This window comes from Paramormyrops kingsleyae, chromosome 18, assembly GCF_048594095.1.
Source record: "Paramormyrops kingsleyae isolate MSU_618 chromosome 18, PKINGS_0.4, whole genome shotgun sequence".
Classification (NCBI taxonomy): Eukaryota; Metazoa; Chordata; class Actinopteri; order Osteoglossiformes; family Mormyridae; genus Paramormyrops; species Paramormyrops kingsleyae.
In genome coordinates this window covers 8450472-8589370 of record NC_132814.1, presented here as the reverse complement: position 1 = coordinate 8589370, position 138899 = coordinate 8450472, and the positions used below count along the sequence as shown (strand labels likewise).

Sequence of the window (138899 nt, the reverse complement as noted above, 5' to 3'; positions counted from 1 at the left end):
TCCTATATAGCTGCGTCTAACTTTTGAAGTTACAGGGCTCCCTGTTGTTTTTCAAGTAGAATTATTAAAAAATATTTTTGTATTTTTCTTATTTATATATATTGAATCTATGAATAGTTTTGTGCAGCAAGGAAAATGACAGCAGGCAACCTTTTAATAACCTACAATATTGCATATTGCAATCTTTTATATTAATTTGAAGGTTTTTAAAACTTCTCTTACTATTACCTGAGATCTTTTAGATTTATAGATCAAAATGACTTCATTAAAACTCTCATGAAGATCAACTTTCCCGTTATTTATTTACCAGTCAGAAAGTATCAGTAATTATGTACGTACTGTTTTGCAATAGAGTGCAAATCTTCACAATGTTTACAAAACATAGCAGCATTTTTCAAATGAAAACACTTAATATCGGCATTTATTACTGGACATAAGGGATAATTTACATCTTATGGTAAATTAATCATTTCTGGAAAATGCTAGGTAAAAGAATGTAATTTTTAAATACATATATATATATATATATAGATATACATTGTTATGCTTGTGGTCTGCATCCATTTACTCAGCAGAATAAAAATCTATGAAAATGATATATCTCTTCTTTAATTCCACACTCACTGCCTGTACTGTGTTTAAGGTCTTGCTTTATTATTCTTGGGTTCTGTATGCTGTAGTAAGGTTAATAAAATATAATAGTTTATAGTAATTGCTTTCTATTTACAGTTTTGTTCAATAGTCGTCAAATCTTAGCATACCAAATTGAAGCAATGTTCTTTTGTCATGGTGGCTAATGTTTTGAGCATACTCGTATTTTACATATAGACTTTATTCAGGTTCATACAAACGATACAATTAATTAAAACATGTGAGATACTGCTGACATTTCATGCAGGGCTGTCATCTGCCTGCTCTGTGCTTCCTGGAAAAGACTCCAACTCCCCAATACTGGATACATGGATGGATATGAGAATATACTGTTACATTCACACATTAACAGAAGGAAAAACACGTTACGACGTATTTCAAATAAAAAGTAAGCGAAAAGTTTTACTTTAGGAAAGCATCTAGAAAGTCAAAGAATGTGAAGTTATCCCATGAAAGAGTGTCGATCAAATGTCGTGATTGTTCCTGCAAAGCACAATGTGTCTCACTGATTTGCTGACGCAATAGGGGGTAAAAATTGGGGGATCTATGATTTGTTGGGGGCATTGAGGCAAATAAGCTGTTGAGATACAGGTAGCGTTACATTCCAAGCACGACACACCACCTGGGGTCTGAAAAATGACATCTTGTGAAATTATATAATCAATTTTCTCTAGTTTTACCTATGAAAAGTGAGCCCAGTTCCCCTGGTGACATAATCACAGATTTAGATATCAATTGGGATGTGTAATTGCTTCCCTCATTTCCCTTAGCAATAGCTTGTCTAGGACCAGAGGTCTTTTATTGGCCATGTGCACCAATGCACTGGAATGCTTACTCGTTCGGCAATACCTAGTTCAGGCAATTATCTGGAGCCATTTTTACTGTGCAGTTATAATCTCATTAGTGTGGGCAGAGGAAGAGCTTTGTGTTCTCTGTTGAGATTACAGATCGTAATCATGGCTCATTTGTCTCTACTTTCCAGCAGAGCATCTTACCTAGCACAGCCTGTACTGCATATCAGCTTGTTTGGCATTGCCAGCAAGCATTAATGCATGCATGCCAGTTAAGCATGATTCAAATCACTTTGTGTTGCCATCCATTAAAAGTATACACTCTACTACACTCTTTTCACCATCTTTTTTCCCCATTATTGGACAGAATAAGCTATTTTTGTAGTATATACAGGGCCGGCCCAACCCTTTTCAAGGCCCTTAGCAAAATTCGATTAACCAAGTTGCCGTTTGTCCTCTTCTGTCCAATTCTGTCCAATAAATCTGATGGCCGCACCCTCGAAAGCAGCCACTTCGTTCCATTATGCCTTGGGCTGGTCCTGAATATATGTAGAGGTGGGCAGAGTTCCACTAATCCGCTAACTGATAATTAGCAAAGCTAACATTTTTGGGTAAAGTGAATAAAGTTTAACAGTCAACATTTGTGAACCCTAAAGTCATACATATTAGTTCCTGTTTGTTGTGAGCATGTCTCCAACGGTCTATTTGGCACGCTGTTGGCTGATGACATGTAAACTCAAGCCGTGATTAGTCGGTAACTTGGATTTAAGGTAGTCTGGGCTGAATGTAAATGAAAGAAGATAAGCTCAATTTAAACTGGTGTACCCTGAACTAAATGAAAAACATGGATAATTTGTCGGATTTAAGGTACCTGTCACACCGAGCTGGCGAGGGAAACACGGATCCAGAAGTACGGGGAAAGCCGGATTTAATAGAGCACAGATCAAGCAGTTACAGACCAGAGTTCTCTTAATACAGGTGGAAAGCCGGGCACTCAGGTCCAAACGGGGCGAGCGGTAATCGTGGTCGAGGGACGAGAGCGTGGGTCGAAAGCCGTGGAGTCCGTCCGACGAGTACACACACAATACTGGGTGACAGGAGGGTTGGACGACGATGAAAGCCGGGCTCAGCAGGACTGGAGACTCAAGGACGGGAACGGGACTGAGGAGGCAAGGGATAAGAGGTAAGGGTTTCACAAAAGGTAAACAGGCAAGGAACGGGAGTAAAGGAGAACTGGAGACAGACGAATGCTCGGTAAGGCTTGTCATAAGCGCAATACTTCGCAGTTGGCTTGTGTACTGTTCCTTCCTTAAATAAGGGAGATAATTAGTCCCTAATCCCCGACACCTGGTTGACCCGCCTCCGTGGGCGTGACAGTACCCTAGTTTAAATGGACTTTATCTTCGTTCACGTTAATCCAGACTACCTTAAATCTGACAGATTATTCAGGCTAAGCAAGAAATCCTGCTTTGTGATATAGGCCCCCGGTTGTATTTTCCCGGTGCTGACTGCTTGAGCTATAGACCAATAAAAAGCTGAGACCTTCCTTCCTAGTTCCAGGTAAACGATGCCATGTTTGTAGTCCCCAGATGGTTTCACTGAGGGCAAAATGTCAGCATGGGCCCATGCTGAACAGGGTTATGAAAGCCTGGATTAACTGTGGACAGCATAGGGCAAGAATGGGATACACCATAGATGGGATGCCAATCCATCACATACATACACACAGTCTTTAACAGGCAATATAGGGTTACACTTTACATTAACTGCACCTTCATAATACATTCATTATGCGTTAATAGAACATTCATAGTCAGCATGTATCTATACCTTAACATCCTAAAATACCTTAACAGCTTTAATATACATTAATAACAAACATTATCAGATTAAATGATTATAATGTTTGTTATTATCATATAATGTTTGTTTTAAGTGTATATTAAGGCTGTTAAGGTATGTTAGGATATTAAGGCACTACGCAAGTAAATGCTTCTTATGAACGCTCTATAAATGCATTATGTTGGGGCACTGAATGTTCTATGAATGCATTATAAAGGCATCATGAAGGTGCAGTTAATGTACAGTGTTACCCAATATAATGTTATCAATTAATGTAAATGCACCATGGGAGAAAATACATGCAACTCGGAGAAAACACAACAGAACTGACATGAGGAAACAGGGCATCGCAGTGAACCACCCAAAATTACAGATTTCTCTGCTGAAAATTGTCTCTTCTTCTTTCTAATACACTGTTTGCATACTCCTCCATTATGAAGCACTGCGTCATGGGATATCAAAATAATTGCTTTATACTGAAGCAAATGATTCTCCTTTGAGCACTTGCAGGCCATTAAAATAATGTTTTCTGTGGCCAGAGGCTATTTACTGGATTTTGTTCAACTATGCTGACATCAGTAGATGCAATCACTGAGACAGATATCTGTTTCAGCTCTAAACGAAGGCTTTTTGCACAGCTTCTAATAAGTAAGTCCAGTGAAAGCTCTGCCTTTGGCAATGTTTTGCATTTGGTAAAGAAAACGAAAAATATAATAATGTATTGTTGCTTCCCAGTGAAAACCGTGTATGTCCACTTTTTGAAGATTGTGACTTTTTACTATAAGAATAATGGGTAACATTTTAAAGCCATGTTTTTAGTTATTTTTAAAGACATTCATAACAAATAAACATGCATTCAAAAGCATTATAAACATGGCTATATATAGGTATCAAAAAGCACAACACATCACAGTAATGTCTATTATGCATTATGAATGCTTTATGAAGCTTTCATCTATAATACACTACAGATACCTTCATAATACATTATAAATGGTCGGTATAAGCATTAATGATGCTTTGTACTGCATTATAGATAACAGCTTCATAATGCATAATAAACATGACTATAGTGCAGGGGTGGGCATTCTTATCTGCAAAGGGTGTGTATGCAGGTTTTCGCTGCAACTCCCTAATTAGGTCACTAATTAGAGGACTGATTGGCTGAAGAGTCCTCACACCTGGGTTTGAATAGCTGACCTAAAGGTTATCCCAAAAACCTGCATACCCTTTGCGGATAAGATTGCCCACCCCTGCTATGTGTATCTATATCCATATCCATGTTTATAATACTTTATGAATGCATTATAATGCATTATTAATGGGTTTATAAATTACTAAAAACATTACCTTAAGTATGTATAGTATAGTGTGTTCATTTTTATGCAGAGCCTATGGCCGCGTGAACAAGAGGCCGCCCGATAGACTTCTGTTGACTCTCACAGCCTGGAATCCTAAATTCAGCTGAAGCAGAAACAGCCACACAGATTTTACACATAAATTGCAATTTCCATTTTCCATAAGCATCTTTCCTATTCAGGGTCATGTGGGTCCAGGAAACCATCAGCCCAAGGCAGGGAATTACCCTGGATGGGGTGCCAGCCAATCACAGGGCACACACTCCCTGCACACCTATGGGCAATTTGGTAACTCCACTACACATTAGCATATTTTTGTACTGTGGTGAAAACCAATACATTTTTACTGGATTAAGTAAGCATCCCAAAACTTTCTGTGAGCACTGTGTGTGTGTGTGTATATATATATATATATATATATTGTTGCAATGTCAGCATTGTGAGACATGCTTTAGTAAATACACAGAAGCTGAGATAACAGACAACAATGTTATTGTGCGCAAATGCTAGAAAATTGCAGCACAGGCAGGGGACACAATGTATCAGTATGTAGGTTTGGTGGGAGTCCACTGTTTTCTGGTGCTCCGGCTCCAGGGAAATGCGTTGCCCAGGCAATACCAGTTTATATTCTGCTTTTAGCACTGCCCACATGAGAGAGAAGGAAGAGAAGTGTGACGTGAGAAGTAGATTTCATGCCTGATGGGCACCTGCTCTGGGTGCCAAATCACTGAACTGCTATAGAAGATCCTTTTCATTCAGCATATACTACCTGAAATAATAGCATTTGTGTCTGTTGTACTTTACAGTGTGGTATCATTCAGCCATACAAAATGTTTACTATTACTTGTAACAAAAGATATGTAGAATGTGTAGAATTCCTTGCTTCCTCCTCCCCCCCCCCCTCCATTCATTAGTTAAACTGAGTTATTGCTTAGTTTGTTAAATGTTTAACACATGAATGTGCACGAATGTGAAAAACTGGGGAGAGGGGTTTATGATGTGTGTTTATCAGATGTGTAACGGATTCCAGGTCAGGCCACAAAGTTCATATTCACAACGAGCAAACTGGGGGAGGCATGAAGAGAATTTCCCTATGGGGATCAATGAAGTATCAATTAATACAAAAGGGAAGACAAAGAAAGAAAGTCAGATGACAACAGAGGAGAGGAAGCCAATATTCTCAGGGAGTGGGGGGCGGGGGGACTGGTCCACGCCAGCCTGTGTAGGGTGGCATATTGAAGTCTGCATTCATGGTGTTACAGTTCATAAGTGAGGATAAACCTGGCTGGATGTCCCCTCCTGCCATGTAATATGGCGAGTCGCATCACTCCTCTGCTCTGAAAGTTTGTGCCACTCAGCTGTGTTGATGTGCACAGAGGCCATCAAGGCCACCCATGATGAAGATGAAACCACTGGATTTTATGTAGGAAGATGTGCTACAAGAAAGCATAAATTTGCTCATTATAAGCAACGGCTCCGATGCCACTTTGGCGATTTCTCATTGGTGCCATTGCAGCCCACTGGCCAGTCAGTTAATTCTGTTGAAGCCTTCGCAGATGTAATCAATGTACATGTGAAAAGGCTTATGCTGTATATGATTACTGGTGGAGATCAATGATTGCTGATGGGGATTGCTGATGATTGCTAATGATTATCGAATCCTGGGGTGGCACAGTTGTGCAATAGTTAGCACTGTTGCCTTCCTCTGCCGCCCCCTGGAGGACGGGCTCCCCCTTTGGGTCTGGTTAGGGTTAGGGCTTCCTCTGCCGCCTCCTGGAGGACGGGCTCCCCCTTTGGGTCTGGTTAGGGTTAGGGCTTCCTCTGCCGCCCCCTGGAGGACGGGCTCCCCCTTTGGGTCTGGTTAGGGTTAGGGCTCCCTCTGCCGCCCCCTGGAGGACGGGCTCCCCCTTTGGGTCTGGTTAGGGTTAGGGCTTCCTCTGCCGCCCCCTGGAGGACGGGCTCCCCCTTTGGGTCTGGTTAGGGTTAGGGCTTCCTCTGCCGCCCCCTGGAGGACGGGCTCCCCCTTTGGGTCTGGTTAGGGTTAGGGCTTCCTCTGCCGCCCCCTGGAGGACGGGCTCCCCCTTTGGGTCTGGTTAGGGTTAGGGCTTCCTCTGCCGCCCCCTGGAAGACGGGCTCCCCCTTTGGGTCTGGTTAAGGTTAGGGCTTCCTCTGCCGCCCCCTGGAAGACGGGCTCCCCCTTTGGGTCTGGTTAAGGTTAGGGCTTCCTCTGCCGCCCCCTGGAGGACGGGCTCCCCCTTTGGGTCTGGTTAGGGTTAGGGCTTCCTCTGCCGCCCCCTGGAAGACGGGCTCCCCCTTTGGGTCTGGTTAGGGTTAGGGCTTCCTCTGCCGCCTCCTGGAGGACGGGCTCCCCCTTTGGGTCTGGTTAGGGTTAGGGCTTCCTCTGCTGCCCCCTGGAGGACGGGCTCCCCCTTTGGGTCTGGTTAGGGTTAGGGCTTCCTCTGCTGCCCCCTGGAGGACGGGCTCCCCCTTTGGGTCTGGTTAGGGTTAGGGCTTCCTCTGCTGCCCCCTGGAGGATGGGCTCCCCCTTTGAGTCTGGTTCCTCCTAAGGTTTCTTCCTTCTAAGGAGTTTTTCCTTGTCACTGTCACCTCTGGCTTGCTCATTAGGGGCTTTGGGCAGGAATACAGCAAAGCACTTTGTGACAACATAATGTTGTGAAAATGCGCTATACAAGTAAAATTTAATTTAATTGAACTGTTAGGGTGCACATGGTCATCAAATGATGAAGCCATTGGATTTTTGGATGTACCAGAGCAGGAGGATGTGGTGTTTGATGGCACCCATCACTGTAACGAACATGCCCCCGCCAGTCGGAATTCCCCATGACAGCATTTAACATCTGGCGATCCATGAGACTTTACACCTATGGGTACACTGTAAGACGAATGTGCAAATGGGTGTTGTGAAATGCTAGGTCCGTCACCAAGACACGTATTCATCATCACTATTAATTTATTACTTGACACTATTGCTAGGAATCACCTCTACCCTGAACTGAAACATTAATGTTTCTTCAACAAATTCAACAATTTCTTATGTTACTTCAACAAATTCAGCTGGGACATAAAAAAGAAGGAAAATCGTAAATCTACACAGCTGAATATATTGATAACAGAACCACAGTATTCCCTTACGAGTCCTACAAAGGAATATAGTTGAATACAACATAATTTTCACAAATACAAGTAAGCACAATAACAATGGAATGTGTATTTTTTGATGTAACTACTATGCAGATATTTAGACTTTCAACATTGCTATTGCCTCTGCCACACACCTATTTTCAGAGAACTAGATCTGGATTGTGATACTAGACAAATTCTCCACTAATATGTTAATACGGTCTTCAATCTAAGCAGAAAATGCAGATGAGGCTCTGTTGGGTCAATGTACAATGGCTGTAGCTGTAGGACAGTCTTGTCCCACCAGATGGAAGGAGGTGGGTAAACTTGAGCTCACCCTGTTTGGGACAATGTGAGTTTCCACTAGGCTGGTAGCGTCCCTGTCTGGTTTCATCATACCTTCCTATTCTCCACTCTACTCTACTGAAGTGTTCTGCCTAGAGTCATAGTGGGAAGAATATGACAAGCAGACAGAGCATTAGACAGGTGAAAGAGCAGTGTGTGAAGATGTCTCTTCTGAGTCATACCAGGAATGGATTTGCCAAGCAAACAGTGGACCAAAATATTGTCTGTGAACTAGACAGGGTGAGATATGCTCAATCGATTTGTTTATTTTTCAGCTGAAATCATTGAGTATTTTACTGTAGTTTCACATTACATGGTGCACATTAGGAGAGTAGATTATAGAGTAGATTACAGTAATATAGTTTCTGCAAGAGAACTATAAGCTCATTTCTGAATGTACAGATAATGGAGGCAACAGTCAGGAGGCTTAAAAATGGCTGGAATCAATAGCCACCTTCCTGGATGGTTAAATCATGGGGATGATTATGTATGTTCTTGTTCACCTTATTTTTATTTTTACATTGCATGTCCTCCCCGTGTCATTGTGGGGTTTCCTCTGGGTACTCTGGTTTTCCCTCTCAGTCCGAAATGTTTTTACTGATCCCATACTGGATAAGTGGGTATGTTATGGGATATGGATGGATGGATGGATGGACATGCGATATCATTTTTTGCTATGGCTCTACTGTTTAAAAATCCCACTGCCCCCCACCATAATACCAAAATCTGGGTTCCTTGAAAGATTCTTTAATCCAAATTTGAATAATCTGAATCTCATTACAAAACAATTTCGTCAGAAAGTAGGAGACATTTAAAACAAATTTAAGGGAACCTCATTTTATTTTCACTTTCAGACATATTCTTTATTCTTTTGTGTATGCCAGAGAGATTTAAAACAAGTACATTAAACCAGTGTATGACAATGGTTTAATTACTCTCATAAAATCCACAGAATTAAAACACAGTGCAGTTTTAGAATTGTTAATTAAGTTCTATGATAAGACTTAAAAATATATTAAAAGGTTACCAGAGGACACGTTGCTATATTATATGAAACAACACTACCCCCAACTGTCAGGCTGAAGCATTGCAGATCCATGTTCTCGGTTTCATGTGGTTCATACTGTAGGTTCACCTACTGTTTTGCAAGATATCCTAGAATGGAGCAGTCAAAGTCAACTTCAACCTCATCAAAAATCCTTAACATCATTTAAAAACTGCAATCTGTCCATGGGGCTTACATAAGCTTTATTCATTCTGCCATTCTGTATCCACCATGGTGACCAATATGCAATTTACAACAATGAAGTTGATTTTATTGAAATTACTATGAGTGACTATCTCACCTTCTCACATGATATGATACATAAGTGCACTGAAATGTTTTGAAGTGAAAATCCATTTATAATGTGTATGTGTGTGTCTTTTTTTTTTAACAATTCACATATTTTTCTCTGCCACAAACACTGGAGACCCTAAAAAATATCACCATTTAGGTCCAGCCCAAATCACACAGATTACCTGTGTCCACTGTATGGCTTTCTGCAATTGGAAGGTTGCTGATTCAAATACCCTATTCAGCAGAGAGATTTCTTTGGTGGCCAATACCTATCACTGCACTGTAAATTCTGAAAACACATGCAAAACAAAAAGCCCTACAAATCTCCTAACAACACAATGGAAGTGAGACATAACTGAAGTTTCTGGGGGACGATGAAATGAAATGGACCATTAAAACAGTATAGTATATCAATATATTTTCAAAACGAGATATAGGATGACACAATACAATCTATTTCATTATACTTTTATTGTGTGTTAAAATTAGGGCTTTAATAAAGATTTTAAATAGAGAACAATAATATTGCTTCCTTGTTGTAAGCAACACGACAGCTTCGGTCATAACTTTGCACAGAATTGCAGAATTCGCAGTTGAAATCAAACCATTCAGATAGTATCCTGTGGGGAATTTGATGGAAGGGAAAATGGCAAGGAATCATTGTTTTTTCTCATATGTTGTTCTGATTTAAAACTAAACATTTAGCACACTTAACAGAAAATACCATGTATTGCTAATCTGCCTAAAAATACAGAGATACAGTGTTTTTTTGTCGAGATTGCCCAGCCCTATGGACCGTACAGAGGAGATATGGGATATGCAGTTTCCCAAGTCACAAAGTAAGTGGGAGCTATGCATTTCTGTTAGCTAACTATGACTATGTTTATATCTGCAATGGGTTGGCGCTCCATCCAGGGTTGTTCCCTGCCTTCCTATGGGATAGGCTTCAGACCCCCTGCGACCCTAAATAGGACGAATGGGTATAGAAAATGGATGGATGGATGAATTATGTTTACATGCAATAATAACACTGTTTTCAAGAGATGTTTTCAAGCATTCTTAATGACCTGATTAAAGAGCCAGTCAAATAAGTGCAGTAATCTGGTTACTGGAGAGTATGGGAAGAGCCAACTATATCACTACCCTTGACCTAGCAAGGGATATTGGCAGGTCCCATTGGAACAGAGAATACACAATGGCAGATTAATGTGTACTGTCTGTAAGTGCATGCAGTGCTATGCAATACATAGTCAAACAAATTCAACCACACATTGAAGAGGGGTTTGCTTGTTTGTTTTAATTATTTACATGATGTTAAAAAAAAGTCTTACTTGCAATAGCACCCAATAAAACGTTTTGAAGTAAAGCACTGAAAATTTATACATAAAGACTAGGTGAAGCTAAATGTCTACTTTAGTCTGTTAAATGTCTACTTTAGTCGATTAGGTCTGTTTTTCAAGGCAGTTGAGGTCTTCACTCTGTCACCTTGCACTCATTGTGGAAATAATCTTCTGGCACATGCCCTTTTGAATACTGTTCTTATTTTTGGTAGCCTTAAACCATATATCATAGGAGTAAAGATTGGGGAAATCATTAGAAAGTACACTGATAAAATCACCCGAATTAAGGATGGAATGTAAGACAAGTCGAATCTGCTTTGAACGATTTCAAATAAACAAGCAACAGAAAAGTTTAACAATGAGGCTAAATGAGGAGAGCAAGTCTTCAGGGCTTTTACCTGGCTGCCTTTCGATTTTAAACATACTATTAATATTTTAGCATAAGAGTAAAGAATAAGAAAAAAAGGAACAACAATACTAAAAAACAAATTAACCAGACCATAAATATTATTAGTAGATGTACTTATACATGAAAGCTTGACTAACGAATAGTTGTCACAGTAAACTTTATTAATGGCATTTCCACATAAAGGTAGCATCACAGTGAAAATAACCGTAGTAGCTACTTTTAGGATGGGGTATATCCAGATAACGAAAATAAAGGCAATCACTTTTGCCAACGTCATGATCCGGTTGTACTGTAAAGGTTGAATGATTGCCAAATACCTGTCATAAGACATTACAGCTAGATTCAAAAGTTCTGTAGTTCCGTAGGAGTAGAGACAGAAAACTTGCAGAATACAGTGTGTTTTGGAGATCTCATGGGTTTCTGATAACATGTTCAGTAACAGTACTGGGTACAGGCCAGTGCTTCCATATAGTTCATTTATACACAAATTGCACAGGAACATGTACATGGGTTCATGCAAACTTCTCTGTGCACAAATCAGTGATATTAGCAGTGAGTTTGCCAAAATGATTGACGAGTACATAATTAAAATGACGGAGAAGTAAAAATATCTGATCAATCCGATGTCTTCATATGCAGTCAAGAGGAATGACGTGACACTAGATGAGTTCATGGCCCGCTGCTTTGATTCCATTCACCTCTGAACAACCAAAATGATGTATTTGAGATTTACAATTGTTTGAAACATGTTTCTTCAATTTTATATTTAAAAAGTATGCATAAGGTAAAGCGTGAACAGTATTAATACAACAGAATGCTATATAAAAAATAACTCCTCGTCTTCCAGTATTGCTAGAGAAAGTATATGAATTATATTTTAAGTTTTAAAATGATGCATTAATGGATAAATTTCAAGAGCTCACATTTTGCAGTTATTTTAATTTATATAAGCAAAATAGCAGTTTTGAAACTGAAGATTACATATGAGTATCTCAATACTTTTAATTAGTGCCTTAATTAGAATATAATCGAAACAACTTAATATAAACAGAAATGCTAAATATAAGCTTTATTGGATAGCAAAATAGTAATCCAGTCTTAGGCTACTAAACCCTTTACTTCGAAGGTATACAGTATTTCCTTCCTAAAACCCATACAGAGTAATACAATTATTACTATATTGACTTAGTCTGTTAGGTCTTTTCATGTTATCTGACAGTAACATAATTTGTAAAATGGGTTTGTAATTATCAGGCAAGCCATAATGTTTTGGAAATGCTATCCTGATTTCTAAAGTCACCTATGAAATCTGTCAAAAAGTGACATGTAACAAACCTATTCTGTATTGGGGGAAAAAAGACATGTAAAAAAAGTATATCTTATCATGCCTGATGCTTAATATAATACATAATAGCTTTGGACTGAGGCTAAAATCTACAAAATCTAAAACACTACCAAATGAAAAATACTAATGTTGATTAATTAATTATTCAAATATAGTTTGATTCATATTAACTAGGCTTTAAATATCTGGTACTAAAAATTTTAACCGTTTATTAAAATGCTATGTTAATTTTGCAGCCACTGGTGTAAGGTATCGTGCCTTATGAAATATGACCTTACCTTGTTCTTTACTCGTTAAATGGGTGCCTCCCTCTTCCACCGTAACAAAAATAACAAAGTTCGCTGAACTGAAAAAGAAGATACAATCTTTAGCATATTTTAAAGATGAAAAACAAAAAATAAAATATAGATGTTTTATAGATTTATGTAATATTTATTAGATGAAGGTTGTAAAAAGTTCAACAAATCTGGTCAAAATGCTACTGTAGCTCACTGTCATACGTGTGAATTGGTCTCAATAATGGTGATGCGTAGAGCGATCAGTGCCGCATTTTATACTTTCTGAACAAGGTCTAAAACTGCCATTAACAAATTATCTGTTACCAGGGTACTATCCTGGGAGATGAGGGTACTATCATGAGTTTAAACGTCAGCAAATGTGTCTCAGTGGCATAATTTATCCTACGGGGAGGATGGCCCACAAATCAAGAAAGAAATATATGGTGGATAAAATTAAAATAAGGCATTGCTTTGAATAAAATAATAGTACAACACAGAATAATATTAATTTTTTTATATCAAAAGGAAGTTGTGTTACTGATCCCATGAAACTTGAAATCTGCTTTAAGAATCGTAACTATTCTTTTCTACTTAACGGCAAAATTACTGTGGATAATAGTGTGGCATGTGTGGGTCATTTTAATAAAGGTGACAATCGCGCTTTACAATGGAAGTTCTGACTTTAATGACAGTTCACTGCCAACATTGCACAGACTGTGACACCAACAATTTACATTGTGGTGGACGCTAACGGAAACACATGAACTTGACAGTATAACATTACACGGTTACGGCACTTACGATTTTGCTTCGTAAATACACCGAAACACACATGGCTAGCCCTGCTGTGCATAAATGCGGAGGCCTGCAGCGAATGCTCCCCCGACTCCGCAGTGGTCGGCTTCCCCTCTCATGGCCTCTTCCAAAAGCCGCCTGCTGAGGTGCGGACCCAGTGCTGAGTGCAGTGGCATCTTGCAGCTCCTCGGGGGACAGGCTAAGGCGGACCTCCCCTTCCAGTGCCAGTGGTCCCCTACCCCAGCTGTTGTGCCACCCAGCGGGGTACACCCAGAAGAGGTAGGGGCAACTGTAGGGTGGTCTTCTTTGGAGGAGGCTGGATTTGCCCTTGCAAAAGCAAGGTGACAAGGAAGAAACACCACTATGAATGTCCCTGGACAGGGTGGGGGAAACATTGCAATGCATGCAGGCATCAGACAGATAGCCACTTTTGGTTCCTGCAATGCTAGCCAATGTCACTGTATTTAAGGCCACACTGCATAACCTGTGGGCCAATCCGAGTTTACACCAGGCTGTTCAGGTCTCCCGCTGGTTCACTGACTGCCCGTGTATCATGGTTCCCCACCATGTGCTCCATTTTCTTCTCATACCCAAATGTATACCAAAATGCTTCTCAGTTTGCCCATGGACGGTGTCACGAGCGCAAGCTTCTTATAATGGGTCCCAGTCTATGAATTATTTGGATGCCCTCTCATTTCAGCTCACGTGTACATGCACACAAACAAGTCAACAAGACCCCCCACCCCGCAAACAAAACAATAAGCTATGCTCAGTTATGATGTTGATTTTGGGTTTATAAGTGTATGCATTTGGGTATATATATGTATACATTTGGGTATGTAAGTGTAGGCATTTGGGTATATAAGTGTATACATTTGGGTATATATATGTATACATTTGGGTATGTAAGTGTAGGCATTTGGGTATATAAGTGTATACATTTGGGTATATATATGTATACATTTGGGTATGTAAGTGTACGCATTTCGATATATAAGTGTAGGCATTTGGGTATATAAGTATATGCATTTCACTCATTGTTTATGATTCTCTTCGAAACTGTATTTCTCCCACATATGTGATTCAATAGCAGGCAAGCCACAGTGTCATCATTTACACAATAGTGCAATTTTCACTCAAAATACTGACCATACCGGTAATACTACTGGCTGGTCAGTAGATGGCATCATAGGCCACACAATGGCAGTGAAGGACAGAGACAGATTTGCCAGCTAGGTAAAGGGTGTGTGTGTGTGTGTATATATCATTTGGTTTCCAGCAGTTCATAATGCAATGGAACATGCTTCAGTACTTTCAACTAATAGATCAATGTCCTCCTGATCCTGGCCGTGAATGAGCCAGTCGACCCACAGTGTGCCCCCCCCCCCCCCCGCCTTTAGTCCTGCCAGTGGAAAGTGTATGAATGCCAACCCCATGTCACGTCTCCAGCCAGTGAAGCAGCATGTGGTGATACTCTGCCCACTGCTTAGCCAGGGAAGTATAGGATGCTTTATATGTAGCAGGGAGTTTGGTTTTGGCTAAATAACTGAAAAACATTTGGTGGAAGTGAAATGTTAAAACTTACCCCATGTGGGATTAACTGCAGCATTTGCTAGAAAAGTCTGTTAGAACATAATTAATTCAACATTCTATCAATATATTACAGGTGGATGCTGTTTATTGGTCTATCCATCTAAACCAGTATTTCTCAGTCCGGTCCTTGGGGATCCACAGACAGTCCATGTTTTCGCTCCCTCCCACCTTCCAGCAAGAACGGTCTGTAGGTCACCTAGGATTCGGAAACAATGATCTAAGCGCCTGCACCTGAGCCAAAGGAGTCAAAAGTCTAACAGGGAAAAAGACTCAAACCTGAAAAACTGGGCATAAGTGCCTGCTATATAAATGGAATACAGTGAAATGAAATGAGTACAGTACACTTTATTGATCCCTGTGGGGAAATTCTCTTTTTGCTTTCACCATCTGGCTCTGTGTAGCAAAGTAAGTTTGGCAGTGAAGGGCAGCCGCCCACAGTGGTGCTCAGGGAGTTGGGGGTTAGGGGCCTTGCTCAAGGACCCACAGACACGACTTCTGCTGAGGCCAGCCTCAAACCGGCGCCCTTCTGATCACGGGCACAGAAGCTGAGCTAACGCTGCCCCCAAAGTCTAATGCAAATACCTATTTGTCTATATGTGCCTTTTGCAGTGTTACAGTATGCACTGGTTTGTCGCAAAAGTCTTACAATAATAGAGAAATATTTATATATTTCAATTTATTAACCATTTATTCAAATTTTTACTGTTTGTATACCTCATCTTTCTCTCCTGTTAGACATACACAGGAGAGAAGACAGCTTGAGGTCATATTGCAGGGGCAGCCATTTAATTACGTGATTTTTTTTGGGGGGGGGGGATTAAGGGCTTTGCCCAAGGGCCAAACAGTAACATCACTCTGCTAACCATGTGATTTGAAATGGTCTCGGTCAGATAACAGGCACAGAAGTCCTAACCCACATGCCCACACTCTTGCACTGTAAAGCGCTCAAATTCATTAAATTAACTAACCGCGGTATAATATTTTGATTCAGCGTTTCATTCATTTGCCGAAGTGTTTCATTTAGAGCCAGGATAAAAAAAAAATATTAAACCACATTAAAATAGACCAGAGCCAGGTCGTCCCTATCACCTAACCCCTGCGATGGGTTGGAGCCCCATCCTGGGTTGTACCCTCCTTGCGCCTGTAGCCGTCAGGGTAGGCTCTGGACCCTCTGCGACCCTGAATAGGATAAGCGCTTACAGAAAATGGATGGATGGATGGACAGGTGGATGGATGGATGGACAGGTGGAGAGTGGAACAGTTTACAATACAATATTTATTTACTTAGCAGTTTCATTTAATAAATTATCAAAGCAATTATTTTTCTGGAGAGCTATATATATTACATAGATTATTATACAGATTTTGATTTTTGCATTCAAGTATAACATGTTTAGCAAATAAACTGGAACATGACAATTCTACAAGGCCTAGAAACACCATGAAGCAACATCAGCACTTTAACATACGACTTGACTGAGCTCCTGGTAATTGGATTTTAACTGTTCTGTGATACACTGGCAATTATACATTTATACATGGCAACATAATGGAGAACTCTTACTGCACATTCTATCGTTTAACTGTTGGTGACAGCTTACTTTTACCTCTGAACAGGCAGCTGATTTGGATTCTTATGGTGCGGATGCTAACTCCATAAATAACAGGGTTTAACAGTGGAGGGAAAATCAAAAAGTAAAGCGACAGGAAGGTATAAGCTTCATAAGGCATGTGACTCATGTTAAACCTGCTTTGAATCACTTCAAAAAGGCAGCCAATGGAATAATTGATGACTGCCAATAAGTGCGGCCCACAGGTGCGAAGGGCTTTGCCCTGCGACTCCTTACCTGAATGCATACAGATTATGAGTATCCGAGTGTAGGAGAAAAGGATAGTTATAACCTGGGGTAATATTAAGACACCAATTGATAAAAGACCAATAATGTTGTTAACCGTTATATCACTGCAGGAGAGTTTCAGCACAAAAAAATTGGCACAGTATACTTTAAATATGACTCTACTGCAGAATGTGAGTCGTACAGTTAGTAAGAAATGCAAGCCGAATGTAACAAAGGGGTAACACCAGGAAAATGCAAGGAGAGAACGCAGCCTTCTAGCAGACATGATACTGCGATATTGTAATGGGTAACAAATGGCGATGTACCGGTCATAACTCATTACAGCCAAAATAGTAAATTCAGTTACAGAAAAAGTATGTAAACAAAACACTTGTGCTAAGCAACCAGCGATTGATACCTCATAAGATTGTGATGACAAATTTTTGAGAAGAAAAGGGAACAGGCCTGTGCTCCCATACAGTCCGTTACACATCAGGTTGCATATGTGTAAATGCATAGGTTCATGCAGCAATTTTACAGTGTAAATGACTCCAATAAGAACTGAATTACTGACAATAATGCAGACATACAAAATAAAGAAGACAGAGAAATACAAGTGCGCCAACTTTTCCATTTCAGAATAGCCAGTCAGTACGAAAGATGTCACAGCCGATGTGTTTCCCATCTCCGCTGTTACATGAGACTGTAACAGAAAGATCGGTGTAAGCTGGAGCAGAGGCAGCCCTACTGATGACACAATGTATCAGCGGGATTTATGAAGATATTACATCTGTGTTAGTATTTATTATACATTTTCAAATCCTGGTTTAATCCTGGTTCTGTTGGCTGAAGGCCACACTCTGCAGCAGACTGCTTCCAGGCTCAATGTATACAAATGAGTGAAACTGAAAATTTTGCTGTGTCTATTAATTGTTTTCCAGAGCTGTATATATAAAACAAAAATAATAAATATATACTAAAATATTCCATAATACTGAAATCAAAGATAATCTTCAGTACCTTAATCATAATAAACAATGAGTAAAAATAATCTATACATTAACAAAAATCAGTACCATACCTTCTCACCATATATTACAAGCACTATAGTAGGATTAAAGAATCATTTACCATTTTTTTTCTACAGCCTTTATGCTGCCTATGATACAGTCGTTGCTGACCAGTGAAAATGAAGCAGTTGCACACTCTCCAAGCCTTTTATTTAGAACAGAAATTCCCAATGTGACTCCAGTCATGTGACCTTTATCCATCTGATGCGACGCTCCAGAATAACCTATGATGAAACCTCTATTAATCTGAATTTCTAATATGGGGACTCATTTTCATTAAACAGTAGGGCAATAATTTATCCAATGTTTAGCACAGTTTAACCTATTTAACTAATCAATTTAGTCTATTTAAAATTTTTTTTTTTCTGTGAAAAATTTTTTATTAGAGTTTTGAATTCAATTTTATATTTCCTTATAAAATATAAATGACACATCAAACCCATTATTAATATAAACTAATCATGTTATAATCTTGGCTTTAATTGGCATTGATTGTGTCATGCTCACGGGGGCAGGGCAGCACAGCTCAGCACACTACTTAAGACGGACGCAACTTGTTGCCATTTTCGAATGTGTCTTACCAAGCGTTTTGCCTGTCTCCTGTCTCCCCTGCTTGTCCTGCCTGCTGTGTCCTGCCCTGCTGATTCGCCTGCCCTGCCTGCTCCTCGCCCCTCTTCGACTTGCCCGATCCCACCTGACCTGCCTGATCCCACCTGACCTGCCCTCCTGCTCCATCCTGCCCTGCTGCCCTGATGATCCTGCTCCTTCTCCCTCGTCGTCCCCTCGTCCCGTCTATCCGTGTAGGACTGACTCTCCCGGTCCAAGAATTCCTAAACTTATCCAGGTTTTCCATGAGGATGTATGGATCACTCCGGCAGCGCCTTGATAGATGGAACACTCCAGCCAGCAGCGCCTTGAGAGATGGAACACACCGGCCAGCAGGGCCTTGAGAGATGGAACACTCCAGCCAGCAGGGCCTTGAGAGATGGAACACACCGGCCAGCAGGGCCTTGATAGATGGAAGACTCCGGCCAGCAGGGCCTTGAGAGATGGAACACTCCGGCCAGCAGCTCCTTGAGAGATGGAACACACCGGCCAGCAGGGCCTTGATAGATGGAACACTCCGGCCAGCAGGGCCTTGAGAGATGGAACACTCCGGCCAGCAGGGCCTTGATAGATGGAACACTCCGGCCAGCAGCGCCTTGAGAGATAGAACACTCCGGCCAACAGGGCCTTGAGAGATGGAACACTCCGGCCAGCAGGGCCTTGAGAGATGGAACACTCCGGCCAGCAGCGCCTTCATAGATGTAACACTCCGGCCAGCAGCGCCTTGAGAGATGGAACACTCCGGCCAGCAGCGCCTTGAGAGATGGAACACTCCGGCCAGCAGGGCCTTGATAGATGGAACACTCCGGCCAGCAGGGCCTTGAGAGATGGAACACTCCGGCCAGCAGCGCCTTGATAGATGGAACACTCCGGCCAGCAGCGCCTTGAGAGATGGAACACTCCGGCCAGCAGGGCCTTGATAGATGGAACACTCCGGCCAGCAGGGCCTTGAGAGATGGAACACTCCGGCCAGCAGCGCCTTGATAGATGGAACACTCCGGCCAGCAGCGCCTTGAGAGATGGAACACTCCGGCCAGCAGCGCCTTGAGAGATGGAACACTCCGGCCAGCAGGGCCTTGATAGATGGAACACTCCGGCCAGCAGCGCCTTGAGAGATGGAACACCCCGGCCAGCAGGGCCTTGATAGATGGAACACTCCGGCCAGCAGCGCCTTGAGAGATGGAACACCCCGGCCAGCAGGGCCTTGAGAGATGGAACACCCCGGCCAGCAGGGCCTTGATAGATGGAACACCCCGACCAGCAGGGTCTTGATAGATGGAACACTCCGGCCAGCAGCGCCTTGATAGATGGAACACTCCGGCCAGCAGGGCCTTGAGAGATGGAACACTCCGGCCAGCAGGGCCTTGATAGATGGAACACACCGGCCAGCAGGGCCTTGATAGATGGAACACTCCGGCCAGCAGGGCCTTGAGAGATGGAACACTCCGGCCAGCAGCGCCTTGAGAGATGGAACACACCGGTCAGCAGGGCCTTGATAGATGGAACACTCCGGCCAGCAGGGCCTTGAGAGATGGAACACTCCGGCCAGCAGGGCCTTGAGAGATGGAACACTCCGGCCAGCAGGGCCTTGAGAGATGGAACACTCCGGCCAGCAGCGCCTTCATAGATGTAACACTCCGGCCAGCAGCGCCTTGAGAGATGGAACACTCCGGCCAGCAGCGCCTTGAGAGATGGAACACTCCAGCCAGCAGGGCCTTGATAGATGGAACACTCCGGCCAGCAGGGCCTTGAGAGATGGAACACTCCGGCCAGCAGCGCCTTGATAGATGGAACACTCCGGCCAGCAGCGCCTTGAGAGATGGAACACTCCGGCCAGCAGCGCCTTGAGAGATGGAACACTCCGGCCAGCAGGGCCTTGATAGATGGAACACTCCGGCCAGCAGCGCCTTGAGAGATGGAACACCCCGGCCAGCAGGGCCTTGAGAGATGGAACACCCCGGCCAGCAGGGCCTTGATAGATGGAACACCCCGACCAGCAGGGCCTTGATAGATGGAACACTCCGGCCAGCAGCGCCTTGATAGATGGAACACTCCGGCCAGCAGGGCCTTGAGAGATGGAACACTCCGGCCAGCAGGGCCTTGATAGATGGAACACACCGGCCAGCAGGGCCTTGATAGATGGAACACTCCGGCCAGCAGGGCCTTGAGAGATGGAACACTCCGGCCAGCAGCGCCTTGAGAGATGGAACACACCGGCCAGCAGGGCCTTGATAGATGGAACACTCCGGCCAGCAGGGCCTTGAGAGATGGAACACTCCGGCCAGCAGGGCCTTGATAGATGGAACACTCCGGCCAGCAGCGCCTTGAGAGATGGAACACTCCGGCCAACAGGGCCTTGAGAGATGGAACACTCTGGTCAGCAGGGTCTTGAGAGATGGAACACTCCGGCCAGCAGCGCCTTGATAGATGGAACACTCCGGCCAGCAGCGCCTTGAGAGATGGAACACTCCGGCCAGCAGCGCCTTGAGAGATGGAACACTCCGGCCAGCAGGGCCTTGATAGATGGAACACTCCGGCCAGCAACGCCTTGAGAGATGGAACACTCCGGCCAGCAGCGCCTTGAGAGATGGAACACTCCGGCCAGCAGGGCCTTGAGAGATGGAACACACCGGCCAGCAGGGCCTTGATAGATGGAACACTCCGGCCAGCAGGGCCTTGAGAGATGGAACACTCCGGCCAGCAGGGCCTTGATAGATGGAACACTCCGGCCAGCAGCGCCTTGAGAGATGGAACACTCTGGCCAGCAGCGCCTTGAGTGATGGAACACTCCGGCCAGCAGGGCTTTGAGAGATGGAACACACCGGCCAGCAGGGCCTTGATAGATGGAACACTCCGGCCAGCAGGGCCTTGATAGATGGAACACTCCGGCCAGCAGCGCCTTGAGAGATGGAACACTCCGGCCAGCAGCGCCTTGAGAGATGGAACACTCCGGCCAGCAGCGCCTTGAGAGATGGAACACTCCGGCCAGCAGGGCCTTGAGAGATGGAACACACCGGCCAGCAGGGCCTTGAGAGATGGAACACTCCGGCCAGCAGGGCCTTGATAGATGGAACACTCCGGCCAGCAGCGCCTTGAGAGATGGAACACACCGGCCAGCAGCGCCTTGAGAGATGGAACACTCCGGCCAGCAGGGCCTTGAGAGATGGAATACTCCGGCCAGCAGGGCCTTGATAGATGGAACACTCCGGCCAGCAGTGCCTTGAGAGATGGAACACTCCGGCCAGCAGCGCCTTGAGTGATGGAACACTCCGGCCAGCAGGGCCTTGAGAGATGGAACACACCGGCCAGCAGGGCCTTGATAGATGGAACACTCCGGCCAGCAGGGCCTTGAGAGATGGAACACTCCGGCCAGCAGCGCCTTGAGAGATGGAATACACCGGCCAGCAGGGCCTTGAGAGATGGAACACTCCGGCCAGCAGCACCTTGAGTGATGGAACACTCCGGCCAGCAGGGCCTTGAGAGATGGAACACACCGGCCAGCAGGGCCTTGATAGATGGAACACTCCGGCCAGCAGGGCCTTGATAGATGGAACACTCCGGCCAGCAGCGCCTTGAGAGATGGAACACTCCGGCCAGCAGCGCCTTGAGAGATGGAACACTCCGGCCAGCAGGACCTTGAGAGATGGACCACTCCGGCCAGCAGGGCCTTGATAGATGGAACACTCCGGCCAGCAGGGCCTTGAGAGATGGAACACACCGGCCAGCAGGGCCTTGATAGATGGAACACTCCGGCCAGCAGGGCCTTGATAGATGGAACACTCCGGCCAGCAGGGCCTTGAGAGATGGAACACTCCGGCCAGCAGGGCCTTGATAGATGGAACACTCCGGCCAGCAGCGCCTTGAGAGATGGAACACACCGGCCAGCAGCGCCTTGAGAGATGGAACACTCCGGCCAGCAGCGCCTTGAGAGATGGAACACTCCGGCCAGCAGCGCCTTGAGAGATGGAACACTCCGGCCAGCAGCGCCTTGATAGATGGAACACTCCGGCCAGCAGGGCCTTGAGAGATGGAACACTCCGGCCAGCAGCACCTTGAGAGATGGAACACTCCGGCCAGCAGCGCCTTGATAGATGGAACACTCCAGCTAGCAGCACCTTCATACCATTATCGTTTAATTTGTTCACCAAATTGAATTTATATAAAGGAAAAAAGTAACAGAAAACCATTTTCCACACCAATAATGGCCTTGATTAATATTTGGTGGTGCCTTTTGGCCTAGACATTGTCCCTGATGCATTTCAGGCTTTTGTTAATAATAAAAGACGTTGCATATTCAGGTGATTTTTTTTTCCAGTCCAAGGATCAGATTATCATGACTGAAAGGTATTAGGTCTTCTCTAAAGAAAGGTTTCTAACTTGTGCATGATTTACAAAGTGTCATTCCTGGTCAAGGGGTGTCGGAAGGGCATGGATATCCTGGCAGATTCAGGGGGCCCAACACTGTATGCCCATTCACTGTATGCCCATCGTTGGCAAAATCTACCTACCATGAAACCTGAATTTCTTCAACCCAAGTGGGATCCTGAAGATGATATATTATAACTGGCCTCAGAATTTCTATTTTCTTTCCCATCTTGCTGTCCATGAGACACATGTAGGTGAGAGCAGGCAAGAGGTCATAGGGAGGTGCAGCTACCGTGTGGCACCCAGGGAGCTGGGAGTTAAGGGTCTTGCTCAAGGGCCCACAGACATGTGACTGTTCTGCCGCATCCGGGGCTCAAGCCAATGACCTTCCTTCACAGCTACTGAGGCTTAAAGCCAACGTATACTTCTGCATGGGATCTGTGGCTTCAGGTACGGCAAGGCCACCTAGCCGATGCTGTAACCTCCCCAGAAATGTAACTACCGTCAGCGTAGCCTCTACGCAGAATAAATTAGCCTTTAGCTCGCCGAGCCACACACCGCCTCCAGTCCCTCTTTCATCAGACTTGGATCATCAGATGTATCTGAGGTGAGGTCATTACATTGTCTGACACTCTCTTAAAGGTCCTGTCCTGTGGTGGCTGTGCACTGTCCCCCTAGGGTCCCATTTGTTTGTTCTGTCTCGGTCAAATTGCTTTCCAGGGGAGGAAGAGATGCGATGGACTAATGACCTCTAATAAACATGTTTATGAGCTCATCCTCTCTGTTCTTCACCCTTGGGTGTTAAGGGTGGTTAAAAGTGCACCATGGGGATTACGGAGCTCACCAGCGTTTGACATAATGAATTTTCTTTGTTTTCATTACACAACCTGTCAAATTATGAAATTATATATTTTTTACTCTTTATTTTTATTTTTGATGAGATGCCACATATACCAAAAGTGATTTTCTTTCTAAAGCTCTGTATATTGTGTTGAATGTAACTGGCTTCATGTAGAGGGTGGTTCCCATAGCAACACTGAAACAACTGACCATCTGTTGCAATAATGACATCACCCAGTCGGTTAGGGCCTATCACCGTTAAGATAGGTATACTCCGATGTTTTTCTGTAAAATCACCAGTTCTTTAAATGATAAATTATACCTTACGTCTTCCAATTACTCGTCAATTATTCAGGTAAATACATTGTTCATTTACGATGTTCTTGCTTTATTCCCTAAATTACACATTGTGGCCATAACACATTGCATTATAGTCTATAGGTCTCATTTTCAAAATGTTCATGCAATGCAGTAAGTCATGGCTGTAAATCTGATATTCTCTACCATCTTTTGTGTGCATGGGCCAGTGTGTTTGTTTGGGTTATTAATTTAAGAACAAAAATGGGGCTTGTCAGTGATAAAAATCGCATGGTACAGTATAACAGGAATTGGGAGATAGGAATAAAATTCTATAGACTACGATTAGTAACAAATTGTGATTTGCATATAGCTGGAATCATCTTCATGCATTTGTAGTCACCTACTTATGTACTATTAGCTGTGCTGGGTCTTTTTTTGCCTTTTTTTATTTTCATGTACTGTAATAGATTTATCAGTTTCATGATTGAAGGCCAAAGGTTTCAAAATGCTTAGTTTGTCTGCATTCTCAAAATACAAAAAAATAAGCAAATTCCCCACAACCTTCATGTGAAAATGTAATTTCCAGCTATTGTATTTGGGCCCTTTTCTTGGGACACTGGGAGTTCTGTGGATAAGCTATCTGTGCCTGTGTCCAGATGTTTGTGGGTTCCAGTGCTGTCATCATGGAGAAGGTCCTTCATCTCAGCTCTTCCAGGAGTGCTGGGTGCAGGATGACCCTGTCCTGCGACCCCAAAGCTTGGTCTCACCTGTTTATATATGTGTGTATCATTGTCTTTCACGGAAAGAATGATGGGATATGCAAAATAACATCATTTCTCTAGGAAGATAAATAAAATACTTCTGTTCTTCTTTATGAATATTTAAAGGCAGCTTTTATGAAAAACTACTAAATACTGAAATATGAATTTGGACCATTGAAAACTTTTAGGATTTTTTTCCTTATTTGTCTAGTGGTCCCAAGTTAAGATTGATCTCCCTAGCTCTAAGCAATGTAAATTTCGCAGTACACTAAAATAAATTTCAGTATATATGGTGAATTTAGATTTAGTGGTAGGATTTTCAGTTTACGAAACTACAGTTTGTTCTTCTGAACTGCAAAATGAACTTTATCAACTATACTGTAGATGTTTCTTTGTTTAATCTGTGAAACAGCTACAGAAGTAACGATCAGTGACCAAAGGGATTAATTATCAGACAGTAATCATCATTCTGCCCTTAGAGAGGCATGACGGCTAGTTAGCAATACCTGGGGAGACAGCGGCTAAAATGGCTAATGACCTGATGCCAGACATAAACATGTTTACAGAGAACTGGTCATTGCAACAAGTTGTTACTCTTGCGTTGTCATTGTTACACAATAGGATGCCATTTGCTATACACTGTCCTTGAATGGCTTACAGGTCGAATGCAGCTGCCCTTCAGCTAGGCCACACTTCTTACGTTGGTAGCCACATTTTTCTGTGTATATTTCAGGTGAGCAATTACGGCAGGAGAAGGCTATTTATATAGCACAATTTCAAACAAAGAGGTCATTCATAGTGCTTTACATAAAATAAATGCAAGTGTTCCGTAAATGGAAAAGTAAAAGAAATGGCATCAACATTGATGAAAAGTGCTAATTAATTAGCAGTGCTAATCAAAGGCACTGTGGAATAAAAATGTTTGTAATGTTCTTTTGTTACTATGTTCTAGGTTCACTTGTGGCTTCAAGGATATAAAATAAACTCTTTTGAGGCAGGAGGTCTCACTTAAAGACCTTGTCCTTGTTTATTGAAAGAAAATAAACAATGTGCTTCAGGCCTAGCACCACACACGAACGGCTGCATTCGTACGTTCCCGCTTGCTCCAGCTCTCCACTCTTGCACACTCCTCCTTCTCCCTCACATCCCTCATTCCTTCCACATTCAATCTCTGACAAAATATACCCACTTCACAAACAACACAGCCTTGGTTGAAAAGTTGCAACATTTGGTGCATTTCTAACCTCCTCAGGTAGTCGGTTCAGGTTTATAGACTACCCCAACGCTTTTGATGTAGCTAATTTTAAGTTTATAAAGGAATAATAAAATTAAATTTCTTGCGTGAGTCTGAAGGTGTGAGTGTCATGCTAGATGCGCGACAGTTGGCAGCCCTGCTGTCTGATTCATATTCGGTCAGAAGGTCTGTCATGTAAACCAGGCTGCGTCCATTGAGTAACTTGTAAACAAGCAGCAGCTCCTTGAAGTGGATTCGAAAGGCAACTGGAAGCCAGTGTAAGGAGTGAAGGACTGGAGTAATGTGTATCTTAGTCCAAATTAACATTCAAGTGGCAGCATTTTGGATAAGCTGGAGCAGTCTTGTGGGTTTTTTTGGGAAATCCATACAGGACAGCATTGCGATAATCCCAGCAACTGGAGATGAAGGCATGAATATGATGCATCGGCCTCTGACTGTTGAGATGTTCCTAAGGTGATGGAAAGAAGACTTAATTTGGTTATAGAAACTGAGATTGGGGTGGCGCTTTGGATAGCACTGTGTTACCAAACTGCCCCTAGGTGTACTTGTGTGAGTGGATGGTGTGTGAGTGTGCTCTGCTATGGGTTGGCACCCCATCCTGGGTTGTTCCTGGCCTTGTACCCGTAGCCTCAGACCCCTCGAGACCCTGCATAGGATGGGTGGTTACAGACAACGGATGGAAACTGAGATCCTCATCAAGCAGGACATTTGGGTTTCTGACAAGGTCCTTAGTCTTTATGGCCTTAGACTCAAGGTCGGCATTAACCTTTAGCCAGTCCTCTCTCTTCCCGGCTACCCACTAAGCAATACTGCTGTCATTAAATATTTTCAGTCAAAAAAAAACTTACATTACTACAGAAATTCCTGTGGTGATGAAAAAATTAGAAGCCTTTTCATCTTCCATCTTCCATAACTGAAAACCAGTACAGGTTTGTTGTGCTATCTGACACAAGCAAAAGCAGCGGTGGTAAACTTTAAATAGATTTTTAAATGTATGCTAGATAATCTTAAAAAGCAGCAAAGATTAAAATTGCAATGCTTGCTAAGGTTTGAAGGTATAAAATAGCCTGATCTGAACCAGCTGACTGTTGTGGTCCTTGCAATGTGATAACTGCTTGTGCGCAACACATGATGTCGGTATTAATATTGCATGAGTGGCAGAGTCCTACAAAATGCTACAGCCATTGTTCGAATTCAGTACAAGATACCCCACCTCACGTTGTGATGTCATTCAGCGCCAGTTTTTACATCACTGTAGATTCAACACCTTGAAGTGCCGTACATTTTTTCAATATGCAATGTACACAATGTTATTTATGTATAAATACTGCATTACAGGTGTATGTCTATGAATGGGTTTAGCCATTCATGTGTTTTAGTCTGTACACATAATTCAGGCTAGGATGATACAATGTTGTTCAGTGCTGAGTTTTTATTGGCCTATTATTCTAAGACATTAGTCTACTTTACACTCAGTAATATCCAACAATGACCTAGTTTTATGTAAACTTTATGTCGTTGAACATATTTATGATAACAAAGTACAAAAAATAATAAAATTCAAATTATTGGTGCCGCTCTAACACTTAGCTGAACCTGCAAACCCTTGAACTGCCTCTTGAGATCGGGACTAACCAGAAACCAAAGGGACTCATTATGTAATTCTATTCAGGGAGACCATTAAGGGTCTAATCACCTCTGCTGTAGGAGATGCAGTTTAGCAGCACTTCAACAGGGAAAAGACCTAACGTAATACCTTCTGAGGACGCTTTAATGGCCTAATGAGCTGAGGAAAATGTGCTTGTTTCCACAAAGGGACCTGTTTGTGAAAGTTTCTGAATTCATATGTCCTCTTTTTAGATATGCAGTGGAGACCAGCGTCAATTAGAAGGAGGTCTGCCCTTTTGTAACAGAAAACAGAATTTAGTTTTAATGCAGGCAGTGAAATAGTCTTTCCTTAGATGATGAGGATACACATACATTACTATACAAGTACCGGTGTACATTTAGTACAAAAAATATACATTATATATATATATATATATATATATATATATATATATATATATATATATATATATAATGGTCAAAAGATTTAGAATTGGAAATGCTGTGGTGTGCACTGGCTTATGTATTTTGCCATTTCTTCACTAAGTTCTTTTGACCAGCATGTGACTCCAGTGAATACTTGAAGCCTCAGAAAATGAACCACTTTTCAAAGCGATTGCCTGGAAAGATTCAGTGATTCCTGAAGCTTCATCTGGCTGTTACTAGCAATCAGGCAAAAGGGCTTCCAGACTCTCACGCAATGGGGCGTGATGCTGGCACTTTCAGACTCTCACGCAATGGGGCGTGATGCTGGCACTTTCAGACTCTCACGCAATGGGGCGTGATGCTGGCACTTTCAGACTCTCACGCAATGGGGCGTGATGCTGGCACTTTCAGACTCTCACGCAATGGGGCGTGATGCTGGCACTTTCAGACTCTCACGCAATGGGGCGTGATGCTGGCACTTTCAGACTCTCACGCAATGGGGCGTGATGCTGGCACTTTCAGACTCTCACGCAATGGGGCGTGATGCTGGCACTTTCAGACTCTCACGCAATGGGGCGTGATGCTGGCACTTTCAGACTCTCACGCAATGGGGCGTGATGCTGGCACTTTCAGACTCTCACGCAATGGGGCGTGATGCTGGCACTTTCAGACTCTCACGCAATGGGGCGTGATGCTGGCACTTTCAGACTCTCACGCATCTGACGTGATGCTGGCCTTTTCAGACTCTCACGCATCGGGCGTGATGCTGGCACTTTCAGACTCTCACGCATCTGGCGTGATGCTGGCACTTTCAGACTCTCACGCATCTGGCGTGATGCTGGCACTTTCAGACTCTCACGCATCTGACGTGATGCTGGCACTTTCAGACTCTCACGCATCTGACGTGATGCTGGCCTTTTCAGACTCTCACGCATCTGACGTGATGCTGGTCTTTTCAGACTCTCACGCATCGGGCGTGACGCTGGCACTTTCAGACTCTCACGCATCTGACGTGATGCTGGCCTTTTCAGACTCTCATGCATCTGACGTGATGCTGGCACTTTCAGACTCTCACGCATCTGACGTGATGCTGGCCTTTTCAGACTCTCACGCATCTGACGTGATGCTGGTCTTTTCAGACTCTCACGCATCGGGCGTGACGCTGGCACTTTCAGACTCTCACGCATCTGACGTGATGCTGGCCTTTTCAGACTCTCATGCATCTGACGTGATGCTGGCACTTTCAGACTCTCATGCATCTGACGTGATGCTGGCACTTTCAGACTCTCACGCATCTGACGTGATGCTGGCCTTTTCAGACTCTCATGCATCTGACGTGATGCTGGCACTTTCAGACTCTCACGCATCGGGCGTGATGCTGGCACTTTCAGACTCTCACGCATCTGACGTGATGCTGGCCTTTTCAGACTCTCACGCATCTGACGTGATGCTGGTCTTTTCAGACTCTCACGCATCGGGCGTGACGCTGGCACTTTCAGACTCTCACGCATCTGACGTGATGCTGGCACTTTCAGACTCTCACGCATCTGACGTGATGCTGGCCTTTTCAGACTCTCATGCATCTGACGTGATGCTGGCACTTTCAGACTCTCACGCATTGGGCGTGATGCTGGCACTTTCAGACTCTCACGCATCTGACGTGATGCTGGCCTTTTCAGACTCTCACGCATCTGGCGTGATGCTGGCACTTTCAGACTCTCACGCATTTAGTCCCAGGCCAGTAACCCGTTCCATTATCTGCCTTGGGGACTGTTTCCCCTTATCCCCTTTATTACATTTCCTCATTATCTCTCCCTCGATCTCTGAGTCCCTTTCGGGAGGGTGTGAATGTTTACTTGACGCACTCCCCATATCTACCCTTTAACAAATGGCGTTGAACATAAGACCTATGAAATATCTGTTCTGACCCTGATATCCTACAAACTCCCCTTCTCAAGGTAGCTGCCGTCTGTACAAAGCACACAGCTGCTGGGTAGTCACTAAACTAAACAAGACACCTTGTTACTGGGTGACGAAAGAATCAAAAAGAACTAAGTGTTATTCCAAACATTTAGTGTCCTAAAAGCAAATTAACAAGCCTATCCCAGTATATCTCAGGTCCAACATGATTCCCCAGACACTTTTTGCTGTATTAGTCCACAGGGCTATTCCACCATTCCATTAAATGTTAGCACCTGCATGCGACAGTGTGGAGCAAATCAACTTCATGTATTGTTTATCCCACTGAGGATACTGCACCTGGGAGACCCCACACCCTTTACCATGTACGCATTCTCCAAAACCCAAACACCCTATCAACAAACACCTTTATACTCCCGTGGGACCGAGAGTGGGCCAAACCCCGAACAGTGCCTCAGCCCAGTGCCAGGGGTCTACGACAGCGCCTGTCTTAGGTTGTTCCTGTCCTCACACAGGAATCTTACCCGTCCTTGGCCTGTTACGCAGTGCTGTGCTACTGCATGCAATACATTCACTGTCCAGCCTTCACCACACAATGCCGCACCACGCAGAGCACACACCACCCTGCCCTCAGCCCCTGCTGCACCAAGCCTTATCACCGTCGTGTCTGGACCCCCTGCGGGTGACGACTTCCCTGCCGCCTTCCTTGTGCCCCGTCGCACAATATACAGTGGCGCCACCAAAATCACGGACTTTCCCAAAGGTCTCGTGCATCCACCTCTTCCACGTAATAGGTCACTCAGGTCTCCACTTGGACAGCACCCTTTCCCTACTACAGGCGGATGAGCGCTCTCCCACCGGCCTTCCTAACCGTGGTCAGCGCTTCCCCGTGCTTGGATCCCCTCAGTCACGGCGGACTTTCACATAACACACTCAAACACTACCAAACACATAACCTTCAGCAACAAGCAAAGCAGCAGCAAGAATGAATAAACAGAGAAGCCTCTATCTCACCAAAACAGGTCCGGCCAAATCAGTCTCAGGAATGTTCAGGTCTGGGACAGCGTGGTCTCCGTTGTTCCTCTACGAGGGACTGGGCCAATCCTCAATCTCATCTGGATCTGGTCCCATCAGGCTCTACGCCTTACCTACTTCTATCGCAGGATCCCATCGTCTGGAACAAACAAAGAACTCAGCTGCCCCACGTTGGGCGCCAAACTGTGGTAGAAAAATTATAAATCAAGGACTTAGAATAAAAGTCTGGACCTCTTAGGTTGGTGAGTAAAGAAAATCTCTTTTATTCCAGCAAGTTCAGCAAAGCGCTCCCATCACACTCTGGCGCTTGGTACCAAGTCACACCCAGCACACAGAGCAACCAGTAGATAAAACATAACTCCCAGGACTTCTAAGTCCTGATTGGTCATGAAACATCAACAAACTAAGCTGAAACGTTTAACAAACACAATTCTCCTGCTCCATTGGTTCACTTTGGTAGCAAGGTAAAATCCACCCATTGTACGGAACTTACTGGAGACAGCCTCGGCTTCTAGACTCTACATGAGATATGTATATAGATATTAATTATATGACATTGAATCACTGTTAATGTTTGGGTGTTCCATTGATTAATGATTAACACATATTAACATATGATTAGTATGATTAACATAAGTATGATTAACATGATGCGATCAATTGCATATAACATATTATATATTGACTACTACTATTCTATTAAGCTATAACTCTTTGGGGTGGCTTTGAGTCTCTTCCTGCAAGTGGTTTCTCCCCCCCTTTGCTCCACTGTCTGCCCCTCCAAGGTCCGAGCTTCTGCGGAGCCAACTGCAGGCAGCTATCACAAAGCGAGGTCACACAGTATTCAAAACAATCTCTTCTTGCCTAAGGCCTAAGACATAACAGACCCAATATGCCTCCCCTCCCGGGCCTACTAATGTCCAATTTTACTTCCACACACGCATCTGACGTGATGCTGGCACTTTCAGACTCTCACGCATCTGACGTGACGCTGGCACTTTCAGACTCTCACTCATCTGACGTGATGCTGGCACTTTCAGACACTCACGCATCTGACGTGATGCTGGCCTTTTCAGACTCTCACGCATCAGGCGTGATGCTGGCACTTTCAGACTCTCACGCATCTGACGTGATGCTGGCACTTTCAGACTCTCACGCATCTGACGTGATGCTGGCACTTTCAGACTCTCGCGCATCTGACGTGATGCTGGCACTTTCAGACTCTCGCGCATCTGACGTGATGCTGGCACTTTCAGACTCTCGCGCATCTGACGTGATGCTGGCACTTTCAGACTCTCACGCATCTGACGTGATGCTGGCACTTTCAGACTCTCACACATCTGACGTGATGCTGGCACTTTCAGACACTCACACATCTGACGTGACGCTGGTCTTTTCAGACTCTCACGCATCTGACGTGATGCTGGCACTTTCAGACACTCACACATCTGACGTGACGCTGGTCTTTTCAGACTCTCACGCATCTGACGTGATGCTGGCACTTTCAGACACTCACACATCTGACGTGACGCTGGTCTTTTCAGACTCTCACGCATCTGACGTGATGCTGGCACTTTCAGACACTCACACATCTGACGTGACGCTGGTCTTTTCAGACTCTCACGCATCTGACGTGATGCTGGCACTTTCAGACACTCACACATCTGACGTGACGCTGGTCTTTTCAGACTCTCACGCATCTGACGTGATGCTGGCACTTTCAGACTCTCACGCATCTGACGTGACGCTGGCCTTTTCAGACTCTCACGCATCGGGCGTGATGCTAGCACTTTCAGACTCTCACGCATCTGACGTGATGCTGGCACTTTCAGACTCTCACGCATCTGACGTGACGCTGGCCTTTTCAGACTCTCACGCATCGGGCGTGATGCTGGCACTTTCAGACACTCACACATCTGGCGTGATGCTGGCACTTTCAGACACTCACGCATCGGGCGTGATGCTGGCACTTTCAGACTCTCCCAACTTCTCAAGGAATTGTCTGACTCTGCTTTCTCAAAAAATGTACGTCGCTTTGGATAAAAGCAGCTGCTAAGTAAATAATGTAAATGAGCCAGTAATCTTTTAGCGACAATGCCAGACACCTTTGCTTTTAATTATGATTTTTATTTCCGATCTAACATGGTTGAGTTGAGGAAAACTTGTTCAATGGGTGCTAAGTCGTTGATTTTACGTTTGTTTTAAATGTATATTAAAGCATATTGACAGCAATGCATTCTGAGTGTTTTGTAGTATTACATGTGATCTTAAACCTTTTACATGTGCCATGTGGATATTACATTTAACATTTTAACATCTGACTGCAATAGCAAACAGTCATTGAAACAGCATTTATAACAGTTATAGCAAAATTATATAAAAATTATATTGGGAAAGATGGAACAGGAAATGGGCATGATATGTGAATCTGTGTTAGATGATCTCTCAGTGGGATTAAGTCAGAACACGATATTGGAGGTTTTGTTCTATGTAATGTTATCTTCACAATAGTTTTTTTTTTAGCAAAAAGCAAAAAATATTGTGCACTCCCCCTCCCAGGATGACACCATTTCATTTTCTCCCTTCAACTTGCATCATACTCTTCATTGACGTTGCAAAACCCAGGTTAACAGGTCATCTAACTCCACCCTCCCGAACACTTAAACACTATATAATGCTGCTGTGATCCAACTACTTTGCACTCAGCACAATCAGAGCACAGGGAAGAAGCAGAACACCCAAAATTCACTCTCATCTATCAAGATACACTGGTGAAACAGGGAATGAATAGCATTGCAAAATAATTTATCGTACATACCTTTCATTCTTAATATGCTATCTTCAAATAATTTATGACAATTTAATTTACCACTTTTACTGATTACTGCAAGGGGGTGGCTAGCACTTTGAATGTTTTAAGTGAGGAAATGCATTACAGAAACTTTCCGTAACAGAGCTAAAAGTTGAGCAATTGAACCAAAGAACTGTTTTAATAAGTTGTAGTCTTTATTGGCTATTTCAAGTTCAATTTTTCATTGAGAATTTCGTGTTGAGGGTAAAAAAAGAAATTCGACTTGTATTTTGAAACTGTTAGTAGACGTCTTGTAGCAGGTCAATCTCATGTCATTAAACATCAGGTTGATTGGCAGTAACGCACACCAGTGTGTGCAGGCTGCCCTGCTTTGAGAACAAATACCTTACTACTTAAGAAAGTTCTGTCACTGCTGATGTGGGAAAATATTACAGATGATTAAAATATTACAAATGATTCATCGAACATTTTTCCCCTGGAAGGAAGCAGCCATATTATTATGTTGTAAATGTTAATGCTTGAAAAATTCAGTTTGATTAACATTGTTTCCCTCTTATTTTCAGCACTAAGCGTTTTGGATATATTCCGGCCTTAATGGACACATCACCAGCAGCTGCATTCAGTCTTTCAGGACTAAATGAATCCAAAGAAAACAAAAATGTAATATTCGCCTTTTCTATTCAAGGTTATATTTTCACTCTCTTCCTAAATTTGACTATAATTACAACAATCTCACTAGAGAAGGACCTACATCAGCCGATGTACATTTTCCTCTGTAACTTGTGTATAAATGGATTGTACGGCACTCTGGGATTCTACCCTAAATTTCTGTACGATTTACTCTCAGACTCCCAAAACTTTTCATACATAGGCTGTTTGCTTCAGAATTTTGTTATCCTCTCATATGCTTTGTGTGAATTTACCAATTTAACAGTAATGGCATTTGACAGGTACGTGGCAATATGCAGACCTTTACATTACCATACGATTATGACACCCGTCACTGCAGGCAAACTACTTGTTTTCATTTGGATGGTTCCGTGCTGTTCTGTTGTGTGTTCCATTCTGCTGATCGTTAGATTACCCTTTTGTGGTATTCATGTCAATGCTGTGTACTGTAAGTTTGTAATTTGCAGTGGCGATTTTATATTCTTTGCATACAGTGTAGCAGTAACATTCATATATTTAGCAATGGTGATGTTTGTCATCTACTCTTATGTTAAAATACTGTCTGCCTGCAGCAAATCGAAACAAAGCCAGTCTAAATTCATGCAAACCTGTCTTCCTCATCTAATTAGCTACATAAACTACATTGTCGTCACATTGTTTGAAGCGTTTAGCACTTACTTTAGTAGAAGGGACATTCCCGAGTGGTTTAAGATCCTTATGTCTGTGGCTTTTTTAATCACTCCCCCTGTTCTCAATCCCATTATTTATGGAATGAACCTTAGACCAATCAGGACAAGGATAAAAAAAAATGTTGTAAAGCATGCCTTTTAAATATTTATGAATAGCACACATTCGTTTAGAATTCACAGCACACACGCAAGTGCTTTAATTAAATTTTTAATGAAAGACATTTTTTCCAAGTTAGTTAAATTTTAAAAATTACAGATATTCAGCTTTATAGTTTCTAATATTTCCCCACATATCACAGCCACTGTTAAATGACCTGGGTGGGATGGGTTCAGCTGGGGGTGTGCAAGTAAATTGTTGTGCATTAAGATCTGTATGCACGTATGCAAATATAATTTAATATTCTACTTTTAATTTTTAATGGAACATTTCTGACATGGTCTAATAAACAAGTTGTCTGTCAACAGCCTAATTATTAAGGACCCCAAAAAGGCAAAATGTAATGTAATTTTTTAATATTGCTTTTTGGACATTATAAAACCAATTTAGGAACTGTTATCTGTCTCAGCAGCCCACTGATTTAAAATGTATTACCCACTGTTTTTGAACTTGAACTGAAATCTGCTTTCTTACAAGTGAAATACAAGTTCAAATGAAACCTTTCAGTATGCAGCTTCAGGCTTTTAAAAAATCATTACAATGCCACTAGAGGGAAGTAAACTCAACACTAACAGAACATGATAACGGGCAGTGCATCATTTAATTCAGTGGTTGTCAAATCTTTTTCTATTGTACCCAAATAAACATGTTTTGGTTTCCCTACACAGGTTATGATATTGCGTTCTGCAATGGTGACAAAAACTGCCAGGGTTTATTAATATAAACATATTTTATTTTGGTCACACTGCCAAAAAATGTAGTTTCTTTTAATCATGACTCAAACAAGGTTTAATTTCACTGCCCATTAACACTCTTATTTTTCTAAGTTCATGATTTTGCTCTTAGAACAGAATGTGAATGTTTATGAACAAAGAATCTATCAAGCCTATAAACTATTTGGCAAATGGCTCTGAAACCATAAGCTTGACAACTATTACACATGCGCTTAATAAATGAAAAGACCCTAATTTTAAGGTATTAGCCTTCAACAAAATAAAACAAATATTGCAAATTATGATATTTAAAATAATGCTTTAAAATTAAATGAAACAAGTAACGATTACTTCTCGTACTTATCGTTACTTCTTAACGATAAATTCTCGCGCTGTTTACAACCAGGAATGAAAATGATTGGTTTCTATTAAAAATGTTTAATAAAGCCCTAATTTTAACACACAATTAAAGTATATTGATATAAGTGGTACTCTGTCAAGGGTGCCATGGTGGTGCAGTGGTTAACGCTGTCGCCTCGCAGCAAGTAGGTTCTGGGTTCGATCCCAGGGTGCTTTTCTGTGTGGAACGTGCATGCGCTCCCCGATTAGGTCAAATTGACTACTCTAAATTGCCTGTGAGTGTGAGTGGCTGTTTGTCTGTGTTGGCCCTGTGGTGGACTGGTGGCCTGCACAGGGTGTACCCTGCCTCTCGCCCGAAGATGTTGGTATTGGCTCCAGCTTCCCTGTGACCCAGATGGATAAAGTGGTATAGATAATGGATGGATGCTACTGTCATCCTATGTTGTTCTCAAAATGACATATCTGCATTTTTCGAATTTGATATATGCTGTCACTCCGCTATCTGCATCTATGACTTTCCCAACCCAGCTAGAACAAAACCATGCCTTTGCCTATTTGGCGTTGTGAAAGTACGGCCCCTCTTCACATGATCCATTGGGTTCTGGAAAAAATACAGGAAGTGGACATTTAAAATATGTTATTGCATTAATATATTTGTTTCTGGTGATCGAGCTGTGCACAAGAGTGTAAATCAGTTGCTCAAAAAAGCAAAAGTTTTAAAGGTACATGTTGTGGGGACATGTATTTCCTAAAAACATTAATGCATTAATTATACAGTGGTTCCTCAGAACTCAAACTTAATCCGTTCAGAACTCCAGATCGAATCTTAAAAAGTTCGAGTTATCTTAGGTCGGCGTTCACGATTTCACTTCTGAGATTCAGATCGAGCTCTAGGTAATGTTTTTTCAAACTGGTTGGATCGACTTTTAAGAAATTTGAGTTGTAATGAATTCGAGAACTGAGGTACCACTCTACTTATTCAGTGATTGCACTGTAAATAAAGCAAAAGTTTTCTGGTGGTGCAGGTCTCCCCAGACCCCGTCCCTTCCTTTTGCACGGCTTGTTGGGGACCTGTTACTGACCACCAGGCTGTTTCCTCTGCTGGCCCTACTGCTCCGCAACTCGGGTGGCCTTGCGCAGCTGCTCCCACCCAGCCAGCTCTTCCTGCAGTTTCTCCGGGCGACACCGCCCCCACTACATGAACTCATGAAGCCATTCCTTATCCTGCTCGCTTTGCTCCCGCTGCTTTGCTAGCTCACAGAGCTCCTCAGCCAGCTGGGCCTCTAAGGCTCAGTGACGCACTGTTGCTCCCAGTCCTGCTAGCTTTGCTGCCGCTGCTCTTCAAGCTTGCGGCACTGCTGAGCCAGCCAAGCTTCCGGCATGCGCCACGCCACCTCACGACCGAGGAGAGCAGCCTCAGCCTGCTGCTTCTGTTGGTTGGGCTTGCAGTTAGGGTCACGCCATGGGTCCTTGCTGGCTGTGAGCAGGCAGAGTCTCTGGGAGCTCCCATCATCAGCAGTCACCAAAGTCGTCTCAAAGCTGACAGGCTGGCAGAAGCAACTTGATTGCGAACTGCATGGGTGCGGGGTGTTTTAGTAGGACAGAGCGGTACCTCCCTCACTCTGTCACTCCCTATTCGTCTGCTGGTGGTTCTGGCATGGGTTTCTAGGCAACAACATGCCCAGTACCCCTTCTCCCCGCAATACCTGCAGACCAGCTTTTTGTCCCGGAGTGTGTGGTCCTGAGCCATCTTCGCTAAAGAATCGCAGCCGCTTCTTCCCTACCGCTGCTTCTCAGCTGCCTGCAAGTATGCCAAGCTGGAGTGGGCTAGCAGAAAGTGCAGAGAGCCCCTTCCAGTGGATGTAATGCTGCCCATGCACAGTATACGTGAGGTACGAATCGGGTAGTTCCATAGGCTACCACCCAGCCCTAACTTTAGCAATGTAATATTTTTTTTCTACACTTTTCAAATAAATTGTGTGACTCCTGATATATACTGATATAGTGTAATGGTATAGCATAGTATCATCAGCAACAGAGGGCCCCAATCATTACATTATTCATGATGAAATAATTCCCAAATCATTCCAGTACTGAGGAAAAAAAACGCAAGCTTCAATCTCACAGGAATACAATGAATATATATAAAGACACTGCAGTGTCTGAGCATCGGAGTGTGAGAAGGAAGAGGCTCAGAACAATAACCTGGAGAGAAGATAAAAGGGTAAAATGGCAAAGGTTTTGCGGTTCTGTTTTGAATGTTTTATTTGTCTACAAGCGGATGGAAAGTGGATGGATGTTTATTTAAGATAACAAATACACCATATGGACAAAATTATTGGGACACCTGGCTATTACATTAATGGGAACTTCTATGACATCACATTCTAAATCCATAGGCATCGATATGTAGCTGGTCCCCCCTTTGCAGCTTCCAGGATTCTGACTCGTGTTCCTGTAGCAGATGGATACTTCTTCTGTTCAATATTGCCCTAGAAGGACATCAGTAAGGGAAGAAACTTTCTAAGTGGATATCAGTGTATTAAAGTTGTAACAGTATATAGTAAGAGCGTATGACAATATATTTTTAATTAATTACATTTTTTCCAGACCATCCATATATATTTTATTGGAAATGGAAACATCCACTGTTGTTTATATTACCCTTAAGGCACTAAATGAATCTAGAACAAACAAATACAGTGGTACCTTGGTTCTCGAACTCACTAGAACTCGAGTTTCTTGAAAGTCGAACAAACCAGTTTGACCTAGAACTCGATCTGAATATCCGAAGTCGAACCGTGAACGCTGACCTAATATAAATTGTACGCGGCAGGAAATGAGTCATACTACGGTGTGAAGCATGCTGGTATGTGAATAACTTAAGTATATATTTCTCAGCCTTGCAGCTCAAGTTAATCTGACCCCATATTTGTATCCACATTCATATTCATACCCAGCTCTTACTGTACTTACTCTTACTTAGCACTGTGCACTTTATCGAGTGATTCTTCTATTTTTATATTTTTTTTATTTATTCTATTTTTGTAATCTTTTTTGAAGGATGAGCAAGCAAAGTAAAATTTCATTATATGGTTCTAACATGTACATGTTTTTTACTGTGCATATGACAATAAACTTCTTGACTCTTGACATTGTCCTCACCTGTCCCCAGCAACCCTTGAGTCTAACACAAAGTCCCACAAATGCTGCAGAGGCTGGTTCGTGTCACAGTCCCCAGAGGCCCCTGGTATAGCATTATCTCCCATTGTGTCCTCATCCTCAGCTGCTGCAGGGGGGTCACATCAGGCCAAAGGACAATACAGTGTCAGGTGATCCCTGTGCAGGACCACAGGAGGCTTTGCGGGATAGGTGGGTGTTGTAGATGTCCAAGAGGGAGAGGAGTGGGGCTCCAATGATCTTTCCTGCTGTGTTCACTATGCACTGCAGGGTGTTTTTGATCACTGGAGGTGCAGCTTCCAAACCACGCAGTGATGCAGTTTGTCAGGATACTTTCTGTGGTGGATATGATCGGTACCAGGGCATTGGCTCTCTTTAATTTGTGGAGGAACTACAGGCATTGTTAGGCTTTCTTGGGATAAAGAGAAGCCACTGCATCCATACACGCCGCTCAACTCCAAAGGTTGACCTTCCCAGCACCCCATTAATTAAATTAATTAAACCACCACACCTAGTCCCCACATCAACTTTGGGACAATCAGCTCGCGAGTGCTAGTGAGGCTGAGGAGATTGAGAGGCTGGTGGACGCTGGGCTGCTGGCGGGCACTGGTATTGCAGTTCCCCTTCGTCGCTGGCCCTTCTCCCTGCATGACTTAGTGGGAACCTGCTGCCCGTCCTGCTCCCTGGATCAGGTGGTCCCGCGCAGTCGCTCCCAGCAGGCCATCTCGGTATGCAGCTTCTATCGGGTGTGCCATCCCTTCTCCATGTTATGGAGGTGAGATCCTCCCTCTTCCGGCACACAGTTGGAGTTCCTGGAAGCTCCTGCCTCCCTTGTTCACCAATGTCGTCTCTAACAGGGGAATAGCAGGCTGTCGAGTATGGCTTCAGGACACACTGTATAGGTCTAGGGTACTTCTGAAGGATGAGGCAGTGCCTCCCTCACTGTGCCACTCTCAGCTCGTCTGCTGAAAGCTCTGGTATGGGCTTCTGGGCAAAAAATTGCCTGGTGTCCTCTTTTCCTGTAGCACCAGCAGAAGAATTTCCTATCTCTTCACCTGAGGAGCGACCTCCGCCCCAGAGATAGGTGAGTCCACCCCCATGTTCCCAGACACTGCTTCTTTGGTGGGATTGAGGAGGTCTTCGAAGTATTCCTTTCACTGATCCAAAATGTCCCGAGTTGAGGTCAGCAGCGCCCCATTTCCACCATAAACAGAATTGATGCTGCACCGCTTTCCTGCCAAAGACACAATATGCTGCATTGCCTTACCTTCTACCACATGTAGAATGGAGTTCCATTTTCTTGAACTTGATCTTTTTCCATATCTTTTATGTTTTACATTAGCAGCTCCCAACCATTTCATTTCCAAGGACCGGTTTACATCCCAAAAATTTTTTATGGACCAGTAAAACAGCAGGAGGGGGGGGGGTGGGTTCTGGAGGATATATAGCATTATAGATATATAGCATACAGCATTTTATTTTTCATTACGGGGCAGGTGACAACTTCAACAGCAATGTCAAACCCATTACCCGGAACGAACCGCAAGGAGTAAAAAAAAAATCAAGCAACAAACCACACTGTCTGCGTTTTCTAATGTTATGCCCTATGACAAAAAAAGTTTAGTTTTGAATTATATTAAAACTAAATCTATGTACATCCATCCATCCATTATCTCCCGCTTATCCGAGGTCGGGTCGTGGGGGCAGCAGTCTCAGCAGGGAAACCCAGACTTCCCTCTCCCCGGCCACTTCATCCAGCTCCTCTGGGGGAATCCCGAGGTGTTCCCAGGCCAGCCGAGAGACATAGTCCCTCCAGCATGTCCTGGGTCTTCCCCGGGGCCTCCTCCCAGTGGGACATGCCCGGAACACCTCACCAGGGAGGCGTCCAGGAGGCATCCTAATCAGATGCACGAGCCACCTCATCTGACTCCTCTCAATGCGGAGGAGCAGCGGCTCTACTCTGAGTCCCTCCTGAATGACCGAGCTCCTTACCCTATCTCTAAGGGAGAGCCCAGCCACCCTTGCGGAGCAAACTCATTTCGGCCGCTTGTACTCGCGATCTCATTCTTTCGGTCACTACCCACAGCTCGTGACCATAGGTGAGGGTAGGAACGTAGATCGACTGGTAAATCGAGAGCTTCGCCTTTTGGCTCAGCTCCTTCTTTACCATGACAGACCGATGCAGCTCCCGCATCACTCTGGACACCGCACCGATCCGCCTGTCGATCTCCCGCTCCATCGTCCCCCCACTCGTGAACAAGACCCCGAGATACTTAAGCTCCTCCACTTGGAGAAGGACCCCATCCCCGACCTGGAGAGAGCATTCTACCCTTTTCCGGCTGAGGACCATGGTCTCGGATTTAGAGGTGCTGATTTTCATCCTAGCCGCTTCACACTCGGCTGCGAACTGTCCCAGCGAGAGCTGAAGGTCACAGTCTGATGAGGCCAACAGGACCACATCATCTGCAAAAATCAGATACCTAATCCTGAGGTCACCAAACCGGACACCCTCAACGCCCTGGCTGCGCCTAGAAATTCTGTCCATAAAAACTATGAACAGAATCGGTGACAAAGGGCAGCCCTGACGGAGTCCAACCCTCACCGGAAACAAGTCCGACTTATTGCCACCCATGCGGACCAGACTCTGGAACCGGTCATACAGGGACTGAACAGCCCTTAAAAGGAAGTCCGGCACCCCATACTCCCGGAGCACCCCCCACAGGACTCCCCGAGGGACGCGGTCGAATGCCTTCTCCAAGTCCACAAAACACATGTAGACTGGTTGGGCAAACTCCCATAAACCCTCCAGAACCCTGCGGAGAGTATAGAGCTGGTCCACTGTATCTACAGTATGTACATAAGGGAAGAAATTGTGTATGTTTATCTACAATTTATCCATATACTGTAAATCCCCCCCACCAGATCAGCAAAATTTGGTCAGGGGGTCATGACAAATGATGGTTGTGCCATGTGGCTGAAAGATTGAGAAAGCTTGGTATACTTGTCATCATTAACGACAAAGGGCCTCAATCATTACATCATTCATGATGAAGTAATTCCCAAATCATTCCAGTAATGAGGAAAAAAACGTAAGCTTCAATCTCACAGGAATATAATGAATATATATAAAGACACCATCACTGCTCTCACTGCAGTGTCTGAGCATCAGAGCTTGAGAAGGAAGAGGCTCAGAACGATAACCTGGAGACAAGACAACTTGGTAAAATAGCAAAGTCTTTGCAGTTTGGCTTTGAATGTTTTACTCTTCTATCTGTCATCTTAAATAGACATCCATCCACCTTCCACCCGCTTTTCCTATCTAGGGTAGTGATGCGATGTTACAAGGTCTGACTCATGGCTGGAATTCACAGAAAACACGCAGTTTGCTTGGGAACCTCTCGTTCATTTGGACTTTCTGTGTGTTCACTCTTCTTCTTTCTAGGATTCTGACTCGTGTTCCTGTAGCAGATGAAAACCTCTTCTGTTCAATATTGCCCTAGAAGGACACCAGTGAGGGAAGAAACATTCCAAGTGGATATCAGTGTATTGAAGTTGTAACAATATATAGATTAAGAGCATATAATTAATTATATTTTTTCCTTTTTTCCAGACCATCCAGATATATTTTATTGAAAATGGAAACATCCACTGTTGCTTACATTACCCTTAAGGCACTAAATGAATCTAGAACAAACAAATATGTGATATTTGCCTTTTCTCTTCAAGGTTATATTTTCACTCTCTTCCTAAATCTGACTATAATTATTACGATCTTGCTGGAGAAGGACCTACATCAGCCGATGTACATTTTCCTCTGTAACTTGTGTATAAATGGGTTGTACGGCACTGTGGGGTTTTACCCTAAATTTTTGTCTGACTTACTCTCTGACACATATTTGATTTCCTACAGTGGATGTTTGCTTCAGACCTTTGTCATCTTCTCATATGCATTGTGTGAATTTACCAATTTAACAGTGATGGCAATTGACAGGTATGTAGCAATATGCAGGCCTTTGCATTACAGTACTGTAATGACACCTGTTACTGTATGCAAGCTGTTGATTTTTATTTGGATGTTTCCATCCTGCACAATTCTATGTTCCATTATCCTGAAAACTACTCTCCCCTATTGTGGGCCATATGTCACCACTCTGTATTGTAAAATAACCGTTTCAACCTGCAAACAGGAGAATGTGGGATTTACATTCAATTTAGTAATAGGATGTATATACTTATCAATGGCCACATTTGTCGTCTACTCCTACGGTAAATTAATTTCTGCCTGCAGAAAATCAAAAGAAAAACAATCTAAATTCATGCAAACTTGTCTTCCCCATTTAATAAGCTGCATGAACTATCTCTTTTTCTCCTTCCTTGATGCATTTAGTGTTAAAAACATTCCACAGTGGTTTAACAGCTTTACGTCTGTGGCATTTTTAATTGTCCCTCCTATTATTAATCCCCTTATTTATGGCATCAATCTCAAATTTATACGCACAAGAATCTTTAAATGCAGTAAAGGAGGGTAAGTTTTGGAGTGTGGCTTCACATTTTGAATAATGCATGATTTATGTGACTTGATTTCCTAGGTACTGTAGATGTGATCTCTATGTATTTTTCTTAAAGTTAGCTATCCTGTACATTCATTAACGTACCTTATTTAAAGTATGTTGAATTCAATGACAAGTTAAAAATACTACTTTGAATACTTTTGCTTGAATACATGTAAATTTATCTTAATCATTTGCACATATCGTGTATCTATACATTTTGAGCTGAAGCTGATTATTAATGTTGCTTTTAAGAAGTTGTTAAAAAGAGGTAATGTGCTCCTGAATCACATGCACATCTAGTCGACGTTTGCACTACAGATGGCCGCCTGTGCTGTCTAATTAGTTGATCGGCGCTGATTATAATCAGGGCCGCTGAGAGAAAATCCGGGCCCCGGTACGAAGAAGGTGTGTGGGCCCTTATACAAAATTCTACACACATGTATGTGTGTATATTATTATTTCTAACAATTGTAGATTACATTGATACATTTAGATAAGTACGTTTAGGTATAAGTTTAATAATAAAGTAATATATTTATAATAGTAAAAGATGCTTATAATAGCATTTATTGTCTGTTGAACAAAGGTGCTTTCCTGGCCGTATGGTTTGTTATGAATAGGCTGCAAAGTGCACTACAGGTAGGATGTACTCATTGAATTTTTACTCCATTTTTATTTATATACAGTAAGTACAGGTACATATATCTTATAATTACAGTAATACATTGTTGTTAATAATAGTTTTGCATAGAAAAATGCTTATTTCAACATAAAAAGTTGACAAAAACCAATAAAAATGATCACTATAAAACCGCAGATTTATGTGATAGAAAATTACATATGTTCCACAGAAAAATCCGCGATTCAGTGGGGGCGCAATAGCTGAACCGCAGTATAGCTGGGGATCACTGTATAATAAAAATTATGGGATGCGTTGGGCTTCATGGGCCCCCTTGAGCTTCATAGGCCCCGGAGCGATGCACCGGCTGCACCCCCCTCTCCTCAGACCTGATTATAATAGACAGTTAGAGCTCACAGCCGTATCACAGCAGCGTTTTCCCAAGCAGCTAGTGATGAGAGACGCTTCTGTCTTTTTAGCAGTGGTTTGAGACACAGACTTGCAGTGTCTATAGGGAGCTGCACTGTGTGAGCTGCAATGATCGGTGTGCTGTGCTGGACAGGCTAATGAGAGGCGACAAAAATGTGTCGAGACCAAAACATTCATCTTATCTATTTCTCATTATCTTATGTTTAAATGTGTCACCAGTAAATGCACTGTATATTTTGGCATTGTTAAGATAAATGAAACTCTTTCTAACATATTATGGTTGTTATAGTACACAAAATTTAAAAAATTGAATGACTTCTTTCTGAAGTTAACATGCTTCTAGCTAAAATATGTAATGTTTATATTATTATGTCTGTGTTTATGTATCAGCTGGTATGTGTTAAAATGTGTAAAAATGTATACAGTATGTGTGTGTGTGTGTGTTCATCACTAAACACAAGGTTTATACTGCACACCAACAATAACATGTGGGGCTGTATGGTGGCGCTGTTGTTAGCATTGTTGTCTCACACCTCTAGGACCAGGGTTTGAGTCTCTGCCATGGCTCCACGTATGTGGAGTTTGCATGTTCTCCCCGTGTCATTGTGGGGTTTCCTCTAGGTACTCCAGTTTCTCCCTGCAGTCCAAGAACAGGCTGAGATTAACTGGAGTTACCAAATGGTTCAGTGCCCCTAGTGAGCAAATGGTGTATAAGAGTGCACTACAATGGGTTGGCACCCCATCGACACCCCATTATTCTCTACTTCACGCCCATTGGCTCCAGACCCTCTGCCCCCCCCCCCCACCCCCAGACAAGCAGCCTCAGAAAATGGATGGATGGAAAAATAACATGACAAGAAAATAAGTCATTGTTATGATTTTCTAAGACACATATTAGAGCTATATGAAACAGGCATAAGTCTACTATTAAAACTGCAAAGACTTCATTAAGTGCCCCGCACAATTAGAAGCATAACTTGATGCATTCAAGAATAAGACACATAAAGTGAAGTAAATATTTTTTTTTTGTTCAAGCATATGCTTTATTCCGAATTCGCCTCCAACTCGCATGAGGCTCAGCCGAGAGACTTGCATTGATTTGGCCACTGACAGCAGTGGAGAACTGGAGATGAGAGAGCGATTGAGAACAGTTTATAGAGGGGGAATCAATCTAAAAATAAAATTATTGGTAAAAAAAAAATGGTTCAAATTTATCTAAATAATTAAGGCTTAGGGCCTCTACTAAATGATATATTTACGTAACGCTAGTCATGTGCTGCTTCCCACTTGACAATTCCAGTGGGCAGGGCAGGGCAGATCAGGCTCAGGAACCCCCCCCCCATCGTGGCACTCTGCATTGTTTCAGTATGTTGATGATGTCACGTGCATGGTCAGGGAGGTGCAGGCCCAGCTGTGGCACAGCAGCAGCAACTGTGGTGACAGTCTGATTCTTTTCCTCCTTCCTTGATGCATTTAATGATAAAAACCAAATTACAGCGGTTTAGCAGCTTTATGTCGGTGGCATTTTTAGTCATCCCTCATATTATTAATCCCATTACTTATGGGGTCTGTCGTATCACGGACCGGGGAAGCAGGAGCAGGGGGACGGACAATTGGGGAACGAGGGATTTATTCAGGATACGAGAAGGAACACTGGCAACATACAACGTCACGACATTAATGACTGGACTGGGGAAAACATACCTAACGCAGACTTAAATACATTGGACTAATCAACAACAATGAGAAACAGCTGGTAAACACGGGGATTCCACACGAGGTAGTGGGGGGCGTGGCACACGGGAGAATCGGACAAGCTGTAATGAAATCTCACGTTTCCCCCAACTCCTTGGAGTTTCCTGGCTCCCTACCCTGCACGTCGTGACAGAAAGACCGAACCCCACAAAAAGACACCTCGCCTCACGGAAGAGGGATACCTCAGTCTGGTGGATGAGGTAATTTACTGGCTCCAACAACCTGAAGTAAAGGAGGACCCTGCTGCTGGAGCTCTGCTTTCCCAGTCCCTGTCCAAAGATCTGCACCTTTGAAAACTTTTGACTACAGGTGACAACTTTAACACTAATGTCAAAGGCGGAAAAAAATCTAGCAACAAACCACACTGCCTGTTACGCCCTATAACAAAAAAGTTTTGTTTTATATGTTAGTTTTATAAAAATTTAATTTGTTTGCATATAGAAAAATATTGTGTGTGTATTTATCTACAATTATCTATATAGATTCCCCCCCCCAGTCAGCAAAATTTGGCAAGGGAGACATGATAGATGGGCCATTTGGTTGAAAGGTTGAAAAAACATGCGTGGTATACTTGATATCATTGCATCATTCATGATGAAGTAATTCCCAAATCATTTCAGTGATGATGAAAAAGCATGTAAGCTTTGACCACACAGGAATACAATGAATATATATAAAGACACCATCACTGCTCTCACTGCAGTGTCTGAGCATCAGAGCTTGAGAAGGAAGAGGCTCAGAACGATAACCTGGAGACAAGACAACTTGGTAAAATAGCAAAGTCTTTGCAGTTTGGCTTTGAATGTTTTACTCTTCTATCTGTCATCTTAAATAGAAATCCATCCACCTTCCACCCGCTTTTCCTATCTAGGGTAGTGATGCAATGGTACAAGGTCTGACTCATGGCTGGAATTCACAGAAAACACGCAGTTTGCTTTTGGAACCTCTCGTTCATTTGGACTTTATGTGTGTTCACTCTTCTTCTTTCTAGGATTCTGACTCGTGTTCCTGTAGCAGATGAAGACCTCTTCTGTTCAATATTGCCCTAGAAGGACACCAGTGAGGGAAGAAACATTCTAAGTGGATATCAGTGTATTGAAGTTGTAACAATATATAGACAAAGAGCATATGAAAATATATTTCAAATTAATGATGCTTTTTTTCTTTTTTTCCAGACCATCCAGATATATTTTATTGAAAATGGAAACATCCTCTGTTGCTTATATTACCCTTATGGCACTAAATGAATCTAAAACAAACAAATACGTGATATTTGCCTTTTCTCTTCAAGGTTGTGTTTTCACTCTCTTCCTAAATCTGACTATAATTATTACGATCTTGCTGGAGAAGGACCTACATCAGCCGATGTACATTTTCCTCTGTAACTTGTGTATAAATGGGTTGTTCGGCACAGTGGGGTTTTACCCTAAATTTCTGTCTGACTTATTCTCTGACACTTATTTGATTTCCTACAGTGGATGTTTACTTCAGACCTTTGTCATCTTCTCATATGCATTATGTGAATTTACCAATTTAACAGTGATGGCAATTGACAGGTACGTAGCAATATGCAGGCCTTTGCATTACAGTACTGTAATGACACCTGTTACTATATGCAAGCTGTTGATTGTTATTTGGATGGTTCCATTCTTCTCCGTTCTGTGTTCCATTATCCTGACTATTACTCTCCCCTATTGTGGGTTGTATGTCAGCACTCTGTATTGTAAAATAACTCTTTCAACCTGCAAACATGATAGTGTGAGATTTGCATTCAATGGGACATTTGGAAGTATATATTTATTAATGGCGACATTTGTCATCTATTCCTATGGTAAAATCCTTTCTGCCTGCAGGAAATCGAAAGAAAACCAGGCTAAATTCATGCAAACTTGTCTTCCCCATTTAATAAGTTGCAGCAATTTTGTATTCATCACCTCCCTTGATGCATTTAGTGGTAAAAACATTCCACAGTGGTGTAGCAGCTTTATTTCTGTGGCATTTTTAGTCAGTCCTCCTATTATTAATCCCCTTATTTACGGCATCAACCTGAGATCTATACGCAGAAAAATTTGTAAATGCTGTAAGAGAGGGCAGGTTTTATAGTGTGGCTTCACATTTTGAATAATGCATGTTTTATCTGACTTGACTTGATTTAATAGGTAGATGTGTTCTTTATGTATTTTTATTAAAGTTAGCTATCCTGTACATTCATTAAAGTACCTCATTTAAAGTATGTTGAATTTAATAACAAGTAATTAATTGTTAACATACTACTTTGAATATGTTTGACTGAATGTATGTTAATTTATCTTAATCATTTGCACATATAGTATATCTATACAATTTGAGGTGAAGGTGGTTATTAATGTTGCCTTTAAGAAGATGTTAAATAGACTTAATGTGCTCCTAAATCACATAAACATTTAGTCGACGTTTGTACCCCAGGTGGAAGTCTGTGTCGTCTGATTGGTTGACCGGCGCTGATTAAAATAGACAGTTAGAGCTCACAGCCGTATCACAGCAGCGTTTTCCCAAGCAGCTAGTGATGAGAGACGCTTCTGTCTTTTTAGCAGTGGTTTGAGACACAGACTTGCAGTGTCTATAGGGAGCTGCACTGTGTGAGCTGCAATGATCGGTGTGCTGTGCTGGACAGGCTAACGAGAGGCGACAAAAATGTGTCGAGACCAAAACATTCATCTTATCTATTTCTCATTATCTTATGTTTAAATGTGTCACCAGTAAATGCACTGTATATTTTGGCATTGTTAAGATAAATTAAACTGTTTCTAACATATTATGGTTGTTATAGTACACAAAATTTAAAAGATAGAATGACTTCTTTCTGAAGTTAACATCATGGGTGACAAAAATGTGTCAACGAGACCAAAACAGCCTATTTCTCATTATCTTATGTTTAAATGTGTCACCAGTAAATGCACTGTGTATTTTGGCATTGTTAAGATTAATGAAATTGTTTCTGGCTTGTTTCTAACATATTATGGTTGTTATAGTACACAAAATTAAAAAAATAGAATGACCTCCTTCTGAAGTTAACATGCCTCTAGCTAAAATATCTATATATCCATCCATTCAACCCACTTATCATTCTGGGTCGCAGAGGGTCTGGAGCCTATCCCGTAAGCAATGGGCATGAAGCAGGGAACAACCCTGGATGGGGGGCCAGCCCATCACAGGGAACACTCACACCTATGGGCAATTCAGTAACTCCAATCAGCCTCTGCATGTCTTTGGACTGTGGAGGGAAACCGGAGTGCCCGGAGGAAACCCCACGACAACACAGGGAGAACATGCAAACTCCACACACGTGTAACCCAGGCAGAGACTCGAACCCAGGTCCCAGAAGTGTGAGGCAACAGTGCTAACTACTGCACCACCATGTCGTCTCCTTAGCTAAAATATGTAATGTTTATATTATTGCGTCTGTATTTATGTATCAGCTGGTATGAGTAAAAATGTGGGGCTGCATGGTGGTGCTTAGTACTGTTGCTTCACACTTCTGGGACCAGGGTTCAAGTCTCCACCATGGCTCTATGTGTGTGGAGTTTGCATGTTCTTCCCATGTCATCATGGAGTTTCCTTTGGGTACTCTGGTTTCCCCCCACAGTACAAGATTACAATTCACAAATTACCCATAGTGAGTGGATGGTGTGTGAGTGTGCCCTCTGATAGGTTGGTGCCCTATCCAGGGTTGTTCCCTGCCTTGCACCCATAGGCTCTGGATGGAAAAGTAGCATGACAAGTCATTCTTATGATTTTCTAAGATACATATTCGACCTACATGAAACGGGCATATTCCTACTATAAAAACTGGATGGATTTAAGAACGAGACATGGATGGAAGTTTTTGTTGAAAAATATGCATTATATCTATTATAAATTGTTATAAATTTAATAGCAAAAAACAATAAGGTTAGTTGTTTATCTATCTATCTAGCTATCTATCTATCTAGCTATTTAGCCAAATCAGAGTGGTGGGTCATGTTTTAACTTGGTTAGGTTCAGTAATAACATCACTTCATGTTTATTAACAGTGCACTGCTAGAAAGAACTAGCACGTCCCGCCATGTTGACATGCAGGGGGATTCACCCCCCTCATTAATATCACATGTAATGCCAGGTTGACAAAAACACATACGATTAATATATCTTATTACAGAATTAAAAGTTTTTTCTCATTAAACTTTTTATCTGGAGAATAAGGAGCCCCTGAAGGAAAAAATTAAAATGCAAAAAAATTTAATTGTCTCATGTGCACGCAAAATTATCTCATGCGCACGCAGAAGTAAGATCAATTAAAAAAATTCCACAGGTCCCTTCAGGTGTTACGTATAGAACCCTTACTACCTGTTAAAACGGTTTATTCTCAACTCCTGCTCCAGCAGGCAGATGCTCACTTCCAGACCCGCGAGCAAAGAGACAACCTAGAGAGCGGTGAGCAGAGAAGCACGGCACGGCTTTGCATATAAACTTAACTCACTGAAGACCTCATATAATAAACAACAGTTGACTAATAAAAGGCTATGTGAAATGGTGGAAATTAATCGTATCATTAAGTTTTATAAAGATTATCTTATTTGACTGTGGAAACTGGAACAAGCTTGGTTGGTGCATAGCACAAATAGCAAGGCTGATAACGCCATGGTACACACAGTGTGTGTCAGTCACAATTCTCATCCCACTGTGTTTGCTGGTACGGCATAAGAAAGAGTAAGAAGCCCATCAATAAATGGCATTTCTTTGGAAAACGCCATAAAGTAAGTCGCTCAGTTACCAGAATTATTTAGTTCAGAAATAGTGCTGGCAGAAACTTTCATTTATTACCAAGAAGAGATTCAATAAATCCCATATATTTACTTCTATGGGTCTCTATGAGAAGATCTAGTTACTATTTTATGTGTGTTGTGTTTCCTTCCGGAAAGATAGGATGTTGTCATGAACTGCTCGTACGATCCTCATGTTTGCCACGCCCCCCCGTTACCTCATGTGAATTCCCGATTGTTCTCAGGTGTTCTGCATTTCCGTCCCTTAGTCTTGTGTATTTAAGTCCACATCAGAGTTTGTATCCCCAGATCTGTCATTGACTTGTGTACACTGTGTTGCTTGTCTGCCCTTAATAAACCCCATCCTTTGGATCTCTGCGGATTTGACTTGTCATTCTCCCTGTCCTGCTTGCTCGCCGAACGGCGTACATGACAGAATGACAGATCTCAAAGAAGAAACGCTTCTGCGGACTGAGGATCACCGCGCTGGTCTGCTACAGGAAGTCATCTATTGGCTAAATCTGCCCGAGGTCCGGGAGGACCCCGTGGCTTTCAGTTTAGCCAGCCGGATCGGGACTCTACTGAGTGAGGCACCCCCGCCCGGGAACATTTACCCCATACCTGAGGTACACGAAAATCTCCGGCGGCTGACGGAGCGGATAACGGAGAGGCGGATCCAGCTGGTCAACAAACCAAGCAAGGAGAGTGCTGACCCGACATCCATCCGCTCCGAAGCGCTCCCAGCTTTGCTGCCCCAAGCTGACAGGAGGGGGAAAAAGAAGAAGCGAAAGAAGAGATTGGCGGAAGCACCGACGATCGTTCTGAGGGCCTGCTCTCTCTCTCCAGCTTCTCTCCCTGCCAGTGATCAGGGGTATCCCCAATCACCCTGGACATCACCGCTGTATCGCCCCCGCAAGTATTAAAAGCCCACATCACCATCGCAGAGCTGCTGCTAGCAGTGTGCCACTGCCAGGAGGCATGGCTGGCTAATAGAGGGGCCAAGGCCATGTGGGATGCCATCCCGTGGGTTGCGAGGGCTCTTAAAGGAGCAACGCCTGCTCTTACGGCGCCAACCCTGGCAGCTATCATAGATGTCCCTGTTCTGCCCGGCCAGCCTGTTTTGCCTGTTCTGCTCAGCCAGCCTGATGTACCTGTTCTGCCCGCCGTGTCTGACCAGCCTGTTCCCGTGCTGGCTGACCAGCTGGACCTGGAGGCTGATGTACTGACCCCAGTGGTTCCAGTCCCGGATGCTGACACGTCGCCACACAGCTGGGTCCCAGTCCTGGCAACTGCAGCACCCCCTGCTGGTCCTGAGCCAGCAGTTCCTACACCGCCACCCAAGGTCCCTGCTGTACCGCCGGTCGATGCAACGCCCTCCACGGAACCTGTTCCTGCGTTGCCTGATCCGCCTGTTTTTGTCCTGCCTGTGTGCCTGTGCTGCCTGACCAGCCAGCCCTGTCTGTGCTGCATGACCCTGCCCTGTCTGTGCTACCCGAGCCTGCCCTACCTGTCCTGAAGGTCCTTAAAGGGGCCAGACCTGCAGCGGCTGCTGCTCCGCCCGAGGTTCCGGCGCCGCCTGCTGCTCCGCCTAAGGTCCTAGTGCTGCCTGCAGCTCCGCCCACACCCGAGGTCCCAGCGCTGCCTGCAGCTCTGCCCGTGCCCGAGGTCCCGGCCCCGGCTCCGCCTGACGCTCCAGTCCCGGCTCCGCCCGTGGTTCATCTGTCTCCGCCTCCTGCTCTGCCCGAGGTCCCAGCTCCAAACCCTCCTGCACCTGATCCCAGGACCCCAGTTCCTGTCCCCAAGATGGTCCCAGACTGCTTGACCATCACTCCTCCTTCCTTGATGGAAGGAGAGGAGGAGCTCGAATGGGACCCCTCGGGGATTTCCCTGAAGGGCCCCTCCAAGGGGATGACTCCTCCACCACCACCCTAGAGCGGTGGATTTCGGTCTGGTCCCTGCCTTTCGGTGCCCCGTAAGGGGAGGGGACACAGACGTAGGGACCTGGTCCCGCCCGCCCCACCCCCTGACTCGCCCTCGCTCACCTTGGCTGGGGCTCAGGGGCGCCTGCGGGTACATTGGCTCCTGCTCGTCGGTCACCTGCGGGTCCCCCTCCTTCAACTCGTTGGTCAGCTGCGTCATCGCCTGCCACGGCTCCACTTCCCTCCTTGCCTGTGTTGGGCTCCCCTCAGACTTCCTCCTCGCCTCCCCTGGTGCACCCTCCTCCTTGACTCCTTCGCCTGTCCCTCGGCCTGTCTCCTCGACCCCTTCGTGGTCCCCTCCTGCTCCTGCCTCCCTGTCGCCTGTGGCCCCTCCGGCTGCCACCCATCACCCGCTGTGACTCCCTCGGGCTCCCCATTGTCCGCCAGCCTTTGTTTGGCCTCATTGTTTCGTCCCTCCTGTCTCTGCTCCTCATCCCTCTGTGCCTCCCATGTTCACTCCTGGCCCTTTCGTTCCTCCCGTTGGTGTTCTCACGGTGTCTCCCTTTCTGATTTGTCTGTCTGCCTTTCCTGTCCTCTGTCAGGTGTTGTCTTACTTCCTGTCCCTGTGCCTGTCCTGTGTGTCTGTTCTGTTCCCGGTCTCCCATTAATGTTCCTGCTTTTGTCTTCCAGGTCCCGTATTCCCGGTTTCTTCTCATCTTTCGCCTCCCCTGAGGCGCACCTGGAGTGCGTGCCTCGGAGGGGGGTTCTGTCATGACCTGCTCATATGATCCTCCTGTTTGCCACGCCCCCCTCATTACCTCATGTGAATTCCTGATTGTTCTCAGCTGTTCTGCATTTCCATCCCTTAGTCTTGTGTATTTAAGTCCACGCCAGAGTTTGTATCCCCAGATCTGTCATTGACTTGTGTACACTGTGTTGCTTGTCTGCCCTTAATAAACCCAGTCCTTTGGGTCTCTGCGGATTCGAGTTGTCATTCTCCCCATCCTGCTTGCTCGCCGAACGGCGTACATGACAGATGTATTTGTGAGAGAGACAGGGTGCAGGAGAATGACAGGGGCATCATAGTGGACCCTGAGGTGAGGTAATTTTTCCACAATGAATGTTTGTGGCGGAATCTCGCAAATTGTGCATGATTTTAATAATTCCCGCAAATTCAATGTACATAATGCAGGACTTAACACACTTAAACTACCACATTAGTGAAGATGAATAACAGTACAATATTCATACATATCACTATAACAGTAATACTTTAAGAAATAAAAAAACTGTATACAGCGAGACTCCAGAATCGCCTTATAAGGTGACGTGACATCACACCTCTGACCCCGATATACCTGTCCCCACCCAATGTTAAAATTAAACCTTCGCCCTTGGTGCAGGACCACAGCCTTTTGTCCCTCAGGTAGTCACAGGCGGCTTTAGGATCTCCCCTAGTCCCCTCCAGTTACTGTCCAGCTTGGGCGACCGCCCCTTCTTATGAATACGGCAGCATACGCAAACCAGGGGCCTCATGTATAAACGGTGCGTACACACGAAAATTTTGCGTACGTCCGTTTCCACGCTCACGACGAGATGTATAAAAACGAAACTTGGCGTACCGCTACACACATTCTCACGGCAGCTCCAGACATGATGTACACATGTTTCTGCTCAGTTTTGTAAACGGACGGCACCCAGTGGCAAGTCATTGCTACTGTGGTTTCCCTTTTTATACTAACAATCATGACGCTGACTTTATCCAATACACTGACATTAATTGTATGTTGTTTACAAATGTACGGCACCTGATTTTTAATCAATTTTTAACAATAAAAAGGTGCAGAAAATGACCGAACTATTACAACTACCATGGCTGTTCTTGCGTTATTGGAAGACATAGCTTATGGAAGAATTAGAAGAGAGCGTGTATTCAGGGACCATAGTGATTTCTTGGCCCATGGTGATGACTGGTCTAAGTCGATTCAGATCTCCAAGAGCAATCCTTTTGGAGCTGTGTGCTAAACTGGGGCCAGCTTTACAAAGGCAGACGATGAGGAATTGCGCTATACCTGTTCCTTTACAAGTTCTGTCCACTCTCGGCTTCTTAGCCAATCGGGTATTTCTCAGTCAACACTGAGTCGCACCATGCCAGCTATATGGGACGGCATAATCCGCTTGTTACCCAGATATATAAAATTTCCTTACACTGTGGTTGAACAGGCAAACATTAAAGTGCAATTTGCAGCGATGTCCGGTTTTCCCAATGTAATTGGAGCCATTGACTGCATGCACATTGCTATAAAGGCACCTTCAGAGAACGAATTTGCTTATGTACATAGAAAGCACTTTCACTCTATCAATGTACAAATCATGTGCGATTCGAACATGCGTCTCATTAATGCATGGGCGTCGTCCACCATTAAATCTGAGGGGGATGTGTGCCCCCCCCCCCACCACATTCAAAATGCTTCTGACGCCTGATGGCCTGGCTCAACCCATGATTTGTTCATTCTCAGAAACAGTAGTGTTGGAAACAAACTTGAAAATGGGGTGGTACGTGATGGCTGGCTGCTCGGTAAGAAGATTCTTCCCATTTTATAATTTGGCCCAGTATTGTAAGCTTTGTTTGATTTCACCATTTGGGTACCCACTGAAGTCGTGGCCTCTCACACCGCTCGCAAACCCACAGAATGAGGAGGAGCGGCGTTATAATGACGCCCCCCATTCTCAGGCTTGGCCGGTGGTAGAGCGCACCGTAGGGCAGCTTAAAGGCTGCTGGCGCTGCCTGGACAAGACCTCTGGGGTGCTGCTATACAGTCCACAAAAAGTGTGTCGCATTAGTTTTATGCCAGCAGCCTTTAATTCTCTGATTCCTCTACTGGCCTGCATCTTGCTGGAGAGTCACTGCGTCCACACCGAGCTGGAGTGTGGCCATGGGCATGTCGATATTTGCTCCCAGCCAGCACATCAAGTCCAGCCCCATGATGCAGGCGTCCCAGATGTCAGCCAGCCACACCTCCTGCTCCATGGTCCACTCCACCAGCGTGATTCAGAGCTGCCTCCTCCCCTTCATTGGTACGCACATACTGGTGATGGAGGCGAGCTGAACGCCTGTCTCTTCCCACGCTGGTGGGGCTGACTAGTCCATGTCTGAGAGGGAACCCGGGTGGATGAGGATGATGTTGGATGCTGTATCCACCAGGGTTTGGCATTAGATGTCCTCCACAATGCAGTCCAAGTAAAACTCATGTTCGTGGCCCAGTCGGCCAACTTAGTGCTAAAGGGGTGAGAGCGTGTTGGTGTTTAATGTTGGCAACATGCTCCTCTAGCAACACCCACTTGCAGTTGTCTGGTGGCTGTAACGAGTTGTGTCGAGGGGCCAGGGTGGGGCAGTTCCATGCATTGTGCTTGATCTCCCCACAGCAGTAGCAAGGTGCATCAGATGGTGGCTAACACTTTGCTGTGGCTTGGTGCAGGTTCCGTGCACTGGACTTTTCCTTTTCTCCTTCACGGCCCCCAGTGACACGTAGCCAGCACTTGCAGTTGGTCATGCTGGCGCAGCCGCTCTCATTACAGTGCCATGAGAAATGCATGGAGAGCCAGGTAACCCCTCTGTGCATAGATATGGAGATCCGCCGTGAATGCCCCCAGGGTCCTGCTGTCTCACCAAACCAACTCGCCTCCCCTCCCGTGGCTTCTCTCAATGGCCATCATATGAACTGCTGCTCCAGTGCCACCACTGTAGTCTCACTGCTTGTCGATGGTCAGGCTGAGGAGAGCTTGGAGTGCTTCCCCCTCAAGTGCCAGCTGCACTACCATCTCAGCATTACTCTATACATTGTGCCAGGCTACCAGCCTTCCCGCTGTAATGCAGAAGCTTTAAGGCGGTCTTTGCCCCACCCTCCTCTCTCATCAGCACACCCTGCTGCAGGGCCACAGCTTGCTCTTCCAGCAGAGCACGCTGCATCCATTAGATTTCCCCGGGAAGGCACAAGGCTTGGTTCCTGAGGTTTCCCTCTGGCTTGCTGCAGTGTCCTGCCATCGCCTCCCTGAGAGCCTGGCGTGGGGAAGTGGGTTAGTCTAAAAAGAAGATTAACATGCTCAAAAACAGAAAAAAACTGTTCCTGTAAATAAGGCATGTGTGACATCTTCAGTTTTCACTCGTGGATTTCACATTCACTGCGTATACACAATTCACAGCATTCTATCCACCTTATTCCAGGGGGCGCTACTGTGGAAACTTCCAGTCAAACAGTGGATGTAGTCATAAGCAGCAACAATTTATTATGCTTTCGGGAGGCTACTTCGTTCAAATGTATCTAACATATATAGTGTTACATATATTGCTTTTCAGGCCACTATTTTTTTTTCCAATAAAGTTACTGTCCAGTTCTAGGGTTGTTTACCAGCAAAAACAACACTTTTGATAATTAGTTTGATTTTCATTAATACAGTATCTTGTGACTGTCCTGATTAAAATGAGCCCTCGTTTGTGACTGTAGGAAAAGTGATTCCAGAGTTTTAAGTATTTTAAACAAGTAGAGACAATTCAGGGACTTTTATCTCTGTCAGCAGCCTTTGATTCAAAATTTAATCCCCTCATTTTTTAACTTGAATTGAAATCTGCTTTCTTAAATGTAAGTACCACTAGAGGGAAGCAAACTCTATTTACAAGATAATAAAAGTGTTACGTACATGGAAATGGATGTGCAGACTTCTCACGCCGGCCAGCTGACCAAAGACGGCAAGAGTCTGATATTTGATAACATTTTTGAGAAAGGACACTTTAGTTTTTTTATTTATTTATTTTTTAAATATGAATGAAGATGTGTTAATATGCAAGTATTTAGTTTGAGACTAAATTGTATTATTTTATTTATTGTACTATACCATCTGCTCCTTGCATGTCTCAATTAATTTTGTAAATACTCACCATTTGTGCAACCTCATGTTTGTGGTGTGGCTTCCCTTCCATTCATCCTGTGTCAGTATCTGTGTCAGTGATGCTTGTTCTTATTTCTGTTGGTGTCTGATAGTGAGATCTGTTCTTGTTTGTTGTAACAGTGGGACTATTAATAAAGGAGGTCAGTTTACCTGCTAAATCTGTTTTTTTGTCTCTCTGCTGCAGTGAGACCAAAGCCATAATATATAATTGTTGTCTCCAGTCCTTGGATTCTACTTGCATCCCAACAGTGGTGGAGAATGAGGGCAGTCCGGGACCAGGATGGGGACCTGCGTGCAGTGAGTCCCAAGCTGCTTACAGTGCCCTGCTCTGGCTCGTGTACAAGGATTATGATGCTCTGAAGTCTGAGATTTTAGCTCGCTCAGGTCTGTACCCTACCATGGCTACATAGCGGTTCCATGAGTGGGCATATAGTACTGACCAGCCGTTTCGAGCCCAGTTCAGCTAGCTGTCCCAGACTGCAAGTCTGGCTACAACCCAATTAGCAAGGGCTGGGGGAATAAACCTGGGGCTGTGCTGCACCAAATGGGGGTGAAGTAGGCGTAGCCAGGTTCCCGGCACAACTCCCATCCCCAGGAGGTCCATGAGGGGCCCTTCAGCCCCGAGATGAGCAGATGCCCACTGACCCAGGAGTGGGGACTGTCACGAAGACCTCAATGGGCAGCTGCAGGTTTCACCAGCTTTACAGCCATGTTAGAGGCTACCCATGGTGTGTGTCAAGGGCCACCCTGTCCCCACATTTTTGGACCATTGTAAATGGTGGCCTGCCTACTGAGGGTCAAGCCAGTGGGGACCCTGCCAGTTACCTCTCTGCATGGGGACCACCCAGTGGGCCCCATCTGCATCCGTGGGCCACAGGGTGGAATGGACCCTGGCATCATGCCCAAGCTACCAGTGGATCTGACTGGGGTTCGAAGCTCTACTGGCCTCCACCGTTGCTCTGAAGAGAACCTAATCCCAGGAACGTCGGAAATGGGGTTGATTGCACCAGGGTCTTCTCCACATGGGATGGACCACCTAAGTAGCATAAGAAGGGGATGCCAATGCAATAAGCGAGCAGCCAGCGGGTAACTCCCACCCTCTTTCTGACTTTTCACAGCAGGTCCAGTGAGGGCATCGGTTTGCCGCCAACTAGAAGACCAACGACCACCTGAAGCACTACTGGAGTCATGTCACTGTCATCGAAAGGGAGAAATGGGTAGCAGGTCAGCTCCTTGAGGTGTATGTTCTTGATCAGAATGGTTTGCTGTACCATTCAGTGCCCTGCCATGGAGAGGAGAGGGAACTCTTAGTAGTGTCCCGCCACCACATGGACACCTTCTTAGAGCAGACCTGCACCTTGGCAGGACATCTGGAGGCTAGGAACCCTGAAGCCCGGTTACGGAATCAGTTCTACTGGTCATGTATGACCTCTGAGGTAACCTTCTGTGTAACCTACTGTGTGTGCTGTCCCACCTGCCTGAAAACCAGCCCCCCGTCACAATCACCCAGGTCAATCGCATCGACCTGGATCTCGTCAGGCCACTTCCCCGGTCATGTTAGTCCTCGTAGTGGTATCCTGGTATCCTGAGGTGATGGCCCTCCGGAAGGCCACGTCCAAGAATATTACCCGGGAACTTTTCCTCCTCGCCAGCCGAGTGGGTGTCCTGCACCATAAAGGACCTGTGCTCCCCCCTGAAGGTAAAAGGACCCCAACTGAAACCTGACCTCTGCCACTCAGAGGCAGGAGCTCCGGGAACCTCCAAGACCCAGGTAGTTTCCTAGGGCTGGCATGGGACTACTGGTTCTTTGTCCCCAACTTCTCCTCTGCAGCAGCCCCCCAGTCAGACATCACCCATAATGAGCAGTCTGAGCAGATTGTTTGGAGTGACCAGGCAGAGCAGGCCTTCACCCCCCTGAAAGCAGCCTTGACGACCAACTCCGCGCTGAGGGCCGTTTTAGCCAGCCGTTGTGCCTGCATATGGTTGACCTGGGAGCAGTGTTGTTGCAGGGCTTCATGGGGTGGCTCTTCACGCTCATCACAGACCATGCCCCCCTGCAGTGGATGGCTGCATGTCGGGGTTGGTCAGACCATCCATGACAGGCTCCAGTAGTTATCGCCTCACGAACCACCTCAGCCAGACATGTGCAGGGGCAAAACAATTATTAGTTGGATGGCAATCAGCTGGCTGCAATTCTCTTCCTATGAAATCTGCTTTGAGGGACAATTCAATGGTGAGAGGGGAACAGTCAGGGGAGGAGGGGAAGTAGTAACCTTGTCAATTGTGCTTCCCCTGATCAGAAAGCCTGTGAGGGGGCTGCAGCAAGAATCACCGAGTGAACGCGCACCACTTCTTCTTTCCGGGTTTGTTGAGCGGACAGCCCCACCCCCTTCTGATGCAGCCACTGGCCGACTGCGCTCCTGGCTGTGTATACACCTTAATTCTGCTCTGCAGAGATCCTGCCTTTACCTTTCCCTGCCAGGGTGTGGCTAATCAGCTAATAAAGAAATTTGTGTTGTGCACCCTGCAACTGCTGTCTGCAGTCCCCAGATTGTGCTTGCACCCTGATGTAATAGGCTCACATATACTGTATGAGCGGCGTCACACACGCCAATGCGGAGGAGACTGACATTGTCACCATAACTGCCATGCCACAGTCCTCAGAGTCCCAGGTGTACCTTCCTCTCCCAGTGCATCCTCATCCACAGCTCCTGTATGGGGGGTCAGGTCAGGCCAGGGGCTGATATGGGGTGAGACAACATCATGGAGGCCTTTGAGGATCTCCCGTGGTCCCCTCCGATTCTTATGGATGGGACAGCACACCTAAACTGGATTCCTGATGCCAAAGTCACAGTATAGTGCATTTTCTTACCATCAACATGGAGTTCTGTTTCCTTCAACTTCATCTTTTTCATAACTGCCCAATTAATCATCTTTTACATTAGCATTTCCGAGGACCAGTTTCCATCGGATAAAAATTTAACAGTACAACAGCTGGAGTGGGGTGGGGGTTCTAGTGGATATTGGTTAAAAATGGAATGCAGCATTTTATTTTTCATTATGGGACAGGTGACAACTTTAACACTAATGTCAACGGCGGAAAAAGAAATCTAGCAACAAACTGCAAACTGTTACGTCCTACGACAAAAAAGTTTTGTTTAATATGTTAGTTTCATAAAAATGCAATTTGTTTGCATATAGAAAAAAATTGTGTGTGTATGTATCTACAATTATCTATATACTGTAGATTCCCCCCCCCCCAGTCAGCAAAATTTGGCAAGGGAGACATGATAGATGGGCCATTTGGTTGAAAGGTTGAAAAAACATACGTGGTATACTTGATATCATTGCATCATTCATGATGAAGTAATTCCCAAATCATTTCGGTGATGATGAAAAAGCATGTAAGCTTTGACCACACAGGAATACAATGAATATATATAAAGACACCATCACTGCTCTCACTGCAGTGTCTGAGCATCAGAGCTTGAGAAGGAAGAGGCTCAGAACGATAACCTGGAGACAAGACAACTTGGTAAAATAGCAAAGTCTTTGCAGTTTGGCTTTGAATGTTTTACTCTTCTATCTGTCATCTTAAATAGACATCCATCCACCTTCCACCCGCTTTTCCTATCTAGGGTAGTGATGCGATGTTACAAGGTCTGACTCATGGCTGGAATTCACAGAAAACACGCAGTTTGCTTGGGAACCTCTCGTTCATTTGGACTTTCTGTGTGTTCACTCTTCTTCTTTCTAGGATTCTGACTCGTGTTCCTGTAGCAGATGAAAACCTCTTCTGTTCAATATTGCCCTAGAAGGACACCAGTGAGGGAAGAAACATTCTAAGTGGATATCAGTGTATTGAAGTTGTAACAATATATAGACAAAGAGCATATGAAAATATATTTTAAATTAATGATGTTTTTTTTCTTTTTTTCCAGACCATCCAGATATATTTTATTGAAAATGGAAACATCCTCTGTTGCTTACATTACCCTTATGGCACTAAATGAATCTAAAACAAACAAATACGTGATATTTGCCTTTTCTCTTCAAGGTTATGTTTTCACTCTCTTCCTAAATCTAACTATAATTATTACGATCTTGCTGGAGAAGGACCTACATCAGCCGATGTACATTTTCCTCTGTAACTTGTGTATAAATGGGTTGTTCGGCACAGTGGGGTTTTACCCTAAATTTCTGTCTGACTTACTCTCTGACACTTATTTGATTTCCTACAGTGGATGTTTACTTCAGACCTTTGTCATCTTCTCATATGCATTATGTGAATTTACCAATTTAACAGTGATGGCAATTGACAGGTACGTAGCAATATGCAGGCCTTTGCATTACAGTACTGTAATGACACCTGTTACTATATGCAAGCTGTTGATTGTTATTTGGATGGTTCCATTCTTCTCCATTCTGTGTTCCATTATCCTGAATATTACTCTCCCCTATTGTGGGTTGTACGTCAGCACTCTGTATTGTAAAATAACTATTTCAGTCTGCAAACATGATAGTGTGAGATTTGCATTCAATGGGACATTTGGAAGTATATATTTATTAATGGCGATATTTGTCATCTATTCCTATGGTAAAATAATTTCTGCTTGCAGGAAATCGAAAGAAAACCAGTCTAAATTCATGCAAACTTGTCTTCCCCATTTAATAAGCTGCATTAATTATGTTTTCATCACCTTCCTTGATGGATTTAGTGGTAAAAACATTCCACAGTGGTTTAGCAGCTTTATTTCTGTGGCGTTTTTAATCAGTCCTCCTATTATTAATCCCCTTATTTACGGCATCAACCTGAAATCTATACGCAGAAAAATTTGTAAATGCTCTAAGAGAGGGTAAGTTTTGGAGTGTGGCTTCACATTTTGAATAATGCATGTTTTATCTGACTTGATTTCCTAGGTAGATGTGTTCTTTATGTATTCTTATTAAAGTTAGCTACATTCATTAAAGTATCTTATTTAAAGTATGTTGAATTTAATAACAAGTAATTAATTGTTAACATACTGCTTTGAATATGTTTTACTGAATGTATGTTAATTTATCTTAATCATTTGCACATGTAGTATATCTATACAATTTGAGCTGAAGGTGGTTATTAATGTTGCCTTTAAGAAGATGTTAAATAGACGTTTGTACCCCAGGTGGCAGTTTGTGTCGTCTGATTGGTTAACCGGCGCTGATTATAATAGAGAGTTAGAGCTCACAGCCGTATCACAGCAGCATTTTCCCAAGCAGCTAGTGATGAGAGATGCTTCTGTCTTTTTAACAGTGGTTTGAGACACAGATTTGCAGTGTCTATAGGGAGCTGCACTGTGTGAGCTGCAATGATCGGTGTGCTGTGCTGGACAGGCTAACGAGAGGCGACAAAAATGTGTCAATGAGACATGCATCTTATCAGTTTCTATTTGTCTAATGTTTAAAAGTGTCATCAGTAAATGTCCATTATAGCAGTTTTAAATTAAATTATTTCTGGCTTGTTTCTAACATATTATGGTTGTTATAGTACACAAAATTTAAAAAATAGAATGACCTCTTTCTGAAGTTAACATGCTTCTAGCTAAAATATGTAATGTTTAAATTCTTGTGTATGTGTTTATGTATCAGCTAGTATGTGGAAAATGTGTACAAATGTATACAGTCTATATGTGTGTTTGTGTGTTTATCATGAAACACAGGAATTATATTACAGATACAACAATAACATGTCAAGACAGAAAATAAAAGCCATTGTTATACAGTATATAGAAAAAAAACTGTGGTCGAGATGAAATGCAAATAGAAGCTTTACTTCCCTGTTTGCAAATGGAAATTTTGTCTAAATGGCTCCAATAAAGCAGCCTCCATCTAAAACCCTTTTGTATCAGTTTATGATATTGCTCTTAAAACTAAAATCTGAACATTATTTATCAAATGGCTCTAAAAACAGAAGCCTGACAACCAGTGAAATTGCACTTAATAGCTGGAAAAATGCTTATTTTACATAATTAGTCTTAAACAAAATAAACATTGCAAAATAAGGATGTTTTTAACCTGTGAGCTGTTTGTCAATGGTTTGTGATGAAATGAACCAAGTAACAATGATTCTTTGTCATTCCCCTACATCAAATTCCTAAGTGAATTTGTTTGATTTTAGCTGTGGATTCTGGGAGTCTGAGCAAACTGGGGTTCTTACGTTGCAATTCTAATACACAATAAAAGTATACTGATATAAAGGGAATTGCGTCATCCTTTAATTCATTTTAAAAATATATGAATATACCTTAAAATTTTGATATATTGCCCTGCCCTATGGGGGGGTGGCTCAGATGATCCATAGCCATGCCCCTGAGAGTGATGTGTCGATCAGCTTGTTTTACAATGAACACCTTTATTGAAAAATACATTTGAAATTAAATAAAAGATGGTGCCCTTAGTGAGTGGTGCTGGGGGGACATGCCCTCTTGCTCCCAAGAAGACAGAATTTCCAAGAGAACATTGCCCAGAGCATCACACTGCCTCCGCCAGCCTGCCTTCTTCTCATAGTGCATCCTGGTTCCATCTCTTCCCCAGTTAAATGACGCATATGCACCCGGCCGTCCACTTGATGTAACAGAGCACAAGTCTCATCAGTCCAGGCCACCTTCTTCCATTGCTTTATGGTCCAGTTCTGATGCTCACCTGCCCATTGCAGGTGTTTTAGCAGTGGACAGGGGTTGGCATGGGCACTCTGACTGGTCTGCGACTATGCAGCCCCATATGCTGCAAGGTGAAATGCACTGGGTGTTCTGACCCCTTTCTATCATAGACAACATTAACTTTTTCAGCAACTTGTGCTACAGTAGCTCTTTGTGATCGGACCAGACAGCTAGCCCCATGCACATCAGTGAGCCATGGGCGCCCATGACCTTGTTGATGGTTTACCAGTTAGCCTTCCTTGGTACTGACCACAGCATACCAGCAGTACCCGACAAGACCTACTGTTACCTACCACTAGGGAGTTGGGTGGAAGCAAAAATGTGGACCGTCTGTGGGTCTCCAAGGACCGGTTTGGGAAACACTGGTCTAAATGTATTTCTACCTAGAGTTGATGTTTATTCCAGGCAATAGATTCTCATGTGCTTAATATACTAATTGTATTAATGATAGCAAATGAGAGGTGGTCATACACAAAGCATTGCATTACAGTACGTTAGTGACACCTGTGACAGAAAACTTCTTCATTTGTATCTTTCCTTGTCATTCAGTTGTGTTTTAACATGTACTGACAATTACGCCACTGGAATAACCCTTTTCTTCTGCCAGATGCAAATGAAGAACGAAAGCGATGTTTCCATTAATGGCGAGTTTAGACGTGTCTTGGAAAGTGGCTTAGTTTTTAAGCGCAAAAATGCCTTCATAAACCCACCCACTGACAAACCAATGGGAGAGAAGCAGAAAATTATATAATAAGCTGTACAAAGCTGAGAAGCATACATTAATGTTCTCACAACGGCGAGTGTCTAGATATGCTGAGGCAAATATTGGAATGTTTACAGTGACACGGTACATATTCAGTAGGGTTTGTATTCATAAATTGGCAAACAAATTAGGAAAAGTGCAGTGTTACTTACAGAACACACTGAATATGACTAGATGATGACTGTTATCTGTATACAAGTTAAAACTGGGCTCTTTAAATTTAGTTCTGAATTCCAAATCCAGGCCTTGTTTTCACTTCTCCCAGGTAGTTAGTTTAATAATTGCTGATTCTGATTGGCCAGAGCCTTGACACCTGGCTCACAGGTAAAGGAAGGCTGGAATCATGCTCCTCAAGAGCCTTGCCCGGCTCTTGAGTAGCATGATTTGAATAGCCCTGAGTTACAATATGTGTGGCAGTGATGCTATTGCTTTGATTTTTAACCTTGGTATTTGCATGTATTTATTGTGACCAGCAGAGGTCATTCAAGGCTACAGTTTTACTCGCTAGTGCTGGAGTGATGAGAATGATGCAGCAGTTTACATACCAGTGAAGCAGTGAAATATTATCTAAGCCAGTGATTCTCAGCCCAGTCCTCGAGGATCCCCAGACAGTCCTGGGAGGGAGCAAAAACGTGGACCGTCTGAGGGTGTCTGAGAACTGGTTTAAGAAACACTTATCTAAGGTACTTCACAGGTTTTCCACACAATTAAAAATGTTTTTAATAGCATAGTTCATACCAAATTCTACAGATTCACAGGGGAAAAAATATTCTTAGTGCCTATCATGTACAAGTAGGAAAAACATACTAAGCATTTTTGCTCCAGCAGAACAAGAGCCTCAATAAATTCCCTTAAGTGCTGAAATGTGATACAATGAATTTGTGTACGTTAAAAAAGAATAGTAATGAAGCAATTCACCTTTCAACAGTTGTTTTAACTTTTAATTATTTGTGAAGTACTTTGTTCAGTGCTGAACATGTCTCGTTAGTAACCACAGCAAAACAATGCAAGAAATTCACACATTACCATGCAACAATCAATCTGATGATTCTGAAAGAAGGATTACCACATCTCAAAAAAGTTTGCGTAAATCGACGTAACAGTTTGAGGTATATTACAGCAGCTGAGCACACATACAATCCACAAATAACTATTTCATCATATTCAGAAAAAATAAATATTACTTTAGTTATATTTTTTGGAAATAGCATTTATATGTAATTATAATGTTTTTCGCGTATCAATTATTGCCCTGAAAGGAAAATGGTAAAATGCATGAAATTCATAATTTAATAAACATCCCACATATTACCATCAGTCTAAAAAAGCCATCGTATTCCACAAAATACAACAGAATATACACATTAAGATCTAATATCTGTAAATGTAAGTGTTTCCTAGTCACCAAAAAATCTGTATACCTCAAATATGTCAAATTAAGTGCTAAGACAGTGTTTCCAAAGCCAGTCCTAGGGGACCCCCCCAGACAGTCCATGTTTTCTCTCTCACCCAGGATTTTGGTGTTCTTGATTGGCTGGGAGCTTTGAGCGAGCAAGAATGTGGACTGGTTTGGGAAACATCGTGCCAAAACATAAGGTTGTGACTACTTCACCACTTCACTCCTAACTCGTGAACAGACAGTGCAAAGCTACAGCCTCTCTAAAAGGAGCATGTCAAGTGGTTTAATATTTCGCCAAACTAGAACAGTGGTTCCAATGAGACTCCACTGCAGCATTTCTCACTGAATGAACCACTTACACTTTTACACAGAATGTAATGACCAAAGTTGTACTCTACTTAAAATAATGATGGCCAAATGAAGCTTCATTAACCATTTGCTGTATTTTCCTGACTCCACTAGATGGTGCTCACTGTTCATAAAAGGGCTCAAAGCATGTCCCAAAGTAAACCAAGAGCACCATCTAGTGGGGTCAGAAAATACAGCAAATGGTTCATAATACTTCATTTGGCCATCACTACATTTAAAAAAGCATTAGATCAAAGAATGAGCAATGTTCAAACTACCAGGAACCAGGGAAATGCCCAGATGCCTTGAAAAAAATATACAGCTATAGAATCCTGGTTTAGATTACCATTAATAAACAAATAAACAAATGATAAAGTGCTATTTTTACAATGGTGTAAAATCTTTCAATTAAGAAATACATGTAATTTTTTTTTTGGTATTTTTGCAGGAACCAAAAACAAATCAGACATTCGTTCCAATACAGGATTTCAAGTGCTTGCATTTAAAACCAATGATGAGCAATCATCACAGTGCATGCCACAACATGAAATTTGGTTTACTGAAGTACAATAGCTGCTACTGCAAGACAGCTGGAACCGTGAGCTTCTTACATACATTTTCAGTTCCATCACCAGCTATCCCAGCTTATCATGGGTTTCTAAGATTGAATCCTTGAGGCGTTAATACCTAATCCAATATTTTTGATTTCAGTGTAAATCTCTTCTAAGACTCAGCACTGTTGATTATAAAAATGCATTGTATTGTATTAAAGTCCCAGACAATAGCAGCTCTAATACCCAATGCTTGTCATACTTGTAAATAGTTAATATACGCAACTGCTTTTTTGCCAATGGGAATGAAATTTTGTAAACTGATACATAGTATAACAACAAAAGTATTTTAAAAAAGCAGTATTTCAGTGTTTCACAGACTTATCGGACTATTAAGCACCATATTAATTTGTGCATCTATGTTGAATTTCGTTTTGACATATTGAGTGTATGTGAAAATCTGTGTCCCCCTTCAAAATGATAACTTTCATACATCCATCCATCCATCCAACCATCCATCCAACCACATTTCCACTAGACAGTCATGGTGAGACAGGGGCCTGAATTTCCCTTCCATATGTACAAATTCAGTTGCATCATACATTTGGAAAAATAAATCGCTCTTATTTATGTAGAAAGGCTTGATTTTTATTTGCAGCCAAACAAGCATAAAGGAAAAAATGAATAATGGAAAGTACCAGATTATATCTGTGCCTTTTGTATCTGCTTTTTTCATCTTAAATTACTCTTAGCAATACAAACGACTGCTGCTGTTTAACAGCAAAAAACAGTATTTAATCATTTATTTGCCTGTGGGGTTTAATATACTGAAATCATAGGAACAAAACCACAGGTGAAATATACATATAGTCTGAAATGTTTTTAGGGAGATGATGTAAAAATAGTTGGGGAAGAACGGATTAATCACATCACACAAAATCCACAATGACCCGCTAAAGTAAGTGCTCATTATGATTGTCATTTTCAGCTTAATGACTGGGGAAATTCTTTACTGCATCATTCGGGGTCATACGATCCTGAAGGTTCAATTTATTTCAGTGCAAAATTGCAACTTATGCGTTTTGGAACTTATTATGAGAAGGCAGCACACAAAGTCAGCAGTCATGGTTTTTGAGTATCATGAAAGTGGTCAATATTCAAAAGTATGCAGAGTATAGAACATCACAGTTTGATTCTTGTTTCCAGACTTCTTCTGGTTTCAGCTGAAGAAAGATGAATTGTTTAGGATCTTTGGTTATCTAATGTGCAATTTCAGTAGTATTCATTTCACACCCTGTAGCTCCCACCCCCAAAGAGACCAGCTTCTCCCTCTGGGATGATAATGAATTATGGCTGCATCATGTCTTTTTGATGGAATGAAAATGCAATGAATGTGTAGTCTGTGCTAAAAATATTTAAAATATAACAGACACCTTGACCACCAACAGTAAAAATGGTAGATGTGATCTAGTCTGTGATATGTCCTCGATGACATAAGTGAATATGATGAATGAACCTGTATGTATTTGCCACTGCAGAGCAAATTTTCAAGCAAGGTTAGGAAATGGAGTCTGGCATTTTTTAAATACACAGGGAAACGCAACAGGTTTTGTATTCAATCGATATCTGGAAAAATAAAAATGATTTTGTCTCCAGTAACAAACGAAAGGGCTGGATTGAAGTTGAAAGCAAAATTGTTCGCCATTGCTGTGGTTAAATGGAGAGAGAAATGACAGCAGGATACACATGGTTATGAGCAAAAGCTGACCAGGTCTTATTTTACTCAACACAACTGTGAACCTTGCAGTGGTGGACTTCCCTACGTTGACCTACTGTATCATGACTGATTCATGAAACTGAATCCTGTACTACAAACTAAACATCTACTATGCACAATACAGTACATAGACGCATTACTTTGAATCTGCAGTATGGCTTGTAGAAAGCACGCCTCAAATGAACTGAAACTGCAAGCAACTTCCATCACATTGTACACAACAACAAAGGAGGACACTTGCAGTCCCAATAACACAACAAAATAAAAATCAGACCATTAAAATAAGTTGATAGACAGGAACACCAGTGCTCAGACAGATCGGCGTACAAGGTTGTTCTTGTCAGGTTCAAGGAACTCCTCAACCAGAGTTCCTGTTACCTTAAGCAGTTCCTCCTTCAGACTGGAACCATCCCTTAAAAATGACGAAAATATGAATGTGTTACGTGCATTATGCTGCAATGATGGCTTTGTTTTTAAATGATTCTTTATCTCAAATACTCAAAAATGCAAAAACAACCACTCCTTAATTTGCAAACAAGCTCCATTCCAAAGACCAGTGTGTTAAGCAAAATGGTCCCTAAGTGAAAATCACGGCACTAACTACAGTTATTTCAGCCTTCCATACTTGATTCCATGTATTCTTCATAAAGTGAATTTTTTAAACGACATTCTGTACATTATACTTCAAAGATTTCTTTAAATCTTCGACATTTAGTCATACAGTAAATGTGAAAATTGGTCGGGTAAAGTAATTTTTTATTACTCTCATATTCGTGAAGAGTTAAATCAAGGTAGTCGCAAACAAGGAGTGGTTGTAAAGATATACCCTTTTATTATCAATAAGTACAATATACCAGTGAAAAACAATATCATTAAGAGGAATGTTTAGTTTCCTGACAGTTAACTTTGTTAGAATGTATGCTACAGAAGCTAACCTGTTTCCAGGAGGTGCGCGGATCTCTGCATAGTATTTGATTTTGGGTTCTGTCCCACTTGTCCTCAGTGTGGCTACAAGGCCATTCTGAAAGGTGAAGGTGACCATCTGGCTGCTCTTCATCACAGGCAGAACCTGTACCAAAGAAAAAAGAAAATATGAAATACACATACAGACATACGAACATACATATATGGTTGTCGCACTTACGCATTTATGGTTAGGCTGACTGCTGTCATAGCCTGTAGTCACATCCCTGATGTGTGTAATTTTGTAACCTCCACAAGAATCTGGATACCCCTCCTTGCCGCCCCAATTACGAAGCCCGGAGAATATTCGTTTGATGGTGGGAGAATCGTAGCAGATGACGTAGGATGTTCTTGATATATGTAGACCATAACTGAAAGACACAAGCAACCCAGAGGGAAAAACATGATAACATGAGCCAGACTACAAGTTATGTCTCTGTGACTTATGAATGTACAGTTGTCCCTCCAGATTCAAGATATTTGACAATCACGATTTCGGTTATTCTCGTGTTGGGCATGAGTAATTAAATGGGAATATTTTTGGAACTTCCCAAAAGATCGTAAACTCACAGATGAGGTGAAAGCCAAAAATATATACACAATACTAGTGGAGGACATATTAAGCTTCATGAACCATTTGCTGTGTTTCCTGACCCCACTAGATGGTGCTCTCTGTTCATTAAAGGGCTCAAAGCTTGCTCCAAAGTAAACTCTAAAAATACAGCAAATGGTTCATGAAGATTAATTTGCCCATCATTAAACAATACTGAAAATTATTTGGATCACATAAAATCATATAATATAACAATATCAGTAATACGTAACATTTTTTAGTGTAACTACATACTACATTAATGTTAATATTAAAAGTTTTGGCTAGGGTACACAGCACAACCTTGTCTCGACAATCAGCCTCACTCATGCATTAACTGTCTTTGTAGCCACAGAATCTCACATTTCTTGCAGTAACTTTTATACTTTTCGAAGCCGTTAATTTTGCATTTTTAATAAGTATTATTATTTGTATTATTTGAGAATTTTTGCCTGTGGAGGGGATCTTCCACCCCTAACCCTTGTGAATTCGAAGGGGTAACTGTATATTAAATATCACAGAGATAAGCTATCACATGTCTTTTATTACAGCACCAGTCTCGCAACTATGAAGACAAGCAGGAAGTCACAGGTCTTACATTTCATAAATGTTCTCCAGCTGCTGGCTCAAGGTGAGGTTCTTGTCATTTAGATAGGATACCATCTCTGCCACCACAACCGCAGCACTGACTCCATCCTTATCAGGAACCATGCTTCCACACATGAAACCTTCACCCCAGAGAAAACAGACCATACAGGTACAAGCTCAGGAAGAGGTAGAACATAACAAGAACGCCAACATTTCATTCCAAACAAGACTTAACTAGACTAATTAATATGTTACAAAAAAACAAGCTTTTTTTTATTTAGCTACAAGTTTACCGAAAACAATATAGATATTCCATATTGTAAAGGTACGGAAGTGAATATTTCATTGCAATTTACTAAATATATTCACATGAACACCTTTTGTTCATGCTAAGACTGATTCTGAATGGTCCAATTCTTAAACAATTGGTCATGACTAAATCTTAATTAGCAAAATGGAAAATGAGGCTATGAAATCCACAGTGGGGAGGACTGCCTTACTTCACTATATTAAATAGAATTAAATACACCCTTAACTAACCCTGGATTCTACGGTATTTTTGACCATTTGATGTCAGTATTCAATACATACCTATGGATTCCTCAAAGGCAAACAAAACCACCTTTCCTTTCTTTTCGAGTTCATGGATTTTATTCCCAATCCATTTGAAGCCTGGTAAGGTTTCCTGTGAATGACAAGTTACCATAACCACGTAAATCTAATTACATCTCCGTAAGAAGGAATACGGGATCCTTAACAGTTGTCCATCACAATAAATCGAAAGATCAAACACATTTTGTTAAGGACCAGCCTTAAATGGTTTCTAAACTGGGATTGCTCTTTGAAAAAGTCACCTCAAAGTGGAAGCCTTCGATTTGTGCAAAGGCCTGGAGAACTTTCGAGGACACTGTGGTGGCCAGCATGTACACCTTATCCGTCTCAGCGGCGTCAGGATGCTGGTCTTTCCAGTTCAGCAGCATCCACCAGCCCAACAGAGCCGCCAGCTCATTGCCTGTAAACACTCTCCATCGGCTGCTTCCAAGCAAGAACACAACAAGGACAGACTTACCAACAGATCATTTACCCACTGGAATGATACACAACAATCAGGCTAACCAGCTGTCCATATTCTTCTCTGGATCGTTTTGCCTATATGCCTATAACCAAAGGGCTGATGAAGACCTAAAAACATTTTCTGCTGTGATTCATGCAGCACATATATCTGTCTACCTGGCAGCGAATAAATTTTGCACTGAATTACACTAAGAAAGAGGGAACATTCTGCTGCTTGGGTTCTGCTAATTCTCATAACCCACACCTCTACACACAGTAATTAACTAAAAGAACCAACTGAAACCAATAAATGATTAGGTAATAATATAAAAATCCTATAGAATAAAGCCTTAAATGATCCTGTGGCACAAATATTAGACTTGTTAATCATGAAGGTGAAGGTCTTCATAAAAGCAGATTTTTAAATAATCTTTTTAGATCACAGGAGTCCCTAATAAACAAACCATATAATAAGACGTCTAGGCATACTTGTCACATATTTCTGCAACAGCCAATCGATCCGCATCTGGGTCAGTGGCCAGAACTATCCTAGCACCCTTGTTCTCAGCCAGGCGAAAAGAGAGGTCCTATGACGAGATCAAAAGAAGCTCTTGGCATGTAAAAAAAAAACAAAACAGAACTGGATGTGGTATGCACTTGTGTGAAAGTCAACGCAAACATACGGGATGCAAGATTTCAGGCTAAGAGAACAGCAGTCAGAATTAGGCCTGCATTTTTGGTTAACAATAAACAGGGAGCCTGACACAAGTTAGTGATAGTTATAGCTACTTGTGATTTTAAGGCATTTGGTTAGTAAATATTGTAAAAGTAAAAAAAGTAAAAGGAAATACAGTGGTACCTCAGTACTCAAACTCATTAGAACTCGAATTTCTTAAAAGTCGAACCAACCAGTTCGAAAAAAAAATGACCTAGAACTCGATCTGAATCTCAGAAGTCGAACCATGAACACCGACCTAAGATAACTTGTACACGCGGGGAAATGAGTCACACGGCACACGGTAACGCTTCAGTCTCAGCCTCACATTCGCTGTGATAGCATCGTGCATGTTTACACTAGCTGAATACATATATGTAGACAGTAAAAATACATTTAGACAATGATAGACAGTAACAGTAATTATTATTATATAATAAAATACATTTAAAAATAAAGATTTCTTATTATTATTTTAATATCATTAATAATAAACCATTAATACATTTAATTATAATAATATTGTCGTGCCGAGCAGGGATGGAACGGAGACAAAGGCGCAGACGTCAGGGTATCGGGGAATACTGGGTTTAATTACAGGTAAGACAGGCAAAACGCAGACGGACAATACAATGACCGGACTGGGGAAACAAACTGAAACGGGGACGAAATACAGAGGATTAATGACAACAACCAGAAACAGCTGATCACACGGGGATTCCACACGAGGTTAACGAGGGGGCGTGGGTCACGGAAGGAGCAGATGATCGGGGCAGGACACATTTAACAACAAAAAAAAAAAAAACTTTACACAGGCAAACCAAGTTTGGATACATTTATTTTCTTACTTTACAAATTACTGTTTTGATAAATGTGCTTAGATGTGTTTAGTACAGTATATATCCTGTTCATTTTGTGTTTAAATGCTAAAAAAGAACATATTTAGGTGTAATTTTTTTGGGGCCGGGAACCAATTAATTGGTTTTCTATTATTTCTTATAGGGAAAATTCGATCAGAACTCGAAAATTTTTGGATTCGAACCAGAGTTCTGAACGGATTAAGTTCGAGTTCTGAGGTACCACTGTATTTATGGCTTCACACTTGAGATTTGTGTGTGTGTGTGTGTGTGTGTGTGTATAATGAGAGGTAGGCAATGCAGGTCCATTCACTCACCAATACAGACTCTCCTTCTTCTGGATTGGGACAGCTGACTGTGGGAAACTCTGGATCGGGGAGCATCTGCTCCGGCACAGGAATTGGTGGAGAAAAGCCAAATTCTCTGAAGGCCATCTGAACATAGTTGTGCCCAACTCCATGAAAAGCAGAGTGAACAAACTTCAACGGCGTCCTGGAGTTCAGCTCCCTAAAAAGGAGAAGGCAGCAATACACAGTCGTGCTAGAAAGTGTGTGAACCCTTTAGAATGATGTTTCTCAACCCCATTTTCGGGGACCCACAGATGGTCCATGTTTTTCATCCGTCGCAGCTCCCTTCCAGACGGCCCACCTTTTTGCTGTCTACATGTCCCCAGGGAACAGACTGCAAAACACTGCTTTAGTATTTCCTCTGGTTCTGCATAAATATGACCTACGACGTGATCATAAGTTCTAAAACTAGTGAGACCCCAGTTACTTTATTCATTCAGGAAAATGAACAAGGTCTGCATATTTGTACATGAAGAAGTATGGATTATGTGTTCTGAAGAGGAATTCCAACTCTGATGTTTCCATCAATGCGATGACAATTAGGTGAGAGGTCCTGCCTTATTAAAAGAACATAAGCGTGGATCTTCAATAGCAAAGTTCTCATTTGTTTTCCATATACAAATAAGTAGAACTGTATCATTTTCCTCAGTAAATAAAGGAACGAGTATATATTTTTGTGTCATTTGCTAAAATAGGTTCTCTTATGTGACTTGTTTTAGGTTTTACAATGCAGAAATAGAGAAAACTCTATAGGGCTCACAAACTTTCAAGAACCACAGTAAGAGTTTTCATTGGACACTTAATCGACTGATATGATGTTCTCTCCTAGTATGAGTCATGATAAACCATTTGCTGTATTTTTTGACCCCAGTAGATGGTGCTCTTGGTTTGCTTTGGGACATGCTTTGAGCTTGTTTTTGAACAGAGAGCACCATCTAGTGGGGTCAGAATATACAGCAAGTGGTTTCTGAGGCCTAATCTGGCCATCACTATCCTCTCCCTCTCATGACATCCAAGGTACTGGTACCTGTGAAAGCAAAGAGAAGCCAGTTCTTCCATGTAACACCTGGATATGTCCTCCAGAGGGTCTTTTCTCAAGGGGCTGCTATCAGACAGGTTCTCATTCCAAGACTCAGCCCAGGGCTCCAAGCTCTCCTCTATGCACCTGATAACCTCTTTGTCATGGGGTGCACAGATCTGAGCTCCGTTCTCCCAGTAGACCTAAAGAAAAAAAAATCCCCATTTACATTATTGTTCTTGAGGCCTTTGCATCTATTCATAATGAGTGATGTAATGCCAGTGCAAACTTAGAGTAAATCTGCAGGTATCATAGCCACTAGACATGCACCTTGTATCCATTGTCCTCTTTAGGGTTGTGAGAGGCGGTGATCATCACACCTGCAGCTGCTCTCAGCTTTTTCACGGCATACGGCTATGGAAGATGACAATATATTTTACACATTTGGATCATGTTCGAAGTTGAATTGAAGAAGCCTTCCAGGAGGACAAAACATTCTGGCTGATTTCCAGTGCAATACCCCAAAAGATTTATTATTTATTAATAAGCAACTATAACTTACCCCTTTTAATAATACTTTCAGACAGATACCCATTAACATTTTAGAAATGTAATTTCTCTATGAAGTTATGTATCTCAACAAAGTCACTGTCCTTTGAGCAACAAATATCCCCATGAGAGAACTATGATAGTAGATTTACTCACCACAAAGGGAGTAGGCACATAAGTGGAGAATAGATACACGGGGACGTCTTTACAGAGCATAACTGCTGCAGTTAACTTGGCGAGCCTGATGAGAAAGTAAAGAATTTTTCATAGGAATAAATGTACTGTCAGGTGTATGACAATCAGAGATATTGCCATATTAAGTTGCAGGAGGTGGCTTTTTTAGATATTTAAATTTTTTTAAAGTATCTGCAGAATAAATAAATGTGTGTTGTTTAAATGCAGCTGCAAAGGTGAGATGTTTCCGTGCAACCGCCAGCTCTGTATGATGGTGAGTTGTTTCCGTGCAACCGCCAGCTCTGTATGATGGTGAGTTGTTTCTGTGCAACCGCCAGCTCTGTATGATGGTGAGGTGTTTCCGTGCAACCGCCAGCTCTGTATGATGGTGAGTTGTTTCCGTGCAACCGCCAGCTCTGTATGATGGTGAGTTGTTTCCGTGCAACCGCCAGCTCTGTATGATGGTGAGGTGTTTCTGGCCAGCTCTGTATGATGGTGAGGTGTTTCCGTGCAACCGCCAGCTCAGTATGATGGTGAGTTGTTTCCGTGCAACCGCCAGCTCTGTATGATGGTGAGGTGTTTCTGGCCAGCTCTGTATGATGGTGAGGTGTTTCTGGCCAGCTCTGTATGATGGTGAGGTGTTTCCGTGCAACCGCCAGCTCTGTATGATGGTGAGTTGTTTCCGTGCAACCGCCAGCTCTGTATGATGGTGAGGTGTTTCCGTGCAACCGCCAGCTCTGTATGATGGTGAGGTGTTTCTGGCCAGCTCTGTGTGATGGTGAGGTGTTTCTGGCCAGCTCTGTATGATGGTGAGGTGTTTCCGTGCAACCGCCAGCTCTGTATGATGGTGAGGTGTTTCTGGCCAGCTCTGTATGATGGTGAGGTGTTTCTGGCCAGCTCTGTATGATGGTGAGGTGTTTCCGTGCAACCGCCAGCTCTGTATGATGGTGAGTTGTTTCCGTGCAACCGCCAGCTCTGTATGATGGTGAGGTGTTTCCATGCAACCGCCAGCTCTGTATGATGGTGAGGTGTTTCCGTGCAACCGCCAGCTCTGTATGATGGTGAGGTGTTTCCGTGCAACCGCCAGCTCTGTATGATGGTGAGGTGTTTCCGTGCAACCGCCAGCTCTGTATGATGGTGAGGTGTTTCCGTGCAACCGCCAGCTCTGTATGATGGTGAGGTGTTTCTGGCCAGCTCTGTATGATGGTGAGGTGTTTCTGGCCAGCTCTGTATGATGGTGAGGTGTTTCCGTGCAACCGCCAGCTCTGTATGATGGTGAGGTGTTTCCGTGCAACCGCCAGCTCTGTATGATGCCATGTTTGGTTCTTCCTCATCAAATTGTAAACAACTTGCGTGAACTTGCTATTGAGAATGGATCCGCTTTTTTCAGTGAACCATTGCATCCCTATTTATGCTAAACCAGAACTTTTCTGCAGAAATGATTTATAACAAAAAAAAACACTCTTCCGTATTATGCTGATATCTTAGTTTTGTGAATTAGAGGCTTATAAAACATTTCTCTGTGTCAAAGAAAAGCTTTTCTTTAAAAACCCTGTCAGAATATGGCAAAAACTTTTAGTCAGTAGAATTCAAGCAGTTAAGTGGTTCCAAATAATTTGTTTTTTAGTTAGATTGCCATTTTACCCTTTTTATATTAACTGGCTTTAATACGGACAATATTATTCAAACACAACTGCAACTAAAACCTTTAACCTCCCATTTGTGAAAACAGCTCCATGACATGACAGGGCTTACCGTTGACTGCTACAGCCACTTGCTTCCTGTCCCCTTGTGTCATAGCCAATTACTATACCTCTGGTACCCACATCAGGAAAGCATTTGTCCAGATATTTGTACATGCCCTACAGAAGGTGATGAAGAGAAGCATTATGGGTTTTATTTTTTAATACAGACAAATAAGCATAAATCGTGATCTTTGCTATCATGAGAAAGCAGAGAATTTAATTAATTCTCTACAATATAGTCTTATGTAATTTGGTGATATTATCGATCGGATGGATGGATGGATGGATGGATGGATATCATACCAAGGTACAACCTTCAAAATTCATTATGAACTGAAATAATATGTAAAGATTCTTTTATGAGAAGGGAAAATTATACAATCAAGTGTAAACATGAAGAAAACATCAAGCAAGCAAAAATGGCTAACCTGAGTTTAAGGCCATAGAATACAGAAATAGATTTCACCTTTTTAGTAAACTCTTACCTAATTAACAAACGTGTCCATTAAGACTAAACCACGGTAGACACCGTGACACAATGTTAGCGCATAAAGGTGAAGCTGCTGACCTGTGTTGACTGGATAATGGTCAAGTCGTTTATGAGCGCAAAGCCAGCCCCCACGGTGGCCCTCAAGCCGGCAGTCCCAAACGCCATCCGGGCACAAAGTCTGCGGCGCAGTTCCTCCAGATTCCCATCACCCAACAGCGCCTCGATCTGGGCCCGTGTTCTGGGGTTCTGGGTACACCCACAAGAAGAGAAATACAGAATGCAAGTTTAGGAGGGCTTAACATGCATGGAAGCAGGCCAGGAGCTTAAGAATTTTTGCTGTTAGTCAAATGGGCTAGTTCAGTTTAAAATGTGGTCCAAGATGCAATCTTATTTATTTATTTATTTTTACTAGCCGGCGGGTTAATGTTCACACCATAGCCATACGCGCAAATAGACTAAGTACTTGATAACATACAAAGAGCCCGGTTTAAGGGCATGCTAACAAAGATACTGGCTAAATGTAGATGTTACGCTAAATATAACGTTACAAGTTACTTAGGTTAGAAAAGTATTACATATTACAAGGTGTGAGGTGGAAATGCAGCAAGTGCACCAGAGACATTAGGTCTGTTTTAGATTGAATAAACTGCTCTGCAGTGACGCACCACAAAATTGCTATGCTACATGCCTGGGCATCCAACTCGCAGAAATAAAGACCCAGTAAAAGAGCTAGCACTTTATTAAAAACAAACCACGAATCTGAATTTCCTGTCACACACCATACTAACCTCAACCCCTACAGCTGTAGGTCCCTGAGGACCGGATTGGGAAACACTGCTCTATAGCATTTATGATGGAAACTATTAAGCAGTGTTCCTATAGCTCTCCTTTCCATCTTGCACTTGTTTTATTGGAAGTTTAGCTTATCAGTACATGTATATAATTTTGAACCTTGATAGTAGTATGGTTGTTTTGTATTATCCGCATTGCTTGTACATCACCCTGGAAAAAGCATAAATGTACCATTCTGTTCACCGTATTTAAATCTGCTGAACAACACTTGTGGCTTGTTGGTCAAACGGTAGGCTTTGCCTATTTCTCTGATGTCTTGTCTTGTTAAAATGAGCTACAATTCTGCAATGTTCATTAATCAAACACAAAGTCTCCTCTCATTTATTTAGGATTATTAAGGATTGAAAAAGATTACAATATTTCTGTTGGAAAAAATTGTAGCATGCCACTTTATAACTTTAAAGTTATTTTTGCTAGAAATGGCAACACTAAACTCACTTAAGAGAATTACCAGCACTGATTTATGTAACAATCGATCATCATGCACATTTCAGAAACAAAATGCATTTTCGTCTAAGGAGAACTGACGACAAGTATCATGTTTCATATTTACGTTCTGCTGCATGTTTGACATTTAGGGAGTTAGTTCAGCCAGATCCTCAGCACAGCTGATGATCCCCAAACCCGCCACTGCAAAAGCAGTGCACTGGTACAGTGCAAGAAAACATGTATTGGCTGAATGTAACAATGCATAACAAACTCATGATGTTCAATTCAAAGCACACACTTCTAGTACTGAGGACAATGTACAATAACAAATTGCAAATGACAAATAGCAAAGTTTTGTTTCCAGGTTTCAAATCAATGTTTTGTTCTTAAATAATCCAAGTCCAGCCTAAACTGGGGAAGAAAAAATTAAACCAAAAGCATTAACAATTTAATGCATGAATGAGTTTTTTGTGTTATGATTCCCAATACTTACCACCTTCTATTGCAAAGTTAAATATGGTAAGCCAGATGTACATAAAACCTACTGGAATGTTTTTTGTCATGTCATCTTTCGGATATGTAAATATTTGTTCTTTTTCCATTGCATTGATCTTGTAAAGGCCCATGGTTAGTGAAGAACAATGTACATACATATTTAACAAACCAACTGCAAATTTAATGCGTTTTTTTTCTTTTGATAAAGGCAGCACATTCCTGGATCTTTGCCAATTCATGCAATTCGAGTGGAGGCGAGACAGCTAAGTCTGGCAATAGGCGGTATTACATTAAAACCGAAAGGACCCGTCAATTAGCAGTTCATATACATCTGACATATCGAGAAGATAACTCGATGTCCAAATTATGTATAGCAGAGCTAACAAAACTAAATTTAATATGAAGCAAAATATTAACATAGTCAGTGTGTTCATCACAATCGCTCGAACTCAAAATAAGATGGAAAAACGTTATACTGTTTGAGTTACATTATCCTGGGACAGTTTCTTTAGTGTATTGAAAAAGTAATCTTTACACAATACAGTGAACAAAAAATGAGACTTGCTGTAGAATAATCTTGTTTATATAGACAGACTGTGGAAAAGAACCGTACTTTTACAGTAGGAAACCGAATACGACATTCTGAAGACAGGGGGAGTCTTGTTTTTTGTAAAAAAAATAACCCATAACGACCAAAAACCTGCGCTGAATGTATGAGCACGGAATATACAATGATAAAGCATATACATGCCTATTCATCATTGCCTTAAAGTGACAGTCCACCGATTATCAAGGACAGCGACCACCAGTTTAGGTGCCGCCATCACGACGCATAATTACTGACCTTATCCCAAGTGATCCACTGATAAATCGCTTTGTCCAGCGTGGCATCTCCGGTTGCACGGCAGTGCTGGTTGGCGTTCAGATCCTCACCATAGTCCTCCATTGCGTGGCTGATCCGGACACGTTATGTTACTTAAGCGGTATTTATCTGCTTCGGAGACTGGAATGAACCAACGCACGAACTAGATAAAAAGCAGCGACATCTGGCATATAGCTAGCCACTTTATACAAGACTATACCGACAGCTAACACACTTTAAAGAGAGAACTGTATAATGAATCATGAGGCATTTGTGCATTCGCAGAGAAAAGCAGCTCTGATCGCCCGTATAAGCTGCACCACAGGCAGGTACAGTTACTCTCAATGATAAACAATTTCAGGGCTCAACTTCAGTGACAGCTCTACAGCACTCCAGCTTTCAGGAAGCCAGCAAACGTTTCCGCACGCCGAGCAGCGGAGCACCCCAGCTACCCACAACGGACCCGCTTATCATTCGCTGATTTCACAGAGAAGTACCAGGAGATATGATCTGCTCTCGGGAAGATCTTTCTTTGCCCTAACCCTCTCTCTTTCCATGTTACCCACATGCATTCAAATACAATGCGCCGCGCCTGCTTCAGAACCGAATTCGGCGAAGTAAATGCCGCCGAACTGCCTTTCGGGAGTCGTAGTTCCTACGCAAATTGGAAGCGCTAGACCAGGGGTGTCAAACTGCAGTCCTGGAGGGCCGCAGCCTTGTGTAGCTTAGTTCTTTCCCTGATCCACCACAAATGATTCCGCTCAACATCTATGTGGTAATTAGCACAAGAAGTCGAATCAGGTGTGTCAAATGAGGGGAAACCCAAAAATGTGCAGAGCTCTGGCCCTCCAGGACTGGAGTGACACCTGTGCGCTAGACTGTGGGTCAGCGAGTCATACTGCACACTTGCAGGGTTGTGGGTTCAAGAGCCCTGCTACACTTCCATACATCGCCCAGACTGCGGGGTAGACTTCAAATTACTAAAAAAGCATAATAATGCAAACCTTGTTTATTTACATGAACTAATTCAATGTGAGCACCACTTAGCAGCAATTTGACAGTTAAATAAAATTTGATGTCGGTGAAATGATGATGATATCACTTAGGTGTGAAAGCCACACTTCACCAACTAAAATGAAACAATATTATGGCATTTTATGATTCAGGTGTGTGAGTAAGGTCATATACAAACATACACCACTCCTGCGTGACATTTTAGAATCATGCAGGTCAGATAAGATTAGCACCAAAAGCTACAGCAAATTATCAACAGCCAAGTTCAAATATACATGATTTTTAACCAAATACGCTATTTTGAGATTTTTCTGTATTTTAATTAGTTTGATAAAATCAGAAAATTGAGGACTGAAGTGATAGCACTTACACAAACATATAGGTCGCAGTCGGTCACAGCGGTTGCACAGCAGTTTCAATATAATTCAATATAATACTGATATATATTTTTTTTAAATAATTAGCTTTGATAAATAACATTTTCTAAATAATTCCTCAAAAAGAATGCAGCATTATTGTTCATAACAAAAACAATTCCAGTAACTTGCATAGCACTCCATATTCCCCGCTATACTGACAAGACAGTTGAGTTTATTTTGGGACATTGATTTATATAAAACAATGAGGAATATGTGATATTTTATAAATTATAAACCAGACAAAAAGTTTTCCAGAAATGTGTTCACAAACTAAAAATATTGGAACAAGTTCTATCCACCACTCTACTTATCTACTAATCTTGCGCGATTTTAAATTTTGTTGTTTTCCGAATCTTCCAGCGACAGGTTACAGTGAAAATGCTCAGAAAAGGCTTCTAGCAGCGGTGACACTGCTTCTGGAACACTGACTTCTCTCCTCAGTTCTTGGCTCAAAGAGGTGACTCCTTTACCCACAATCCCACAAGGCACAATATTTTCAAACCATCGCATGTCTGTGTTGCAGTTCAAAGCCAAGCCGTGTGATGTGATGTAGAGCCCACAATGGATACCTGTAAAGACGCAATACACAAAAAATAATCAGTAAATATTGCTGTGGTTATTTCTGATTAATGTGCAATTATGAACAAGTCACTTACCAATAGCGCAAATCTTATTCTCACTAACCCACACGCCTGTGTCTGGAGAAGAGGCAGCTTCGATTCCAAATTTGTCACACAAACTGATCACGGTCCTCTCAAGCTGGCAAACATACCAGCGAACACTCTTCTTAAAAAAATTAAGATTAAGGATGGGATAGCATACCAATTGGCCAGGCCCATGAAAAGTTATGAGCCCACCACGGTTAGTACGAAAAAACTCGGCACCAAGACTCTTTAATCTCTCTTCCTCCTCCGCAGAATAGAGCGCTTGCCGAATTCCAACAGTGTATACAGGCTGGTGCTCACAGAGCAACAAAGTGTTTGAATATTTTGATGAAGTGTCCAGATGTTTTTTAATATGTTGTTGTTGAACCCTTAAAGCACTTGCATAGGGAATGAGTCCAAGATTTACCACTCTGACAACAGTTTTCTGTATTCTCATTTTGTCATTAGCACATTCTGTATGTCTACACAAAGTAAAAAATGTAGATAAGGGCCAGAATCATATACAAAACATCACATGGCAGCAGAGTTGATGTTTATATAAACAAACAAAAAAAGTAAATAACCCTTTTCTTACGACCTTGGTGAACTATTCTATGTCTGGAGAAATCCACTTGGATTTGGATGTCCAAGAAAACACCAGCCGCCTTCCTTGGCTGTGGATGCCACGTCTAGGCCTCGCGTCATATGCGTTTTCGTCAACATTCACTGATTCAGCCAATATCCATTCGATACTGTTATCCAGTGATACAAAATAATCAGAGCAAACAATGCAATGCCGACTGTGTTTACGAAGGTCAAACCCTCAGACTCATGCATTAGAATTATCTGTAAGATATAAAAAACATAAAAACAGGGCATGAAAAACTAAAACAGGACAAGTCAAATTTCACGAAAATAAAATATTAAGTATAACAGTGAGGTAGCAGCTGTACATCTAATACCACAGAGTAAACAAATCAGAAACTATAAGTTTTTCCGCTACTGTCACGCACTGATATTACTGTATTTCGCATTGCAATACAGTATGTCAAATACAGAGACCGCGTGTGTGTGTGTGTGTGTGTGTGTGTGTGTGTGTATATATATATATGTATATACTACCTAGCTTGTTGATATTTGCTACCCTCGAAGGGTCTTCATAAAAGTCAGCATGTGAACGCGACAGACTTCTTGTTCGTGTATCCGGAATTCCAAAAACGACCTTGACTTCGTTTAGCGCCACCTGCTGTTTTGGAGGGATTATCTGAAAATAAACATTTTCGTAACAAGCCTAACAAAGAACATTTTCAGAATTAGAAAAAATATATACATTTTTCATTCTATAAATCGCAAAGTCCAAGATCACTTAAAATAAATAAATTGCTGACCTGATAACACACATATGCAATGTAGCACAACCTGAATGACAAACCACCTTGAAACGTTAAATGTATAATACAATGCATTTATATTATCGACAGGTTTTCAGAATAGCTGTGGATACATATCATAAGCCTGCGCTGTACACATTCACAACGTCCATCCATCAACTAACATCTTAGTCAGTGTCGTGGGACAACCAAAGTACACTTCCCTAATTAATGTGTTTCAAAACTCCATTTAAGTACTTTACGATTTTTATATTTTTACGGAATTTTAATTTATTGAATGGCACAAGAAAGAAGTTGAGCCATATGCAAACCAACTCCAAAATGCGGCGAGTTTTTTGGTAGCTTAATGTTTCCGTAGTTATATTGTTTCCAAGGAAACGACCCTTTGAACTCGGAGATAGAAGTAGAGGAAGGACTAATTTCCCGCGTTTAAAAAAATATTGTGAATTTATAGGTTACAGATGCCTCTCAGATATTTATGGTAAACTTTTTAAAGAAGGATTTACTAGAATTTACGATATGGACGATCTTTATTTAGAGAACATCGACGAATTCGTCAATGATCATAATAAAATTGTAAGTGAAATATTAAGAATTTTGACCTCATCCATTGCATTTACAATGTGCATAGTTACAATGCTTTTGTTCGCCAAAGCGATTTTTTAAAATACATTACGTTCTGTGCTTATGCTAATTAGTAACATAGATGCATGGTGTATAACGAATATTTGGGGAAATACCACTGCACTAGCATGAGGATCTGACTAGCACCTTCTTACTGCTTAATTTGACTTATATCACCAAAACCATGCTTAATTTTATTGCATAATTATTCTAATAGTTTATTGGTGGCTGTGGTTTGTAGTTGTTGTTTTAACCTCACCCTTTGAGCTACATTTTAAGTTAGTGGCTGTTCGAAATGGTTAACCGTTTGTAATTTTCATATGCGTACAGGTTACTTATAAATGGCTGAGTCTCACACTTGGAGTCCATGTCAATCAGGCCAAACAGTAAGTACGACCCATTTTAGATATGTGAATTCCCTTGAGATGCAATAAATAATAATAATAAAGCTTAAATAAATAAATAAGCTTCAATCAATGAGTAAGTCCATCCAAATAAAATGCAAGGTGTCGCATATTTTCTTAAGTTTCCTTAATTAAACGGGTTTTGTTTTGTGTAACATATAACCTTTCTTTTAAAATATTCCCTTAGGTTTTAAGTGGAGTATTATGCATCGTTGACTTTGCGATTGAAACGTTTCCTGCACATTTCGCCCCACGTGACAGATTTTATTTCATGAATTGTATTTGTCCCAGGATGCTGTTCCATTATTTAGACCAGAAGCGGAAGGAAAGTTCTGGGTCTCAGCTTCATGCTACTTACCTTGTGTCTGGAAAAGTTGCAGCAAATGGCAGCATGGTAAGAAACACATTATGCAGAAAGATGACTTTAACTTTAGCTGCACTGTCCCTTTTGTTTTCTTTAGTGTTTAAGGCATATTTTAATTGTCCATGGAAGAAAGTCATCCATTCATCCATGAGGCTGGAACCAATTCTAGGAAGCACTGGAACTCCCTCTAGATCAGTGCTTCTCAAGCCAGTCCTCGGGGAATCCCAGACGGTCCATGTTTTTGCTCCCTCCCAACTCTCTCAACTTGTGAGAGAGCAAAAACATGAACCGTCTAGGGGTCCCTGATGACTGTTTTTGAGAAACACTGCTCTAGATCAGGGTGGTGAACCTGATCCATGGAGAGCCGCTGTGGGTGCAGATTTTTGGGATGACCTCTCAATCAGCCAGTGATGAAGCAGTGGTGCTCAACTGCAGTCCTGGGCATCCAGTGTTATTGGCTGACTGAGAGGTCATCCCAAAAACCCGCACCCACATTGGCCCTCCACGGATCTGGTTCCTTACCCCTGCTCTCGATACTTTCCGTCGATCAGGGCTGTTTTAGAGGCACCAATTCCTCTAAATGTGAAATACACTTAAATGCAGGAAACTATGATGAGTTCTTCCTCGATTATATTGCGTTATTTGAAAAAAAGACAAAAGGCAGGCTACAAATAAGTAAAATACAGTAAGACGAGAAAATAAAAAATGAAATGGAAAAATAAACATGGCAATTACAATGTTTCATTTTAGTTCTATTAAAATATTCATGAATTTAGTGGCGTATTTGGTTCAATAAATATGACTATTGTTTTATGACTTTTACTATCAAAAAGAATAAACATATAATAAGTTAACTTCTTTTTGGCCAAACCATAATAATAATGTTTAGGTAGCAGTGTTGAATAACGAGAACTGTATTTTGTATGCCAAATGTAAGGTAGAGACACTGAAGTACAGCCTGAGACTTAAGCTGGGTTTTCCTATCATGTCCCTCTCATGTCATTCTTTTTTAGAGTCACAAGGTGGCAGTAGTACGCGAAGATCAGCTTGAAGGTTAGTCTGGGTCCCCCCCCCCACTTTTTGCTTTAAGTTATTCCTAATCACTACCAACTGAATCAACAAAAATAAAAAAGACTGTGTGAATGGATTAATGAACCTGGGAGATTGTATAAACCTCCGCCTGCCATTAGTCAGATATAAAGTAGCATAAGATCATAATCTGTAATTATTGCAGACATCTTCACTTCCAAAATTTTTTCTTTCCCAGTGCTGCATCTGCTTGAAGTTCCAGAGTATTCTTCAGAATTATAGTGGCACATTAATTATATAATCATTTCAGTTTAACTGGAAATATCTGCAGCAGCGGGGAAGCGATCAGGACCATGCGTGGGTCGCAGTGACGTAAACGCATAATCTGAGGCTCTGAAATCTTTTTCAGATGTGAAGTCGAAGATGGACATAACCGTCAGTATCCATGTGTACAGCATTCAGAAGGCTGTGCTGAAAGACAGTGGGCCACTTTACAGCACTGATTATGACGCGGTGAAAGAGAACCTAAAGAACTGCTGCAAGTACGTCCTGATGGCATGCTGTAAACTCACTGTGCTCCAGCGATGAGTAATTCATCTTTCAGCATCCAGATCTTTATCCTCCAGCTTCAGATACTGAGCTCTGCTGTTCTGTAGATTTAACTTTTTCGTTTCCCAGAATGCAATGGGGACTATTATCATAATTTACTCTTCAAGTTAATATTTTATTAATCAAGTTAGACAAAACCTGGATTCCCCAGTGATTCTTAAGTACGCAGATTGCCAGCCTTCATCTCCAGCCCTGGGCAGGCAGTGACCCCGACATGGCGCGATGCCGGACAGGAGGCTTATCGGTGTACCTCTCCCCCGGCAGGTACAGCGCCATCCGATGTGCCGGCGCAGACCCCCTCCCCTCGGACGTGCCGCGGCAGAGTCAGGAAATAGCACCTGTAGCACCCCTGGAAATGGAGGCTAAGAAATCGGTGGTAAACGGTGGTACTGCTGCAGCCAATAAAGGAGCTGCGAAGCAGCAGAAGGGGATTATGGGAATGTTTAACAAGAGCACTTCCAAGACACCAGAATCAAGTAAGGAAGTTAAAATGGAGGAGAACGAGGACACTGCTACAGTAAGTTTGTGTTTAAGGATTAATTTCCAGGTAGTAGTAGTAGTAGTAGTAATAATAATCACCCTGGTAATACTTATAAATCCAAGTATAAATACCAAATACTAATACAGCTCTTTCATAAATAAGACATGTGACCTGTCCTGGCACGATATGTGTGTTTTAAATGCTCTGTTGAAGCTGCAAGTATTGTGATTTCCTTTGAATACAAATGGAATCACATGGTCAGGAATGAAATCAGCGTGTCTTTGCTGCACTGATGCTTATTTGATATTTTTGCTTTTTCTGTTTGTGGCAGGAAACGACGAAAAGTAAACCTGCCCTCAAGGTGCATAACTTTTTTGGGAAACCGGCAACTAGTAAGTGTCCAGCTGTTACGACATGAGATCACTTTTTAGGTTTCAAAACGGTAACCGAAGCAGTAATCACTCATCCGGTATGGGGTCTTGTGGGGTCTGCAGCATATGCAAGACATCATAGGGCACACAACTGGCGCCCCCTATGTGCGGCACGCCAGTCCATCACAGGGAGAGGCAGTGTGCTGTCCTGTATTAATTTTTTTTTCCCTCCCTTTCTCCAATATTAGTAGTGAAACATGCATATTATATTTTGTTGCAAAGGTAAAGCAGGAACCTCCAGTGAAAAATCCAGGAAGACCATAAAAGAGGAGGCTGTGGGGTCTCAGACGTCCCATCTAGCAGTGGAGGAACCTTCCACGTCTCCCCTTACGGCTGAGATCAAGGAGGAAGAAGCAAAGAGCTCGAACGCAGCAGGGAAAAAACATAACGAGGGGAAGAGGTTTGTGAAAATTCATCCATCTTACACAGATGCCACTCTCCTAGTTCAGTGTGGTGGTAGTTTAAAGAAACATCGATCACATCAGTAGGAAAATTCCTTGTTTTTAAGCAATAAGATGAAGCGTCTTGAACAGTGTGACAGCGACGATGAGAAATTTGAGAGTCGAAAGAAAAAACGACGGAGGATCAAGAAACCACAGCTGAGCAGCAGCGATGACGAAGGTGAAATGGAGCCTGAAGTGTGATCAGACTTTTCATTCCAGGAACTTACTGACAGGATCTCATTCACGGATTGGATGTTTCAAAGAACAAAATGACTAATTTTATCTAGGCATGTAAATTATGAACTTTGCCATGATTCAATTTCAGTTTTACCATGCGGCGATTTGATATCTGGCAATATGTGAAATGTCACTGCGATTCAGTAATACATGATCAATATTTTCAACACAGTGAAGCACAAGCTGATTTTACTGGATTTTATTTGAATTCAAAAATGCACGACAAATGTTTTCATTTTCACAACAGAATATGTTAAACTACATGTCTCAACACACAAAGTGTCTGCAGAAAAAACATTTGCATTTGTACTTTAACAACGAAAAACTTTCTGGGTTTGTATAGCTTAAGAATAGGTGTACTAAACTACATCAAGTGTACAATAATGTATTGGTCTCTGCTCTCAACTAAAGTGAGTCTCTAGATCGCTTTGTGTGAGGTTCTTCCTACATTGTCTTTTGACAGCATATTATCATGGGTTAATGATATGACTCGATATTTTGTTAGTCGAGTCAACAAAATCCTATAGTTGCCTTAGCAATTGATCGATTAGAATTGGCGAATTCTAATCGACCACTAATATTAACTTCATTGTGCCAGTGATTGCAGATTCTCCAGCTGCCCCTGATGCAGAGGCTCCAACACCAAGTCCTGAAAGCAAAGTCAAGGAAGAGCCCTTCATCCAGACCAAGGTTAGCTGCCAGCAGCGCCCGTCTATCCTGCCTGCGTCGAAATGGCTCATTTCATCATCAGATTTTCTTATAACTTCTTTCGGCTTCATTTTTAAATTTGGGGGTGGGGGGGAATTATTTGTGCAGGTGAATTCGGAAGGGAAGAGAAGGAAACGGAGGAGAGTTATAAAGCCTCGTACCTTTGTAGATGAAGACGGATGTATGGGTAAGTGTGTTCTAGAAAACCACGATCATCCTAACTCTAAAGTAATTAATTATTTGCCTAGAGAGTATTCATAAACTCGCAATTGATTCCTGAAGTCCTAGAGTTTGATTAGATCCTACAGGTCATACAGACAAAAACAATAATTCAACTTGGTATAACTGCAATTTTTTTGTGCAGTAATGGTTCCTTGAAGATGTTTCATTTAAAATGCTTGTACGGGAAAGGTCTGATTCAAGGCTGCGAAGGTGGATAATTATGCTGTGCAATTGTACTTCCTATTGTAAGTGTGAGAGTTTAGCCGTTTGCGACGGAGGAGTTGTCAGTTACTAGACATGTTAAAGATGGCTTTCGGTGAACTGCCTGGCAGACAGGAAGCACTGGAGTTTCCGTACAGTTTTCGTCGGCTTAATCCCAACCTAGCTCTGGCAACACCGATGTCAGATATGAAAGGGCTGTTATTTCTGGAACGAGGGTCGGCATTCATTCTCTGTTTGTTTTTCTTTGGATGATTGTGTCGCATTGGGGAGATTTACAGCTTTTCCTGGCCTTCTGTGATCATATCCTGATATAAAATTTGACCTCCATAAATAGCGGCACCCTTGAATTTCATGTGTTGGATTATTTATGTTTGAATGTTTGTAATGCCGATGTGGTGACACACCCCCTGTCCCATGATTAGTTGAGAGAGCCTCCTTTAAGAAGTAATGGCTGAAAACCTGGACTTGGAGAAGGAGTCACTGATTGTCCAATGGATCATTCAGGATTGTCTGTGAACCTTTTCAGTAGAGCTATGCATAGCCTATAGCCAGGAGTAGCTTTTATGTTCTGCCAGGCAGGAATTACATGTACTTGGATGACCAATAACAGGTAGAGTAATAAGAAGTGAACTGAAACTTTGCTTGATTGAGGATATTAAATCAGTTATGGTTCCTTTGGTCGCTCTAATACAATACAAACCATCAGAGTTCAGATCCTATCTCTAGTGTCTGCAAACCAATGGTATTTATTATCCAAGTTGGGCACAGCGTTTTGAAGTGTTTTCCAAATATTGTTTGCCAGTATTGCCGCAATCAAGATAATGTCAAACGCAAAGGTTAGGTTTTCTAGGCACTCTAGTGTGCTTTTGCCAAACACTCTGAAGATTTGGTACATACCAATAATGCCCTGCATATAATTGCCTGTCACATTTTTCTACATGATAGGTTAGACCAGGGGTCTCCAACTCCGGTCCTGGAGAGCTACTATCCAGTAGGTTTTCTATCCTACTTGGCTTCTGATGAGCCACAGCTGTTCCTGGTATTTACCTGAGAACTAGTGTGGCTCATCAGAAGCCGGGTATGATAGAAAACCTACTGGATGGTAGTTCTCCAGGACCGGAGTTGGAGACCCCTGGGATAGACTTTCCACCGCTACTAAAACATACTCCTTCAATTTTAAAACATTGTGTTCATAAGAAACACAGGGAGAAGGTACATTAAAAACTCTGTGGTATGATAGATGGCTTGTCTCATCATTAAAATTTTCTCTGTCTGAAATTTCATTCAGGAAGGTAAGCATTTATCTAGGTTTTAAAACTTATATATTAAAGTAAAAAGTCATATAGGTTTTTACATGTATTAACATGTTTAAAAGATTAAAGTGCATTAATATATAACTGTTACTAGGCTGTGCGGATACAAGGAAGTAATCAGCACCCATGTGACCAATAAAAAAATGGCATTTACCAGTGCTGTGGTATAAAGTGAAGCAATTTAACTTGTTCAAAGATACAGCCACAGCACCTCATGTTGAATTTGCGCATGAAAATTTCAAAATACAAGTCCCTGTACATCAGGTCCGTCACTCGACACTGAAGTCTTCAGTGGGTGATTTTGACAAACGCGGCACTTGTCACACGCAAGGAGGTACAGGCAGGGGTGCCCCTAGAGATTTAGGACCCCATCCCAGACCAGTCCAATTATGTTCCACATTTTTTAGGGCCGCTGTCACTCTTGGGTCCTTGGAATTGTCCTAACTTTCCACTCCTTTACGGTGCCCCTGGGTACAGTGCTGATGATGCAGACTCGTGCAGTGTTTTGGCCCGTTTTGCTGCAGAGGCTCAGTTTTGATGAACTCCATGTGCTGCAGTGTTTAGGGATTGCTCCAGAATGAGCTCTACTCAACAGAAGAAAGTCGGAACACATCAGATCTGATAAGAACCTTGCTTGGACTGCAAGGCTCTTTTTAAAGCCTGAGGTTATTTAACAATTTGCATTTAAAAAGTGGCAGTTGTCATTTCAGCCATTCTCCTTTCTCGGAACTTTCCATGTTGCTTGTTTTCTCTTTCCGTTGTTCATCTTGAGACGGTTTTATTTTAATTTATTAGCAGCTGTAGCAATGATTTGCTACAATGATTTCAGCAAGACTTGCAAGCATTAAGTTTATACTGCAGTATTTTAAAAGGGGCCATAACCCATTCGGTTTTAATCAACAGCTAGCTAAATAACGAAACCAGATGAGAAAATCAGTCGACATTTATTTACTTACTTACTTTAAATGATCTTTGTCAGAAACTGGAAATGACTAATTTCCTTTTACATAAAAATCTTTACAGTTTCCCTTTTGTTTATCTCATGCTTTTTTTTCTTAAGATTTATTTCTAATCTCCAATTGAGTCTTGAAGTGGAGGCATTTCTCTTAATAACATTGGAGTAAATGCCACAATTTAAAACCCTTTGAAATGATGAGAATTAATAATGTGTTTTTGAAAATCCTGAAAGTTAGGGAAAATCTCATTGAAATGCTATTTTGAAAATAAAACAGTCCAAATGAAACCCTGCACTGTCTTGCAGTGACTGAGAAAGGATTCGAGAGTGAATCATACTCTGAGAGTGACGACGACTTTAAGGTTAACAAGCAGCCCCTGAAGGAGCCAGGTGCATCGAAAGCAATCTTCAGGAAGAACGAGGAGGAGAACAAGAGTCAGAAACGAGCCACAGCAGCTGCTGGCAAAGCCGCCAAGCAGGCTTCTATTATGGGATTCTTTGTGAAGAAATAGGACTTTGTTCTGTCTACCGTTGCTATGTAAAAACTTGAATTTTGTCACCGAGTGTCGCATGGGGGAGAACAGACCAGGACTTTGGAGGGGTACAGTTTCCTCAGCAGAAATCAGTTATACGTTCAAACTGGGAAATATCTAACAGAATATTCTGGTACATAAGTTTGTGTGCTGTGTGTCATTGCGAAGGCAGTTATTTTTGTCAGTCATTACTTTTCTACTTTTCGCTGCCATTGTAAGTTGGGTTTAAATGTTTACGTGGAAGAGCTGCTGTTTCAGCCACCTGATAATAGTGTAAAAAAAAAAAAAACTCTAGTTTTTCAGTGGATTATTGAATAAATGTCTTATGTAATGCTCAAACATATGTAATGGCAGTCCTGTTTTGGGTGAAAGGGTTGAATAAAATAAAATGACGAATGTGCAGACTGGCCAGGTCCTTGGTTAAGTCTGAGTTTTTGGAAAAACTGTCAATATTTTATAGTATAATTTTAAAGCTCACTTTTACACTAAATAAAAACCTTTCTTCAGCTTTACTGTATCTTAACAGACATTTAAAACTATATTCCATGTGTCAACTTGTGCAGAAAAGCAACAATCTGGGCGAGGACCCTGCATAGGGGTGGTGATTATCATAATGGCACGGTCAGTGGGAATGCACGACCCATGGGTACAAATGAGTACTATGAGTGAATTAATGAAAATTATGCCTGAAAAGTATCTGCAATACTCCATACATAGCAGCAATAGGTTATTTCGATTGCTATTTAGCACTGACAGACTAAAAGTTCTGTTTCCAGGGTGACCAGTAAGTGGTGCCATAGAGGAGCGCTGGACGGAGTTTATGGACGCTACAGCTCTCGGGAAGAAGCCCTATTTCAGTCTGTGTATGTACTTTAATTGCCATGTACCAGTTGCCAAACGGCAAGAGAACAAAGTGTCCAGGGTGAGTCTTTAATTACACTGATTATTAAATGTTTTGAAATGTCAGCACTTGTTTCACTTGAGCAAATTAATATTGCATCCAAATGGTGGTTTATACAAGAAAATGTGATCATCTCCAAGATATTTTTACATATAAAAATAATTACCAAATAAAGCATTCTAGTTGTTTACTCCAAGGCATTCTTAAAAATTACTTGGAAGAATAAAATATTTGTGTTCTTTGGCTGCGTAACAATGAGCCAGCAAGTATGTTTCTGCAAAGAGGTGTTTATTTGATAATGGTTTGTTTTATTAATTTTCATGAGTTGTCACATTTTTTTTGACTTCATGATTTCATTGTCTGGCTCTCTAAGTGTATCAACAAAACGCTCACCTCTTGGCACAAATGTGGCTGTGAAGCAAATCGCATTATTAGTTGTCTGATCTGGTTCCATAAGCTTGAATGCCGAAGTCAGCCCCCACCTTTTCATGCTTAATACCGCCTTACTGAGTATCTCCTGTGGGCATAAGATGGCGAGACCTTACGTCACATTGCTGTTTCCAACTTCCTGCTTGAGAGCACCTAAAATGGAAGACTGGGATACTTGCCTCCAGTCTGTCGCAGTTGTTGGCACTGGTCATACCAGGTTCCTGCTAAGGTGTTTTGTGTCTTGCTTGAGCTGGTCAGATATTTCACAATTTTGGCTGCTAATTGCACATGGCAGGCTTTAAGGGAGGCGTGACACTGAACGTCACATGTTTGTTTGTTAGTTTCTGAGTTACATACATAATTGACATACTGCCTCCCAGTTTTGGTGTTTGCTGTCCTACGTCTCTCTGTATTCACATAACCAGCTGTGTGTCACTCCATGTACAGGACGCTGGTCCATCACATGCCCTGGGGGATTGAGAGACCCGAATCCACCTTCCTTTGCGTGTTTTCAGGCCGTGTAAGGAAGTAAGCATGAGAACAGGCAAACCCCACTCCACAGTCGGGAGCAGCAATGAATCCCAGAGATGTGACCATGCTTTCTGGCATAGCTGATGACGTTTGATCCGTTTGTGATGGAAAGTCTCAGATAGTACGAATGGAAGAAATGACAGCTTTGTGTTTGGCTGGACAGAGAAAAAAATAAGGTATTCGCAGAAATAAAGGTACAATGTATGCTTATTATTATTCTGAATATTTTATGCTATTTCATCATGGTTCACTATTTTTATGCAGCTGATGTCTAATATGTCATCAACAATCCTATGGAAAAGAGCCAGCGCTTTAAAAGTTTGTATGAAAGATTCAGTACAAAACCCTCATTTACAATGAACAGGAAAATGATCCATAATTAAACACTGCATTCCAGGACTGATGAGGTTCTGTTGGCCAGTAACAGCACTGGGATTTTCTGGACCTGACTAAATCCCCAGCAGATCATAAAGACAGGTACATTTATCTGGTGCCAATATGGTGCCAAAGAACAGTAACAAAGATAATTCTTGATGAATCTCAGATTCAGCTAAGCCCTACCGCGCATTCCTTTAAATGCAACAGAATATTTGTTTTCATGCTGTGTTTTGTCTGAAGTATGTTTTGTAACTGACATTCTTACTGGAGACATAATTTCTTTATAATGATGTTGGCAGGAATGCTTTTGCTGTTTTATTCAGCAAGAGTCCAGAAGCATGGTTATCAGGCAAAACCCATTTGCTTGTATGAGATAAATAATATTTCATCTAAGAAAAGACAACTGGAGACGGTCCTGAAGAGAAGGCCTAGTTTGAAAAGCATATTCAGTATATCAACGTAATTATACTGACAAATGTTTTGAATCAGGGAAGTGGGCATATCAGAAACTAAGAACTAAACTCTGTTGTCATACTTCTAGATTGAGACGCTACTCATGATGGCTGATGGGTTTGCCTGGTAAAAGCACAGAGAAACACATTCTCTAGAAGAATGGTGCCATTTTGGCATAGAAAACACTCTAAGCTAGGGGTTCCCAACCCCTAACAATTCCTTCAGAATGCTTGGGGTTTTTGGGAGGGTTTGGTTAATTTCCAAAAATGAACCATATATTTTAAATTTTTAATGTCCCTTCAGATTTGCACATTCTGTTCCCATCTGAAAAAAATTGAAGCGGTTAAACTCGTGAAATCGCCAGTCGATCTGCCAGCAGTGTCCATGACATTTTGGAATGACTTGAACTGGTCCTTGAACATCACAAGATTGGGAAGACCTACTCTGAACTGTCAGGAAAATTTAATTTAAACAGAGTCTAGAGCTTATTAATGACTTTGGCTCAATGATGTTTACAGTAATCTGGCACGTTTTTATCCAAAGCGACATACAATTGAGAGAGGAGGGTCAGCCGGTCCCTGGAACAATCTGGGTGAAGAGCCTTGCTGACGGGCCCACAGTGACATCAAAGGATTTGAACCAGCGTCTTCCCAAGTTCAGGCACAGCGTCCAAACCCAAAGATCAACAGTCCTCTCCATGTGATATTACAAGGACATTGTACCTGTTTGGCTAAATGGTTCTTGAACCCTACAGGCTTAATTTAGGGTGGGCGATCCTCTTTGAATAAATGCTGGAATCAGAGCTTCTGCATTCATTCATCACTCGGAAACTTTATATTGCTCATATTGTTCACCTCTTGTCTAAGCTGGAAGGAGTTACTCTGAGGTTAACAAATTGATGAGATATCTTGACTTCTCCTAGGGAAAACAATGTATCTGCGTGACAGTATAGCCCTAGCAGAGGACAAGACAATGGAAAAACGAATCGCAGTGGTTCAAAGGAAGCTTCCGTCGTTATGACTGAGCCTCACGATCTGAGTAAATGATAAACGGATTCCAGGTTTCTCTTCAAAAGACAGCTGTGTGACGGATGAACTCTGGGAGGAATTGGTGAACAACCAGATTACAGGCATCCAGATCATCATATTTGTTTTGGTTCTTATTCTTCCTTGTCTTGTCCTGTGAAACGGAATTATCAGGAATACAATAAAGTGAAACAATCGACTGCATAAAGATCTGTTCATAAGTATAAATTCAGTGTGTGATCAACAAACACTTCTGAATGCCTTCTTGTGCAAATGCAAGACAAATAGAAGCATTAGTGTCTTGCTAAATAATTTCCAGTGTAATCCAGATATGTGCACATCTGTTCTGTAATTAGTTGAACATTTATCTGTGTAAAAAAAAATAAAAAATTAAATGTTGGCACAGTCCGCAAGTCCATTTCTTTTCGGATAAGTCCTCCAGCTGTTTGTCTAATCTTACTGACAAAATTGTTCAAGTTCTGTCATATCATTTGCAGATTGATGGTGGAATGGAAAATTTCAGCCTTTGCCAAAGTCGTGTGATTCACTCGGTCTCGGACAAGAACATTTCATTTCTCACTACAACACTACAATGTAACTTTGGGTCATTGTCCTGTTTGAATGTTAATTGTTCTCACAGTTCTGCATAGATGTGGAAAAGACCTGTAATTTTTAAGGGGGCGTTGTGCGGCTCCGTGGCTTATGATGTTGTGGGGGGGATTTGGTTTAGCTAAGCGATGTCATAGTTGGGATCCCCAAGGCTCTTAACCAGCACTTTCTCCAGGTACTGTGTGACCCTGCTTTCTCCAAACGAAAAATGTACATCGCTTCGAATAAAAGCAGCTCCTACGTAATTCAAGTGTCAATTATGTATTTTATAACGTGCTGCCCCCTTTTATTATTAATAAAGCAGTTTTTTCAGGAGGATGGCACAGTGGCTTGGTGGGTTACAGGCCGGGGGGGGCTAATCTTATCCGGATAAGGGCCGGGATAACCAGTTCAAACCCTGGTGTGAGGACTCTTCAGCCAATTAGTCCTCTAATTAATAATAATTAGAAATCCCACATACATAACAACCTTTTCTGGATAAAAGCTTCCCAACCATTTGGCGTCCGCAGACTGGTTGACGTCTTGCACAAATTTTGCGGACCAGACAGACGACTGGAGGGGATGCTGGTGGATCGATGGGCAATTTCATAAATGTAACTATTTCTGTTTTTTCGGATGTGAATAGAATGTGCAAATGTGAGGGGTCATAAAAATTGAAAATATATAGTTTATTTTCGGAAATGAACCAACCCCATCTGCAAACCCACCAAGGTCTTGGATGCCTCATTCCAGGAGCTCATTCCCACACTGCTGCTGTGAAGACATTCCCCTGCTCTACCTCAGCTCATACAGGAGTCTTTCATGCATTTTCACAGTCCAAAAGCATGCCTGTCTCCAAACTACCTGAAGCCCTTGTCGGTGAAGCGGCAGGATCCTAACGGCAGGAGCCAATGATCCTAATTCTCAGTCTAAATACTAGTGAATCACAAGGGCATTTATGATTTTCTCATGTCTCCTTAAGCAATGTTTCATGTTTCTGTGTCAGTAAGTGACCTAGGACAGGGGCCCAATTTAGTACCTAAAAGTATGTCAACTTTACATTGACATTCTGTTTGAATCTCATGTGAACCTCATCATCTTCCATAACTCTTATCCAGTCAGGCTGAAGCTTCTATGAAGTGTGTACACACACTTCCACATGCAATATTTGTAGTCATAACTTTGTGGGGACTGTCCATTCATTTCTATGGGAAAAACACTGATCTCAACAATGACTTTAACCATAAGTAACCAAACAACATACAAGACTTTTGGGATTTTTAGTTTTTGGACCGCATTCACAGATCTTTGTGGGGAACTGAAAATGATCTCCACAATGTCAAAATAACAGGTTTTTATCACATTGTAGGGAGATGTGGTCCCCACAATGTAATATATACATAACCCACACACCTGCTGTGAGAAAATGGGTTTATAGACCACAGTACTACTAACCATGTTATTGTACTGCAGGAGAAAACAGAGTAAGATCCAAGCTGCACTCGCGGAGAGCCGGGGGCAGCCACCAAACCCCAGCCCTGTAACTCTAACCAGCGAAACACAGAGTAAGATCCAAGCTGCACACGCGGAGAGCCGGGAGCAGCCACCAAACCCCAGCCCTGTAACTCTAACCAGCGAAACACAGAGTAAGATCCAAGCTGCACACGCGGAGAGCCGGGGGCAGCCACCAAACCCCAGCCCTGTAACTCTAACCAGCGAAACACAGAGTAAGATCCAAGCTGCACACGCGGAGAGCCGGGGGCAGCCACCAAACCCCAGCCCTGTAACTCTAACCAGCGAAACACAGAGTAAGATCCAAGCTGCACACGCGGAGAGCCGGGGGCAGCCACCAAACCCCAGCCCTGTAACTCTAACCAGCGAAACACAGAGTAAGATCCAAGCTGCACACGCGGAGAGCCGGGGGCAGCCACCAAACCCCAGCCCTGTAACTCTAACCAGCGAAACACAGAGTAAGATCCAAGCTGCACACGCGGAGAGCCGGGGGCAGCCACCAAACCCGGCCCTGTAACTCTAACCAGCGAAACACAGAGTAAGATCCAAGCTGCACACGCGGAGAGCCGGGAGCAGCCACCAAACCCCGCCCTGTAACTCTAACCAGCGAAACACAGAGTAAGATCCAAGCTGCACACGCGGAGAGCCGGGGGCAGCCACCAAACCCCGCCCTGTAACTCTAACCAGCGAAACACAGAGTAAGATCGAAGCTGCACATGCAGAGAGCCGGGGGCAGCCACCAAACCCCAGCCTGTAACTCTAACCAGCGAAACACAGAGTAAGATCCAAGCTGCACACGTGGAGATTTGGGGGCAGCCACCAAACCCCGCCCTGTAACTCTAACCAGCGAAACACAGAGTAAGATCCAAGCTGCACTCGCGGAGAGCCGGGGGCAGCCACCAAACCCCAGCCCTGTAACTCTAACCAGCGAAACACAGAGTAAGATCCAAGCTGCACATGCAGAGAGCCGGGGGCAGCCACCAAACCCCAGCCCTGTAACTCTAACCAGCGAAACACAGAGTAAGATCCAAGCTGCACACGCGGAGAGCCGGGGGCAGCCACCAAACCCCAGCCCTGTAACTCTAACCAGCGAAACACAGAGTAAGATCCAAGCTGCACTCGCGGAGAGCCGGGGGCAGCCACCAAACCCGGCCCTGTAACTCTAACCAGCGAAACACAGAATAAGATCCAAGCTGCACACGCGGAGAGCCGGGGGCAGCCACCAAACCCCGCCCTGTAACTCTAACCAGCGAAACACAGAGTAAGATCCAAGCTGCACATGCGGAGAGCCGGGGGCAGCCACCAAACCCCGGCCTGTAACTCTAACCAGCGAAACACAGAGTAAGATCCAAGCTGCACATGCGGAGAGCCGGGGGCAGCCACCAAACCCCGGCCTGTAACTCTAACCAGCGAAACACAGAGTAAGATCCAAGCTGCACATGCGGAGAGCCGGGGGCAGCCACCAAACCCCGGCCTGTAACTCTAACCAGCGAAACACAGAGTAAGATCCAAGCTGCACATGCGGAGAGCCGGGGGCAGCCACCAAACCCCGCCCTGTTACTCTAACCAGCGAAACACAGAGTAAGATCCAAGCTGCACACGTGGAGATTTGGGGGCAGCCACCAAACCCGGCCCTGTAACTCTAACCAGCGAAACACAGAGTAAGATCCAAGCTGCACACGCGGAGAGCCGGGGGCAGCCACCAAACCCCGCCCTGTAACTCTAACCACTGGGAGACCACACCACTCCACATATGGAGGAGTAGTTTAATTTTCAAAATGTAATTAAAGTATTATTACAGCTATATATTTTTAGCAGTGGAATTTTAATTAAATAAAATGTTATGTACTGTACATACATACATACGGCATTCTCTTAAAACACTTAAGCGCTACCATTCTTAGCTTTAGTCTATTATTAAAAATTCATAATATTTACCTTTAAAAATGAAAGAATTTAAGTACTGTGAACTTTATTCTCATTTTTATGTTAATTTTCCCTGTTTTAAAACCATTCTCAGCTGCCAACAGTAAAAATGAAACAATTGCCTGTATTCCATATATTTTACCCTCAGTTCTTGACTTGTTTCAGTGCCTAGTAATGAAAAGCAGACATATAACTGTATGCTGATGCCACCATGTTTGACAGTAGGGATGGTGTTGAATGGCTGGCTGCATTGTGTTGAGTTTGCCACAGGCGTAATCCATCGCGGTTCGTCTGTTTTTCACTCGCTTGACCACGAAAAAATGCAACATGTATGCGGTATCAACTGAGTGATTTTTCCAAACTGCAAATGGGACTCAAATTCTTGCAGACCTGACTGAAGGTTCGAAAAGGATCTGGTCGATTCACATTGGCTTCAGTTTTCTACCTATAGCTCTTTTCATGTCTCTGGCCTCACTGTGGGATCCTGAAGTTTGTTTCCTTCTTTTGCTTTGATTTAGAAAAGAAGCCTTAAACTGGTGATACATTTCACTTACTGATTCCTCTCACAATGATTCATCAAGGGATACATCTTTGAAAAGTTTATTCTCCCTTATGACACCTGGACCCATATTCTAGCTGTTGGTTCTGGAACAACTTACCAGTAATTTTGACAGTCCATTGGTCCTCGTGTTAGATGTTGTTTATCTACCTTATATGTATAAATACTTGTTTGTTGTTTCAAATGCTTTTGACCAGTATTACTTATGGTAATATTACATGACTTCAAATGATAAAATAAAAAATAAAAAAATCAGAAGACAAAAATTAGGTGATTTTTGTTTGTGTTTTTCTGGTATTATCACTTTTGTTTTGTTTCTCAAATTTACCATTTAACTGCATGGGACACCTTCAAAAACCATAATAGACAATAAAAATGCTGGTTGTTTTATTCCATTCCTGAATTCTGACTCAACTTTGGTGTTTTTCTGAACATTCAGTCCTTTACTTTCTTAAAAAAAAAAAAAAAAAACTTTTAAAAATAGAAGTAAAAATGGACCAGTCACAACAAAAACACATCCTCAATAGCAGAACACAGTAAAAACATTAATTTGCTGCCACACATTTCCCACCTTCTGTTGACTATATGAATCTATATACTATAGATTTCATTAAAAAAAGATTTAAATCATCAATCAAAACATTTACTGGCTGTATCATTTACAGCAACACACTTTTGCTGTAAGTACTACGGTACTTAGACGCTTCTGATTTAGCTCATTGCCAGTTGTTTTTCAGCAGCTGAATATCTCCTACAGATCAGCCATCCCAAGCCTCTCCCTCAATCTCCGGTTCTTCCCCTTCGTTTCTGCATCTTGCCTAGTGTACGATTTCAATTATGTTCCTCTTGCACAGCTACACAGATGTGGGATCCAATTGTAGGCCCAGGTGGAATAAATCAATAGGCATTTAAAAATATATCTAGTAAATCCATGTTATTAAATTCAAACTGGCTGAAGGCAGTTTATTTTGTGTCGGAGTCCCTAAATCCTTTAAATATGAGTTCCACAGACAACTGAGAAATACGTGTTGTCTTCCTAAAAGCAGGTCCTATCACATTTCAGTCGGACTATAAAGTCTGTCTGTCCCTCATAAAGTATTTGGAGATGACTGATATATGTTTTCTCTTTCAGACATGAATAAAAAAACTCTACGGGCATCTATCGTGCACTAAGAAAATACTTGTTTTTTTTGCTTCTTGACACGAAACTCCAAGCATCAAATAAGAAAAATCTGGACATTATTATGATTGGCATAAAGAAATGAACAAAGTCTTTCTTTTTCACAGACAATGATCTGAGCGAACCAGTGAACAAATGAGCATAAAAACTACACCCTAGAGTAAAGGGTAGAACAAATTAACAACATGAGGATTACAGTGACATAAACCCAAAGATTTCACCACAGAATATCTAACAATATAATAAAAAAACTCAGACATTGATTATTTCCCATCTGACAGACAGAACCATTACTCCTTTAAAGTACACAACCTGTGCAATGTACATATATATATATATATATATATATATATATATACACATGCACACACACACACCATATGTGTAAAGATCATATTTTATAGACGTAAATATACAATTTTCATGAAAATAAAATTCTGCTGAATTTCCTTAAATTATTTTCCATCCATCCATCCATCCATTGTCAACCCGCTTATCCTACTGGGTCGCGGGGGGTCCGGAGCCTATCCCGGAAGCAATGGGCACGAGGCAGGGAACAACCCTGGAAGGGGGGCCAGCCCATCACAGGGCATAAATTATTTTCATATATAGAAATGATTTCATTATAGTGCCATAATGGATCAGATCAGGACTCGATTCCTTTTCAAAAACCCCAGGTTTGTATAGAATTCTTGCATCAGAGATTTTTGCAACAAATAGCATTAAAGGCGAAAAAGTTCAACATTAACTTCCAGTTTATTACTACAATCCGCGTCTCGCTCTGAATTATAAACTACTTTAGAGTAAATCATTGTGCATTAATTGAAAACAGATTTTTACCCATGCTCTCTGGACTGGGTGATATAATCATATTTGGCTGAAGGAATACTACTCTCTGTCCAAAAGGAAAATATGCAAAACACAGTTGGGAGAAGGGACGAATAAGCAAGTTCTTTGTGAAGGTCTGCAGGATTTCTGTCCTGGAGGACCACTGGGCTTAATCTGCTATTTATGGCCCCTAATTTATTTGGGTCGAGACCAAAATCTACATGTCTGGGAAATTTTTCCAATCATGTCAGAGAGATGTTTAGATATTTGGGCCTGAGCCTTAGCATGTTGTGCACAGAGAGCTGGAGGTTTGTGCAGAATGTTAAGAGGAAGTCCTGAAACGGTCCATCAAGCACGAGGACCAAACAAAAACTGATTACTTCACCGCGGCTCTGGCTCTCATTAATCGAAAAGCCGAGAGAGTTCATCGAAGGTTCAATTGTCAATACAATAACATAACATAATGATAAAATCTACGATTGACTGGCATCCCGTTCGGAACATACCTCACCCTATGTCTCCAGGATCACCCTCAATGACTGGTTCTAGGCTTTATGACAATCCCCAGGTTAAGAACGTCTGACGGACAACTTGTATTTACAGACAGCCTGCCATAATGCCTATTATATTAAAAATTCAGGTTAAATACAATGGTTCATAAAAATGAATGCACACACACTGCTTTGTGGCGCTTATGAAGCTTGAGGTACAGTACAGTACCGTATGTAGTTACTTTTATTATTACTGTAAAAATAATTATTATTTCGTGCTGTATTGTTATTGTTCCGACTTACAAATTCAAGACAGACTTACGGGACGGATCTCCTTCATAACCAGGTGCCTGCTTGTAGATGAGCGATTCTAACAAAAGTAGAGGTAGGTGTCTACCAGTTTGCTAAAATGGAGACATTTCCACCTCCCTGAGACCAGCATGTGCAACAGCATTACATGAGTTCTATCAGTAGATTTTTTATACACACACACACACACAAGTTGGTCTTCCTATCTAAATGGGGACCATCCATTCATTTCTATGGGAAAAACCCTAATCCCAATCACGACACCCTTAACCCCTACCCATCCCTAACCTTAACCATAAGTAACCAACCAAAATACAAGACTTTTGACACTTTTACTTTTTTGATTGCATTCACAGATTTTTATTAAATTGAGGTTATCCAAATGGGGACCTGAAGTGGTGTCCCCAAAATTAAGTGAGTTTCAGATTTTACCGCACTTTGGGGACATTTTGGTCCCCAAATGTGATCTATGCAAACAAACACACACACACACACACACATTTTAGCAGATGGTAGGTCAGGGTCTGGCTCATGGGCCCAATGGGAACATCACTCTGCCAACCCTAGGATTTGAACCAACACCCATTGAATCAGAAGTTCACTGTTCTAACCCACTGAGTCACAAGTTGCCTCATGCATGTGCTGCAAACTATAAAGGCTAGAAGGGCTGAAGGACGGTGAGAAACATCCTCAGCCTTAGATTTCCTATTGTCACTCCATTTACAGTGGACCTCAACAGCGGGGTTCATGAGAAATAAACAGACAGACTATTGGTGATGAGTTGCCTTGTACTCCCCTGGCATAGTTACGATCGCCAACTGAAATGATCGGGGCCAACTTATATAGGAAGGGGGTCAGGCGTAAAGAGAGGTGCCCTTAATAGATTTCGGAAGTATTTCGCTCGAGTATAAACTCAGGGGTTACTTGAACACCTTAATCAAGCATGAAAGCAAACACAAAAGAGTTGATTAACTTTAAGCATTTTGGCGCACTTTGAATCAAACCGCTGCCTGGTTGATTTTCAGTGCTTCCTCCTGGTATCTGTGAGGCACTATGTGAAGTAAACTGAGGGCCACAAACTTCAGAACCAGACTAACTTGTTCACAGGATCAATCTACATCATAACTGTCAACACTGTCAATGCAAAGCATGATGCATTTACAGTGTTTTTGTAATTCCACAGGAAATGTTTTAAATGCAAATATATTTTGGAATGTTTGTTTAATTTCCTTATTATTCACAGAGTTAAGCATTATACTTTTTCTGAAAGATTATACTATTTGAGATTGGTAAATAACATAGGCAAAGTTTTTTTGAGAATTCCCTGCTTTAAAAACCTGTAGTGGAAATTTGCAGATCCATTCACACAAAGAGCTGACACATCTACTGATTTATATCTACTGACTACCCCCAGCTGTTAAAATAGCTGGAGCCAAGACAAAGCATGTGTGTCCAAATTGGTCAAATGCAACTTAAAATAACTTCATAATCTCCATGTTTAAGTAAATTGACCCATCTTGTGTAGAAGTATGTTCCAGCAGATACTTTGTGATGGATTTTACAATTCCATATTGTTCCAAAGTATGCAAAATCAAAATACTGCCAGTAATCCTACAGCACAGCACCTGTGAAAATTACTCACCCAATGCTGTGTGCGCCTAATTGCTTTTTAAGGAGGATTTTAGAGTTCAGGCAAGCATTTTGCCTCATTACGAACATCATCCCCAAAGAACTCTCCAAATATTGACTAAAGCTGCAGAAAAGAGCACAATGTATATAATTACTTTTAACAATAGGTATTAATTCTTAGACAGTCTAATTTTAGTTGTCAATGGTATTATACTCAAAAACACTGGTAATGATCAAGGCACTGTAATCTTATGCAGAATCATGACACACCCTTCTCTTTGAATGCTCTGTGAAAACATTGAATGCTCTGTGAAAACTTGATTAACGCCACTCAGACAAATCGCCAGAGACTGTCAACTCCGACAGCCAGTGGAAATAATTCACGGCTTCATTGTGTGTCCATTAGGAGCTGCATTTAAAGGGCTTCTGTCTCAAAATATTTGGTCAGGCCTACAGTGAGAGAAGAACAGCTTTGGTTGGCGCCATGTGTCAGGCCAACACAAAGGCCCATTGTGATTTTGTCGAGGGATTTTGGGGTTCAGAGAGAAGGGATATTAATTGTAACTCACACTGAACGGGCCTTGTCTTTTCAAACTCTGCATTAATCTTGAACTGATTAACATTAAAAGGGGAAATGAAATGGGATTATCTTACACCTGGTGACCTAACCGAGACTGTTGACATGAGCCTATCACATCAAAAGGAATATTGGACTCCGAGGAGGTGTTCGGGCTGCTTTTCAATTGTTATCTTGGTAAAAATAAAATGATATTCTCTTCTCAGTGATAAAGTATGCCACATTCTTACTCAATGTGTCCTTAATACACAATGAAAAATCCACAAATGACAGATATGTAGTATATTATATGCTAAATTTCAAAAACTAACATTACTTAAATTCTGTGTGGCAATTTTAAAACTATGACTCAAGTGCAGAACTGCATACAAACTCTTTCATCCATCCTCAAATGTGACTCCTATTGATTAAATAGTAACCTTCCAAGGTCTTGTTCTTTAACTGGTTCCCAGGGGCGCCATAAAGGAGGGGGGTGAGTTAGGACAATTCCAAGTGACAGGAGCCCTAAAAAATCTGGAACATAACTGGACTGGTCTGAATTGAGGCGCTCAATTTAATTTGCTTTTAGGGGCCCAAAATCTCTAGCAGCGCCCCTGCTGGTTCCCTCCTGAATCTGCACTTACTGTAAGACCAGCAAACACTGAAGATGATAAATGGCATTTTGTGATAATGAATCCACTAAATTCTGCCTATTTGGCAATTCTATTCTGTCTCCAACACCTGGTGTATATCATTATCAAATTATCAGTGCCGTGCTGTGGGGCCCCTCCAGGCAGACCAGCACGACCCTTGGGAAAACAAACTATTTCACTGGAAAATAGATCCAAACCTCGAGTGCAGCTGGTGAAAAATTTCAAGCAAAATTTTTTTTAGATCCCCCTAATCAAGCACAGTCAGTGGAGGTGAAGTTGAAAACACAAAACACGGCAATGAAACATTCCAGCAAATACAATTTCTTGTCTTCTGCAGAAATCCTTCCCTCAGGTATGACTTTCAATTCTGGATTTTCAGGCTGGTCCAGTTTTAGTCGCATCAGATGAGTGGGAAAACATTTGGCAACTGGGAACAAGTGGTACCACTGTGCTGGGGAATATATGGAATATATATCAACAGCTACAAAACAATCCTGTAAAAAAGCTGTGTACACATCACTGATCAGTGATTGGAGTTGCACACAATTAATTTCGTGAAGGATGTTTTAAAATATTTGAACATTTTTTTAATTATCATGAACTGACACAAAGACATTAGTCTGTTTTTGATAACATTCTTTAAAATTAGTTTTGGTAGTGCCCACTGGACACATGAATATAAGAATAAAAATGTTTATAAATCCTATAACTGTACACACATGAATACACAGAGAGACGATCAATAATTCACATTTGTATATAATACATATACCACAATATATGGACAAAAGTATTAGGATACCCACAGTAATTACAGTAACTGGCCCCATAAGTCACAGCCATTGCTGACATACAGGTGTATAATTAAGCACACAGCCATGCAATTTCCAGTATCAAACAATGGCAGCAGATTGGGTGGTCATACTGAAGAGGTTAGTCAGCCGAGGACCGTCATTGGACACCTTTCCAGCAAGTCGGATCTCCACATTTCTGTCCTGCCAGAGCTGCCCTAGTCAATGGCGACTGAAGTGATTGTGAAATGGAAACATCTGGGAGCAAGTTCAGCTGCAAAGTGGCGGCCACACAAGCTCACAGAGAGGGACCTGATCATCATCAATACCCAACCTGAATGGCAGCAAATCCCACCAGCAATGTTCCAGCATCTAATGGAAAACCTTCCCAGAAGAGTACAGGCTATTATAGCAACTGAGGGTTAGCCGGCTTCATATTAATACCCTTTGATTCAGAGTGAGATGTTGGACAAGCTGCTGTCCACATACTTTTGTCCATATACTGCATAAACATGAACTCAAAACAGACCACACTTTTCATGCCTGACAATTACATTGTTTTCATTTGTATTTACAATAAATAGGCTTTTTATTTCATGGTACATACTGGAAATGAAACTACTCCATACAAATGTATTTACCAAGGATGACATCAAAGTTAACAAAACGTGGCCTACATCAACTTTATGAAAGTATCCTGGCCAGGAAAGCAGTTCAGTTTGCTCTGTTGGTTTATCATAAAAAACTTGCAGCTTTCTGGAATAGCACACAGTGGTTTCTACAGCATGGCCAAAATCATCTATTATTAATGGACAGTTCCATCAAATCAGTTATATCACTCAATTATTCTTCCATGTCAGTCATCACCTTCAACCCAAACACTTTTCAGTTCTGTACCCCATTCGCCTTCTAGCTCAAAATGTTAATGCTAATGTGTTAAATTCATTTATATTTATCAATTTCTGAGCTACTAGCGCAAATAATCTCCATGTTGACAGACGCGCGTATACAAATTTTTACATAACAGCTTTTGGAAATGAAAGTTTTCATAGCAAAGTTTCAGGAGGTCCAGTCTCTTAGACGATGTCCTGCTGGATTAAAATGGCGAGCAAAGAAAAAAATGGCATGCAGTCATAGCTTGCCGAAAGATGCCCATAAATGAAAAAAAAAATCTCTTCAAAAGGACGCTCTAAGGTGTGCAGTCTTAACGTCTGCGTATCGCTGGGAAAGTCAGGAAGACCAGGAACTAAAGAGGTATTAAGGACTACACTGGCTGTCCAGCCGCTCAGGGTTCAGGAATTTGAGCAGTTCTTTGACTCCCCCCTCACAGATCTGAGTTTTGAGGAATTCCTTTCTCTTCTTCTCATTCTCCTTGAATTTTGCCCAGCTCTCTGTACACATAAATCGAGAGCAGAAGGGAAAACGAACAGTTAATTATTTACACAACTGAAAATATTAGCAAGTACATTTCAAATGTTGCAGAGAACAGCCTATTAATAACAAGTAAGAAGTATACAGTTTACATCATTTTGATGGGTTGAAATTCTTTGTCAGCAATGAATGTTGGTGAAAAGAACACAAAAGGCGTTTCAGGCCTTACAGCTAAATTTAATTTCCTTTTGCCAGTTCCTGTGTCCAGGGTGGATTTTTTAGTGGCTCATACTAAGCACATTGAAGCCCCCTAAAATCCTACACACAGGAAATGTGTCCACTGTGTTCTTTCAAGTGGGCTGATCCTCACCTTGCAGGACAGACCAGTCTGACCTTGGATAATATGATAATTATTGAGTCTGTGCCCAAACTGACCCAATTTAAAAGAATTAAACTGTAGCCTTCATAATCTTGAAAAACAACGAATTTCAATATATCCATATAGTAATAATATATATAATAATATAATATGTTATATATATTGCATATAATATATAATATGAAATATATATTTATATACATATATACATAATACTTTACTCTTCGTTTAATTTACGACAATGTACTGTTTATTACTGTTTACATTCCAAGAGTATGTTATTACTTTAAAGATTGAAAATTGCAGACATTTTTAATCTGCTAGATACATTTTGTGTGTCTGCTTCGTGTTTTGCCTCCTATAGCTTCTTTAGACTTTAATAACTACAGAACTTGTCCAGACAGGACATCCTTAACGTCCATTAGTCCAAAAAGATGGCATAACAGAACTTACCCTCATCTACTGTAGTCAATAGAACATAGTTCTCTGGGTGCTCAGCAAGATCCTTCTTCTGGAGATCCCATGTTTCAGCCAGGTGCAAAACTCCTAGCAGTAATTGACATCTTTAATGTTATTCTTCTTAAATTACATGAAATATTTAACAAATAATTATTCATTTCATTATATTTAATCTGTCATATTTGATTAATATTTTAATATTATAAATGCATTTTATAATAAACTCTTTCACTGTTATATAATATTTCCCTAAATTATGCAGGATGTTCTTATGACTTTTAGAACTAATACATAAACAAGAGTGTGCTTGCTGGGCAATTTCAGCTCTTACTACTAACTCTTTTCAATTTACCTTCTACAGTTTTCCACACGTGTACTTCAATCACATTTGCTCCTTGCTTTTCGACTGCAATGACCCTGATTGTGTCCTGTGTATCAGCCTCTGAAGACGGCTCGACTTTGTAAACTAACAGGCTGTTACTGTTCTGCCCAAGGCCGCACTGTGTCCTGTTTGATTCGGCTTTCAGTTCTCAGAGACGCCAACGTTGCATTAGATGAAAAGTGAGAAAAACAGAATCATATTTAATTCCACTGAAATAAGATCTTTAATATTGTTAAATCGTGGTGCATACATTCCAAACAGAAGTAAACACGTAAGGAATCAAACTGAAAATAGGCCCTATGGAATAAATATGTATGCATACAGCTGTAACCACCGAGTACCTATCAACAGCAGCACGTTACCTGGACATGTCTTGCAGCACTTGCCCTCGGCCTTCTCGGGGTGCTGGCAGGGATACTGGTTGGGGCACGTGATGCGTTTACACTCCTGCACACCATCCCTGCAGGTGCACACAATGCATTCCAGCACTTTCCCCAGCACTGGATGCCACACGTCCCCGTGGGAGTAAGTCCTGCCACTGTACACGCAAGCTGGGAAGAGACGCCACCCAATTCACCATGTTTAACTGCATTACGAAATGGCCCAGTGAAATATGCACAGCAGGCTCTTCTGTTAATTGCTGAAATATGCTCCTCATACTTTGACTTTAGAAGTGCCATAATTATTTAGTTATGTAAATCATCCTGAACACTAGAATATTTTTGCATTTCAACAATTTGATGAAACAGACACAGACAGACAGACAGACAGACAGACAGACAGATAGATAGATAGATAGAAAGTAAAATCAGTAATAAAATAAAAAGTAATTCATTTAAAAAAAATATGTACAACTGTCGTAAACAGAATGCAAAATAGCTGTTGTGCAAATGACTGATATACATTCGATGTCCACTCAGCATAATGGTGCAGTTAGCAGAAGCAGAGTTGGCAGTGGGTGAACAGAAGAGCTCCTGAAGGGCTCACGTTTGTATTTGGGAGGAGATGAGTCTGCAACTGAAAGTACTCCTCGTGATATTGAGGGGGTGGTCTTTATTGACTTTATTGGGGGTGGTATTTGTTGTCTTTATTGTGGGTGGTCTTTATTGTCCATTAGGGAGAGCAGTTTGGACATCACCCTTCCCTCCACAGCTACCTCAGTTCTGTCCAACTTCACCCCAGCCGGCCTTCTTAATCAACCTGTCAATCAATCAGCGTTATGGCCTCCTTCTGTTTGACATTAAATCCTCAACCAACAGCAGCAAAGAGCAGGACACAGGCAACAGTGGTCTGGTAATCATGTTTAACAATCTTCTGCAGATCTGAAAGGACCTAAGACTCCATCAGGAAGATAAGTCAGCTTTGCCGTTTTCTGTAGCCTGCCTATGTGTTGTTACTCCATCCTGGTCTGTCACTGATGTAGACTCCCAGGTATTTATATGAGGGGACCCTCTCCACACTCTCCCTTTGGATGGTGACAGCTGCCAGTGGTTTTCAGGTTCACCTGATGTCCACCATCACCTCTTTTGTCTTCTTGACTTCGAGTTGTAGGTGATTCAACTGACGAAGCTCTCCACAAGACTCCTGTACTCTGTTTCCTTCCCATCACAGATACACCCCACAACTGCAGTCATCTAAGACTTCCAGGAGGTGGCAAAGACCAGACGGTGGCATATAGAGTCAACAGGAATGGTGGTCAACAGTACAGTACCTTGGGGTGCCCCTGTGCTACTACTAGTTCCACATTGAACTGGGGCCTACATGCGAGGTAGTATTTCATCCAGGCCGTCATCCACCTGCATCCTTCCGAGCTTTTCATCCAGCAGACTTAGATAGAGCAGATACATCATCCACGCTGATGGGAGCCTGCTATATAAATCATAGTGGATCAAGATAGTCCTTCACATGGAGGCTAAGGTGATTCAGGACGATCCTTTTGAAGGTCCCCATGATGTGAAATGATAGTGCTACTAGTCTGAAGTTATTGAAGGCTCTGCCACCACCTTTCGGGGGCGCTGGGTCAATGCAGGATGTTTTCCAGAGGGGAGGGATCTTTTGCGGGGGAAGGGCCCGTTTTAGGGAAAGATGGAACGGGTGCAGAAGAACATCTCCAAGTTGAACAGCACATGCTCTCAGCTAGAGGTGGACAACCTTTTGTTGGGTATAAAGAGTCACAGTCACAGGGTACTCAACTAGTTGGTTGAAACAGAATCCTGGTCTGGATTTTTACTTTCTAGACCTGAACTTCCACCTTTGCTCTCAGCACCCTGTCCGTATGAAGCTGTCCTAGCTCTCGTTTCAGCAGGTCAGCAGATATAAAAATTATTAAGTATGTAGATGGTACCACCATCACCCACACCATCTCTGACAACAGTGAAGTACAATATCCTCTATAAGTGGACAGATCAGTCACCTGGTGCACTGACATTGACCTTTGAGTTCATTGTGGACTTCGGGCATTCACAGAACACCACAGCTCCACCGTCAGCAAATAACAATAAGAGACGCTTTCAAATTTCTGGCCAATTCCTCCTGAGGTTCTCTAAAATCACCTCATCGTGATGGCAAACCAGGGACTGCGTCTCTTCAGGCAAGGTTTGGAGCCAGTCACTGTCTCCTTGTGCAATTTTACACCTCCATCACAGAGAGCATCCTGACACGTTCCATCACAGAGAGCATCCTGACACGGTCCATCACAGAGAACATCCTGACACGATCCATCACAGAGAGCATCCTGACACGTTCCATCACAGAGAGCATCCTGACACGTTCCATCACAGAGAGCATCCTGACACGTTCCATCACAGAGAGCATCCTGACACGTTCCATCACAGAGAGCATCCTGACACGTTCCATCACAGAGAGCATCCTGACACGGTCCATCACAGAGAACATCCTGACACGTTGCATCACAGAGAGCATCCTGACACGTTCCATCACAGAGAACATCCTGACACAGTCCATCACAGAGAGCATCCTGACATGTTCCATCACAGAGAGCATCCTGACACGTTCCATCACAGAGAGCATCCTGACACGGTCCATCACAGAGAACATCCTGACACGTTGCATCACAGAGAGCATCCTGACACGGTCCATCACAGAGAGCATCCTGACACGGTCCATCACAGAGAGCATCCTGACACTGTCTATCACAGAGAGCATCCTGACACGGTCTATCACAGAGAGCATTCTGACACTGTCTATCACAGAGAGCATCCTGATACGGTCCATCACAGAGAGCATCCTGACACGTTCCATCACAGAGAGCATTCTGACACGTTCTATCACAGAGAACATCCTGACATGGTCCATTCCAAGCTTGGTTTGGTGGAATGGATTCAGTCACAAAGAGAAAACGGCAGCAAACTGTCACAAATGCCTCAAAGATCTCTGGCACTGACCTTCTATCCACTGAACACCTCTACATTCAAAGCACCACTAAATGTGCACAGGGAATTACAGAGGACCCCTCACCTGATCTGTTTTCAGCCACTTCCCTCAGGTAGACAACTCTGATCGCTCACAACAAATGCTAGCAGACTTCTCAACAGTACCTCCTGCATATAATCACACACAACAATGCACAGTTTGCACGATTTAATGTTTACATTTACATCAGCACAGACGCCTGACAATCTGTTTGCAGATAAATGCATATTGCACATGATATATGTTTCATATTGTATTTATAAATGTACGCTGTGTGCTGCATATTAATTAGTCTGTATCATGCCCCTTTCTGAATTGCACTACCTTAGACATACTGAATTCAGGGAGGTGGATGAGGGACAACTGGGAGGGGGATGGACAGTATTACAGCTATAAGCCTTCTTAGTAATGCCATAAAGCAAGCTAGTCCCGGGTTGTGTTCTCCCTAGTCTTGAACTTGACCAACAGGGTGAAGTTTTTGAGGATGTTGCAGGGGAACATGACTGAGACACCCAGAGACGGCAGTGAGGGTGCTTGGATGCTGCCAGGGCGTGACGTCAGCGACAACGATGACGGCCTGTGAGAACTCAGGCGGTAGGTATTAAGGCCTCCGGTTCACAGTGGGTTGCAGGTTTGTTCTTAAAAACGCATGGCTGGATTACACCATCTGGAGGTAATAAAGATGGCCAGCCCACCTCCTTTCACTTTTCCGCTTTGTTTACTCTGATCCGCTCGTTCGAGCTGGAAGCCGTCCAGCTGAGCAGCGGCATCCGGTGTCTCCCCCTGCAGCCGCGATTCTGTGAAGCACATTCAGCTGCGCACATGGCATTCCCTCTGGCTCCTCACCAGTGCAGACAGTTCGTACCGCTCCTTTCAAAGCGATCTTACGTCGCCCGTTCTCACGGGGGGCAAGGAGTGCTTTCCCTGTCTCTCAGCTTGACACCCCCTCGTTTGCCATGGATCCACAACAATAACTCTGTAAGAATCCCTTTCAGTTTGGAACTCCTGCTGATTGCCAGCGCAATGAGCTGTTCTCATGAATAAAACATTGCAATTAAAGTGTAGGAAGGTGATAAATAAAAAACATAGATATAGATAGATAGATAGATAGATAGATAGATAGATAGATAGATAGATAGATAGATAGATAGATAGATAGATAGATAGATAGATAGATAGATAGATAAATGGTACCTTCATAATGCATTCATAGAACATTCATAAGCACCATGTAAGAATACCGTAGCATTGTAACATACTTCAACAGCTGTAGTTTACATTCATAAAAAACATCCTATGACAATTGTATAATGATATGTTTGTTATTAACACATATTAAAGCTGTCAAGGCATGTTACGATGTTAAGGTATACTTACATAGTACTGATGAATGTTCTATGCATGCATTATAAAGGCATTATGAAGGTGCACTGAATGTTCTATGAATGCATTGCAAACTACAAGGTGCAGTTAATTAAAGCATTACCAGATAGATAGATAGATGGATGGATGGATGGATGGATGGATGGATAGATAGATAGATGGATGGATGGATGCATAGATAGATAGATAGATGGATAGTGTGCTGCTGCATGTCTATGACATCCCAGCCCCTTTTGTCAGGCACCAGCAGAGTTCAGCCCTCACCCTTCTGCTGGTTCTTCTGTAGGAGGATCTTCACGGTGGTCCCCGCAACCCCTTTCAGCCGGAGGCTCTGGAGGCCTGCAGCCCTCGGTGAGCCCCGCGCTGTGGACGGAGTGGCCCGGACAGACTTGCCTTTCGGCTGCTGTTCTCCAGCACAGTGGTCTTGGGAATGCCTCTTGTATTTTTACGGAGGAACAGGAACAAGCATAGTTAGCATCAGAGGTTAGGGTAGATTCATACATCTGTGTTACTCCTCTCAGTAGGTGCACGATGAATGGAAGTCATTTAACTACCAAAGAAAATAAGACAAGATGAGGGACCAACTTCAAAAACGTTTTTGACCTCAGACTGACTTTAGTTCACGATGCTATTGAATTGGCCAATACAATTAGAACTTCCATATTTACAAGTAATATTGGCATTTGGAAAAAAATTGTTTTGATGTGCTTTCTTTAGTATAAGCAATGTGCTAACTGTCAAATGAAGTAGAATTCATATGAAAAAAACAATATATAAAGCAATCTATGCATAAATACTTATTTTCTTGTTTAACAGAGCACATACAACTCCTCGATTCAATTGCTGTCCTCCTTCCTCTGCTGAAGCAGAATTTGCAGTACTGGAAGAATCTAATGAGAAGAGAATAATTATGTGGTTCATGTGACAAACTACAAAGGACGCACTGACATGAATGTAAAACTGAAAAGAGACATTAAATCACTGCTGATTTATTTTATCCATTTTATCCGTTTTTGGTTATTCAGCATAACTACATATAAATGGCTGTTACAGTATGGTTAGAAAAAACAAACACTGTTCTACCAGCTTGGATGACAGACACCATCAGTGCATAGACACTGCAAATTAATCAAAATAACACTGGTTCCACACATCCAGTATTGGGAAAATATGATTACCATTGCACATAAGACAACAGGTATCAGGCACCGGGACCGGAGTAGAACACGTTAGTGGTAAACAAGTCTTCAGCGCACAGAAGATATTTCCATCCTAAAGCACAATCGAAGCAGAATTATTCAGAGATACAACCACCATATACATATTATTTAGTGCAGTTTGCTGACCATCCTTGCTGAGAGTAAGTTTTCAATAATTATATAAACACATATAAGCATATATTATCGATTGTAGTACATGACATTAAGTTTCGTTTCGGAGGTGAGTGTTACTTAAAATTAAATTAAGCACTTAAGTATCCAGTAATGAACGTGACTACGACTTACAGAGCAGGTACACATGACGCACTGATTCGTTTGCCGGGATGGGAAGAGGTCATAATTGGCAAAGGTCTCCCCAGTTTGGTACTGGCTCCCGTTATAACGGCACGTCTTGACAGGAGCCCTTAAGCCCGCAGGAGTCCTACGCTCGTCTTTTCAGGATGGGGCGGAGGGGGGGTGGCATTCCAAATACAGGTAAATCAAGACGTTATTTACCGCTCTTCACGTAGTACTCTAGATTTTAAAGTCACATGTCTTCATTAAAAAAACGCAGATTGCCATACAAAGGTTGCATTGCATAAACACAAGTTTCATCCGTTATAATTTCTATAGCAGATAACCTTTTACCTGCGCAACGGGGGCAGCACTGTTGAGATTCAGTTATGGGATGTTCACACCTAACGACAGGGCACTTAATGGTGTTACATTTCACATGGCCAGTCTAGCAAAAGACATAACGAGGCAATTAAATAAGTGCACACAAATGAGCAGAACGTAAGTATATTCCAGTTTCTTGCCAAGATGTGACAGCATCATAACCATTACAACCATTCAGGAGTAATAACAAAGCTAAAATAAGCTGAAATAAACTTGTAGCCTATAACACAATTATTGCAGCGAAATGTCTCAATATCACAACAGCAGACGCTCGGCTGCCGCGACATACGGCACTCAGTAAGTAAAATACCTTTCAGTGCAGGTCAGAAACTTAACCGGCTTCTGGCAACGAATTTGAATAATCGAGGCAAAAGTAGGCCTACCTCTGTGCAGACACATCGCATACAAAACATTAATCCGAAGGGCTCAAGATACGGATGCCAGCTGTCTCCGGGACGGTATTCCTTTTCTTTGAAAGTACAGACTACATCAGACTCTGTCGCTGAATTAATAACAATAATAAAAATACAAAAAAAGTTATTGTCTGTGAAAGAACAATCCCCGTTACACTCAACATGCCTAAATTAATATCATAGTGGCTAAAAAAGTTATATTGCACAACTCCATAAACGCCCTGACAAAATATACTGATGCTCTTGCACAAAACATTCATGGTTCCTACACATAAGTCTGTCTAGCGTAAGGTGAGCTTTGGTGGGTAATATATTGAGTCAGATTCTAAAGGATTGTCAAGTTACATTTACAATAATCTATAAATCGATTATATTTTACGCAGTCATACAATAGTTACTATACAAGCCAATGTTATTTACGTTGCCAGCCACAGTATATGGTATTAACTACCAAACAATTTTAGTACAGAGACCATTTTCTTTTTTATCTAATGCGCTCACACCATAATCCCTTTCTTTTAACCACATTATTACTTTTAACTCATCCTATTTATAAATTTGCTATCAAAAGGACACGTTGATCATTTCAAATAGCATAATCAAAATAGCAGCCACTTTTAACAGGGCTAAGGAATAATTTTAAGAAATGGTCTCACAAAAAAAGAGTAAGATTTCATACAGCTAGATAAGTAAGACATAATTGCGAGGATATGAAATCATTGCATCTAAAAGTATTTAAAATCATAGCATAGCCTACACATTATTCTGCCTGCAACCATCCAAAAGTTATAATGGAATAAGCTTCCATTTACTATTTTACAGTATTTCAGGAAGTCTGCTCTACAAATATGCAAAGCTATGTTTCTCATTTATTTCTACTTACTTTTTCTGGTTCTTACTGCCTCCACGTAACAAACACCGTATAAGGGCAGGATTAAAAAGAGAAAAATGTGCTTCATGTCTGAACCGATACGCCTTTCATATAATTGAATTTCTCAATGAAATCGCTGCCAAAAAAAAGTACAGTATCCTTAGATTTTAACTGCGACAGAAATCCCCCAAAGCGCTGAGACACTCCGCTTCAGGTCATTAAAAAGATTGCAAAGTTTCACCGGAGATGCGCGCCTCCTACAGGAAAATACACAACTTTCAAGTGCAGCAAAACGAAAAAAAACATAAATCGTTCAACATTAACTGGGGAATTACTTAGCACATTAAAATGAAAATAAAATAAAAAGGGGATAATAACTAGATTAATTTCTGACAAAAATAATTAATGCTACGAATGTATGTCTGCTATTGTAACTGTTTTTGCTACCGTTTTGCAACTTATTTTTAGCTAGTTATCAGGATGTAATACCCTGCTGTGTGCTGCCATTCTTTTCAGTCCACTCAACCACAACTTGAGGTAAAAGAAAATCCCGTAAATGGTTGATGAGGCGTCATTTTGCCTATCATTAGCAGGGATGCATCGTCTCTTCTTAAAATGTGCAAAGCAGGGAAAAATAACAGATTTCAAAATTCACACCGGAATGATGCATTGTAGAAGGAACGGGACATGCAGCTACAAAGGAACAACGAGTTGAGGAAGAACATTTTATAATACATTTAGATTAATATTGCCAATCTTATACACAACAATATGTTTATAAATGGCTAGGTTCTGATATTTTAAAGCAAACCATCAAGTCAAGTCAGTTTTATTTATAGAACACATTTAAAACAACAGCAGTTGACCAAATGGTAGAACAATTTTATAGACAGCAAACAGTCAGTAAACCCTGCAAAATTATGAACTGTAGTCTTCACAGACTGTTACTGAATTCTCTTTAATCTGTGTTTTTCCCATAACTGCTTATACGTGACAGCATGAAATTAATGTCGCTTTGCCTGGAACCAGTGTCGTGCCTCAAGGTATGTTTAGGAACCAGTGCAACATGGAGATGAAGACGTGAATGAATGGAATGCTCTTCTCTGCCAGAAATTCAATAATTCTTTTGTTCAATTTCATCAATATAACATAATCATTGTTACATATGTTCATTTAGCAGATGCTTTTATGCAAAGTGAAAGGAGGTCAGTCCTTGGAATAATTTGGGCTTAAGGACCTCCCTCAGGGGCCCAATGGTGAAATCGTCCTGTTAACCACTGGCTCCGAACCAGCAACCTTCTGGTGACAGACACACTGTCATAACTCATCAAGCCGCACATCAAACCCAATTAGTAGTCATTCTTAAATACAACACATTTAGACAGATTTCACTTTCTGTTCCAGTGACATACAATTATTTCTCCAGTTGGTGAATCAAAATAATAATTTTAATTTATTCCAATAGCCTGTTTATGCTAAATATTCTATTTGCTACAGTGGAAAGAAATTATATATGCAATTCATTGACATTGACTTAGGATATTTGTATTGTTGTAGTTTCTGTGCGCAAGTTTTTTTTTTTTTAATAAGACCTGTCGTCAATTTCATATGTATATATTGGAATATATATTTTAATCTTTTGCTATGGTGCTTTCTCCTGACTGTACCTCCTGATTTGCCTGCTCCATCGCTTTCATGTAAACACTCCTATATTTCCCCTTTATGTCCTGCAATAACGACAGAGCCTCTTCATATTCTTTCTTGTTGACGTTCTTCCCTTTAAGAACTTCGTCTGTGAAAAAAAGAATAGGTGATGCATAATACTTTACTTATTTTCTTTAAATACTAAGTCAATAAAAAAAATTTAACTACCCAATTGGACTTCCTGTGTCGTTTTTCTGTCTTTCATCATAATTAGGAAATCTTCAACCCTGTCTTTTTTTATCAGTCTTGTGTTTGCTTCTAGTGGTTTTGCAACCTGTGAAGTAAAATGGGATGTTTTACTTTTAAACTTGTGAGGGCTAGGAATGCATTCCCATCTAGTTTTTATGGTTACAATAAGTGACACCAATATGTTTCACCTTTTTATTTTCTCTGTTTGGCTTTGGAAGGTGGTTGTCATCCACACTGGTATCTCTGTTTACATGAAGATTCCTGAGAGCCTGTTCCAAGGCTCTGGTAGTCTGTTGAATTCCTGTAGTAACAAATAAATGTCGTCATACAAACATGCATTATGTGGCTTCATTGATTTATTCAGTATATGCATATTTTTTCCTCACCTCTTGGCTGAATCATATCAGGGTCGGGTTTTGCATCAAAGAGCATTTCATAGCCTCTGAATTGCTCTGGAAGTGTATGTTCATGTTTTGGTTGATTCACCTCTAACATGTGCTGCATAGGTTCATCATCCACCTGCCACAAGAAAACAACGGACTTGGTGATAATTTTCAGGCAGAAAAATTTAAATATGAGTACTGAAAAATTAATGCTGAGTAGTTTTGTAAAGGTGTATTTTAGTATTCTTTAGTTACATGTTGTACACACACAAACAGACACACACGCACACGAAGAGTCAAAGCTACAATCACCATCAAAGGTACTCCAATTGAGTACTGAGTAAAGGGTTAGTGTGATGTTTCATCTATAAAAATTTCTAACATCCTTGGAGTATTGAGTGTATATTGTTTATATATAAATATATAGTTCTCTGGAACTGTATAAACCTGTGTCATAAAGAATGCTTTTCCATCTTTGTCTTCCACATTTGGCGGAGCTCTGGGTGTCTGATCTGAAGTTTCCAGCATGTGGTCACCCGCTGGATTCACTGTGCCTTCACTTTGAGAAGTGTCTTCCTGATGCTTTGAGGACTGCAGTGGCAAACATTCTCGGGGGAAAGCACTCTTCTCGAATGCGTCTTTGGTTTTTTTTTCAACAACTGACACAATGTCATGTGGAGACGGATTACTGGGAGCCTCGAGGTATAAAGGCAATTTTGGGACCTTTGGGATTTTTGTGGTTATCTGATAATCAAAAAAATGAATATAGCAAGACATCTCAGATAAAATATGGGACGCAGTAAATATATGTTGCATAGTAGTTACATCTTTTTTAAATATTGTGCTTTTCTTTGAGTATCAAGGTCAGTGCTGACAGGTCATTTAAACATCGGAACGTTGCCATATCTTTTTTTTTTTTTTTAGACACAAATGCCTTGCTAGCATTTAATACCTTTCGTTTTGGATTGACTGAGACCATAGTACGTGATTTCATTGGGATTTCCGTCTTCTTGCGCTCTATTTGAATGCCCAGATGGTCCTGAAGAATGCTTGTTAGAATCGGGGGGTCACCTTCAATGCAGAGGAACAAGTTTTAGCAACACTGACAAGCCAACCTGGAGCCTCTCCAGCAAGCAGAAGCACCAACCTGGAAAGGATGCTTGTATACTGCTGGGTAGGCTTCATGAGTCATTTCCTGTATTTTCTGACCCCACTAGATGGTGCTGTCTGTTCAACAAAGGTTTCAAAACATGCCTCTAAGCAAACTGAGAGCACCATCTAGTGGGGTCAAAAAATATCGCAAATGGTTCATGAGCAATAGTTTTGGTCATAACTAGTACACACACTGACACACATTCATTCCCAAGGACAATTCCCCAAACCCTGTGATTTCAGGCTTTAAAAGAAAACTGGAGCAAACCCATGCAAAAAAGGGAGAATAGTAAAACGTCCTCGAGACATGAGACTGGTGAGCTGAATAAGGTGTTTTTGAGCAGGGGAATTTATAATAATTAACACTTTATTGTCCCAATGGGGAAATTGCTTTAATGCTTGCTCTTTGTAAGGTAAGTTTTTTGTGAAGGGCAGCCAGCCATAGTAGCACCCAGGGAGCTGGGGGTTAAGGGCCTTACACAAGGACCTACAGAGGCTGGGTTAGAACCAACAACCTTCTGATTACAGGCACACAGGCTTAGCCCACTGAACCACACGCTACCCCTTTGCAAATTGCGTTGCAGGCTGGCCCTCCAGGACTTGAACTGGGGAACCCTAGACTAAAGCAAATGCCACTGAGCAACCATGCCCCCACCAAGGGACATATATAACATACCCCAATGTATGGATAAATCTTCAGAAACAGGCAATCATTGCATTAAAACGTCGAAGGAGAAAGAGGATCCCAATAAAGATGAAGTAGATTATGACCATACCACTCCTTTGTGTGGTAAGAGGATTTGAATGAATCACCAGCTCACTGAGCAACGGGAAAAGGGCCACAGCTAGCAGAGCTTCTTCCTCTGCAATCTGGAGTTGAAAAATGTATACGGTCATTGCACAGAAGTTACATCTTTTAAAGCCAAACAGCAGCATTCCCATGACAAACCTTGTTGTCAGCCAAGTTCAGGTGCTGTAGTTCTGGAAACGGTATTTGGAGTTCCTGTAGAAGCAAGCATGTTGATCTCAGAGGATTTTATACACAGGTGACAGAAAATCTGCTCTCACATAAAATACAGCTATTGTAAAGTGTGCGTATTCATCAAGGCTCTTGCAGAGAGATATCATACACCAAGACTTACATCAGTACAGCTGTCACCATGTTCTTGTTGAATTAACTTCAAATGAGAATAATCTATATTTGAGAAAAAAGAAGAACTGTGTGTCAAGGGGTATAATCTATGTCAAAATAAATTATATTTAGTTTATATCGTGCTCTCTCGTGAAATACAAACCAGCTTTCTGCACTGACTCACTTTTCAAGCTGGGTGCTCTGTCTTGTGCAGGATGTTTACTATGTTTCTTTGTGAAAAAGTCCATGACCCCAAAGTCTGCTATCTGCTGCAGGTAAGGTACTTTGCTGATATTGTTGCCCTGCAGGTTTAAGTGCCGTAGCCTACAGTTATAAGGGAATAATTTTTAAAAATCACTTAAGGGTACCAATTTCAATAAAACAACACATTCAAGGTTTTAATCTGGGATTTAGTTTTTACATCCATCTCTCTTCCAACCTCTTACCCAATGTAGGGTCATGGTAGGGACTGGACAGGATGCCAGTCCATCACAGGACACAAGACAAGGGACACCCTGGACGGAATGCCAATCCATCACAGGACACAAGACAAGGGACACCCTGGACGGGATGCCAATCCATCACAGGACACAAGACAAGGGACACCCTGGACGGGATGCCAGTCCATCACAGGACACAAGACAGGGGACACCCTGGACAGGATGCCAGTCCATCACAGGACACAAGACAGGGGACACCCTGGACGGGATGCCAGTCCATCACAGGACACAAGACAGGGGACACCCTGGACGGGATGCCAGTCCATCACAGGACACAAGACAGGGGACACCCTGGACGGGATGCCAGTCCATCACAGGACACAAGACAGGGGACACCCTGGACGGGATGCCAGTCCATCACAGGACACAAGACAGGGGACACCCTGGACGGGATGCCAGTCCATCACAGGACACAAGACAGGGGACACCCTGGACGGGATGCCAGTCCATCACAGGATACTGTACATACACAGTCACACACTGTGGGTGATTAGACCCCCTTCAACCCATGAAGTTTGAGGAAACACTAGACACTTAGCCACTATGGATTATGATTTTCCAAGATTTATTAGTCCTTTTTAGTTTTTGGTTGTAATTATTCATTTAGATTAATTAAAACTAAATATTCTTAATAATGAGCAAACTGACCTTTTCAGATTGGCAAGGCTGGTGAAGATTCTTGGAGAAGACAGGCAGTTGTCATCTAACATCAGAACCTCAAGGGCACAAAATCGTCTATCTTGTGCCGATTTCCTGTTTAAGCAGATTTTCTGTCAGCTCTAAAAAGGTTTCTTGATCATCTTTGGACTTTTTGCAATGCATACCCAAGAAATTCTTCCATTCACACAATTTCTATATGGTAATGTCGCAAAACACAGCAAATATTATAACTTATATATAACTGCAAAACATAAATGTAGAGAAACTGTGGTCTGTTTATTTTGTTTTGAAAAGAAAGAGTTCCTGTAATCATAGACAATTTTGCCAGGGGTGCAATTTCACCCCCTACTGGTCAGATAAAAATACTATTTGAACGTATTAAGTTGAACAAATATGCTATACAGTATTTGAAAATGCGCTTTGTGTTTGTTATAATAGTTTATTGCAAATGAATTAAAAAAAATTTAATTCATTTATTTATGTTGATGAATGACTGGTTGGGCTGTCTTATCTTGTACCCCTTGGGAGAAAAGCCTAGAGTCGCCTATGACCATACTGCAGAATTACTGAGCTATATGTAAATCTAACATCTACATTTAACTTTAAATAAACAACAATATTTACAAATGAGAAGACTCTTGGTGTGGAACACTCATGATGTCTGGCAGAGTCAGAAGTTTATTCCCTGTGAGATGAAGAATTTTTAGACAAGGAAGCATACTAATTCCCAAGATATCATCACTTGACAGGCTGTTGTAAGAGAGATCCAACGTCTGTAACAAACAGATATATATATATTTTTTAGTTCAAGGATGTTTTAGTAGTGATGTTGAATAGGACGCAACATCATTAATTATTAATTGCAGGTTTCAACCACAAAAGACTTCATATCATCACCTCCAGATGTGGAAAGTCTCTATCTTTGACAATTATGTTACGTAGGCCGTTTAGTGACAGTTCCAGCTCCCTTAAGATTGGAAACCCACTGAAAGCTTCTGAAACAATAAGAAAACATAATGTTTTGTGATCTTTCAAGTTATTTATATGCTTTTGTCTACAATATGTTCAGTTTTTATTTATACCTAAGTTCAAACGATTGTCAGAAGCATTGATATAAGCAACATTGTCAAATTCCTCCACGTTCTCTAGGTTGACCTGTTTAAAGACAAGAGATAGGAAAGTAAATTATTTATCACTATGGCACGTATATACGTTGTTTCCCAGAATAATAATAATATACTATTTCATAGACATTGTTATCTGTTACTGTTCAGTTTTGCTACTGTACATTTTATTCCCAAAACATAGCTGCTTATTAGTTTCTGACTTGAGTTTGTTAGAAAGAAAATTAGTTCATACCGAGTATAGTTTCTGTCCACTAATGTCAACAGAGCACAGCTCAGAAGGCCTGTCAACACAATGTAATGTCATCTGAAAAACAATTTGTATTAAATTATTGTGATTATTTTACTGTATTTAATTAAAGGTATTAAAATAATAGTTTACTGTGGCTTACAAGAAAATATCCATCTAAAACAGTGCCTCTATTTTCCACTTTGCTGGAACCCAATAATTCAGTACTGTCTGAAAGAGCTAGACGCTCCTCAGCTGTCAAGAGTCCCTGCGATTTTTTCTTCAGTGATCTTCTATATTCATGCTCTAACAAGCTCCTCTGTGCCACAAGCCAGTGACCTGTTCATAAAAAGGACGAAAATCCACCAAGTCAAGGCTGCCTACAGACCCCTACAGACAAAACGAACCTATACATGCAATTATATACAAAACATTTGGTAACACTTTACTTGCGGGACCACAATTTACTTGGTATCTCGGATACTACTCAAGTACAATTTATCATGATCAAATATCGTAACTACATGAAATACATGAACCGTTATGAGTAATGATGAACGAACATGGGATCAGAACATAACTAACACAGCTTCTGGTTAATTGATACTTTATATAACAGTGTATTATGTGTGTATTATGTGTGCCCCCTCAAGTAAAGCGTTACCAAACATTTTTATGAATGATTGCATGCATACCGGATAGACTTAGATGTAGCGCAATGTGGAAAAATAAATACCTGTTTTACGCTGCTTAAACAAAGGTTTTACAGGGAATATACTGGAAGGGGTACGGTCTCCGTTGTCCAGTTTGTAGTGTCCCAGTTTGGCCATCGCTGATTGTAGTAGCGTCACGCTGGGTTACACAGACCCTTCATCGTATGTGTTGCTCAGTGAAATTTAGCATGATCTGAAACACAGAAACGAAATATAATTATGCCAGGGAAGTCTTATTTAAAATTAATTCAATTCATTATAATAACATCATTGCCAGTCCAGGGAAGTCGCCGAAAGGGCTGACAAAATGTCCCATTTGGGTAGCGACCGTTCTTTCTCTTATCAATCCAATCCAAGAACAATCCAAGAACTTGTTAGCAACCTTCGTTACAGTACAACGCGGCGCCTAAGTAACGTATCATAGCAACGCTACGAACACAAAGTGAAACTGGAGCGCATGCAATTCCCAGACACGTCTGAAGAGGCGCTGTTACGCAGCCACTCGTAAGCCAACCACAGTGTCTGTAGTCACAGCGCGTGCAAACGGAAGAATAATGGCGGCGAGGAACGGGAGGACTGGCTTGCTAGACAAAGTAAGACGTTTGTCTTTATTTATTGTTTTTTTTTGGGTGCTTGGTTTAGAAAACTTCACGTTAAAGGTACATTTGCTAGCATGCTTACAGTCATTATGTTATACTTGTAAGACATACCTCATCTTCTATTATAATTTCACGTCAAGCGGTATGAATAGAGGTTTTAAACATATTAATAATCGATTGTAAAAATTATCATTTATAGGGGAATTAAGGATCTCAGAGGTCGTATTTTCTATGCCTATATACGTCTTTTGGAGCACTAGTATTTATCTCCCCAAGACACGTTGAGCTCTGTGCAAACATGGTGTTTTGCGGTTTCCTGTTTGCATTTTACTTTTTCTTTTAAAATATAACATTTTATTCATCCGTGTCACGTTTAATAATCAGGTGAGAAACAAGTAAACTTAAGAGAATAATGCTAAAAAAAAATGCGCGCGTGTGCATTTCTATGTTGGATGTCTTAATGTATCTCATGGAATGAAAGAAGTTACAAGTTACAAGCTTTTAAGTTTATGTCAGTTGAAAATGTATTAATGAAAAAATATTAAAAAGCTGTGTTTTCAGACAAATCTGTATACTGTATGGAAAAACTCACTTCCCCAAATTGCTAATTTTTTTTACATTTCTAAACAATTCAAAGCTTGCAACATTATAGCACTGAGGAACAAATAAATACTGAAAAGTATGAGTGTACCTGTGCAGGTTTGGGATCCATGCACATGTCTGAAAGGTCATGAGTTAAAATCCCATGGCTGATGGGTAATCATATTGCCATTGAGCCCTTGAGCAAGCCTCTTAACTCCAGTTAACCCGGCTCTATGCCGCTCACTTGAATGTTGGACAAAATTGTCTGCCACATAAATAAATAACCCACACGTTTGATCAACCTCTTCTCAGTGGAGAATTGATGAAAAGCCTGTCAAGATAGATAAATGGGACGGAGCTGCTGTGAAGAATTCACTTGATGATGCTGCTAAAAAGGTAAATAACTTTCTCTCAGTCAGTCATGAGGTCCCGCTTCAGTGCCACCTCATGATCATTTTCATTTCGGTCAAAAGCATGTAAATAAATGGGTCTGTCTTTTAACCTGAATTAATTTATCCACTGCAGGTTCTTTTGGACAAATATGGTTACATAGAGAACTTCAACCTGATAGACGGACGGCTCGCCATTTGCACAGTGTCCTGTCTCTTCGCTATCGTAGCACTAGTGTGGGACTATCTTCACCCTTTCCCTGAGTCAAAACCTGTCCTGGCATTCTGTGTGATATCATATCCTTTTTATTCACTGAATTGTGGAACTATTGTGCAATATCTGCTTTAGTACGTCTAAAGTTGATGTTGAAAATGTTTGTCACTTCATCTTATTATCTATTAATCTTTTTAATTATGCAGTAATCCATTTTTTCAGCTAGGTGGGGTCTTTGCTGGCCTTTTTTACTCTTGAAAATCTTACAGGAATAATACCTTTTGAGACTGGTTAATGTCACAGCAGTCTAAAAGGGGATGGTGCTATGACTGTAACGCTGATTACCCTTGCTTCTATGACACTAAACACTAGGTCAATATTAGACGGTGATTGGAGTGTGGGACTTGACTATTGTGGTTGTCTTCCATTTCCTTTTTAGAATTATTGTTACCTTAATTGTTTTCTCACATATTTCATAATGATGGGTATTCTTACCTTGTACACATCTTACAAGGAAAAAAATACTTTTATAGTTGCAATTCAGAAAGATCCAGTAGGCATGGACCCTGGCCACGTCTGGCAGATTTCTTCAAGTCTAAAAAGGTACTACTGCTGGTTTCACTGGGATTCCCTTTTACGTTCAATTTCACAGTCCTGAATAATACTACAGTTGAAGTTTAAAGGAACACTTGCAGAAACATTACCTTTCTGTTGATATTCAGTGTGACTGTGCATTCAAAATACATTTCTTTTGGTGCTCCTCAGGTTTGATGATAGCTACACACTCAGAATCACTTTTACCGATGGGAAAACCAGTCGGAAAAGGGAGATGGAGTTCACAGAGTCTATTGCCAAGTTCTTCGATCAGAATGGGGCATTAGTGAAGGACCAGTTTGAAAAGAGAGTATCGAAACTTCATGACACCCTGGCAGTGGACAAGAAATCCAAGTAGACAACACACAGAATAACTCAGCCCTTTGTGTTACTATTTGTGAGCATAGGCTGAATCCATGTCTGCTGTTCAAGTCTAAGTTGTGTTATCTTCCAGGACTTCTGTAACAGTGGAACATAAGTGGTACGCTTTTGCATCGAGGGGGCGGGTGAGTCAGGCAGGGGATTTCAAATGTCTGCTGTACATGTGCTGGTTCTATGCTGGGCGTCTTACTAGTCAGTTTCATGGGGAGATGCGTCGTGGAATAATTTGGAGTGAAGTACTATTGGCTGCCTGCAGTATGTACTAAATGACATTGTGTGCATGCAGGAGAATTCTGTAGACCAGTGTTTCCCGGTCCACGTTTCTGCTCTCTCCCTGCTCCCAACACATCCATAGTTCCATACTAGGTATTCAGGGTTCTTGATTGGCTGGGAGCTAGGAGGAAGCAAATATGTGGACTGTCTGGGGGTCCCTGAGGACTGGGTCAGGAAACACTGCTGTAGACAATTGGAGACACTCATGCTGCCTCACCCAACTTCCCTAGAATGATCATTTCAGTGGCAGGTTTGTAAGAATATAACAGTGTTCAGGCTACGATAAATTCCAAATCTGCATAAGATAACCGTTTTGGAGTCCTCTCTTTGCCACTTTTCTTGAGTTAGGCTTTGTTTTTGTTGCCATTTAAAATAAGAAATTTGGCCTATAAACATTTCAATTTCCTTTTATTGGGATTTTCCTTTGCACAAGCCTCAGTTAAATTATTTTAGATTTGGAGGGTTACATTGTTTTTATTTTTAAGCTGCTACTTTTAGTCCAGTGTTGAGCATACAAACACAGTTTACCATTTTTTTGTAGTTAGGATTTTTATTTACACGTCAAAAGGTTTGATGGACCAAAAATGAAGGATTGTAACCAATTTGAAATCGGTTTAAATGTAATGGTGTCATAGTTGGCTACATCTATTATGTAGCTCATAATTTGCCTTAATATGACACATTTGTAGCTGACTCCTTTTTCACATAGAAGGTGTTATACTGAACTTAGCGTATGTGTCTCGTTTACTGCAATGGTGCACTGTTTTAGCTGTTAAGCAATTCTGTGTTTTGCTGTTCTTTTGAATGCAGCTCATGGCATTTGATTTAAAAAGGACAAATCAAAATCCATGTGAAAAGGAATGTGGCCAAACAGATGTATATTTCAAATAAATATTACTTATGCAGACTTATTATGTGTGCAGTGTATTTGCATATGTACAGTGGTGGAATTTAAAAACACTCCAAAATGAATTAAATGCAAATTATTTACATAATTAGCAGATGCTTTTGCCACGTACCAGCTAGACAAACGGCACACTGCGATTAAGTGGTATTAAAACTACACTTTACCGTATTTGTCGCATTTAAATTTGAAGTTATGAGCAAATACTAAATATTCTAGCAAATTTTGAATATATGATGGAGGGAAGTAGACTTTCAAAGCTTTCAAAAACATACTACATTTCTTTGGCTATATGTAAAACAATCTGCAGCGTTGGTGTACCCCCCAATAATCAAAACCAGCAAATGCAACCCCCTGGAACTCCAAAAATGAGTTTAGACCTCAAGCCCCACAATGCTCAACCAAAAGTTACCCCCTTGTATACGACTAACTTGATTCTTAGTTTTGCAGAATGGGCGCTTTATATCATATAAGAAAGTGGGAGACTTGTAGATAATACCCAGCAATCTTTAAAAAAAAACACGCATACGTGGTATGCATCTTAAATGAAAAGCAGACTCGAAATTGCACTTGTGATTTACCGTCGCATTCTAGCGTACAGACGTTTGCTGAACTTGGGACTTCAGATTTACCCGGAAGGCGATTGCTTTGCAGCATAACTGGCAAAGCACGAATTAAAGCAGGCCATATTGTTTTTATGGCAAAGATATGTGCCGGTAGAAATTTAAGAACTTTGCAACAGTCAAGGTAAGCTTATGAGCGATTATTTATTTTTTAGGTTGCACAGCTGATTTAGCTGTAGACATTCAAATTTACGCAATGCTTGCAAAATCGCGCTGCAGACACTATAACCCGGTGTTTTATTTTCTACAGAATATTAACATTAAGTAGCCTACAAAGACCTATCTTATTTACTGACCCTTCTAGGTATATCATCCAAGTTATGGGTGACGCGACACCGAAAGCGCCTCCGGCGAAAACGGTGCTTTTCCAGCAGCAGCGGCCCGGCGGACTGACGTACAGGATCCCGTCTCTGACCTACATAAAGGACGGGGATGAGCGCATCCTCCTAGCCATTGCGGAAAAGCGGTCCACTCCATGTGACACCGACGCAGAAATCCTGGTCATGCGAAAAGGGAAGTTGCATTTAAACGGAACGGCAGAGGTAACGGTCTGTCTCTTCCTATAAATTGCATGTATTGTAAGCAACTAAAATTCATTGTTAAAAAGGGGGTAAGCATAGGCGTCAATTATGGGGAGATTGTATCCTCCTCAATAATTCAAACCAGCCAATACAACCTCCCTTTTTTTAATTCTTTCACGCTCTCGCTCGCTCCGGTATTAAGCAGAGCATGCCGGGAAGGATATCTAGAAAGTTCGTAGCAACCCCCTTACGCAGCAAAATAGACTCACCTCGCTGACCTCATCATTAGGGAAACCCCCCGTGCACATAGAACAGTGTGAAATTTTCATGGCATGAACTGAACTGAGTGCTGCAATGGCAGCCCTCTATCCTTATGGTTCTCTGATGTTTATGTTATCAAAATAGTTTTCATCTAATACTAACGTTATTGAACAACCACACAGCACAAATCACACCTCCAAGACAAACTAGAACTGCCAAACTAAAAAGTATAACATCCTTTTTTTCCTCTCTTGCTCCACGTTTAAAAATAAAAACCTGTTGCGATTAATAAAAACGTACATACTTTTGTATGTTAAATTGAGTTATACCGGGCAATTTGAGTAACCCTAATGCTGCGGAATGTTTTTTCAGTGGTCATCCATTCGGGAACTGAGTTCAGCGAGCCTGCCGAAGCATCGCACCATGAACCCCTGCGTAGTACGTGAAAAAATATCGGAAACTCTCTTCCTTTTTTTTATTTGCATTCCGAAGAATGTATCAGAAACCCAACAGATATGCAGAGGTAAAAATGCAGCCAGGCTCTGCTATATATCCAGCACAGACAAGGGGGAGAACTGGAGTAAAGTAACAGACTTGACAGAGAGTGTGATTGGAAGACAGATTCACAGGTGGGCAACTTTTGCTGTTGGACCAGGACACGGCCTACAGCTTCTGAGTAGCGGCAAATTGATTGTGCCTGCGTACGTTTACTACATCCACTGCAAGTGCTGCTGCTATCCTTGCCCAAAATATATAAGGCCACATGCCTTTTATTTCTACAGTGAAGACAGAGGTGAGACTTGGCATATCAGCAAGCCTGTGAAGAAGAACTCTGCAGAGTGTGAAGTCGCCGAGATCATTGATGGCAGCGCCAATAGCCATGTGTATTGTAATGCCCGCAGTTCAAAGGGTCACAGAGTGGAGGCTGTTGGAGAGAGCGACAGGGCTGACTTTGACAGGTGCAATTCGGCACGGGCACTTGTGGAACAGCACCACGGGTGTCAAGGTAGCGTGATTGGGTTCCCTGCACCGAACACGGACCAAGGCGGCGATATGCAGACATGGCTGCTGTTTTCTCACCCCACCAACTGCAAGAAGAGAAAGGACTTGGGTGTGTATGTGAACAGGAAGCCACTTTGCCCGTCTGACTGGCAGAAGCCCTGGATCATCTGTCCTGGCCCCAGTGCTTACTCTGACTTGACCTACTGTGCAGATTTGGGATTATTTGCCTGTTTGCTAGAATGTGGCCAGAAGCATGAGAATGAGCAGATTGCTTTCGTAAGTTTCCCACTTCATGATGTGTTGGAGGCAACTGATAACTAACCTACAGGTATAACTAACCTACAGGTATAACTAACCTACAGGTATAACAACTAACCTACAGGTATAACTAACCTACAGGTATAACTAACCTACAGGTATAACTAACCTATGGATCATGGCTTTTAAGGATTTCAGTAATTTTATGCCCACTTGACCCTGACCAGGATAAATGTATGTATATGTATGTTTGGATGTGTCTAGTTTAACTTTTAGGGTCCACAAGCAGAATTATTAGTGAAATACTGGATAAACTACAAAGTTAATTGGCTTTGCTGTGTTATGAATATTATGCAACTTGGAAGTAATAGGACAGGATACCAGATCACTGTATTTTAAGCTATAATGTACTGTACCAGTTTGAGTGCACTCACTGGAAACGTTTTCATAATATTTTTCTGTAAAAACTAGAAATTGAAAAAACACATTAAAACAAACATGCAGCACCAGAGCAGTCTTCAAGAAAATTGAAAATTGCATTTAAATCTCCCAAAATAGTCACTGTTTACCTAGATAACTGTTTTCATCCTATTTATCCCATACAAGTTGGGTTTTGATTCAGGTCTGGAAACTAGGCAGACCAGGTCATTAGTCTGGAGTTCTCTCACTTTCTGTCTTCCCCAGATATCTTTTATGCATTTTTGAAGTGTGGTTTGGTCGCTATCTTGTTGAAGAACGAATGATTGCCCATTATCTATCTGTAATAATGTTATGATAGCCATCCTGAATAAGAAAAACATGGAGTAAAGATCATCAATCTATCACCAGCAAAGCAACCCAGGACCAAGACATTCCCTCCACACGTGACAATGTCATGCCTTTAACCATGGTAGCTGGATCCAAATATTTCAAAGTTTAACTCATTATTCCATAAGATCAAGTACCACATCTGTTAGTAGACAAGTTTAACCCATAAATATACAGTTGACTGTTTAAAGCATAAATAATTATGGTTTCACTCTTCCTGTATTTTGAACATACATTTTTTTTTCCCCAAGTAAAAAATAATGGAAATGTTCAGGATTATGAAATTAAATTTTAATATTCATTTATAAAAATAGTGGATTGACCCAATGGTATAGCTTTTAAAATATTAGATGTCATCGAATAACTAATATCACAGGACTTTGCGGAAAAAACACTGTTCAGTAATTTTCCCCCAAAGTCATGTGATCTGCATGTCAGACTTGAATCCTGGCAGAGCTGCTGATCTGAAGCGCTTTTCAGACTTAACAGCTATTTAGTGTTTTGTTGACCCAATCCCAAACATGTAAAGATCCATCTGTACCAGCTGAAAGTAAAGTCCTAGGTCTCCAAGGATGCCATGAGTGAGTTGTGACAATAGTAGGATTGAATTCACTTTCAGGACCAGTGGACATTATGTGACCTTTATGCACAAACAGCGACTGGGGTTCTGTTAATTCTGGCCTCCAAGCTGTGATGTCATAGATATGTACCATTCCACCAAAACCTGAAAAAAAAAAAAAAGTTAATGTTTAAAAGATTAATCTAGGCTTTTTCACATTGTATTACTTTCTTTAAATCTTGACATATTAAACAACTTTTTTCATATATTCTTGTGGCACATTTTAGACAGAATTTAGTTCAAATTCATTAATGCTTGTAAGAATGACAAGATGCCTACCTGAAACTGCAAGACAATTGTCCAAAGCTGGGGCCCAAGTGACATTGAGGAAGTCACAGCCAGCATCTCCATGTGGGATATTCAGCTGCGCTCGACAGATGGGACTTTTCAGATTTCTTAGGTCTGACACAATCGCCCGAGAGGCAGAAGAAAGGCGCACCACAGTGCAAACAGCAGGATCTGACGGCAAGGTGTCTTTTCTCAAATCCATGCACCAGTAGGATCCATCCGGCTCTCCAACGGGATTCCGCCGAAAAGCTGAAGCATCCCGGATGTCACCAACCCACAAGTCACCACTGCTCGTGCAGACCAAGAACACATCCGTGTCCACAAACTGCAGGCTACTCACGATGTCTGACAGATCTTCCCCTGTGGAGGAAAAGAAGTGTCACTGCTGTCAAGACTGCAGTCTCACAGCAACAACAATATAAGATAATACTGGATGGCTGATAATACAATGGCCTGCTCCTTTGGGTCAGAGACAGAAAAAAGTACCTGCAGTGTAGAGCAACCTTCCAGATTCGAGGTCAGTTAGCTGAACATCCCTTATCTGTGAGCCATGCAGGACTCGCGGTGCAACTCCAGTAACTCCAGATGCTAATTTGCATGATTTCTCTGACTTATTATTATGATTAATGCATCCAGTCCTCTTGATCGCATCTTCAATTGATGACAAGAAAACAAAAAGTCATTGTAACACAATTTCATAACTCCAACATTCTAAGAGAAAAATCACTGTAATTGATTCATGCAACTCAAACAATATCACATTCTAAATGCAAAAAGAAACAGGCAATCTTCCTCAATGTATCTGCTGTATCCAGCAACAAAAGCAGTCCTCACCAGTATCATCTCCTCCAATCCGCCATATCTGCAGACTGGATCCAGGGAAACCACTGGTCACCACACATCTAACAGGAAACAGCAGAATGTATGCAGGAAAACAAGCTAGCAGACCTTTCCAGGACAGCTAATATGCCAATGACATTGATGCATCAGAAATAATTGTAATGAGATTTTGTCTTATATTATTTAGGCTCAGTTAAAATTGGGATTATTTCTACATGGGTCAACCCGGTATGCAAACAAATAACCGACAAATAATATAGACATGCACTGATGCATTCTGAAATCCCTCAAGATCTACATCCTCACAAGGAACTTGAACACCCCTTGGCATCACACACTACCCAGTCTGCTGTACAAAAATCTGCTCCCCCCAAATGATCTGGCCAGAAGCTTGACCACAATCTGACTATGAACATCCATTTCCTACTCATCTCATACCGTTTAGTTATTTAGCTGCTGTTTTGACTCTTTCCTGTCTGCATACCTGTCAAAAAAGTACATTCCTGTTTCTGTAATTTAATCATAATGAGTCCACTTACTTCGATCCCAAAATATACTTCAGGCAGCTAATGGGTTCTTCTGAGAAACCACCATGATGTACTTTAAAATCTCGCTCAGGACAAAGTCCCTGTAGCCAAGAGATTTACAAAATGATGATACTCTAGTAACTACATACCAAACTCAGCATCTGCTTGTTTGCGGGGCATTTCCAGCAAAAGCAAAAAAAAAAGAAGCATTTGTATTCACCTGGTTGTCTTTAGTAGATAATTTCTGTGGTAAAAGCAATTCCAAGATTTCATGTGATTGTGTCCCTTTGTATCCAGCCACACAGATACCTAGAAATTACATATTACGTAAAAGTGCAGTATATAAGATTAAGATATATGGCTACAGAAAATCAGCAATTTTAAGTAAGTACATAGCAGATCAGCAGGCGAGCATGGCTTACTTTTATCTGACGTCCACTCAATAACCTGGGTAGGGTCCTGAAGTTCAAAAACATGAAGATCGCTATAGCTAAAAAAAAATTATAAATAATAAAGATCAATAAATAATGCAAAACACGCACAGGTACGGAGCCCCCTTAGTCCCATAGAGTGATTTTTTTTATCTTGTGCGCACAAGATACATAACTTGAGCGCACAAGATAGTTACAGTCCGTATGAATGGTCGCGACAGAGGTGAAGCGACATGAACAATACTTTTTCTTCGGTCCTTATCGGTAATCATAATAATACTGTACCTGTTTATCATAGTGTAATATACATAATTACTGACACCTGTTTATTGTATTTATTGAACCTGTTTATACCTGTTTTACTATGATTACCGATAGTGAAAGAAAAATATTGTTCATGGCGTTTCACCTCTGTCGCGACCATTCACACGGACTGTGTAACTCAGCCTTAATGCCAAAGTAGTGCGCAGCAGCGTTGCATTTACTCCTTCGAGTAATATTAATTGCAAGGCTATTGTATCTTATTATATTGTACCCTGATGCCAGCAATGTTTTTTTAGGAGAACGATTCGATTAAACAAGCGAGTAACATCAAACACACAGCAATTCGTCTATCTAATTATGTCAATAAAATCATTTTTGAGAGATCAGTAAATTCTTGAAAATTGTAAAGGCAGCTTAACCTAGAGGTCTAGCAAACGTAGTACGGCAGCTATACACAGCTAACCTGTTCCTTACAAATATTAACTTACCCGCACAAGATACGTAAGTTATGTAACTTGTGACCACGAGATGTACGTAAGTTATGTATCTTGTGCGCACAAGATAAAAAAAATCACTTCTAAGAGACTTCGGGGACTCCGTACACAGGTGATATTTCTTACTCGGATTTATTTCCGTGTCAATGTTTCCTAAAGACTTATTTTGATCGTTACGTAATCAGCGTTTAACCAAACGAAATTAATGATTTTAAAGATGCACCAGGGCAGGGATGACAGCTGAACTCATACAAGCAGATCGTGCTCTTATGCAGCGTTTAATAAGAAATTTTTAGTTGCTGCATCCAGTAAGGGGGCGCGCGCTGATTACAGCACGCGTAAACAGTTGTAATATGATAATGTATGTATTTATTGTGCACATATATAAACAGCAAATGGAATACCCTGAGTCCCCGGTGTCCTTAAGGTACGTCACTGATTCTGCCAAATGTATTTATTACTGAACAATTAACAAACAAATTATTCAACTACCTAACTGGACAACGTATTGTCGTATATCAAGCTGGAAATATGCCTGTATTACAAGTTATACTTTTTATATGTATAAAATACATCGCTAGCAAATTGCTAAGCCTGTTCTGATACTGGATTTGCAAAGCAGCATGTTACTCACAGCTGGAGCGAGTCAATTAACCAGTCGTCTACACCAACTTCCTCCATCTTGCTTGATAGAAACACTAGGTATTACTTCCGGGTCGCGCTCTTAAGGGGCAGGCTGGGCACTAGTTGAGGAAGGAAACTGGCCTGAATACACCAAAGAAATACCACAAGAGTGG

The 138899-nt window shown here is 41.8% G+C and overlaps 13 protein-coding genes across 18 annotated transcripts; 7 read left to right on the top strand and 6 right to left on the bottom strand.

The window, feature by feature from the left end:
• Window positions 1-7694: 7694 nt before the first annotated feature.
• On the bottom strand, window positions 7695-11889 carry LOC111837976 (olfactory receptor 6N2-like). The gene is made up of 2 exons (XM_023800471.2): window positions 11002-11889; window positions 7695-7757 (listed from the first exon to the last, which is right to left on the bottom strand). Exons 1-2 carry the CDS (start codon window positions 11887-11889, stop codon window positions 7695-7697), a joined length of 951 nt encoding a protein of 316 aa, XP_023656239.2.
• Window positions 11890-16799: 4910 nt separating this feature from the next.
• LOC111837977 (olfactory receptor 5AC2-like) lies at window positions 16800-18232 on the bottom strand. The gene is made up of 2 exons (XM_023800472.1): window positions 18197-18232; window positions 16800-17768 (listed from the first exon to the last, which is right to left on the bottom strand). Exons 1-2 carry the CDS (start codon window positions 18197-18199, stop codon window positions 16800-16802), a joined length of 972 nt encoding a protein of 323 aa, XP_023656240.1. The 5' UTR covers window positions 18200-18232.
• A 16425-nt stretch (window positions 18233-34657) lies between these two features.
• Window positions 34658-35563, top strand: LOC111837978 (olfactory receptor 1D2-like). The gene has a single exon (XM_023800473.2). It carries the CDS (start codon window positions 34658-34660, stop codon window positions 35561-35563), a length of 906 nt encoding a protein of 301 aa, XP_023656241.2.
• Window positions 35564-43466: 7903 nt separating this feature from the next.
• LOC111837979 (olfactory receptor 1D2-like) lies at window positions 43467-44360 on the top strand. The gene has a single exon (XM_023800475.2). It carries the CDS (start codon window positions 43467-43469, stop codon window positions 44358-44360), a length of 894 nt encoding a protein of 297 aa, XP_023656243.2.
• Window positions 44361-48387: 4027 nt separating this feature from the next.
• LOC140579707 (olfactory receptor 4M1-like) lies at window positions 48388-49290 on the top strand. The gene has a single exon (XM_072702379.1). It carries the CDS (start codon window positions 48388-48390, stop codon window positions 49288-49290), a length of 903 nt encoding a protein of 300 aa, XP_072558480.1.
• A 13510-nt stretch (window positions 49291-62800) lies between these two features.
• On the top strand, window positions 62801-63694 carry LOC111856682 (olfactory receptor 4M1-like). The gene has a single exon (XM_023836835.2). It carries the CDS (start codon window positions 62801-62803, stop codon window positions 63692-63694), a length of 894 nt encoding a protein of 297 aa, XP_023692603.2.
• A 3517-nt stretch (window positions 63695-67211) lies between these two features.
• pgm2l1 (phosphoglucomutase 2-like 1) lies at window positions 67212-82819 on the bottom strand. 3 transcript variants are annotated; one of them, XM_072702133.1, is made up of 14 exons: window positions 82079-82819; window positions 79537-79704; window positions 78979-79085; window positions 77206-77290; window positions 76831-76914; window positions 76510-76703; window positions 75453-75642; window positions 74053-74150; window positions 73365-73545; window positions 73102-73195; window positions 72521-72650; window positions 71512-71701; window positions 71303-71436; window positions 67212-70779 (listed from the first exon to the last, which is right to left on the bottom strand). In XM_072702133.1, exons 1-14 carry the CDS (start codon window positions 82178-82180, stop codon window positions 70677-70679), a joined length of 1860 nt encoding a protein of 619 aa, XP_072558234.1. In that variant the 5' UTR covers window positions 82181-82819; the 3' UTR covers window positions 67212-70676. The 3 variants fall into 3 exon arrangements, with proteins under 3 accessions (XP_072558234.1, XP_023656394.1, XP_072558233.1); XM_023800626.2 differs by having other exon boundaries at window positions 73365-73542; XM_072702132.1 differs by having other exon boundaries at window positions 71303-71701.
• Window positions 82820-83090: 271 nt separating this feature from the next.
• lipt2 (lipoyl(octanoyl) transferase 2) lies at window positions 83091-85439 on the bottom strand. Its single transcript, XM_023800452.1, has 3 exons — window positions 85296-85439; window positions 84186-85019; window positions 83091-84098 (listed from the first exon to the last, which is right to left on the bottom strand). Exons 2-3 carry the CDS (start codon window positions 84628-84630, stop codon window positions 83860-83862), a joined length of 684 nt encoding a protein of 227 aa, XP_023656220.1. The 5' UTR covers window positions 84631-85019; window positions 85296-85439; the 3' UTR covers window positions 83091-83859.
• A 497-nt stretch (window positions 85440-85936) lies between these two features.
• Window positions 85937-94651, top strand: pold3 (polymerase (DNA-directed), delta 3, accessory subunit). Its single transcript, XM_023800394.2, has 12 exons — window positions 85937-86140; window positions 86519-86574; window positions 86884-86986; window positions 87970-88009; window positions 88395-88527; window positions 88859-89111; window positions 89407-89467; window positions 89729-89906; window positions 90015-90127; window positions 90785-90876; window positions 91003-91081; window positions 93913-94651. Exons 1-12 carry the CDS (start codon window positions 86084-86086, stop codon window positions 94116-94118), a joined length of 1371 nt encoding a protein of 456 aa, XP_023656162.2. The 5' UTR covers window positions 85937-86083; the 3' UTR covers window positions 94119-94651.
• Window positions 94652-108651: 14000 nt separating this feature from the next.
• chrdl2 (chordin-like 2) lies at window positions 108652-119667 on the bottom strand. 2 transcript variants are annotated; one of them, XM_023800494.2, is made up of 11 exons: window positions 119458-119667; window positions 118545-118663; window positions 118132-118225; window positions 117790-117935; window positions 117463-117556; window positions 117086-117174; window positions 116549-116723; window positions 111832-112020; window positions 111440-111616; window positions 111082-111174; window positions 108652-110269 (listed from the first exon to the last, which is right to left on the bottom strand). In XM_023800494.2, exons 1-11 carry the CDS (start codon window positions 119531-119533, stop codon window positions 110136-110138), a joined length of 1386 nt encoding a protein of 461 aa, XP_023656262.1. In that variant the 5' UTR covers window positions 119534-119667; the 3' UTR covers window positions 108652-110135. The 2 variants fall into 2 exon arrangements, with proteins under 2 accessions (XP_023656262.1, XP_023656263.1); XM_023800495.2 differs by having other exon boundaries at window positions 116549-116720; window positions 117110-117174.
• Window positions 119668-119746: 79 nt separating this feature from the next.
• xrra1 (X-ray radiation resistance associated 1) lies at window positions 119747-128731 on the bottom strand. 2 transcript variants are annotated; one of them, XM_023800492.2, is made up of 19 exons: window positions 127560-128731; window positions 127255-127424; window positions 126682-126857; window positions 126525-126596; window positions 126248-126320; window positions 126063-126160; window positions 125790-125938; window positions 125154-125258; window positions 124190-124329; window positions 124016-124068; window positions 123823-123876; window positions 123650-123743; window positions 122674-122792; window positions 122169-122465; window positions 121725-121857; window positions 121527-121639; window positions 121318-121423; window positions 121113-121237; window positions 119751-120138 (listed from the first exon to the last, which is right to left on the bottom strand). In XM_023800492.2, the coding sequence occupies exons 2-19, from the start codon at window positions 127346-127348 to the stop codon at window positions 120097-120099; spliced, it is 2043 nt and encodes a 680-aa protein (XP_023656260.1). In that variant the 5' UTR covers window positions 127349-127424; window positions 127560-128731; the 3' UTR covers window positions 119751-120096. The 2 variants fall into 2 exon arrangements, with proteins under 2 accessions (XP_023656261.1, XP_023656260.1); XM_023800493.2 differs by lacking the exons at window positions 127255-127424; window positions 127560-128731 and having other exon boundaries at window positions 119747-120138; window positions 126525-126573; window positions 126682-126808.
• LOC111837989 (signal peptidase complex subunit 2) lies at window positions 127695-131174 on the top strand. The gene is made up of 5 exons (XM_072702409.1): window positions 127695-127824; window positions 128725-128808; window positions 128938-129102; window positions 129488-129618; window positions 129781-131174. The coding sequence occupies exons 1-5, from the start codon at window positions 127786-127788 to the stop codon at window positions 129965-129967; spliced, it is 606 nt and encodes a 201-aa protein (XP_072558510.1). The 5' UTR covers window positions 127695-127785; the 3' UTR covers window positions 129968-131174.
• A 449-nt stretch (window positions 131175-131623) lies between these two features.
• On the top strand, window positions 131624-134341 carry LOC111837987 (sialidase-3). Of its 2 annotated transcripts, XM_023800499.2 has the most exons (4): window positions 131624-131914; window positions 132095-132332; window positions 132945-133201; window positions 133355-134341. In XM_023800499.2, the coding sequence occupies exons 1-4, from the start codon at window positions 131865-131867 to the stop codon at window positions 133893-133895; spliced, it is 1086 nt and encodes a 361-aa protein (XP_023656267.1). In that variant the 5' UTR covers window positions 131624-131864; the 3' UTR covers window positions 133896-134341. The 2 variants fall into 2 exon arrangements, with proteins under 2 accessions (XP_023656267.1, XP_023656265.1); XM_023800497.2 differs by having other exon boundaries at window positions 131625-131914; window positions 132945-134341.
• The last annotated feature ends 4558 nt before the right edge of the window (window positions 134342-138899 follow it).

What these genes read in the sequence shown, in the direction of transcription:
- LOC111837978 (XM_023800473.2), top strand. Translation starts at nt 34,658, where the DNA reads ATGGACACATCACCAGCAGCTGCATTCAGTCTTTCAGGACTAAATGAA.
- LOC111837979 (XM_023800475.2), top strand. Translation starts at nt 43,467, where the DNA reads ATGGAAACATCCACTGTTGCTTACATTACCCTTAAGGCACTAAATGAA.
- LOC111837976 (XM_023800471.2), bottom strand. Translation starts at nt 11,889, where the DNA reads ATGAACTCATCTAGTGTCACGTCATTCCTCTTGACTGCATATGAAGAC. An exon ending in GGCTACCAAAAATAAGAACA is followed by an intron (nt 7,758 to 11,001) that starts GTATTCAAAAGG and finishes CAATATATTCAG; the next exon opens with CTGTGTAGATTTACGATTTT.
- pgm2l1 (XM_072702132.1), bottom strand. Translation starts at nt 82,180, where the DNA reads ATGGAGGACTATGGTGAGGATCTGAACGCCAACCAGCACTGCCGTGCA. An exon ending in GTTGCAGAAATATGTGACAA is followed by an intron (nt 73,546 to 74,052) that starts GTATGCCTAGAC and finishes CTTGCTTGGAAG; the next exon opens with CAGCCGATGGAGAGTGTTTA. An exon ending in TCGAAGGCTTCCACTTTGAG is followed by an intron (nt 73,196 to 73,364) that starts GTGACTTTTTCA and finishes TGTCATTCACAG; the next exon opens with GAAACCTTACCAGGCTTCAA.
- LOC111837989 (XM_072702409.1), top strand. Translation starts at nt 127,786, where the DNA reads ATGGCGGCGAGGAACGGGAGGACTGGCTTGCTAGACAAA. An exon ending in GGACTGGCTTGCTAGACAAA is followed by an intron (nt 127,825 to 128,724) that starts GTAAGACGTTTG and finishes ACCTCTTCTCAG; the next exon opens with TGGAGAATTGATGAAAAGCC. An exon ending in ATTTCTTCAAGTCTAAAAAG is followed by an intron (nt 129,619 to 129,780) that starts GTACTACTGCTG and finishes GGTGCTCCTCAG; the next exon opens with GTTTGATGATAGCTACACAC.
- pold3 (XM_023800394.2), top strand. Translation starts at nt 86,084, where the DNA reads ATGGACGATCTTTATTTAGAGAACATCGACGAATTCGTCAATGATCAT. An exon ending in CATGTCAATCAGGCCAAACA is followed by an intron (nt 86,575 to 86,883) that starts GTAAGTACGACC and finishes TATTTGTCCCAG; the next exon opens with GATGCTGTTCCATTATTTAG. An exon ending in AGATGAAGACGGATGTATGG is followed by an intron (nt 91,082 to 93,912) that starts GTAAGTGTGTTC and finishes ACTGTCTTGCAG; the next exon opens with TGACTGAGAAAGGATTCGAG.
- LOC140579707 (XM_072702379.1), top strand. Translation starts at nt 48,388, where the DNA reads ATGGAAACATCCTCTGTTGCTTATATTACCCTTATGGCACTAAATGAA.
- lipt2 (XM_023800452.1), bottom strand. Translation starts at nt 84,630, where the DNA reads ATGAGAATACAGAAAACTGTTGTCAGAGTGGTAAATCTTGGACTCATT. An exon ending in GAATAAGATTTGCGCTATTG is followed by an intron (nt 84,099 to 84,185) that starts GTAAGTGACTTG and finishes GCGTCTTTACAG; the next exon opens with GTATCCATTGTGGGCTCTAC.
- LOC111856682 (XM_023836835.2), top strand. Translation starts at nt 62,801, where the DNA reads ATGGAAACATCCTCTGTTGCTTACATTACCCTTATGGCACTAAATGAA.
- chrdl2 (XM_023800494.2), bottom strand. Translation starts at nt 119,533, where the DNA reads ATGAAGCACATTTTTCTCTTTTTAATCCTGCCCTTATACGGTGTTTGT. An exon ending in GTGCTGCCCCCGTTGCGCAG is followed by an intron (nt 117,936 to 118,131) that starts GTAAAAGGTTAT and finishes CATCCTGAAAAG; the next exon opens with ACGAGCGTAGGACTCCTGCG. An exon ending in GTGCTGCAAGACATGTCCAG is followed by an intron (nt 111,617 to 111,831) that starts GTAACGTGCTGC and finishes GGCGTCTCTGAG; the next exon opens with AACTGAAAGCCGAATCAAAC.
- LOC111837987 (XM_023800497.2), top strand. Translation starts at nt 131,865, where the DNA reads ATGGCAAAGATATGTGCCGGTAGAAATTTAAGAACTTTGCAACAGTCA. An exon ending in AGAACTTTGCAACAGTCAAG is followed by an intron (nt 131,915 to 132,094) that starts GTAAGCTTATGA and finishes TGACCCTTCTAG; the next exon opens with GTATATCATCCAAGTTATGG. An exon ending in ATTTAAACGGAACGGCAGAG is followed by an intron (nt 132,333 to 132,944) that starts GTAACGGTCTGT and finishes ATGTTTTTTCAG; the next exon opens with TGGTCATCCATTCGGGAACT.
- xrra1 (XM_023800492.2), bottom strand. Translation starts at nt 127,348, where the DNA reads ATGGCCAAACTGGGACACTACAAACTGGACAACGGAGACCGTACCCCT. An exon ending in GTTTAAGCAGCGTAAAACAG is followed by an intron (nt 126,858 to 127,254) that starts GTATTTATTTTT and finishes TTTTATGAACAG; the next exon opens with GTCACTGGCTTGTGGCACAG. An exon ending in CAAACAGAGAAAATAAAAAG is followed by an intron (nt 121,424 to 121,526) that starts GTGAAACATATT and finishes TTTACTTCACAG; the next exon opens with GTTGCAAAACCACTAGAAGC.